This window comes from Aulonocara sp. 'chitande type north' Nkhata Bay, linkage group LG6, assembly GCF_057382095.1.
Source record: "Aulonocara sp. 'chitande type north' Nkhata Bay isolate Kocher_YH1m ecotype deep benthic linkage group LG6, A_spYH_male_GT1.1, whole genome shotgun sequence".
Lineage (NCBI taxonomy): Eukaryota > Metazoa > Chordata > Actinopteri > Cichliformes > Cichlidae > Aulonocara > Aulonocara sp. 'chitande type north' Nkhata Bay.
Window position 1 is genome coordinate 16,981,785 of NC_141349.1, and position 144,179 is coordinate 17,125,963.

Below are 144,179 nucleotides of genomic sequence, written 5' to 3' on the forward strand. Positions count from 1 at the left end.
TATTGATGCATTCGATCCGTCATGCATTACCATTCGGAAAGTGTCTGATTAACAATCATCATCTTGGCAGAGAATAAAGGAAAAGGCAGCCAACATCGAAAGAAGAGCTTTGAAAGTTCTTCCTGGAGAAAGCCTACTTAAGCCTACTTAAAGAAATGAGAAGAAAGCTTGACTAGGAGAGTTGAGGCTGTGTTGAAGAATAAGAGGTTTGTCATAGTTGTGCAAACTCTGTTTTTGCCTCATATACTGTATTTCCTGCATCTACTTCTTATTTTCCTGGCAAAAAACAGAAGTGAGTCAAGACTTGTTTACTTGTGAACTGGTTGTGATAAGACCGCCATATAACATGCTTCTAAAGCGTTTACATAGCTGAGTGGTAGTGGTATTTTCTCAGCACCATAACAAAGCTCTAAATCCAGTTTCCTGGTTGCTCTCCAGTGACTGCACAGTGGTTTTAACTGGATTTTTTAATTTTTTCACTAGAATGCATCTCACTCTCATATAGGGTGTCGTTTTTAGTACAGTGGGGTGGGGGATAAAACAGCAGTAATTCATACAAATCTTTTTAATGAAAGCAAAGCTGAGTGCACCTCCTAAACTAACAGCAAGGATTCGGGTCGTAGGAACACTGTCAGACACATTTACAGCTCATTCACGTTTCTGTCTAGCCGATGAATGGTTCAATAAGAAATATTGGCAATTAGAACCCAACAGTAGAATGATAGGGACTGAGTCTCTGAGTAGATCAGGCAATTTTGTGTCTGAGAAAAGGACACGGTCTCAGACTTTGATTTCATTTCTCACGAATGACTGGGCAGATTTTCAGGCCCACTTGGGGGCTGTTTTTCCCCCCAGAGTTTCAGGACTGTGCGACATGTTTACACACCACACGAGTAAATGTCAATCCCTTTCTTCCACAATCGCTTCCTGTGCAAAAACTGAACTGTAATTTGACTTGTGATTGATGGAAATCTGCTCTTGCTTTCATAAACTTTGATTACACGATTTTAAACTGTTTAATTCCCCCTACATTATGAATGTCATGACATATGGAACAGGATTATAATGATGTATAATCCTAAAAATGCCAGGTCCAGCTTATTACAAAGCTAATCAAGAACACAGCACAAGGTTAAATACTTCTGTGGACCGAGTGAAAATGGCACTGCTGTAAATGAACTGCTTTTGTCACTTTATTTATAATTATATGATGTTTTTTCTTCATTTTGGATAAAATCACAACTTAATGTAACTGTATTCCAACATCTTTATGTCTCAAGAGGCCTCGACTGAGGTTTGAAGAGCATTTTTAGTCTAATTCTGCACAATGAATACGTACAGTACTCTCATGCACAAGTGCGCTCATCAGACTTGTAAAAGTCTAAACATGTCCTTCAAGGATGGTGGAGAGTTATCAATGGCAAACTGAGCTGTGAAGGGGAAATCACGCAGGGTGAAAGTTTTCATACCAGCTGATGCCAGTTTGGCTGGTTTGTGTTCCTTCATCCAGCAAGAAGGAACCACTGAGCTCTGCCTGTGGACTGCTTCACTGCTTTTTGGCGTACAAACCATCTTCTTTGCTTCCTGTAGCTTTCATCAATTACCATATGCTGCCATCTTGTGGTTGTCAGCTGATACTACATGCTCAAAGTTGCGCACAAGTGGAAACCCACAAACATTTTCTTACGTCTTGTAAAGCCTTACAGCTGATAGAGGGTGCACTTTGATTAGTTTTGTTTTTAGACTGTATAATGAATCTCAGTATAAGTGTGGTGTTTGCTGTGGTCCTGAGAATAAAGCAAAAAGTGAAGTTTTTCTACAATCAGGCAGGGGCTGCGCAGTGTCACATTGCTCTCATACAAACAGTCTGATTCTGGTGGCACGATGTGATTCATAAAGCGATGGCAGAGAAGAGGATGTGTCTTGACAGGAGTCAGCCCATTACAGCCGATGTGGCGTCGCTCTGCTGTCCTCACCGAAGGTTAAAAGGTCATTCTTCCACCACAGGGCCCAGGAGGGAGCACAGTCAATCCTGTGTGAAGTTGTGACCAGGTCAGCACTTTGCAGAGAAAGCCAAACAGTGGGGAAAAAAGCCCTCACAAAGCACAGGCTGCCTGCAGTGACCGGCCAGCGCTGGAGGTATCAGGGTCATGTTATTTTATCAGCCTCATGCGAGGCAGCTGGGGTTTATTGATACAAACAGCTGCTGGGAGACAGGAGGAGGGAGGTGACGCAACGCAGACAAGAGTTTAAGGCCTAAAGCCAGCTTTTAAGTTTTAGTGTTGGACTGCCTGTATTATTAACCTTTATTTTACCAGGAAAAGTCCCATTGAGATTAAAAACCTCTTTTTCAAGGGAGTCCTGGCCAAGAGGCGACAACATGTTAAAATGACAAAGTTACATACATGTTATAAGTAACAATTACATTTTAAAAAACATTTTTCTCTGGCTCTCTCAATTTGGACTTAAAAGCATTTAATGAAATAAGATCTGCTATCTTCCAGTCTTTTTGCATCATGTTCCATGTAAAAGGGGCAGCATAAGTAAAAGCCTTCTTTCCCAGTTCAGTTCTGGGAAAGAGCTGAACTGCCTGTGATTATAAGATCAGTTTAATTCATCATTAGTCTGTGAAGAGTTTAACAAATACTCAAGGAGATATTTATTGGATGAAGGAGGAACAATCCATCCTAATATCTAAGGTTCATTCAGTTTGTACCATGTTCAGCCTATTTATATCTATCATTCAGGCCCATTTGTAGCTATAATTTGTATAGTTTCTTAAGACATCTGTAACTTGTATTTTTGTACTTCTTATCTCCTCCTTGTGTCTGTATATACACATATATATATCTATTTATATATTACCCATTTAAAATTTCACTAATCCAACCCAGCATCACCGGGGTAAACGCTCCGCTAGCTGTACTAGCTCTCACGAGACCAAGAAAATCATCAAGTGTGCACGGGCGGTTGCCACGGCACACAAATGTAATCATGTTTGCCAAAAAAAAGTTGCAAAAAAATTGATTTGAATGATTGAACTGTTTCAGATTAATTTTTCTGCTGAGTGATCGTTTAAGTTTTGTTTGAAATCATCCATCCAAACAACTAAGATATAAAGTGTAGAGCGGTTTGTAAGAGTTCCCCTTTCTAAATACATTTATATCCCCAGTACTGTAACAGAGTGATGCATCGTAGTTACCTTGTAAACACGCTGAGAAAATAAGGCAGACGCAGACATCAGAGTATTTTTTAGGAATAATTTATTGCCAGTAGGAAAGCGTGAGCTTGTGGCAGTATTCAATAAAAACCTTAACAAGACCATAGCATTGCTCAGACACACACAGACACCTGAAAAAGTCACGTGTCCATGGATAACTCTGCACTATAAATATATTGGGTCCCATTTTCTTGGTGGAAAAATAAAGAGGTTCCAAAGTCAAAATGTACAAACAAACAAATAAAAAATAAACAACACAAGAATATGCAGTCGTTCATTGAAGACCCTTTTTGAAATGAGCAAGAGACAACAAACTTTACGAGTACACTGTGTTCAGAAAAGTCACGCTCTTCTCTTTATCTCTCTTTTTAAACACTTCTTTTTTTTCTTAATGAATGTACGCACAGTAAGGCTGATAATGTCACACCATTTAACTTTTTTTGTTGAAAATAAAAGCATAGAATATCTACAAAACCTAGTAAACTTTGAAATCAAAACTGTACATTTAAATTTACACTGAAAATGAAGACTTGTATAAAAACATCTTGCTTGGTTTTGTTTATAGAAACAAAGACATTTACTTTTTTTTTTCTTGTCGTGATGTTTTTCCTGTTGCACGTTGAGATGTCGATCCTTAGCACAATCCACTTCCTGTGTATGATGGCAGCTACTTAAAGCGAGGGGGGGGGGGGGCTGGGCTGGGCTGAGCAGATGCAAAGCGGCTACAGAGAGTTTCCTATAACTTCTTCAGATCTTCTCAGCTGAACGGCCTTCTCAGCCGGTCTCAACAAACCCCTGTGTTTATGTGTCAGTGTGTGTCTGTGTGTGTGTGGGTCCAGATTCTGTGCGTGTTTAGTGTCTGTGGTGGTCAGGGGCGAACATAAGGTGTAGCTGTGGGTTTAGGCACTTTTGTTTGGATCCAGTGTCAGACTTCAGTGTGCTGCTGGGAGTCCAGCGCCGGGATGGACAGCCGCTCAAAGTGGCCCTCGTCACCGCTCTCGTAGTCGCTTATCATCACCTCGGACTCCTCGCAGCACGCCGACATGTCCGAGCAAGAGGCTGTGGACGTGTACAGAGACATGGACATGTTGTCCAGAGCAGAGGAGTCAAAGTCCCGACTGCAACCTAAAGGGTAGCCTCCTCTGTAACCGCTGTTACCCAAGGTGGAGGCTGGGGTGGCGGAGGCTGAAGTGGTGCCCAGGCCCTCGGTATCGCCGCCGTCACTTGGGAAGGAGTGCTGCGGCAGGTACTGGTTAAGGCTGTAAAGCTCGGGCAGGGCTGGGCGCTGGCGGATGGCGCCTGAGCTGCCCGGACCGGTCATAGGCGGGTCCAAGTCTCTGCCGAGGGGCCGCAGGGTGTCGCAGCGGTCGCTGTACTCTGGCAATGGTGGCGGCGGGAGGTCGTCGTTTACAGGGAAGTCCTCTGGCGGCGGAGGGAAATCGCTCTCAATGTCAAAGCCGCCGGGATAATAGTCGGTGTCGATGGCACTCGGGTCGCTGTACAGAGGGGCGGGTGACTCCACAACCTCATACTGTGGAAACTCCTGGATTCCAGGAAGTTGAACACTTGGCATCCAATCAGATGTGTCCCAGTGATATCCTGTTTGAGGAGGAGAGACCACAGCACACACATTATATCACTGCTCTCTCGCAAAAGCTGCACAGATGCTCTCAGGTTAATGTTAAAAACCCACACCATGCAGGAGGAACACAGGTCAAAGTCACGCACCACAATGAGCTTAAACAAACTGCACAACGCTCTGTGATCAGACACACTCAGCAGACATGATTCACAAGTTAACAGACACAATAAAATACACAACAAAAATAGTCTGTCTCCCTGTGTTTTTGTTTAGTTATCTTTTGTTATAAGATTATAATGTGATTTCTTTTTCTTCCTTTACAACTTTAAACTGTTGCTGGTGAGTCATCCTGATCTCAGGGATGCATGCATACATTTATCTAATCAAAGATCACTGAGGGCAATGAACTAACTCCAAGTGGCCAGGAGGGCATTATCACTGTGTCATGGGTGTATAGCTGAAAGCAGCAAAATACAGAGCTGAACATAAAAATGAAGCCAATGTGGAAGTGCCTAAAAACCTGCATCCCCTCTGAAGGCCGTCTGAAGTGTACGGGAGGATGGTGTTCTGACTCCATTATTTGTTTTCAGTTGAATCTGGATGACATCACCGAGGGTACAGCCATCTTTTCGCCTGTCTATGGGAGCGATTCCCAAAGAGTCAGCCCTGCTTCTGAGCGTTTCTATTAAATCTTGTAATTAAATTAAAAGATATGATTTAAATAATCCTAATTATTACGGCTCACCCACGTGTACATTACAGCCCCAAGTCTCAAGTCCGACTGTGTGATTTTCCTCTTATTTCAAAGCTAAAAAAAAACCTGTTTTAAAACAGATGCCATGGCTTTCAGAAAGCTCACACAACAGTAACACAGACAGACAAACATAAAAAACTGTGAATACTTCCAGTTAGTTACTGAGCAACACTTTTGATCATATAACATATACTCATGTATGTCATGCAAAGGATTTTTTCAGGGGGGTTGAAGGAGTAGAAACATATATATAACCTTACAATGCAAACAATAACACCTTATCAGGCCACAAAGCTCCAGAGCCACGTTAGAGAGGAGGTTAAACTCTCCTCATTAGGGTTCAGGGTTAGTGGTTAAACTGCAGAGGATGGGATCAGGGCAACACCAGGCAAGCAAAGAAGAAAAAAAACACAAGTCACCTCTTGGGTTCTTGAGATCATGAGCCAAAAAAGACTCTTTACATGAGGCGAGAAGGGGGAGAAAAAGAGAAAGAACAAGTCGCATTAAAATCTACGTGGAAAGAACATCGGCCTTGGAACATGAATGAAATGAGGACAGCGAACACTGAAGGGCAAATAATGACTGAGGCAGTGACAGTTCAGTGAGTGCACAACAGCTCTGCCATTTTCTTAGACCGACTTCTCGAGGTGCACAAGAGCTCAGCGCTGAATCGAGGACGCAACACTTGAGCTGCTTGTTTAATTTGATTTGTGCATATCTTTTTAATTAGCTTCTGAATCACAAAAAAAGGAGACGTTCTAGTCGGTGAGGTTTTGTCAGTGGAAGATAATGGCAGCTCTAACAGCCTACACTTCACATCCCAACACAGAGGACAAAAACCAGCGGCAGATGGAAGCTGGAAGAGTACCTTCTCCTTCCACCGTGTCAACAGCAGAGTTGACAAGGTGGATAACTGTCACAATGGAGGCTTGTGAGAGGCAGGGGACAGGGGGGAGAGTGGGTGGAAGAGATCTTAGCATTAGTACAAACGCTCTTTATCATTTATCAAAGACAAATAAAAACACATATGGAATGCACAGGGGTGGGAGAGAGGCCAACACAAGCAACATGTCCCACAAACGTCGTCCTCGTTTGCTTTTTTATGCATTGATGCTGAATGTTTGGGGGAATGAGGGCGGTGTTAATGGTTCGGCACAGCACAATGGTGGGAATAGAGCGATGGTAGCGGTGGTGTTTGTGTGTAGTGGGGGAGAGGATAGGAGGGTCTAGTTTTGTTTGTGCAGGATAACACACAACAACAACAACAAACTGAGATGCTACTGGGTGCCACTGACAGTACAGATGGAAGAATCAGTGAAATTCCCCAGAGATCGAAACCCATTTCCAGCTAAGAGAAAAGCTGAATGTGTGTGCGTGTGGAAAACACTCACACACATTCAGCAGGAAAGCAGAAATTACCTATTTTGCACACGCTCCGTTTCTAATTCAAATTTGGATTTGCTGTCACTTTCGAAGGCGCGGATGAAGGGTTTGATGACTTATGAGCAGCACAGTGCCCGGCGTGATATCTAAGCAATGATGAAAAGTAATTAAGTATGACATGGGAAAGAAATGGGAGAACATAAAATGTGCTTGTATACCCTTTTGATATGTTCCTTGATGTTTGCTTGAAACATCCGTTTGGAGCTATTTTTTGAAAATATGAGGAAACAAAAAAGGAGGGACAAAAGGAAGAAAAAGGCATGCTTGTAAATAAAAAATAAAATAAAACAAAGCGCAGATGTGTGAACAAACAGAATATAACTGCCGTTTAAGTAAGTCATCAAACTCCTTTTGAAGCTAAACACAGGTGAACTTGGGGCCAGAAGAACAGGAAACAAGGTCAAATTTGTATTTATTTTTGTGTGTGTGAATAATCCCCAGAGAATAGCACAACACGAGTTGCAGTGATTACTTCTGTCTGTACCGGTAGTGATCGAGGACTTACAGGCCGGAACCCCTATTTAAAACCTTGTTCTGGATCTGTGGACTGATTTGATCCATATGGGAGCTGAAGCCCCGCAGCAAAAAAGAAAGAGAAAAAACAAAAACAAAAGAAACAGGACAAATGACCCTTAGAGCCACTACTGGGTCATCCATTCTGTACATGCAGAGAGAAAAGTGTTAGCGCTCAAATCAACAAGACAAAGGCAAATGTTGCAAAATCCTGCAGGCCGATCAGAGAAAAGGAACAAAAAGCAACAAACAGAAAACCAAAATAATGCATCTCATAGATTCATGTGCCAGAAACGTTCAAACTGCGCTGTCTTGTTAGTTTTTCTTTTTTTTTCTAAATGCTACAGAGGAGCAAATTAAACATGGCAGCATACCGTTATCATCACAAGACTCAGACTGGAAGGAGCTGAGGGACTGGACCTCAGACATGCTGCCTCTGGTGTTGTAGGGGTGACAGGCACTGTCCTCCACAGGCTTCTTGGTCAGGCACGGATCCAAATCCACAACTTTAGCTGGAACAGAAGGCGAAGTATGATCTTAGTCACACATTTTAAATATAGAACATGCCCCTGGCAGATTTTTGTTGTCGTTTGTTGTTCTTGTTGTGTGTTTGAGTCTGGACCTGCTGGAGGTTTCTTACTGTGAAAAGAGAGTTTTTCCTTCTCGCTCAAGTTTTACACTGAATGTAGTAAGTGCAGTTTTAAAAGAATCAAACTAATGACTTTATAATATTTATACTTTATACTTTATAATAAGTAGTTTGGATTTCCAAAATAACTTTGTGCTCATATACGCTGGCCTTTATGCTTTTTGCCAGAAGGATTTTTATAGTTTTACAGATATTTGATAAAAATTGTTTACTTGGCAGTGCACCAGTGCTGAATGCTCTGCTAGTGTATTTAACACAAGCTGATGAATTCATGAGAATCCAGATATCGGGTTTTTTTCCACAGACGTCCAGTTTCACATGCATCTACAGACAGTCAGCGATGCATTCACAGGAGTGAAAATAGCCAGTGCTGACTGGAACATGTGCGGCAGCTTTATACAAAGTCAAATATCACCATTTAGACGTTAAGTGACCAAGTCTAGTTTACTTTTACTACTCAACAACTCTGGAGACTTAAGGAATCCGAAACTTGCTAAATAACCCATGTTTTAAGCATAATGAGACACTAATCATACTCATTTGAAGCTCAGTGCAACTCCTGGGAAAAAACAGCTGGAATCAAACTTACCATCGTAATCATAATCCCAGTTTGGCTTCTGGATGGAGTCGCTGTCTGAGACAGAGTTGGATGGAGGGGGAGGAGGGAGATTGGGCGCTACGCTGCACACGGCCACGGTTTTGCGGTGCCCGTGCACAGAATCTGGGTTGAAGGTGCTGAATTCGGGATGCTCTGGTATGGTGGAGCCCTCGAATGAATTCCTATCCAAGTTATTTCTTGAGTCGCTTGGAATACTGGGAGTGTAGGAGATAGGCCGCACGGGCACCTGAGGAGGGATGTCTGAGTAGATGTTTTTGTTGAATTTGGCATCAAAGTAAGGTCTCTGGAGGAAGGAGTGAGGCACGTTCGAACCTCCAGGATGTTTGTCGTCATCTTCGCTCTTTGACCTTCTGCGGCAGGCCTTCTTGCGGATGATAATAAAGAGGAGGACCAGTATGAAGATACTAGACACAAAGACAACAATGCCTATCACCTCCTCCAAACCGATGTTCCAGGAGTTGGAGACCAAATTATTGCTGTGAACGTCCTGGAGTTCACACACTGCTCCACTGAAACCCTGCGAGCAGTTGCACTTATATGAGCCGTACGTATTCTGGCACTGTCCTCCGTTGGCACACGGGTTCTTGATGCACTCATCAACATCACTCAGGCACCTGGACAACATGTATGAATTTCAACTGAGGTTTGTTTGTGGGCAAAAAAGACGCTTTTTCTAACAGTTGTTGCAAAACACAAGATCTACCTACTAGGAGAATTCAAATAACTGGTGTTACTGCTTATTTGAGCTCCACACTGACATACCTGTCTCCCTGGAAGCCTGCTTCACACTCACATACGGGACCGTCCAAGCTGTCGATACACTTTCCGCTGTTTTTACAAGGGTTGTCTCTGCAGTACGGCCCCAACTGGCACCTGCATTCACAACAAGATTACTCCAGCATGAAGCCTCAAATTCCAAAGTAGATGTGCACAAATCCTACAGTAACAACTAATATTAAAATTGCATTAGCTGATGTGAAGCAAGCCAGTAACATCATCCCGTATGTTGCGCACAATGTTCATATTATCAAGATTAAACATAAAACAGTGCAGTACCTCGGTCCTGAGTACTGCCCTCTGCACTGGCAGTAGAATTCACCTCCTCGGGTCACACAGGTGCCACCATACAGGCAGGGGTTGGAGGCACAAGGACTTATGGGGATCTCACAGTGTGTGCCCATGAACGAAGTGGGGCATTTGCAGAAGTAGCCTGAAGAGTTTAGAAAAACAGGTCAATGAGCAAAATAACAAACTGACGTTTTTTGTCATCATAAATCTATTTCTTTTTTCTAAAATAGGCTGGTGTGATTTTAAAACATCCTGCAGATGTTTTACCAAAAGCCTTCTAGTAATGGCAAGACTGTAATTATGCCCCTGAACCACTGGCAGGTTTTTATTGTGAAACAGATGCAGAAGTGTTGAATCCACATCAACAGGCGTACATCAGAATGAAGCGTTTACACTAAAACATGATTTTAGTATTTAGTAGATTTTTCCTTATTAAGCAGAGAACATCTGAATTAGGACAGGTAACAGACCTAACAGCTGCTCCAGATTAAAATCACGGTTCGCCTCTTAATTTGAAAATCTGTGCTATTCCTTGGATGCCGGTAAATGGAATTTAATATGTCTGAAAGGCAGCGATACATAATCAGATAAACTTCTCAATGAAAACCAGACTCAAGGAAATGCACAAGGACTGGAAAATAAGTGAGTGCAATGAGCCAAGCAGGACTCCACCTACCTCCATTAGGCAGCGAGGTGCAGCTCCCTCCATTAGTGCAGGGGTTGCTAGAACAGCTCTCGGCAGGTGTGAGCGCGCAGCCTGGAGCCACGTCCACGATGTCCTCCAGCACAGCGTGGGCCCAGCGAGCCCTTGTGTTCAGAGGCAGCTCCTGGCCATTCAGGGTGATGGCCTCCATGCAGCCACGCAGCCCGTTGGTGACAGGCAGGCTGCGTCCGTGGCGAGGGGAGGCGTGCTGGCGTACGTGACCCCCAAAGTAAATGCTGTTGTCAAGATTGAGGGTCCGCAGAGTGCCCGGGGCTGTGCCGGAGGCAGCGTGCACCCGGTCCAGCACGAGTTTAGCATAATTACCGTCCACCTCCAGGGAAACGGAGTGCCACTCGCCATCGCTAACCTGAGCGCTGTGGACCGACACCAGCCCGGGGCCGCTGCCACAGTCAAACTTGTATTGCAGACGGCCGTTCACGATCTGTTTCATGGACAGAAAATATAGCTTTAGAATATGCTACACATCCTGCACATATCACACCAGGTCATTCATCTCAACACTGAGACTCAAAAGCCACTGAGTCACTGTTTTAAATCAGTTTTTCACACAGGACACTTCCACTTTACTGGCTTTCGAAGAGCTTTACAGAAAAACAACAGCTTTATAAAACAATTAAACTTCTGCTCAAGCCTCTGAAAAAAAAACAAAAAAAACAGCTCGCAGCCTGTTAAACTAAATCTGTGTCTAAGCCAGCCCAGTTCTTCCTCTGAAGTCTGGCATGTTGACGGCTATACCAGACAGACTCGAAAAAGGAATGTGTGGAAAACTGCTTTCTGTTTCCCTCCCACTACTAAAATAGCTCTTGTGTGTGTGTTTTTCAACCCACCACCACATTCCCATAGTCCCTCATGTGAAAGAAGGTTTAAAATGGCTTTCTTGAACCCTTCAGCATACTTGGTTGGTACACATGGCTGGCTGGTCTCGAGAGAAGTCGGGTCAGTCATGGGTTTTTTAGACCCTTCTGATATGGAAATGCTGAGCAGTAATACAGAGATGGGCTAAGAAATGCAAAGGCTTATTCAAGATTAGCAAGGTTTTCCATTCAGTTTTAAAAATGACAGAAGGGGGAAAAACACCCATGAGTGAAATATGGGGCTGGAAAATAGGTTTGCACACACCTCAAGGATGCTGTAGTCTGTGCCTTTAGCATACATGACGGTAGCGTGGCTGGAGAAAGTTCGGAGTCGCAAGGATAGCTTCATCAGCTCCTTGTTCTCATTCTCCATCAGATGGTATTTCACATAACCATTTCCACTGAATGTGAGCGAGTGGCCATCTGGCACAGGATGAACAAATGTACAAGTAAGACATAACAGCAGTGTAAATGCAGAAAATGTTAGACAGAATATCCAAATCACAGATAGTCTTACCGGAGCATTTGCTTTTTTTGCCTTCAGGACACACACAACTGTACTCAGTGTCTCTGGGATCTGCCACACACTCCATACCCTCAGGACAGGGGTTGTTCTCACACAGGTTGTTCAACACGGGGCATCTGCCACCTAAATGCCAAAATAGCGCAGGTAAGATTAGGAAATCTACCAAACCATATATGAGCAAATACGTAGGTGCATGAGGTGTAATCAGGAACCTTCGCACTGGCAGGTCGCGGTTCTCTGGTATCGTGGGGTGACGAAGCTGAGGCGGGCCGTGCTGTAAGTGGACATGGCGTTTTTATCCAGGGAGATGACCTCATCACAGAAGTGTAATGGACAGTCCAGGCCCGCGCACAGCTTCTGCGCCACCCGCACGATGCGGATGCCCGTCATCTCCTCAATCACAGCCGCAGAGGAGTTCAGCTTCCGGAAGACAACCTGAGGAAAATTGGAAAAAACAAAACACTCGATAAACTGTTCAAATGAGTGCTCTAATTATTCACTAGTCAATGGAAAATTAATCAGTTCTGATATGTGATTAATAGCTGAAGTCATTTAACCCTTTAAGACCTACCATAGAACCAAGTCCACCAGAGCTTATATTATATTTTTACATGTTGTAGTGCCATTTTTGGGAGCATTTCAAGTTGATATACATCAATACAACCATTATAGCCCAAATTTTAATAATATGTATGCATTAAGTCCATAGTAATTACATAAATTGCAAAAAAGTGCAATAAACTACAAAAAAATTGAAAATGTTTTTGCTTTTTTAACATATATTTCTAGTTAGAGAAATTTAAGAGGCTTATCCCTCAAAACTGTAAATACAAAAAAGTTGCAAAAACTAGTTTCCCACCACAGGAAATTTATTTTCAGTGTCTTCATAGTTTTATTTTTTTAAATACACCAATTTTTATACACTGCAGGAAAAACGAAAATAAATCTTATAGTGCAAATTTCCAAAAAAAACAGCATATGCATCAAAATAAACTATTTCCAGCAGTGCAATATGAGTCCTAAGCATCTCAGAAACGACACATAAAGTCATAAAGTCAAACATAACCTTTAAAAACACCAGTATATGCTTGTATAGGCCCTGAAGGTAAAAAACTACATTTTCGCAAAAATGACGTCACTTCCGGTTTCGGGCAGGTCATGGCGGACATGTGATGGTTCGCGCTGACGTCTATTCCAACGTAGGAAGTGTTAAGATCAGCTGATCGGATCGGCAAAGCGTGTTTCTGGAATATTATGTTTTTGTTGCTGCAAGCGCTTTTTATGCAGTTTTTGCAAAGCTATATGTGGAAGGAAACCGTGACCGAGAACAAGCTGACGGTTTCATATGCAAAAAAAATGATTGCGCTAGCTTACGTGGTTGCAGAGCTACCGGGATTTAAACATAGTTACGCAAAACGGAGCTTGCCCGCTCTGACCGGTTTTAAAGGGTTAAAGGCCGGGGCTGAACTTGTGACTATCACCTGCCTAACTGGCAACATTAATTAGCAAAAAAATTGGATACATGTTAGTCATTTTTAAAACAAGTCACAGTTAGTTCAAACTTCTCAAGGAGCTGTTTGAAAGAAAGGCGTGTTTGATCATTAATTCTCACTGTAAAAGAAGAACCCAAAAGCTTCGAGTACAACGGACTTGACCTGACGAAATACTGAATTTCTGGATTCTTGAGTCAGTCTTTCAAAAGTAGCACAACATTCTTGAAAGCTCAATCAGCCCTTTTGATCCCAGTAACTTACACAGTGTTTAAACTTGAGCATATTGCATTCATCAAGATCTAATGTGTCGATCTAGAAGTCCCTTTTTTTAATATCATTTGGATTCGGTTTCAAGTAGTAGCGCCTTTTTAGAGTAACCATTTTGACACGAAACAGTATGTAAACACAGGTGTTACCTGTCACTTGTACCTCATTAATGGTATCACCTGTGTTTACCTCCCATTCTGTGTCAACATGGCCGCAATGGAAAAAAAATCTATCGAGCCGAGGGCATATATGACAGATTAACTGTTATCGGTGCAAATATGTTAGACTACTTCCTAGTCTTACCTCCTGAGATTGATAGGGACTGCCAGCTCTCTCTAGAGTCAACAGAACATCCAGATCTCCTTGCTCAGAAGGCTGCAGGCTGACTAACTGAACCTCGCTCCTCCTAACTCCGGCAATGTTTCTCAACGCTCGCTGGAAGTTGCGCCAGTAGTCCCCAATAAACTCCTCGGGCGCGATATTCGCAAAGCGCACATCGATGGAGTTATCCAAGGCCTGACGAGCTGCTTGTCTGACATGCACGGTGACGTCAGCCGGCGTGGTGAAGCGTCCGTCAGTCACCGTCACGTTAAGAGGGTAGTGCCCCACATCGAGAGGACCCAGGGCGATAATTTTGCCGTCAGAGGGCGACACAGAAAACAAGCCGCTGCTCTCATCCGAGGAGGATGAAGGAGCGAGGCTGTAGGTGAGAGTGTCGTAGATGTCTTGGTCGGTGGCGTGAATCTTGCCCAGGACTCCTCCGGGGTATTCATCGCCGGCGGTCGACACAAAAATGTCGAGAGGAAGAACGGCGGGAGGGTAGACGCTTTCTTCAATTATACGCACGCTGATGAAGGTGGTGGACAAGAGCTGTGGCTTGCCACTGTCTGACACCTGAGTATGAGAAAGAAAAAAACAGAGAGAGCATCCGAGTTTAATCTTTATTCCAACAGCAGAGGGCAATCAAGCTCTTGTGCTGCTCACATCCCTAATCTCACTGCATCTCCATACTGTAGGTGTAACCCATTTTAAAGCCATCAACATCATACATTTTAGCATTCACACTTTCACAGAGATGGTCATCAGCTCTGTGAGAGAAAAACAACGATGACTCACATCTGAGTGTGCATCTTGTGTGTAACAAGACATCACACATTTCATGTCCTTTCTGCCCACACATTTCTTCTCTGTTCCTTCCTCTGACGTGACACGTGATCGAGCTAAATCAAAAAAAATCTATTCTCCTGTGAGATGCACTCTGATGCTGCTGCCTTATGCACCTTACACCACCCTATAAAAGCTGAATTTAGAATACATTTAAAAGCTTTAAAGGAAGGAGATGCAGGGTGGAACACTGAGTAGTTGGCAAAATGTGGGAGCGTGACAGTAAAGGTACAGAGAGGAAAAAGAGAGAAGACAGATAGATCAGATTGTTGTGGCTCGATGGTTAAATCGATACAACCTCTCAACTCCGGTTTCTCCTTGGACTCCTCGACTCACCTGTGCTTGCAGTAGGTAGTTTTCTTTATGTTTTCTATTCAGCACCCCCATGGCCACTAGAGCTCCCTGCTGATTGATGTGGAAAACGTCGCCGTCGTTCCCAGCGACGATGGCAAACGTGAAAGGTGGCCCGTTGTGAGAAGCGTCCCGATCGGTTACAGTGAGCTGAAGAACACTCGTGCCTGTTGGACGGTTCTCCTGTGGGAAGCAGCAGAGGTGTGTTTAACACTGTGCTGAGAAGACGTGGTTATGGCGAAGCTGTGATGTTTAACTTCAAACGTGTTAGATATTTGCTCAGAAAACGCAACTGTGCTGCAACACTGAAGCTGACTCGGCGTCCATAAATCCTTCTGACCGCCTTCACAAAGTCAAAACTTGTATCTGAAAAATGCTTTTGGTTTACAGCCAAACAGTTCCCACCAACCTCAGCTCCAAAGCCACCAGCTAACTTTCGCAGCTGTGGCGATAAACATTTTAAACATTACACTATACATGCTAGCGTTTAGCTCCAAGTACTGCTGGGCTTAACTAAAGATTTGAGGCTGTAGACGCTTAGCTCTATTTTTATTTATCTGGCAATCGTCCCGGTCTAAGAGCCTGTCCACAAACTTGCGGGTAGGCTTCTCATGAGTAACAATAAAAAGGAAGATGACAGTTTTATAGGCAGAATTCTTGTTTTCTGTCCTTGAATGAGCTTCAAATCTGTCTTTCTGTTGACTCTTTCAAGCCCTGAGTGAAAACTAGACTTTTTCTTCTTGAGGGAAAAAAATGGGCAAAAAACTACGGATCTTTTTATTGTTCGTACAGTATCTGCACACTAGGTTTTTTTTTCTTGTTCTGTTTTTGTGGGATTTTGTACCATACTTTGATCAAGGCTCCGGTATAAGTAAAATAAAGATCCTATCCTGAAGTGCTTGATCTGTTTGGAATATATATTTTGCCTCTTCATGATATCTCCCAAATTTATCTTTTTTAGGCTTCTAAATAGAGAGAAAAACTAGAAATGAGTCTTCTTTTCCCCTGTCTTTTGAATCTTCTCCTTTTTAATCTCAAAAACTGAATTACAGGCACCTCCCTCAGTTCAGTCAGTCGTGCTTTATTAGCTTAGTATCTTCCATATTCCCACTGTCCATCACTCCTCCCTTTCTTCCATCCCCATCTGCCAGTTTATACTTAAAATGCAGCCTGTGTCTTTCAATTCCCTCACCCTCCTCTTTATCCCCCTCCTCACCTCTGTTCTTGCTCCATCCTCCAACTTGCTTCTTGACATTCTAGTCGTGCAGTCTTCTATTATTACTCCCTGTTAATCCCTCTCTCTGTGTCCACTGCACCCCTCTTCCCCTCCCACCACGCCTCCTCCTCTTTTTCTTCCTTTCCAACTCTAATCAGTTATCCGCATTGACCCCTTTCCCCCTCTCACCTGGATGATGAGGCTGTAGTTGGCCTGGGAGAAAAGGGGAGGGTTATCGTTGATGTCGGAGATGTCAATGTTGATCATGGCGCTGCTGGAAAGAGGGGGTGCCCCATTGTCTGAGGCTACCACTGTTAGAGTATACCCCGATGTCTGAGAGAAAGAAAGAGAGGGAGAATTACCATAGACAGACGAAGCTGCTTTTGCATGCAATAAAGCAGAAATCGGTAAACAAGCTTCCTTATTAGACCTGACGTGACTTTTGATTGGATTCTGCATAGACTGCAATTAGTTCCTAGGTGGATTAAACTGTGTATGAACAGTCAGCATTGTATCTGCGGTTTCTCTTACTCTCTCTCTGTCCAGCTGGCGAGCAACTTTAAGCTCCCCTCTGACCGGATCAATGGTGAATGGGCTGCCTTGGTTACCGGCCACAATGGAGTACCGCACGTGGTTGTATGAAGGTCCGTCAAAATCCTCAGCCATCACCTTTGAATCAATCAAACATGAACACCACAATCGATCAATCAACAGCCCTTGAAAAGAGGCTGCTTGTACATGTTATTCTAACATGACCTCTGAAAACCTTGTTTCTCAATCAGCTTTAAACAATTACCCGCTGCATTAAAAAAACATGATAATTATATTTGCATTTCTTTCTGTGCTCAAACACTACAGTGTCTTGAAGTGGTTGAAAGTGGCAGAAAGAGGTGAAATAAAACTCATTTTCAAAGAATGATCAGCAATAATCAGATGAGAATAATCAGATAAAACTCTAATGTATGTACTACAGGGTCAAATGTCAATCAGCGGTGTCCTCTGCACTCAATTGCAGTTGTTTCAATCGCTGGCCTGGGAGTTCAGAAAGGCCAAGTCTACATGTAGAAAAAAGGTGTCCAATGATCAGGTTTTATCAATATTTGAATAAAATCTAAAGATTAGATACTCCTAATGAACAATTAACCGGTGTGCTAACCTGTTTAGTAAACATTATATTAGTTTATTTATTGTTAAAGAGTTTACATTGTTTACATTTAAAATAAGGGGCTTTCAAGCAAATCACTGAAATGATTCGATTAGTTGCTGTGATTTTCATTCATGTTTTAGCATATTTAATGGGAGAGTGCTGTGTAATCTAAAAAACAGAAGCTAGCTGTAGTCTCCACTGATGTAACACTAGGGCATACAAACTTACATATCTTCCATTCACACCACTGCTACACTCGCACACACAAAAAGATCAACACATGCTTAAGTCTTAAAACCGACCAAGCGTCACATCTCCGGGGAAATCAGCAGACAGTAAAGATTTACAAGAATGAGACAATGGCAGGCATTAAAATTCTCTGATGGATAATTTATATTCAGGTACATTACACACAGATAAATGGCCACAAGCAGAGATCTTTTATGAGGGGAGAAAGAATGGGTGAGCAGCAGAGGTAGACAGAAATCGATGGGAGTGAGAATTTAACTTGCAAAAGGCAGCAAATGGCTTATCTAGGATAAGGGCTTAATGAGTCAAATGCTTTTAATTAAACTCGCCGAGCATGTGTGTCAGATAGTGCACGAGAACAGGGATGCAGTGAGCATGAAGAGCATTGGTCCTAATTTAGCCGTTCCACCAGATGGTGATTTGCCACAGGTGCAGATATATGATAGTATTCAGTGAGTAATGGGCAGAGAAGAGAAAGGCTGCGAGGGAGAAAATGAGCAACAGAGTGAGAAGGTGAACAAGATGACAGATTTTGCTGGAGGAAAGTCCAGAGCGAGAGATGAAAAATGTCTCTCACCCTGTGTGTACCTTTACAGTTGTTTCCCCACAACGAGCACCTGCTGTATACCAAAGACAGTGCGTGCGCTCTTACCGCCATCACAGTCTTTCCCAGCTCGGCGTCCTCGCTGATGACGGCCGTATAGACGTCCTGGCTAAAGACGGGTCTGTTGTCGTTGACATCTGTCAGGTTGATGTTCACAGTAGCCATGTCGCTGAGCGGTGGCGAACCGCCATCTGTAGCCTCTATTGTAATGTAGTATTCATGAGAGGCCTCATAGTCCAGCGGCTCAATCACGAAGACGTCACCTGAGGCACAAAACCAGAAATGTATCTAGCTGTTAAAAAGACTCCGAAATGTATTTTTGTTTATCATCTAAATATTACAAAACACATATTTGTCTCGCAGCAACCACAGTGTTTTAATGTTTAATATTGCACATGTAGAGAGGATCTAGCAGGTAAGTTCTTTTTTTTGTTGCATGTTGTCATTTTTTAAAGTGGGTTTATACTTTCACATGCAAACATTTTCAGCTTAAATACACCTTAAGTCAAAACATCATCCATCACTGGCACTGAGTTGGCATTCAAAAACTAAATCCTGTTCAGCTACACTGAGTTAAAACATAACCAGGGATTTTCTTACTTTGGTGTTTCACTGTAATCATGAAACTAGCCAATCACAGCCCATTTGGAAACAAACCAAGGGTTTTTTTGTATATTAAATCCACAGCAAAATTATTTACAAAGGTTAGGAAGAAAATGCAAAATCTATTTAACTCTTCTGTCCTATGGTCAAAATGACCCATTTGGCAAATGGGCCATTGCAATCCCAGGACAATTAAAGCAGCGGTCCCCAACCTTTTTTGCACCACAGACCGGTTTATGTCCAACAACATTTTCACGGACCGGTCTTTAAGGTGTCGTGGATAAATACAACAAAATAAAACCAGTAAACAGAAGATTTATTCACAACACACAGGAAAGACCCAGGAAAACCAAGTTAATGCTAAAAACAATAAAAACCCCAAAAACCATAAATTTCACAGCCGAGCCTCAACTCTGGCAGCCCGGTACCAAACGACTCATGGACCAGCCCAGGGGTTTGGGACTGAATTAAAGGGTTAAATGCAACAACATCTGTCACGTTGCAACAAAGATGATTTCATTTTCAAGCCTACAACGCCGGTGCAGGAATTCAAAAAACAAATATAAAAAAAAACTACCACATACCAGTCTTTGGGTCCACGCTGAACATGCCATGCTCGTTCCCGCTGATGATGCTGTAAGTGATCTCGCCGTTGGCGTCGGCGTCTCGGCTGGCTGCGTGCACTCTGAGCGCCTGAGTACCCACGGCCACATCCTCAGACATAGTGGCTGTGTATTCACGGTGCTCAAACACCGGCGGATTGTCGTTGATGTCCAGGACGGAGATCACCACCTGGCAGAGCGAGGACAGACGCGGCGAGCCCTGGTCACTGGCACGGGCCTTCAGCTCATATACTGACTGCACTTCGCGGTCCAAGGGACGCTCCAGGGTTATTACACCAGTGGACTCGTCAACTGAGAAAAATCCATCAGCGGACTCAACCAGTGAGTAGAGGATGTTGCTATTCAGGCCTGGGGTGACAAAAAAGATGATGCTTTTTTTAAAAATTGCATTACAATGGCAATCACTCCTATTAGTCATCATACAACACTTCTCAGTTACAACTCCTTTGAGCTCATGCTGCTTTCACTTCCACACATCTGAGCTACGCACCATAAAACTGATGGTCACATAAAGAGAAACACTCTTAAATGGAGGACATAAACAAGCATATTGATTTCTACATAGACGTATTGATTGTTGAATAGTTAAATGTCACGTTCTTATGCCCTTCTAAAACATCCATCTTTCACACAGCCTCTGATAAACAGGAGCTCTGAATCTCTAATCCATGCAGTAGTCATAACTCATGTCCTCCCACAAGCAAGACGGTCCCAGAAACAAGACAGAGACGGATCACAATAATAATCGTAATGCTTTACTGCAGGTGGCCCCCATTTTGAATATGCTATTATATTCCCATTTATCAGGTAAGTGCCCCCATCCTCTGTAGATCTCATTACCATGCTGGAGCGAGTGCCAAGGGGAACCCTGCTTATATAATTTCTCATCACCTTCATCTGCTCTGATCATCTTTAGGACAATTGCTTTACAGTGGTTAAGTGAACTGTGTTAAATTATTATTGGCTATCTTGTTGTATCCGCCGATGTTTATGATCGTGGGTTTATGTGGGTCACACAGCAGAAATGTTTCATATGAAACCAGAAGTGGAACTTATTAATTAGTGGCCTCGTGAACAAGTAGCAACAAGCAGGGTGAAAAGAGAGGCAACACTTCAATGGTAAAAACTGAAACGTTCCTTGAATGGTCTCATGAGTCTGGCTCCAAAAGTGAGCCAACAAACATGCTTATAGCCCAGAGCAAAAAGCTGGTGTGGTCACTAAGCCTTCATAATAACTGTACGGTTGGAGTTTGCTCTTTATACTGCTAACCTGTTTTCAAATGGTTAGCACATGCAGGTTCACAGGTGTGCTAACAGGCAGCTGTGGCTGACTGCTGTGCAACAGGCCTCATTGTTGCTAACTCGAGTCAGAAAGCTGGAGCTCGCGATTGGGGTTTGAGCTGTTGGTGCTATTTCAAGCATTTGAAAGTAAATATCTATGTCAGGGTTCCTGGGTCGGTGACCCAGTATTTTCAGTTCACGTTCACTGTTTATCTTCTGCCTGTTCCACTTCCTGTTTTATTGTGTTAGCCTTGGTCCATGCGCATTATGTTCCGTCCTCTTCCCGTTTATCATTAGTTCATTATGTTCAGCTGTGTACTCACCAGGTTCTAATCTCTCATCACTCAGCCTGTGTATTTATGTCCCTCAGTTCAACCAGTCCAATGTCGTGTCATTGATGTTATTGTGATGTTGTCTCTCCGTCTGTATGTTCAGTTAGTCAGTCAGTGCTTCAGTCAGTCGTCCAGCCAGCCATTTTCTCCCTTTGTTCTGTTAATCCACTCCTTATAATAAATCGTCACCTACCTGCGAGTCCTGCGTTTGGGTTCCTTCTTCCTCGCCTCCACCCAACCGCTGACAATCTAACAAGTATTATGACCGCTCTGTTTTACAGAGAGACCAAGAAGTTTGTGCTTTCTGTGTTTTGTTTACTGAGGCCAGTTAAACAGATGTGCATGTTTATGTGTTGCACAGCAGCTTGGATATAGCTCACTGACCAAAGCCAAACCAAACCAAATATATAATTTGTATATTAAATCACAGGTGAACTTTCTTACATTACATGCACTACCTTTCTATTTTTAGACTTTATTTTGCTTCTTGTGTTATCATTAATGCTGACTTTTACCCACATAAATCTGTTTTACGGCTCAGTCGTGGCAGAGCAAAATAGACTTCTGTGCAACTCGGAAAGAAATCCGTGTTTGCCTGGTGATTACACTGATTTTTTTCATGTTCAGCAACCAGTTGGAAGGAGGTCAGCTCCAGGTGACCACATTTGATCTTACAGGTAAGCAACCTGTCTCCAAACAAATGCAGTCACTCTCAGATAAGCTAGTGAAGGCTTGCAAATAATTTGTATCTAATTTAGAAACGCAAACATGTGCCAACATGTTACAATCAGTCTGAGTGACTCTGTGCTGATGACCACGACTTATTTTCTTTTACAACAAGGATTTCAGTTCTGTTTGTCATCTAGCTGTGTTCTGGCTATATTCCTATATAAAATCAAGGTTGCTGAGCAATCCTGCCATTTTGCAGCATCACAGCTGTCACATGCTGAACAGGTCCAGACATTCAGAACTAATATAGTCAGAAAGACAACCATTTAGTGTGATTTGCACTTAATTTTGTCTATTTGCTTCATTTTAATGTGCTTTTATTCATTTATGTGCCATGTTTTATTTATCTTTTTTAAAATCTTGTATTCATCTATTTGTATTCACATACAACGGGACTGTTAAATTCATCTGTCTTGACTAGAAAGCACTTTGGGTCAACTCTTGTTTTTAAATGTGCTTAATAAATACAAATCATCTGACTCAACTTGAGCTGTTTTGTGTGTGTTTGTGTGTTTCCTTAGCTTTGCCCTGGAATTTTCTTATTTTTCTAAATGATTTTAGTAACAAACTTGAAGAGCGTGTCTGAATCTTACACAGCAACAAGGTGGGCAAAGCAGAATATAATTAAATGCCCCCACACTGAAACAACTGACGGGGCAATGCAGAGAGCAAAGAGAGAGACACACTCTGACCAAGGTAGAGTGATAAAAGGACAAAGCAAAATCAGAGAAGAAATTCCAAAGTTTATCACAGATCAAGGGCATCAGTCTGGGTCTTAATCTTTGTCTGCTTCATAATCATCCCACACTGATAAGTGCGGCCTCTCAGAGATTGTAACAGTGGGTCAAATAGTGGCTCGGCAATGTGGGTAAATATCAAACATCGCACAGCGATCACGAAGGCCATGGCACATAGCAGCAAATGCCAAGAATGAGTCCACTCAGTGAAAAATATAAAAAGATAAAGCAACTCTTTCCTCGTGGGAAGAGGGTTACATTAGGCTTTGCATTTTAAGCGTCGGCCACAAAGACAGTTGACTGAAGCTGGAGTGAATTGGGTCAGCTATGAAGCCTATTTTTTTTGTACACCCTGTGTGTCTGGTTGGGATTTGCCAGCTGTGCTTCAAGCTTGCAACTAAATCAAATATACTAGGCCGACACACAGAGAGGAAAGAAATGTGTGAAACACCCATATGCAGGAGAAATACTGATCAAATGCCTCTCTGTGCTCATGCAGTGTATGTCTAAATAATTATTGCTCCCGGCTAAACTGCAGGGAGCACTGTTCTTTCCTCCACCCTTCCTTCAAGTACCCTTAGCCCAGATGTACCAAATGCAAAGTTAATTTTTTGCCATCAAAGCCTCCAGGGAAAAATGTCTTAATGGCAGCTTTTTTCCCCTCTCTTTTCTTTCATTTAACATTTCTCCTTGAGGGAGTCAGTTTTAGCATCCTTTTCATTCTGTCAAGCTGTCACTCCGGCCCCCCACCAAAAAAAGGGGAGGGAAACAAAAAGAGACCGTGTCGATAGTCAGCTAACAGGCTGAAATGGTTTTTCAAGTTAGAGTGTTCTGCTTCATTAAACCCAAGGTGCAATCTGGAACGGAAGGTCCACTAGTTTCCTGAGAAAGAAAAAAAGACTTAAACTGCACGCTTCAAGCTCTCCGGCCTACCCGAGTGTGAGCCTCTTAGTGATTGGCAATGTTTGCTGAAAGGAGGAGACGCCTGAGATAAATATGTGGCCCCGTGGCTTTGCACCAGGCGAATGGAAAATTGCAATCATCTCTTTTGAGAATTCGACTTGAAGAGAGAAGAATTTCATTAGAGTGTAATAGAGCTTTTAATTTGAGGGGTTGATCATTCATGAAAATTCACATTTGTTATCCCTCCCTCTTGCCATTTAGTGCGATGCTGTTCCACAATGGTGAGATAATAACCTGTTCATAGCAAGTCAGCACTGCTTATTCCAACCCATTAAAGGGTATTTCAGAAGCACAGTCCCGTATCACATGTGCATATGCTTTTTTATTGTGATCGTGAGCAATGCAATATGTTGCCATTAATTGCATTTTAAGCACATTTTACCAGCTTCCTGAGATTATTGCATTTTTGGAAGCTTAAATGTTTGCCTAAAACACATTTTATTACTGAGTTCTGGTCCAATAGGCTGGTTTAATCAGAGAGATTTGTTATGAAGGTTTTTTTTAAAGCATTCTCAATATAATGTATTCTTCCCTTAATTCTGTATGAGAAAGAATAGAAGGATCTGAAGTCTTGCATGAACGTGTGTGAGGCAAGGAGTGTGAAAAGACTGATACTCAGCAACTCGGAGTTTAAAGGCTGCTTCTCTTTTCTTTTCTTTTTTTTTCAATTATTTTTTTAAATCTCTCCAAGTGTGAAGCGACAGGAAGTGATGACCCGCGTCTTCTTCATAGATCAGTAGAAATGAAAATGGTGAATTTTTTTGGCTTGGGACTTTTTTCATATCAAACAGCCTTTTCAGGGGTTTTAGTTTTAAAATATCAACCAATACAGGATGCTAAAATTAGCTTCATGAGTTGCTGGGTTTTTATACGTCATCCTTTGGTCCAGCAAAGTGGTGTAATGACAAACTAATCACGGTCTAAACTTAAGGACCTGCTGTTTCAGTGTTAAATCTGTCAAATTATGGCTTTCATATGTGCAATAAAGTTCGGCACTTACAGCAGCAGTGTCTGATAGTTGCTGTGTTCAAATGAAATTTGTCTATGGGTAATTATCGCTTTATTGCTGCACATCTCTATCAATAAAGACTTGCATCAATTTTACAGTTGCGCAAGATCGTTCTTATGATTTTCCACCTCACTGTAAATAACAGCTGCCCTCTACCTAGAATGTGCCAGAGAATAAAACTCACCAGTATCCAAATCGTTCGCTGACAGCTTTGCCACAAAAGTGCCCGTCTCTGTGTTTTCAAAGACGGTGATGCTGTAGGGGTCAGTTGAGAACTGCGGTGGGTTGTCATTGACGTCTTCCACAATAATATGAATGTCAGATTCACAGTATCGCCCTCCTCCGTCCACCACACGCACTTTAAACCTGTACTCGTCTTTCTCTTCTCGGTCCAGGGGCTGCGAGGTCTTCAGCTCCCCTGAAGGTAAGACAGGAAGGTTTTGAGAAGAAATGCAAAAGTGCAGACACGGGCTCTTGGGGAAGAGTCGGTGTCAGAACAACATAAAAGTCAAATGTGTACAAGAAAAAAAGAGAAAAAAATCAATCAAAATGCTAAGTTTATGTATGAGTGGACAAACCTGAGGCATTTTAAAGAAATGTAACCCTCTTGTCTACTGTTTACTAACCAAGTGAAAACCATCCGAACAACTGAAGGCTTTCAAGCGCGTAGAGAGGAGAATAAATAAGTAATTGAAGCAAGAGAGGACGAAGAGGATAGCGAAGGGAGCGGGATGATGAAGGAAAACATCAAAGTTGGCAGCTAAAAGCAGCCTGGAAGTGTCTTGGGATACCAAGCAGCCAACATTACCACAACTGCTCTGGAAAACTCCAGAGCCTCTTGGCGGGTCTCATCAGCAATAATCCTACTTGTCTGCACTGAAAAAAAAAAAAAAAATCACACTCCCGCTGCATAACAGTAGCCCTGCTGCTGGAAAACTCGAAATTGAGGGCTGCCAAAAGACAGCGGGATGACATTGTTGCCTTATTGTCTGCTCTGGTGTCAGCCTCCGCATATTAAGGCAGAATACTCAAGGATTCTGTGAAACAGCAGATGTGCTGTATAGCTGTTCAAACCAAGTGGTTTTGTTTGCATACTTCTTTGGTTAACCTGCACTGTGGTTTTTCTTTTTTCCTCTTTTGTGGTTTCTTTTTTCAACACAGCAGTCAGAGTGAATCTCTGATTTAGAGGGTCTCCCAGAAGAAATTATTTGCAGGAAAGAAGTATAGTGGCCATAAATTCAATCTTAAGTATTGCAACTGTGTGCTTTAGTGCCACTGTGGGTCTATCAGTTGCCCTGCAGGGAAATGTTCTTGGCTCTTGAATAAGTAAATAACAACAGGGCACAAGAAAACCATCTTGCTTCTTCCAATGCTGACAATACAGTAATTTGCATCCACTGAAACTCGCACACGCAGACACACAAACAATAACTTTTTTCCCCGACAACTCTCATGTAAAACATAAAACTGCTGTCACGCTGAGCTGTCTTTCAGATCGTGTTGTTCCAAGCAGAGGGCTAAGCGTGTTTCATGAGTGGCTTTAGCATGAGTGTCCTGCATACTGTTCCCATAATAATCATAAATGCATTCAACACAGCTGGAAAGCAATCTAACTCAATGACTGCGGACACAGATGGACTCATAAAGAAAGAAGAGACAAATTACTCACATAAAATATAAACAGAGCACATGCTTTTCCACAGAGTTTAGAACACCGCACGATCAACGCTCTCTTTTTTTCCACAGAGCAGTAGTTAAACAAATGTCTTTTACCCCACAGATACACACCTGTGACAAAGTCAATGATGAACAATTCCGATCCAACTCCCTGGAGCTCATAAGAGATTTGGGCGTTTGAGCGGATGTCAGCGTCTGTGGCAGAAACCTGCAAAATAAGCCTGCCTGCAGGGGAGTCCTCTGGGACGCTTTCACTGTACACAGACTGGAAGGCAGGTACAGGAGGAGGAAAACGGAAGAGGGGAAGAAATCAAAGTGAAAACCAAGAAAACTCACAAGACAGCAAACTGAAATTAAGAGCAGAACCAGAGCAAAGAGGACTTTACCTTTTCGCATACTGGGCTGTTGTCATTGGCATCCAGCACCTTGACCTCTACAACAGCTTTGGCAGTGAAGATGCCATCACTGGCAGTAATGTTAAGGAGGTAATTGTCCTTTTCTTCACGGTCCAGGGGCTTCCTGACAGAGACCTTCCATTCATTCTGAATATGTTCAATGGCAAATTGGCCTAGTGGGTCTCCTCCTATTTGGGGTTAAAGACAAATATTCCACTTTAGCATGAACAGCAACCAAGAAGCAGAAAGCAACCTAACTTGTTAAAAAGAAACATGGCTACGTGATTTATCCTCAGTTAATTATTCCTGCAATCATAATCGGAATATTCTCTGCTCTTTCACAGAATAATTTCCAATTTTTACACCAAATATTATTATTGGTAGGCAAGCAATCTGCAAACTAAGGAGAGGAAAATATACATTGGCTAATTATCATGCTGGTTTCTGATTCCTCTTGACTTCACATACATATTCACAGTTTCTAATTAGCACCACAGGAAGTACTTTTGCCCAGTCTATTTCAAAGCACTATTCAGATAATTATACATTTCTGTAGTATAATGACCTAAATATTTGTTTAGAGCTTGAGCAGATTAGCAATAACTCCTAACAGATAACGGGACTGTGTAATGTCTCAAAGATGAGATATTATCATGATATTAAGTGGCGTGAATCCATAATCCCCCCCTAAGCTCTGTTTATGAAAAACTGCTACACAAAAGAGTAGAGAGTAAACTCCTGGCTTACTAATTATCAGTTTCACAAAATAATAAATGCCCACCTGTGATGAAGAAGTCGACTTGTTTATTAATGTCTTCAGAATCATCATCTGTGGTGCTGAGGATAGCGATCACTCCACTCGGAGGAGGGTCGTCTTCGCTGACTGTGCCTTTGTAGATCTCCGCAGTGAAGCGGGGTGGGTTGTCATTAACATCACCAACTGTTACCTCCACTGTGGTTCCAGTAATTAGTTGGACTTTCTCCCCTTGGTCCGTTGCTAAGATGGAAATTTTGTATTTGTCAGTCTTTTCACGGTCAAGCTCTTTTAAGGTGGTCACCCATCCAGTCTCACTATTGACTGCAAACAGCTCAGGGATCTCGGGCGAGTTCTGTTTGGGGTCAAGGCTGTAAATGATCCGGCCGTTGGTTCCAGAGTCTTGGTCGATGGCTTTGACCTGGATAACCTGGGTCCCACTTGGAAGGTTTTCCACAACGACAGCCTCATAAGGGTTTGCCTCAAAGACTGGTGTGTTATCATTCACATCCTTCACCTGGATGTTTACATTTACAGATGTAACTATCTCATAATTTTCATAGTTGGTTTGGGCAACCAGAGTGAGCTGGTACCATTTGGTTGTCTCATGATCGAGGTTCTTCTGAAGCTTCAGCGCTCCACTATCTCGATCTACAACAAACATTTCACCTTCATTGCTCTCAGGATTGTTGCCCTTTACTAGGCTGTAAAGAACTGGTTGCTCACTCACAGCCTGAATCACATCTATCTCTGTGCCAATAGGAAGGTCTTCAGATATTGTGTAACGATAATGTGGTTCGGCAAATTTGGGAATTGGCGTCTCTGGTGCAACAATCTTGATGTAAACCTGTACAACAGAATATTTGGGTGGGTTTCCGGTATCCTTTGCCCTCACAAAAAACGCATACATATCATTTTCAAGGCCAATGAGGCTTTCTTTGGTTACAATGATCCCAGAGGTTGGGTGGATTTCAAAGTTTTCCTCAACATTTTCAGCATCTGCCTCAATTGAATATTCGATGTCAGCATTGCTTCCTTCATCCGTGTCTGAAGCAGCAACTTTAACCACAGAGGTTCCTCTTGGGACGTCTGATGCAATGGTGGCTTTGTACTCAGCTGCCCTGAATTGTGGGGCATTATCATTGGCATCAGTAAGAATTACATTGACAACACTGAAGCCTACTTTTGCACCACCATCTCTAGCCATGAGAGAAATAGGAATAACCTTCTCTTCTGTATTTTCACGATCGAGGCTCTCCAAAGTGAAAATCTCTCCATTTTCATTAATAGAAAACTTGTCCTTTGCAAAGTCATTGATAATCTGATATGTTATTTGCCCATAAATGCCTTCATCGTCATCGGTTGCCTTTGCCTCTGCTACCAAGGTACCAACAGGGGAATTCTCAACAAGCTCTGCCAAATAGTCCACCTGAGAAAAGGTGGGGCTGTGGAAGTTGGCACCAATAACTTTTACGGTGACTAGGGCTGAGCTTCTGAATACACCATCCGACACCGATACATTAAGATTGTAAAGAGGTTGCATATGTGGCCTGCGGTGGTTGGAAATGGTGATGTCACCGGTGTGTTTGTTAATGGCAAAGTTCTGATCTTCATTTCCAGATATTATCGAAAACTCCAACTTATTTGTGTCTGAGCTGTCAGGATCAGATGCTTGGACTTGACTGACAAAGTGCCCACGTGGCGCCAGTTCGCTGATGGTAGTTCTGTAAGTATGCTCGGTAAAAACTGGAGCGTTGTCGTTCAGATCAGTAACATCTATTGTCACGATGATGTCACTAGAAAGTGCTGGAACTCCTCCATCAACCACACGCACTCTCAGCTTGTGTTGCTGGATCTCTTCATGATCGAGAACTTGAGCTGTAGAAATGATTCCTGTGTTGCGGTCAATGGTAAAATAATCAGAACTCTTCCCCCGTTCCTCAACCAACTGAAAAAATACTTCTTGGTTATTACCAGTATCGGAATCTTTGGCATCAACTTGCAAAACAGATGTGCCGATAACAGAGGCTTCCGAAATATTGGCATAGTAGGTCTTTGACAGGAACACAGGAGCGTTGTCATTGACATCTTCCAGAATGATATCAACAAAGACCTCGGAGTGTGCTCCAGTTAGAGAGTCTGTGGCTCTTACATTTAATTTATAGGCAGGATGCATCTCAAAGTCCAAAGGCTGAATCACATGAATGACGCCTGTGTTGAAATCAATTGAGAACTGTTTGAAAGGATCTCCCTCAGAGATGGTGTACACAATACGAGGGCCTTCAGAATCGTTGGCCTGTACGTGAAGCACAGGGGAGCGCAACTGAATGTTCTCAGGGACTTCAATGCTGTAAAACGGTTTCTCAAACACAGGCATTGCTTTGTTCACAACTCTTACTGGCACTTCTATTTCTGCTGACAGAGCTGGTTGTCCACTGTCCTTTGCCATAACAACAATAACAAAGTTTGTGTTAAGGGCTTCTTTCTCAAATTTCTTTTTAAGTGAGATTTCACCAGATGGGCTAATTTGAAAGTGATCATGCTGCTCCTTCAGCTGATACTGGATGTTTGCATTCGGGCCGAAGTCTTTATCCACTGCCGTCACCTGCCGAATGACCTGGCCTTCCTCTGCATCCATCTGAACCAGGGCGTGATAGGGAAGGTTCATGAACATAGGTGTGTTGTCATTTTCGTCCTCCACAGTCACAGTTACTAAAACATGAGCCTTATCTTCAGATTTGTCTTCTCTTGTGACCTCAACAACTACATCAAATGTGTCCTGTACTTCACGATCAAATGGGATTCCGGTGGTTGAAACGACTCCAGATGTGCGGCTGATTTCAAATCTGCTGTCAGGGTTTAATATTTTATAGAACAAAGGCTCATTCACCTGATTCCCAACAGCAGCAATGACCGCTAGAGTGTTCTTCTCAGAGGAATTTTCTCGGATGTAGGCTTTGTAAGATTCCCGGGTGAACTTCAGCTTGCTCTCCTTGTTTTCCTGTACACTGATCTTCACTACAGCAACACTGGCAAATCTACCATCAGAAACCCTGACCTTTAACTCATATCTGCTCCGAAGCTGTGTGACATTCTGAATGGAGATTATTCCAGTGATGGGATCCATTTTAAATTTATCACCAATATTTCCCTCAGAGATGGAGAAGAGAAGTTTGGAGTTAGGCCCAGAGTCTGCATCTGTAGCACTGACTTGAATGACTTCTACCCCTTTGTATGTTGGCACTACAACAGTTGCCTCATACTGCTCTTGGCTTAAAACTGGTGCGCAATCATTAACATCAATTACTTCAATGGTCACATTGGCTGTGGTCTCTGCAAACAGCCGTGGCATTCCTAGATCATGGACCTGGACTGTGAAGCGGAAAACACTCCTCTGTTCGTAATCCAAAGGTGATGTAATTCGGATGGCTCCAGTGCTCGAGTCAATGGCGAAATAGTTATGTGCAAATGGTTCAACAATTTGATAGATGAGCATAGCATTCTGGTCAGAATCGGCATCAGTGGCGTGAATGACAAAAGGTGTGTTTTCACGGGTCAGTACAACACTATTGATGAGGGCCGACTCGCTGATTACACCCTGAAATTCCCTCTGGTCAAAGACTGGAGCGTTGTCGTTTTCATCCTTTAGATGAATCGTAAGTGTTGTGTTGCTGGCAAGTCCAGCCATGTTGGTGCCCTGTATGATAAGCTTGTATTCAGCGATGGTTTCATAATCTAAAGATTTTTGTGTTACAACCACTCCCGAGTTTGGATTTATATCAAACGCATTGTTGATGTTGCCCCCTTTTATTTGATAGAAAACAGACGACTGGCTGACGGCTGTGACCGAGGTCACGAAACTTCCAGGAAGGGCTGATTCGCTCACTTCTGCAGAAAACGCCTCTCCGGTAAATCTGGGGACTGCATTGTCAGAAACCGTTACCAGAACGTGTACGGTGGTTGTATTTGACAGCGGAGGTACTCCGTTATCTGATGCCTTAACAGTGAGTTCAAATGTTGTCTTGCTGTTGCGATCAAGCTCTTTGGCTACTGTAATTGTCCCGAGGACAGGGTCAATAGCAAATGAGTTGGCAACATTTCCTGTGAGAGAAAAGACAAAAGAAGAATAGATTTTTCTGTATGTTGTACTGGAAAGATGTGTTTAATGAGCACTGGATTGTACTAGCAGTTTATCAATCTAAGTCATAAAACTGGCTGAAAACAGAAGGAGCAACAATGCATCATATTCCCATCTCAGCTACTTCAAATATGCACATATACAAACGCAAAGTCTAACTGAAGCATGTCTCTTGTTTTCACATAACAGATTATTGTAGGAGAGATTATCAGTGGGATGTGCCCATCTCCCACATATTTGAAGATCCCCTAAACAAAATATTCAATATTCTCAGAGTATTTCATTCATATCCAGAGGGCAGCTGTACTGATGACTCATACATTTTTATGAGATGATTTCATTTGCAATGTTTTGCAATGAAAGATTTTTGCTATGAGGGGAAAAAAATGGGGGTTAAAAAGAGTAGCATTGTAACGTAGCGTGCATTCACCTGATTCAATGTGGTAGACAACCTCTGCATTAGAGCCCTTGTCTTTGTCAAGAGCTGTAACCTGGAGCACCGCCGTGCCTACGGCAGCAGATTCAAACACTCGACCGGAGTATGGTGTGCCTATGAACCAGGGTGCATTGTCATTGGTGTCGTCCACATTGACAATAACGCGCACAAGGTTCCTCTTAACAGGAATGTCCTGATCTCGAACCTATAAAGGTCATTTTTTTATGAAAGAGGACACACAGGGGGAGGAGAAAGAGCAGCGATTAGTGTTCAACCTTACACTAATTTCTTGAATGTTTAACTTTAAAACAGTGAAATCAATTTGAACATGAACTCTGTTAAACAATATGCTAGAACTTCTCGGAATTCAACAAAGTTCAGTCTGTTTCTACCAATTCATACCATGACAGTCAGGATGTGACGATGCATGGTCTCATGATCCAGTCGCTCAGTGGTATACAGGGTGCCGGTTCCTGGGTCTAGTCGGAACTTCCTCAGGCTGAACGGATCAGTGCTGCTCAGGAGAGTAAAGGTCAGTTTGTTCTTCTCGTCCCTGTCCACAGCACTGATCTGCAGGACCTCACTCCCCGCTGGTTTGTCTTCAGGGACATTCACGACATAAACATTCTCAGAAAACTCCGGCCGGTGGTTGTTGGTGTCAATGACACGGATAAGCACCTACAGGAGAAAAATAAATTGCATGCAAAGTTACATTTATACACTTGACTTAATTCATATCACAAAGGATACATGCAAAAATATTTTAGTGGCTGTTATGTAAGGCTTTTTAGGTTTTGTCAAAAAGTGCTGTGAGCCATTACTCAATAAAAAGCACCAAGAGGATATTTCTAAAGCAACCAAATGACAAGGGTCAGGGATAAGTTTACATATTCAAAATTATATTTCAATAACCAACTGATCAGTGGTGAAACGATTGTGTGCTTGTAAATGTATTTGATTGTCTAGAACCAAATAATGATTTCCAAACAATAAAGCTTCTGGTAAATGATTAGATATCACAGCTCTGGTGCATGCTTCAACACTGCTCAGTACTATGGTCCAAAGATATGCAAGTAACACTTTTATCTTTATTTTAACCATTTCTCTCACTTTGGTCTGCACACATTCACACATATACACTATATTATTTTCAAATCACTTTCCTGATCTCGGCAAAAATAAGCAGTAGTGTGTTGACACAGACTCGATCGATCCATGCAATGGCAAAAGCAATAATTTATCTGAATGGCCACCTGATACTGCTAACAGTCAATCAATGCTGAATAACCGCAATGAATCTAAATTAATTCTGAGCTACACACATGAGCAGTTCATGAAAGAGAGAGTGCATGTGTGAGAAATCAAATGATCGGGGAGTGCTGAAGTAAGTCCAGTGATCCCACTATGCTTCCGTATTAGAAAGTCTGAAACAAATATAACTTTGAGGATATGCTGAGTGTTACTTTTGTGCTAATATTGCTACCCCTCCTAATATTTTCAAAGGCAAACTAATTTTTGCACATGCACGCTTCTTTCTTTGGATAATGTGCAAAGTGTAGTTTACTGTGCTTTTCCCCCAACACACGCACAAACAACAAAGAATCTAACATCCCAAACTGTAAAATTCCACTGGGAGCGTGTTTTATCAACACCAGCCACTCGTCTACTGGACTTCCGACAGAGGATTATGGAGAGCTGCTGGAATGCGATCTCTGTTTCCCAGACCAGCGAGGGACTTCTACCGTTGCCAAACATGGTGAACAAAGGGATCAGCCCAGATTAGACACCTGCATACCAGACACCAGGGGGTGATGTCCCGTAAGGAAAGCAGTCGATGCTGACCTGTTTGGTGCAGGAAGACTGAAGGGGGCTTAAATCACAAAAGCTCTGACCAGGTAACGGCTCACAACTGACTGGGGTTTGTCAGATCTCTGGTCAAAACAACTGCCCGCTGTTGTCTGTTGTCATAATACTGTTTGCTAAGCACTGTGAGCCTATATCAGAGACAAATATAGACTCAACCTGACAGGACTGATAACATTTACAATCTGCTCTGTGCTGTGATGCTGGCAATGCTGCTGAGGCTCACAGATGTCATCTTGCAGGGGGAGCATTGGGCTGCTTGCTGTTTGTTAGTGCAGTAATCTTGCCACAAGTCATGTGTCATAGGCAATCCATATCACACTGTTAATAAAAACGAAGGTAAAAAATAAATAAAAATCATTTTTAATGCGACATCAAATCTAAAAAAAAAACGTATCAATCTAGGCCTGTGGTGCATGTTGCATGCTCAGCAACATGACAAACTATCTCACTGTAAACATGTGTTCTCATGTAAACACAGACATCATATAGAATAAGATTGCAGATGCCTTCTAATCCACCTTTTACATACTCTGACGCAAACGCTTGCACGTACTCACGCACACACACCAGGAGAGGCTCCTAAGTTGCACACTTCCACACGTACATGCACACAAAGAGGCTGCCCAATGTGTCTCAATCTGGCCAGCGTCAGATAACACGCCTTGTGAAGAGTGAGTAAGGTGGCGAGAACTGATAGCGCCGTCGAGAAGGAGAAAGGATGGAATCTGGTCAGTGGTATCTGCATCTATACACAGTGTACAAATCTATACCATTTAAAATGCCCACAAAAAGCTATTCACACCCACCTCACACCCCTATATGCGCACAAACTTCCCTCTCCTTCTCCCTTTGCAAGAAAGCGCCACAGCACTTCAAAGGGACTTTGCCCCCAAACATCACAAACGTAGCACGATACAGCCTGACCGCAGCAGAAACGCTGGTGTACAAGGGAACTCTGTAGTCTTTGTATATGGCTTCCCCTGGGAAAGCTGAGAAGGAACACGATTGGGACTGAGACACAGGCGTGATAGATGGAGATACTAAAGAGGAAAAAGTGCTGTGACAGTAAGATTAGGGCTGGGCCATATTATACCGTTCACGGTAATACCGGTATAATGTTAGGCAACGATAGGAAAATGAAATTTCGCGATAGAATGGGAGTAAAACGCGCATGCGCGGTGCCTTTGTTTTCATACGCACATGGCCGATTGTTGAGTGAAACAGATGAACCAGAATTGGTTTGTAAAAACGGTGCAACTTCCGTGATGTGGAACTGGTTTGGTGTTTGTCCGTCAGATACACAACAAAGCACATTTTTTGCAGAACATGCAAGCGGCCGTTGTTATTGTCATATTTGTCGGACTAAGATGCTCTTAAATCTGGGAGTAATCTGGGTCCTAAACTCCGTATGCTTCAGGTCAAACAACACTGCAGCATCACTTAGAGTTAAAAACTGTCTAAATTCTTTCATCTTTAATAAAACGATCAGCATTGCTGCTTTACCAGGTGTAACTATAAAGTTTAACTTCCAGGCATCCATGAAAACAAAAGTTATTACATTTAACGGAGTTAGAAGTTAGCAGGAAGCTAGCGGAAGTTAGCTCGCTAGTTTCGCTAGTTACCTAAGCATGATATTGCATGTTCTGACTGAGAGATTTCTGGAAAAAATCAAACGTACAGCTCTGCTATCACTTCCAACATAAATGAAGACAGGAAACTAAACAGCAGTGATGTTTGTAGGGTTACTGAAGTTGGGCTAGCTGGTATATAATGATGTGCTACGTGATCGCTAGCGACACAGCTATGTTAGCATAACATAAACAGTGAAGCTGGAGGACGAACGCTAACACTTTTCCACTTATAAAAGTTAACGTGAAGGTTCTTCATGGTTAGAGACAAATGCAATCGCATGGCAGGATGCTGTAAACGGACCAAACTTCAGTCAGGAGAACAACTGAGATAATCCATCCACAATGCGAGGTTAGTCATTAATATACTGCAACAACATGGGAATAGAGCAGCTGCCAGAGAATTCAACATTAATGAATCAATGGTACAGAAGTGGAGGAAGCAAGAAGAATGAGTTTAATAAAGTTTGATTTATCTGACTGCTTTGTTTCGCTTAATGTGCCTTATAATCCCGTGCACCTTATGGTCCGAAAAATGCGTACTGCACACTGCAGTTTAATGTTGCAAAGCACCTCTTTTTAACTTCAGTGGATATTATACATGGTTATGCTCAGGATATGTCAGCACATTTCTACTGGAAATGCCTTTTGGTTAAACTTTCAGCAAGGAATTTGCATTTGCACTGTTACATTTTTATAAAGCTTTTAATGTACATAAAAACCAGCTTCTTGTTTAAGTGAAAATAAATGGAAGGTTGTCTTTTTGCGCTAGTAATGTTGTGGAGTTGTATTTTGTCTCGCATCAATTATATCGTCGGTTATATCGTTATCGCAAATTTTCAAATATATATCGTGATAAATATTTTTGGCCATATCGCCCTGCTCTAAGTAAGATGATGGTAAAGAAGATAAGTGACAGTGAAAATCTAAAGGCGGCTAAGGGAAATGGTCAAATTTAGAAACCAGGTTGCGGAAGGGGGGAAAAATACAAATAAAAGATGTGACTGAAAAAAAATGAGTGAAAAAAGTGATACAATAATGAGCTTTGATACTTAATAAGGTAAAAAAAAATCTATGAGAAAAAAAAGCATGAGTAAATAAACTCAACAGTCGAGTGAGACATAAAGAGAGTCTTTGTAATGTGGACTGAGATAACAGAAGAAACAGGAGACCAGGAACAGATTGTGAGCAGAACAGCTTGAGGTACTTCTGCACGGCCAAAGGAGGATGCCATATAGCTGGAGACGGGGTGGGGGGACTGGGCTGCATGCCGAGGCTGCCTTGTTGGCGCAGCTCCTGGCTATGAGGTGCCCGAGCTGGAATGCGGCACCCCTCGTCTACATCAGCTGATACTTCAGCGACGCCTTCATAGATCTACAACGGTCATATGGAAAGAACGACAGACTGGCCCACTGTTTTCCAAAGACCTCCCACAAACCAGAGGCCCTCATACTGATATTACCACTGGAGTCCCCAGTGGGCTGGATTAAAAATCATTTTCAATTTTCATCATGTCATTTTAATTTGAAAAAAAAAGATGTACAAGAACAAAAGCGTATTTAAAACAGTGCCGCCTGAATTACAAAACACCTTTTTTGTGAGGTATTCAGAACAGGACACGGGGGGGCTTTTCATTGTGCTCATTGTCCTCCTGTGCCATGCGTAGGAGAGGAAGCCCCCCTGCCAGGTGGCAGGTTCTGGGCAAAGGGGGGCCGCTGGCACCGAGTACTCAAACATGTTCCCAAAACAGGATTAACAGAGGCCACTATCCACACAGGTCCAGCACTCCTGTTTGCACTTTATTCTACCCAAACAGAATTATCATCATCTCTGAAGGCATAGCCAAGAAAGATAAAGATTTCTGGAAAAAAAACCCTGAAAAAAACAGAAAGAAAGACAAAAGGGGGCTAGAAAAAGATGGAGAACAAAAAGAAAAGGAAAAAAACATTCCTAGGAGAAAGAAAATAGGCCAGCACGTCTGGCAGCACAGCTTCCACATGACTTTGATTTGAGGAATATATACCGGTAAGTCCGACTTTTGAGGTTTCATAAGGTGCTGTGTGTGTGTGTGTGTGTGTGTGTGTGTGTGTGTGTGTGTGTGTGTGTGAGCAGATCTAATTTGCAGTGAAATTCTGTGGGAGTTGTTTTGGAAATAAGCAACATATTATCCCCAAAGAAAACAAAGTCATACTCAACAATTAACAACTCATTTGCACGTTTTCCTGCTGAAATCCTGTCTTCTTGGACTGATTTTACTGTTGCGAGCACAGAGGTGAGCAAATTCATTACTGTTTAATCCCAACATTGTACAATCGGGATGATTAGCCGGGGGATTTACATTACTAGGCCATCAAAAGCAAGCAAACCTGCCTTCAGGCGTAAATTCATACATTTCACTGTAGCCTGACACATTATTTTAAAAATCGAACACGATTATATAAAACAGCTACAAAAACCATTCATTTCCCAGTAAGAGTAGAGCTGACAGTGAAAGAGAACTATCCCCTGACGCCAGAGCAAATGGCGTGAATGCCATGACAAAACAAGGTGGTAGCCAAAACACTCAGATCACACAGTGTTCCAAATCTTCAGGGCCTTTACAACATTCCCAATAATACGGGACAGTCAACCGGCATTCATTCATTAACTCATGTCAAAACTTGATCCTATCCCAAGGACCTGCGGTTCTTTTTAATAGCAATAATATAAAAAAAAAAACACGGAGGCAAACACAAGTCTTGTTTATAATGATTTGGGGGTTTTTTTGTTCTTCTTTTTGTGTGAGAAACATTCAGTAAAAATAATTGCTCGTTTTCACTGTGATCTATATTTTTGGACTGTTGGTTCAATTTTCGATATTTTCCCTGCTTTTTAAGATATCAAATGAATTGTTTGTTCTTTGCTATTCCTGCCTTTAGTTTAGTTTTCAGCAAGTAAATCTGGTTTGATGAGATTGAGATCAGGTTAAACCATTAAACCACTTTGCTGCATTTGAAAAAATAAATGAATGGGCAGAAAGTACAGCTGCTGCCTATTCTTAAGCTTACACTACCTCGTTATCGTGGACTCAAATAAAAACATAGCTACCATATGGAGTGTGTTCTGCTGTTGGTGGAAGTGTGAATGAATTTTTCTTTATCATGCAAAAGTATCCTACGATCATCCACCACTGTTGTCTTTATGAATGTCCAGGATCTTTTGATTTAGCCAACTCCACTCTACCACCGTATTCTGATGATTTAGCAATTTGTAATGTTTCTGCTCTCTCTAAGATAAATTTGCTTGGATTCTGCAGCTCAAGCAGTGCTCCTTTAACCACATGTTGATGTTTTACTGCAACAGCTTCCAAATTCATAGGGTCAAATTCTGACCCTACATAATCGAGTAGCCCACATCTTTGAAATTACATTTCTAAAAACACAAATCCCTGATAAACTGTGCAAAAAATGGCAGTTAATGCAGTACTTTTGTTCAATCTCTCAAATTAAAAAGAGAGTCTCCACTTTACTCTCATATTCATAATATCACTGTAACTTAATATGTCTCTATACACATTTTTAAAAAAAAGCATCAGTCTGGAAACATATATGGATCCAACTATTTTTAGTATACAGCCAAACTCTGGTAACAATATTCTTTACAGACAGTCTGTATACCTCTTTCAGTCACCGTTTGCCTGTCAGCATATCTAAAGCAGCTGACCCACCTACAAATGTGGTTTATGGAGCGCACACATTCTGTAAATCCTATCCCTCAACAGAAAACAGCTGACGTACAGTGGCCAGCTGGGTATACAATATCATACACAACACTCATATGCAAGACAGCAAATAAGTCACATAAATAAACACATTTAAAACCTGCAGCCAATGAGAAAATGTGTGTTCTGATATACAAGTGATGCTCCTTTAACCTGTTTCAAATAAAGAAACTCATGGCTAATATGGAATAAATCATACAGCTGAGCATCCTTCAAAGTCATCATCACTCAATATTCTGCGAGCTGCACATGAAATTTTTCAGATTTTGTGAAGGACGGCACATTAAAATGAGACTATATACTGGACTTCCATTCCAAGAGTTCAGTTTTTACTGCACGACTTAAAAACACTAAAAGCTGATGAATACAATATTTTTCTGATATACTTTTATGCAATATGCTTTTAAAAAATGTCATGGCATTAGCAAAAGTCTAGATGCTTGGAATTCGTACAATTATATACAAAAACTGAGATTTTGTGGGGTTTTCTATATAAAGCATAAATGAATCCATCCCCTACACTTGTAAAAGGGCTGCAAGTACAGAAGGTCCTGCTGAAAATCAGGCTACACTGAGAATTAGACCTTTTGAATAGGTTAACCTTTGAATGTGATTAATTGACTTAAAATGTCACTGCATACAATATCACTGAGAGGCTTTTAAATAAGTGTCTGTTGCCAGGGCTTTTAAGAAAGTGCTTTGCAGGCGGATGCAGAAAACAGCAACTTTGTGAGTGTTTTTTAAGGTTTTGCACTAAACTAAAGGACGTGCTGCTTCCGTGGATGAGCTGCAAAATGCCAGTGAAAGAAGCGCTTCATCCAAGGCTCAGTGGAGCACAGTAGCCAGATGATGAAAGGCTTTATTCATACAGAGTGACAACAAATAGATTCTTTTCCAGCTACAGTCCTCTGATGCTCCCCTTTGAGGACAAAGGACAAAACATCGTGAATGCTGCCATCACACATGACCCAAACTACCATGTAAAAATGTTCAAAATCTCATGGACAAGGCATGACCGTCTGCACAAAGACAACTTGCATGCTCAAAAGCTTTTATCATGGCAGCTCAGCTTTGGTATCAGCCAGGGAGCAGCATACTGTATCTGTTGCATATTTAGTTATTCATTCCATTCAGGAAAGGCCGAGGCAATTTGTTCCTCTCGGAAAAAAGAAAGAGAAGGTCCACAGGTTCAGGGAGAGACACAGCAGAGGGGAGGAGTTGAGCGGGCTCAAGAATGCACACTTGAAAAAAAATAAAGACAAAAAAAAAGACTTTGGCTAGACAGCACCATCATCACAGCAGCTCCGCATCAGGAATGAGACAATGGAAGATTCCTGGTGCTCAGTGCGCAACTGTGAAGGGGGAGAACAGAGGAAGAAGAGGAATGCCGCCTACCCCTATGACGACTTTAAAGTGGATTACAAAAACTTTCTTTCTCAAGTTTTTTTTTGTCTTTTTGGGATGTACATATATATATATAACCCAAAAAGATAACCCCCAGGAAATACAAATTTACAACCAGGATATGGTTAGCAGAAGCTTTTCAGCAGCAAAGAAGCAACAAAAACATCTGGCTGCTCGGGCAAAAGGTTAAAAGTTCACCTACACTCACCTCTGTATTAAAGGGAGTCACAGAGTTACTAGTTGCCAACAAAAGAAAATTAAAAATTCACTGAGCAAATATAATATTCCCACATAAGACCCTAAGTAAGCAGTTACCAGAAGGGTATCGATCCCCTTTATTCAACTCTTGCTAAGTGACTAAAGCCCACTTTACTAAAATGTTTGTTCTTGCTGTTGTTGAAACATCTGTCTTCATATCTGATAAACAAAAAAGTAAAAAATCCTCATGCATAAACACAGGCAGCGCCATATAACGGAAAAACCTCACAGCTTCGCCACAACACATCCCATATCGTCTCATTGGTTTTGTGTCTCAAGTCATTTAGGTATATAATGAGGTTCACACATACAAAACGCCATTTTTCCTGCTCAGCTGAATGCAATGAGAGGACATCAACATATCCCAACAAACAAGACAGTTTAGCGCCCGCTTCACTCATTACCCTCCTCTTTACTCGCGCAATTTCCCATGAGGAAAACAGAATCATGACAACTGCCTCATCAGCCTCCAACCGCTTCATTAGTGTTTCAATTACCTGGGTGCTGACAGTTCGTGTCCCATCCGTGGCTTCCACTGTCAGGTTGTAATTTGATTTCTGCTCTGCGTCCAGGGGCCGCGCTACAATCAAGGTTCCGCTGGCCTTGCCCACGTCAAAGCGGCTGTCATAATTACCACCTGTGGAAGAACATGTTTTTTGCACAAACATGGAAAGACTGAAGATTAGAGACATATCACTGCTTAGTTCTGTGCATGTAGCAAGGTTATATAAACACTAGATGGGGGCACAGAGATGGACACATAAACATCAATTTTCTGCTCTGCTGGAGTCGAAGATAATGAACAGATACGCTTACGCTGATGTCATTAGCTATCGATGCAGATTTCCTGTTCTAGCTAAACATTCCCCACATAATAGCCATTTCATGCAATTAACCAAAACGCTGAAAGTATGGGTACAAAAAGGCAAAGTGATGATTGGATAACAACACGACAGACATTTATAAAAAAGACTTCTGAACTGTAATGGTGAACCTTGCTACAAATTGAAGCTCTAATTCACACACAGAATGAGGAGGAGGGTTTCCTAACCCCTGTGAGACTTTTAATCAGGTCACAGGTTTTAGTGGAAAAATGTGGCACAACATCAATCCCATAACACAACACAAGTCAACCACAGCCAACGGGCAGCACCAACAGACAATGCAGGATGATCTCTTAATATAGCACAGCCTATTAGGAGATCTCAGCAGATACCTTCTGCTGTACAGTTGTGGTCACAAGCCATCTGAAGGATGTAAAACATCTCAGTATCCTCTATGCCGTCTTGCAAATATCCAACCAAACAGAACATTCCAGAGAAAAAAGGGAAAGCAGTGAAAGAGCACGGAGAAAGAAGAGAAGAAAAAGAGATGTGTCAGTCAGACATTGATTAGAGGAAAGACAGGCTGGGAGGAAGGGAGAAGAGGCAGGCATTTCCAAACACAGCCTTTTTAAATCTTCTCATGCACACAGTGCCTACAATACAAAAAACAAAAGCAAACAAAGATGAATCATGTTTTAACACTTCAAAACACAGCTGCTAATTAAAACTGTAAGGAAATATACTACATGTCAGCCGCCTCACACAAAAGAAGCTAGGAGGAGTATCAATATTTATCGATTATGGCCGACTGATTCATGATGCAATTCGGTTATTTCAACCAACAGCTTTACAAAAGACAGGGAGCTGTAACTGCACGAGCAATAAAACGGAGAAAAATGGCCTCAAGTTTTCACACTGGCGAGTAAACTGCTTTAAAGAAATACAGGCTCTAACACCTTTTAGGCATATTTAGGCTGATTAAGAAACCACAGCTGCCACGGAGCTTACATAAGATCTCTAATCTTCAGCTGAAACATTTGTATTCACCTTTCTTTTTGCTTGTTTGTTTGAGATTATTTACAGTCCAAATGGGGGGGTTTATGTGCTTGTTTTGCTCATTTCTGCATGCCTACTAACATCATTTTCCATATGTTAAAAAGTGGGCAGACAGAACTTGTGCTGAAAGCCAAAATGTCAGTCACTGCTACGTTGCTAAGACAAAGTAGCAATCAAAGAGGACATCGGGCATTATTCGCTATTATGACTGACCATTTACACCGGAATTCTCTGTCATAATGTACCTGATGTTTGCATCTTTATATGGTGTACATTTAATGGAAAAGTGTCTTTAATATGGAGAAAAATATAGAGAAAGATTTTTAAAAAGTTTATTTATTTGCATTTTGGGTGTGTAAGACAGCTAACATCGCTACGAAAGGATTAATGCCGGCTGCTCAAATGAGTTATCAAATGCAATCTTATATAAGAAACAACTTAAAGCCTTAATGCACTATAAAATATCTCTATTTAAAGTTACTGTTTCTAATCATCCGCTCAGCCACACTACACACATACACTGTGTTAGTACTAAAGTGTTTCTCTATCTATAAAGCAGTAATTGAGCATTTATACAGCATGCATGCACTCAACATGAAATATGAATGTAAAGGAGACCCTACCTGTGATTTCAAACCACACGGGAACATCGGAGGATTCAGTGGCCACGACGCCCACCATGTGTGCCACAGGATCGCTTTCCATGACAGAAAAGGTGAAGGGGGACTCCTCAAAAGCCAGGTAAGCTGCGTCGGCTGGCAGTTGTGGTTTGGGAATCCACTCAATGTGCAGACGACAAGTGGAGGATTTCTGAGGTCGTCCATTGTCGACAGCTTTAATCTAAGAGAGGCAGACAATCGAAGTCTGTGTTACAAACTGTTATGTGATGGTTTTCCTCCAAATTACTTTCTGTGTAGCTCCAGAGGAGTTCATCTCCCTGAAACCCTTCAAAGTTCACTGAGATGTCTGCATCAGGATAAGCAACGCCTTGTGTCTGGACTTCTTTGGTGATTCTGTGTTTTGTACTATAAAGCTACAGTGAGCAACTTTTGGAGACTTGAGTCTGCATATTAGAAAATTAGTATCACTACCAAATGAAATGTTTACAGCTAACAGTGTTCATGAAGATCCTGTTTTGGGTTTTTTTTGTTTACCTTGCAGGCGGAAGATTGACAGGCAGCGTTCATTTTCAAACACATAACACTTTTTTTCAACCAAATCTTAAGATACTCTTCAACAAAACAACTGTCATAATGCTCTGACACTGATAAAACTGTCAACAGCCAAAGTTCGATGTCACATCAGTGGCTGAAAAATTTGGATCTTTACAAACACAGCTGTTGAATCACAGCAAAAAAAAGAAAAGAAAACATAAATCCTAAGAATATCTTCTCACTGTTATTGCTAGTGTATGGAACAAGCTCCCAAAAATTGCATATATAAATTATTTTTTCTTTAAGAAGAGTTAAATCCAGCAGTGTGTGCACCAATTAGCATTCAGTGTCTCTTACAGATACTACACTGCAGCTTTAAACACAAAGACGCAAAACAACAACTAAAGAACCGTGGAGACAAATAAAACTTGAGGGGATGAGGAGAGCACAACAATAAAGCAACAAACAAGCATCTGTTGTAAAAGCGCAGTGCTCGCTGAGAGACTCTGAAGCTGAGGACGGAGAGGTAGCCTGCGATTATAGATACTCACTGTAAGTATGTCGTATTCTCCTGCAGAGGAGAACTTCTTGGACGACACCAGGCCCGTCTTGGGCTCGATGAAGAATTTTCCATGTTCATCTCCATCCTCGATGCTGTATGAGATCTCAGCATTAGGTCCGTCATCACGGTCTGACGCAATCACCCGATACACCGGGTACCTCTTCATGGCTCTCTCATTCTCAGGCCTCTCCCGCTCAGGGAGTTGGATCTTGTAGATTTTCTCCAGGAACAACGGCCTGTTGTCATTCTCGTCGAGGACCTGCACGATGATGCGAACAGTGGTGGATTTTGGAGGAACGCCGTGGTCGGTGATGGTTACCTGAAAGGAAAGAAAAAGTATAATTTGATGAGGTGAACTTTAAATCACCCTCAACAGAGCTTATCTCTTCAAGTCACAACAGCCCAAACTGAAGGCAGTGAATTATATCAGCATCAATAACAGAACAGTAAGTATCCTGGGAATTTGTAAAGATTAAGACACTCTGTTACAAAACAATCATACTGCAGCCCCAAATAATTAACAAAGAAAAAAGAAAGAGGCATGCTTTTTCACTTTATTATTCTTTTCTTCCACTTCCTTTTTAGTGAGTGAACTGGCAAGCAGAACTAAAGGGATACTTTGGTTTCTTTGAGGTGGACTTTTATGAGGTACTTATAGTCAGTGAATCGTCTAAAGTAGCCTGCAGTTTAGAGAAGCAAACAGCAGTGACCTAAAAAATAGTTTTCAAATTTTCACCACTAGAAAATAAATATTATTATGATCAAATACAATCAAAACAATCAGTTGCTGGTCTGCTCCTGTCTTGAGCCGTTATGTTTGAGTTTTTCTGTGATTTCGGTGCTTTAAAAGGTTATTTTAGACCCAAAGTGGCGTATTGAAATACCTCAGTCATACCACAGCGCATCACAAATACGCATGTTCTGCTGAGTCTGGTGGCTCTGATTACAGCCGCTTTAGTTTCCAGCTGGAAAGGACAGTTGACAGCAAAGTAGTAATGTGAAAAACAAGATAAATGCATACTGATTTGTGGCTAAGTGGCTAAAATATGTTTCTGCTAACCTCGCCTACAGCAGTACAGCCTGAGTGCATGGACTCCTGTCTGTTTCTCCAAACTAGGGTGGGTGTAGCGACAACCATCTGCTGACTACCAATACATACCCCCATACAACCACATTTCAAAGAAACCAAACTATTCTTTTAAAACCAATTCCCCCTGTGATTCGCTGTCAGAAAGTCTATTCTAAAAAGGAAACCAATTATCCAGCAGGAACAAGTTGTTTGGCATTCTTCTATTGCTGGAGATGGGTTAGTCCAACACTCCAGTCGTAAATTACTTCAGAGAAACATTTTTGAAATTATTGTGTGGAGTTACTAGGTTTAGATAAACATGATTTCTTAAAAAAAAAAAAAAAAAAAAATTCATATGTGTCCTTGTAATCATGGTAAGATTGGCTTGTGAGATAAAAATGATTTTTAATTAGCTGCACCTATTCAGTCTGGTAGCACCCGCCGCACCGACTCTGCTGCTGTGTGTCAAGTATGCACACAAAGATTCTGAACTGCTAATAAACATTAAGTCTAAATACTCTCAACTAAAGGCAGGAGGTTTTATTAAACCCCAGAAGCATTCAGTATAAAAGTCAGTGTTAAACAACTACATCATTAACATGGCTCTAATTTAAGTCCCTGCATCAAGTGTTACTGGTGGCACACTAAGGCTTTGTCACTTCTGCCGTGACTTAACACATCAGTATGACTTTGGACGTTAATGCGCACAGTCTGAGGAGCTTAATCGAAAACAAACAGCAACAGGCTGACCTAAACAAGCACAATTTTTAGAAAGTCCCAGAAAATGGGCTTGAGAGCTTTGCATCTGAGCACTGGAGGAGAAGTGACCATTTCTGTCTTCAAGCTGCAAAACGCTGTAGAAGGGCAGAACAAATGTCACAGTCATTTAAAACCATCTGCTAAGTACTTTACTAAGAGCAGTCAGGAGTCCAGGGTCAGAGACATACCATTTGGTACCATAGACTCAATTACTAAAGAAATGTGTTTTTGTTTTCCCCTCACTGTCTGCAGCTGTCCGTGCTACTGAAATGAGCAGAATTTATGAAAGTGGATGACAAGATACCAGAGCGTGAATACCAGAGTGTGATGGATAAACATAAACAAGGCGCTTTGTTTATGTTAAGTGCCATTTCAAATAGTCAAATGAAGTGCTACCCTATAGCTATAGCTACCCAGCTATCCATCACAATGTGCATCTCTTTGGGAAATTTACATGAAAAGCCTTTGTCTGATAATTAGGCGAGCAGACAAAAGACTGAGACGTTAGACCGGGGGCAGTCTGTTCACAGCACAAATCCAGCACTGCTGTGAAGCTGCAACTTGAAAAACTGAAGCATTCATAGAAGACAATGTACCGGTACACAATGAGTTAAAGTTCTCTCTTCTCTCTAAATCTCACTCTTTTACTGTGTCTTTTGTCCTGTCTTCCTCCCGTCACCCCCAACCGATCGCAGCAGATATCTGCCCTCCCTGAGACTGGTGCTACTGGAGCTTTCTTCCTGTTAAAAGCAAGTTCTTCCTCCCCACTGTTGCCAAATGCTCGCTCATAAAGGGTTGTTTGATTCTTGGGGTTCTTTATGTATTGTAGTAGGGTCACATCGTTTTGGCGCTACATAAATAAAAATAAAGTAAGTAGAAAACAAGATGTATATTGTCTTCATCTTAGAAGTATTTAAATAAATCCTTTAAATCGCAGAAAGATCAGCATTTCCTTAAATTCTCACTCCCGACCCCATTAACGCCTCTTCTGACAGTTTGTAACTTGGGTGATACAATCTTCTGAGAAAACCTAATTGCCAAAGACACTCAGAGCAGACTTCAGCAGATTACAGCTATAGGGGGCACAAGCTGCTGCAGCACGAATCTGGTGTAACAAGCTCCATCTTGCAGAAAGTCATGAGTAAGCACTGTGCAAGAAAGCACACGAGGGGCAAGCGAGCCGGGCTGCTAAGTTAAAGGTTATTACAACCGGGTCAGCTATTCCTTTTCCAAGTTGTGTTGGTGGATAGAAAAGAACTCTGCTCTAGCTTAGATGGAGCCAAAAAAGGAGAGGAGACATCTGACATTAAACAGTTTTTTACATATCTGCCTATTCTTCCCCCAAGGCTGTGTGTTCTCGGATTTTGTGTGATCTCTGATTTGAGAATAAAGCAGGTACCAGCTATCCACAGCTGGTGAGTGGCTGTCATCTGACCTCCTTTGTGCACTCTTTGCTCAGGCACCACCATCACCAAAACCAAATGGTTCCATTAGTGAGAATGGGAATGAACAAAACCATCTCCTGCTGTGTGCTACATCTGAGAAAACATAACTTAAGAAAATGTCTGGAGCTGATTCTCCCGACGGTTTCTGGAGCTCATATGTGAAAACAGCTTAGTGACTTTTATCATAGACCAAGGCAGTCCATTTTGACAGTTTGTGGCCTGGATTCAATTTCCTGAAGAGAGTAAACGGCAAAAAGTGAAGCGATCATATGTAAACGATTAAGGTTCTAATTGGCTGACCCACACGTACCACGATTAATGTTTTGTATGGAGATGAGCCACTGACGTGTCCTGTATTAGTAAGTTTGCCACCTTGAAGATGGAACCCCAGTGACTGCCACTGCTCAACTAATGTTACACATTGTTGCTTTAAGATGGATTTAAGCTTTAAATGACCTATTTTAACACCACAATAGCTGGTTATTTATAAATAATGTATTTTGAAAATATATGATGTGAATTTTGTTTTTGTTCTTTCATTGACATTTAATACATTTACAGATTAATCAGGACAAGTTTTTTTGCATCAGTTGTTTGTGGCATGTTTGACAACTTTGTTAAACATGCCACAAACAACTGATGCAAGCAGTCCATTCACCTCTGCTTTTACATTATAATGTGCTCTCTACAGTCCCAGGCCTAAATCCTCGGCATGTCCTGGCATGTCCCACTTTTGCTATTTACCCACCCCCTCCTTCCTAGGATGAAGGCCTGTGATCCTGCCGCTAGAGCCCACACTCAGATCTATCAAGAGCAGCTTTGCCTTTTCTCAAATTCCCCCACTGCCTTTCTGCTTTTAGTTCTCTCTCTCTCTCTGTCTCTCTTTCACACACAGGCACACGACAACAACCAACCCCCATCCATCTCATCATAAAAGCTGAAGGCCCCCTGTGCTCCCTCCAACTCTTCTTGGCATTTGGAGCAAACAATGCTGACACAGCCCCCACCCTAATTGCTCCACATGTTCCACATGGTCCCACATGTTTGGTTTCTTCTCCTACAACAGGCTAGCACAAAAAAACTTCACTAGTTAGGACTTCAATTTGATTTGCTCTGCTTGCGCCCGGATGCCAAATTGTAGGGTTTAAGGGTTTGTGCTGCTGCACCAATAAAGAGCTTCCTGCTGAATTCATAATAACCTGCAACCAACATGCACAAACTTCTTAAGTTGCTATAGTTACACGGCTCTGGGTTTGTTTGTTTTTTGCACCAGACAGGTTCTCGAACTTCCTAATTCCAAAACCCAAATGTTGGAAGCAGCAATTTAGCTTTTACCGGAAAACAATGGCTGCAGGAGTTGTGTGTTTTTGACCTTGATAACATATAGTCCACCCACATTCAACAAATATAGTGCAAAGCATTTTTTTTCTCTTACATTCAGTTCACTCGCCAGCTCCCTAAAGGAATACAGTCCTCCCTTATTCCCCCACTTTTATCCCTATCATTTACTCTCAGTCATGTAATGCAATTAGTGCAGTGTAGTGTACAATCGGAGTATGAAATACGACACTGCTTAGGCACCAGATACACCAGCACATTAAATGTCACCCAGAGCTCACTGAATTGTGTAACTTCTAACAATAATTAAAAGGCGTCAGATCTGCTCCCTGCCACCACCGGAAACACAATTAAAAGAGCTATTATCAGCCTCGGCTCTGTGGTGAGAGAGCGCGAGGGAGGGAGCGCGAGGGAGGGAGCGCATGGAGCCGCGCTCAATTAAAACCCGCAAGTTTAGACGTCGGCCTGTTGGTCTGACAGCAGCTTCCTGTTCCAGCTCGCTCCATCCACGAGATGGAACAGTGGGAAGGAACAAAGCAACAGTCACCAGGATCTCCCACACGCCTCCTACCTCTCCCTCCTACCCCGTCCGGAAATCACTACAAGGAGAAATTATTCTGAAAGAGCTCTCTTGCATATCCAAGAAGATCGTTTTTGTTGGCAACATGTGGCAGGCAGCCAAAGTTGACTGCAAATGCCAAACCACAGAGAAGGGAAAATGCCCAGCTCTCTAGTGTGATTTTTTTTTCTTTAAACTGGAGCACGTTGACCTTAAAGGTTTCTAATTATCATGCTGCTCATTCATTTTCACATGAATTAAAGACGGTTTCTTTAGAATTGAAAATGAGCTGAAATGCAGTGCTCACCTCGAGGATGTGCTCGTCCTGCTGCTCTCTGTCGAGTTTCCTGGAAGTTGTTGTAACCAAACCTGGAAAAGACAATCGGCAAAAACAGCATTAATTATACATAAAAATACATAAACGACATAACGATAAAATTAAGGGAAAACAAGCATTGCTCAGATTTTGCCACTTTTTTTTTTAAATACAAAATTAAAGATTATGCCATAGATAAGATAAGACCACAACTGTGACATTTAAAAAGCAGCATGGCAGTGTGCACACAAATAATCGAACACCTGCAATTATTTGGTTGGCGCTCAACACTGGAACTTAATGATGACAGCAGAAGTAAAGTAAGTAAAGTTAACCAGTTGATCTGGCGGACTTTTCATTGTGATCTGAGTGTAACTTCATATTGTTTGGAGTTATGATAACATATTGAGTTTAATTCATTTGTCAGAAAAAGACAAAAAAAAACCCTTCAAATTCTGTCAGGATAATATCATTATCACTACTGTTATTGCAAGTGTTTAGTTATATATATATATATATATATATATATATGTATATATATATATATATATACATATATATACATATATATATATATATATATATATATATATATATATATATGTATATGTATGTATATATATGTATATATATATATATATATATATATATATATATATATATATATATATATATATATATATATATTCTTAACCAATAACCATGAACAGAGCCGTGTCCAAAATGTGCCGCATGCTAATCAGCCAGATTGGTCTCAATGTCTGCTTTTTAAATTATAAACACGCCAAAGTTCTCAGCAAAGCAAACGTTTGACTGACCAAAGAAAAAAACAATCCTGCCACTCATTGTTGGGTGACATACTCTGAACCCTGGTGATATGTCATCAGTCACACGTGAGTAAAGACTGCGTCTGGATAAGTGCTTTCCCTGTGGTCTTCCTTGTTCCTGGCCTATCCTGTTGCCAGACAGCCCAGTATACTGTCTTGTGTATGGGAAATATCACATTGACCTGAAAATAGTACCCCAACAGCAGCACAGGCTTGACACCCTACTTTTAGTTTTTCCACAAGCTGAATAATAGACAGCCAGTAAGACATCACCCGCAGGTCTGAGCACTTTTATACAAGAGGCAAAAGTGAGATCCTACTGCTATTTAAAGCCTTTCAACAGTTTTGTCGAGCACTATCACTCAGTTTAAGTAGGACGATTGGTGATGTGTGACATCAATCACACGAGGGAAACCTTGTTACGCCGAGCTTTGACAAAAGTAAAAATAAAACAAGCTGGAATCTTGAGTTCCTGACGAATCCAATTTTCAATCAAGTTCACAAACAAGAGAAGTAAAGAGAAGAGGAAGAAGGGGGGAAGGGTATTGCTACATTATAGGCAGCATTCTGTTCTCACTCCCAATGTAATTGCAACTTTGTAAGGACACTGAGTATAGAGTAGACATGCCAACTTCGACCGCACCATAGCTGCCTGCTTGCCACACTGCGCCTGATTAGCATAAAGCAAAGGATTTCTGAAACCCAAACCCATCAATGGCACATATGCCTGCAGCAAGAATAGCAGGCCACAACTTACAGCTCCTGAAATAGCCCTCCCTAGCTCTGCGATTCGTGGATATAAGTGAGTGCTGCTCCTGCTCCCTCTTTTTATCCTCTTCTTCTTAGGCTTTATTTAATCTTCACAGTGAGCTGTAGAGATATACGTCTACTGATATCTGGTCAGGGAAAAAAGTAAGTGCAATAACACCTTTCCTCAAGCTGCAACCCATATTTTGCTCTGCTTACCTCACGTGGATACATATTAATGGGCAACCAATTTAGATTTTACTTTAAAGCAAAATCTTGAACATGCACATATGAATGAGGGCTCTAAATTAACACCTCTTTTAACCCCCCCCTCTGCTCACCAGTGTAAGATATGACATCACTAGCACTGACAAAACAAATTAAGTTTGGTAAATTTATATGAGCTGCTGGGATTACTCTTGCATGACTTCTGCAAAAGAGCACAGAATCAGCATGGGTTAGATGGGTTTGCATGCTGTAAGATTATTATCATCAAAGCAGGCCACGCTGACTAATTATTCATGTGCTTCGGCGAGGCCGGAGATGATGGATGGTAATGTTTTTAAGCTCCCCTGCGTGCTTGAGTTAGGTAACTACTCTCTCTAAGTATGTATTGTACCGCTGAATACAGATGGCATCATTAACCACATTACGTCTGGATGTGTAAGTTATAATTTCTCTGCAAATCAGCTGCCTGATCGAACCAGAGCAAGGTATCAAAAAAATCCAGCCTGTGATGTAAACGTATGTGTCGGTGCCGCAACAAACAAAGCAAAACCAAATACAATGAAAAGAACAAGGACCTGGCCTTCATCCCAATCCCGCTCCGAGTTTCAGTCCTGCTTTGTAGAGACCGTCCAGAGCTACCGTCTCACAAACATTGACTCAGCAGCAGCGGGCACACAAGATGATAACTTAATGACACAAATTTAGCACCGTTGCTGGTTTCCTTTTTTGTACGAGCGCATTTTCAAAAATGGTGCATATTTTTGTTCTATTATAATCCCTTCCTTTTTTTTCCGGCAGCACTGCCAAATCTGCTTTGAAAAAATAAGAGGGGATGGAAGTTTTGTTTAAAAAATGAGCTAAAATGGTTCACGTGGTAAAGACTCTGTCGACCTCAACATAAAACAAAGAACTTATATGATCTGTAATGTCAATCTTTTCTGAACTAAGCTGGAACTGCAGGGTGACACATTCAGTAGCAGGTTGCATTGAAAAAGCCTTTTCACACAGTAAACAAATCCCCTTAATCATTTAGTATGACCTCGTGCCCTTTTACAAAGATTTTCTGGTGCGTAGGATTTTACCTAATGATTATTTTTATTAACATTCAATCTTTTTTCAGTTAATTGATTAAATGCTCGTGTTTTTCAGACCTCAGTGTGAGCCACAAATTCAAAGTCATTCAATTTAGTGTCAACAAAAGGCAAATCAGAAAACTGTCACATTGAAAAGATGCTTTTACATTTTTTTTCTTCAGTAAAATGACTTTAAAGAAACTATTTGCTCTCAAAGCAGATGCTTTACTTTTAATGCTAATGGAGTAATCAGTGAATTCAGCTCTCCAATACAAAGGCGGTTTCAGGGCAATGCATCTTAATGAAAGTGTTTAAACTACAAGCTCATCTCGAGTTTCCTGAGCTGTCAATACTTGGTCTTAAATGTAACAGATTTCTGTGTGTGAGGGTGTTTGGTTTTCCTGATCGATCACAGTGGACTAGCTATATCTAACTTTAAGTCGATAATGTGTAGCCATGCAGAGGAGCTGGCGAAGCAGGGTTTAAGAGCAAAGCAAAGCACAAAAACCAAACTACAGTGCCGTTGGTGCATACAGTCAGCATTGTTTCTTTTACTTTGTCTTCTTCTATTGTATTACTCCTCCTTAGTTCTAGCACACAGCTTGAAAACAGCTCAACAACAATGCTAGCCCCGCCCGGGAAGCTAAATGGCTAATTGTTCATCCTTCCACGGTTCACTGGACCAGTTTAGAAACCACTTTCCCGTGTCACAATACCAGACAAATCTGGTAAATCAATGAAGTGGACAGACTTGAAGCTTTGGGTTAAGCCAAAAACTTCAGGTCTTTCTCAAATGTTTAAGGTCTAAGTATTTTAGAATTTTGATGGAGCGTGAAACCAGCGCTCTTTCTGAGGTCTGAGAGTGGAATCAAACATTAAATGTGAAAAATATGTAGCATCTGGTGCGGACGAGAAAAGCTGTTTGATGCAAGTTGTGTTGTGGTTTAAAAAGCTTTTGTTTGCTTCTGTTCCATTTATGTCTGACATGCTGCCAGCGTGCCGGCAGATCTCTGACCGAGGGACTTGCCGCCCACTCTAATACTCTGCTGCTGATATCACTTGCAGAAAATAATTCTTTGAATGTTCAGTAAATCTCAACCTGTTTGCCAGGAGTGGTCCCTGTATGCAGGCCTTACCTCCACAAACCTCCACTCTGTCACTACTTAAATGTTAAAGAACTGTAAAATGGTTAGTTAGTAAGCCAGAGCTGACCAACGACGTCTGCACGTTCAACCCGCAGCCTTTGTCACAACACACACACACTCTCATACACACTTACACACAGAAAAGCCATCCTCAGGCGTGGGCTGAGCTGGGCCGACAGTAATTATAGCCATGCTGTTTTGAGAGGGGTAGAAAAACAACAGAAAGGCAGCAGTGGCACTCTCAACCATGGCCTTGAGCTCTACAACCACTGCTCCAAAATGGTGGCCTGAAGGGAGTAAAGGAGTCCAGGGCATTGTTAGGGTGGTTAATTGCTGTTGAGATTAGCAGTCTTGAGAGTGACACACATATTTATGTGACATCCATTTAGCCGTGACTCCAGACAATCAGGAATGTGCTGGGTGTCTGCAGTGGCTGGAGACATTTAGTATCGCTGATGAACTGACGCTGAGCTCTGGCCGAAAGAGAAAAAAAAGAGCTAGCCAAGGATAAAAAAGGGTAAGAGCGTAATATGACACCGCCATGTCACAAATGCCTAGAAGTTCTATTAATAAACTTTTTGTTGTTATGATTTTGGTCTCCTTTTGTTTGTCGATGTCTGACTGACAGTGTGCCAATGAGGCATGCACGCCCCTGCTGCCATTACTAATTTCGTTTGTGCACATAAGGCATGTAGCACATTATTGTTTCCCTTACCATCACAGTGGCTGCCTCCCTAACGAGACCCTCATCTTTCCAACAAAGCAAAGGGGAAAAAACTAATTTTAAAAACAAAACATTGTGTGCTTTTTGCCTAATTTATGCTCACTTATTTCATTTTAGCTCACTGTTGGTGTGTGTACCGTGTTTTTCTTTCATTTAGGGTTGCACTAGTTTCTCTTGCGTGACAGAAATACACTCCAGAAGTTGTTGTTAAGAAGATTGATCTGGTACACTGATACTAAAAACCAAAACCAGACGGTGAGTTTATAAAGGAAGGTTACATCAAAACAGGAACTCCTTGTTCACTTTTAATAGAAAAGTCTGGAAAATGCTGCCGAATAAGATATCTTGAAAAGTCTCTTCTCGAGGCATGCTCCTTAAAAGCAGCTATAGTTCAACAAATCTCCTCACCAGATAGAATTTAACAAATACAACCAAGAGAAGCCACGTAAGCTAATGAAAGCACACTGACACAAACATAAGAGCTTTGTTTAATTTAGTCAAATTGATTAAGAGGGTGTGGATTGCGATTTCTCAGCACCTTTTAGCAGCAGGGCGTAGTTCTAATCTGAAAACATATTGTGTAAAATTTGGCGGTTAAGGTTTCCAAATTTTTGTCAAGGATGCAACAGAGAAACTAAGACAGGTCAATTGTGAAATGTATAGACATAATCAATGTTCAGGCTAATAAGAATTAGATCTGCAAGGCAGAACACATACAGGTAACCGCTCGGGCCGGTAGCCACCAATCACAATGACTTAACCTGTAAAGCAAACTGGCTGAGGTAAACCTCACCGGCAAATATTTTTTCCCTGCCTTTGGAGGAATGCTTTTAAGTAAAGGAAGCATCTGAGGTTGCTGTCATGAAAAGATTCTTAAGACTGTTTTCGGCATAGAAAACACAGGTCACAGGAGGAAAGAGGACGGCAGCAGGATAAAGGTGATGCTAGCAGTACAGGACTTAACAGCTCGACCATTTTATTCACATTTACGACCAAACAACAGACACACGCACACTGTGTTCAGCAGAACATGTTCGAATATAAAGTATAGCCAGATTCAGCCTGACCAGGTTCAGTTTTTCTGAACAAAAACACTGATAACACACCAACAGTGAAGATGATGCTGGTACAGTTTAACATCACAGCTGAGATAGTGAATGCATGTAGGGAGAAAGTAAAGCAGTCCTATATCACATCACCTTATGACAGGACAGGAGCTTCCCGAGGTAACACATGTCTAAGCTTTTTACAAGTTTACTTCCACATCTATACAGTTAACTTAAGAAATATGTGATATAAATGAAGCAAACTCAACAAACCAAAACAATGCACATTAAGCTGACTGTGCGACTGTAATGTCAGGAATAGCATTTTATCTACTCAGCTGCCTTCTGCAAACCCAAATCACTCAAAGATTAAATCAAAGATATCACCTGATCTGTGTTAATGACACGGGTGGTTGTCATAGTTAGTGTGCTTCATTTTACAGCGACATGTTTTTTTTCCCTTGCATTTAGGTCATGGGGTTGCTCATCTGGCATTCATTAGTTTGTTTATTCACTTTGCACCGAGTCAATCGCAGTTCTCTTCGGGTGTTTTCATCCATCCATTCCTGCTCTACTTTCACAAAAATTTCCATACAAAGTCAATTTTCTTCCAATTTCATTTTCAAATCTGTTTTCTCTGAAAATCCAAGGTTATGGCATTTGATACTATTTGCAAAAAAAAAAGACAATGACTTTCACAGTGAGAACAGAGATATACCACAAAGGTTCCAGATTGGATTTATTTTAAATATCTAAATCTTAGCTCACCAAAACACTTTAGGTGGAAAATCTCCTTTTTCACGATTTGTTTCTCATATTGTCCTTTGAAAGCAGTGACAATTGTTTGACCTCGAATCGCAGGAAATAATCAGGAAGTTGTTGGAAGTAACCACTTCCTATCTCACTTCCCCTGATAGTGGTTGGGCCTTTGGTAAACCACAGAATAGAATAGAATAGAAAAAAATGGAATAGAATAGAATAGAATAGAAAAGAATAGAATAGCCTTTATTATCATTGTACAGAGTACAACGAAATTGGAGTGCCACTCCCTTGGTGCAAGATAAATAATAAATATAAATGTAAAATATAAAAAGTACAATAGATAACATCATGTGTGTTTTCTCTTCTCATCCCAGGCGTTATTGAAAGTTGACATGAGTGGCACAAAAAGTGAGTGATACACAGCAGCAAATCTCAGCGACTGTTTCCCTGACCTTTAAGTTCATCCCCTGGGTCCATGGCATCCAAGCTTGCCAAAGCATCACCTATAGTATATCTTTCAGTTGTTAGCAATGAGCTTCTAGCTTCAGAAGAAGAAAAGGGCTGGAACTGTTCAATACAATTTCAATAATGAGAATTCACCTGGGCGTATCGCTCTTCATTGGGGTTTAACAACTGGGATGAAGGGTAAAAACAGTCATGCATAGGTAGCCATATTATATTAGCTGTCAGTCAGCTGTTGCTTCCACCGTCTGGTGGCAAATTTTGTTAAGCCTCAATTCTACTTTCTGCATCCACGAGTCCACTCAGGTCCAAGTGATGTGAATTTCATCATCAGACGGTGAGTGCAGGGGTTCATGTGTACATCCATGTGCCTGCCTGTTTTTTGTGACTGTGCAGACTTGTCCATGGAGAATTTACATAACAATGCACCAACTATGCATGTGCCCCAGGCAGCAGACTTCAAGCGGACTTCAAAGAATTACAACAGGAATCGCTATTTGGCCAGCGGGTCTCCAGCTGTCCGTGTCCGCAACGGAGTATAATCAAGGCATAAGATGCCATTATCATAGATTGAAGTTTAAGCGTGATGACCATAAATCTCATATATATTAATTTTTTGACTTCAAATGATTATGAAAACAAAATCATAAGGTTAAAACTTTTTCCCTTCATTTTCACTACAAAGCTCTCTGTTTTTCATGTGTCATAAATCTCGTTCATTTCTTTACACCAGTGTACTTTCTTTAAAGGTTTCAACTTGTTTAGTGCAGCTGATAACTCAAAGGCAGTCTTTGGTCAACAAGAGCAGTAAAACTCACAAAGCTTCTGTCGGTCACCCCGTGGAAGGATTTTTAAGGGCTGCCTGCAAGCTGCCTTTTTCTCCAGCGCGCTCTTTCATGCGGTCAGCTTTTTGCAGCGCGTGATCTCTGGCTGCTGGCTTCAGCTCTCTGTCACACTCCCTGTGCCTACCAAGCAGGCCTCCCAAAGGCATGTGAGAGTCCTGCTCCCCGGGACTCTCTTCTCACCCGTCTGCACTCACACACTTAGTTTGAGGCTAAAACTCCTATGTCCCACACACCCCTCACCTCTTAATCGCATTTATTTTTCGGCTCCCAGTCAGAAAATCTTTGTGTTAACTAATCGAAATTACAACATTAACCAGAAATATCAAGATAGCAGCCTTTCTATCTGTTAGCACACACCGATAATAATCTACTCTAAAATGTCGATGACAACACTAGGGCAATTAAGGACGTGTTAGAAAGTACCAAGGCTACACAAAGAAAGGCTGCATGGGTACAACAGGAAGTGGAGTAATGAGCATTCAGCAAGATAAGATGGCTATCATAGCAATCTTTACTCCGGCACTCTTTCCTCTGCTTAGACATGTAAATCTTCCTGTGTGTGTGTTTATGAGCATGCAGTGTGTGTTCTGACTACAAGTTCTGCTTGGCTGCCCTTTTCTAACAAATGCATGTTCTGGCATAAGACCCTCGTTCAAAGTCCACTAAGTCAGAGCACAGCAGCAGCATTTCAGAGAAGAGAGAGAGTGATTCACCAGGTAATGAACGCTGCTTACTCTCCCACAGAATAGGTGGGCAACTCGTGTCAACAACCTCTGATGAACTAGCTCACAGTACTGACAAATCCTTTGAGCAGAGAAAATAAAAGTAGACAGCAAGTGGGCTGGCTGTCTCAAGTGCAGTATACGTAGACAAACTATCACGATGCTAGATGTACAACCACGTAATAAACAGCTTGACTGTGTAATACAACCAAGTGGAATTCTACACAAACAACATGTGTGCGCACACGTATGTGTCTCACGTTCTGCTGTCATCTGCGCACTCCAAGCCCACAGTCTTCATCCTGGAAATTCAATTCTTCTTAGCTGCCAAATAAAGCCTGGAGAGCCTGGAACAACTGTGGTCATGTCCGTGGGAGGGATGAGATCTGTGCCACCACACAACTGAGCGCTGGTTCGTCTTTTCAATATTTTAGACCCGCACAGCATTATTTAAATTCACTGATCTCATACTGATTTAGACATAGACAGAAGACATAATTCACAACCAGTTGACTGACACAATTTTCTCCCCATGCAGATCTGCCTCGTTTCTGCTTTCTCTCTTTTTCAATCCTTTCAAAAGTGAGCCTGTGTCAGGCGGTTAAGTTCTTAGCTTTCAGATGTTGGGACTGCAATACTGTCTGCTATAGAGAAGAGCTGGCCTTGCACTTTAATGACAAACTAAAGTCAGGGATTGTCCAAAACAGCAGGACTTGTTTACTTGGCAGAAATAAAGTAGACCTAAGCCTTTCATCCTGAGCTTTGCTGAGCCAGTGTGGGTCTGTGTGAAAAAAGGACAACCAACGCCATACAAGGCGTCAAGTGAGGCCATCATATTTGCTTGAATCCGACAGGGCTGCTTGGAAGCAGCGTAAGGCCTAGCCCATGATAGAAGGCTAGATAGTTAGCTTGGAACACATGCCTATGAAGTTTGGAAACCCACACAAAAAACACAGGCCTTAACGTCTTTTCCTTTCTCCCTCCCCTTTGTAGAGCTTTGTAGATGTGCCAAGACAGGGCCTATGCTTCCAATGCAAGTTTAGAACATGTAATTACAGAGACGTGCATGCATAAATTTAAACATTTTCAAAAACCTGTAATATGCGGTTAGAATGTCATACTGAGTTGATAATATAGAGCGATATCAGGCTATTTTGGATCTTTGTTTAATACCACAGGCATAAATAAATAAAACAGCTCCAGGTTTTCTACAAAGAATGCCCGGTTATTCTAGTCTTTCACTTAAAATTGCACTCTATATGAGTCAAGTCATTTTCACACATGCACTACAGCTCTGAGCTTTTCTGACATTACTTGGAGCAGTTGCAAGTGAGAATGCAAATGTCCAAATCAGTTAAACCGGACAAAGAAAGGACCTCACATCACAAGCTCCCTAGTGCAATGTCTGGATAATGTATAAATGTATAAATAGTGCAGGTAATTCTCGGGAGAATTCATGGCAACTGAGTGTGCATCACGTGTCCTGCCTCTTGCAGACTCTGACCGGGTGCCACCTCAGCCTAAACCACGGAGGATTTCTAGTAGCAAGAGCACGCCTGATGCAGACAGCCTCCTGTTTCTACATGTGAGAACAAGCAACTCTGAACAATGTCACAAAAATCCGATTCATGTGGGAAAACGGCTTTCCTCTCTAGTACTCAGCTATACTGGGCTCCCTGTTTTCTCATGTTCTCACTGCCCACCTACCGCGCCACTTCCACTGAGTGCTGCCATCTTCAAATACAGAGAGGACGAAGTAAATCAGAGACACAGAGCAGTGATTCAAGGTTTTCCGTGTCCAAACCACTCTGTGTTGAACCTGACGCACAGAGCTCTGGTGTCCCACTGATAAAAGTTTTAACATGCTTTGATATGCATGAACGGGTCTCTTCCTTTTGCTTCAGTGTAACCATTTTTTTCTTCTTCAGGAGCTCTTTTGACAGTCACAAGAACGAACCACAAAATGATACTGCAAATTATACTGTAAAAAACGTTGTGTCCACAGTAGGGCTGCCACGATTTGTCGACTAGTCACGATTACGTCGACTATCAAAATCGTCGACGACTGATTTAATAGTCGACGCGTCGTTTGAAGCTTTGTAAGATCACAAAAGACGCAGGAATAAGTAGCAGGATTTAAGAGTGTAATAACGGACTGAAACAGAAGATGGCAGCATTGCATGTACAAGGATGTCAGCTACCGCTAAACCCCGAAGAAGAAGAAGAAGAAGAAGGAGCAGCTGTGTCCCAGAATTCATAGCGCGGCCCAGCGCAGTTTCCAACAATGGCGGCAGCTAGTTAGTTTTAATGTTACTCTTATTATTCTTTCTGGGTCACAAATTAAACGTTTAACATATTTTCAGGCGAGAATGTAGCTGTGTAAACCTCAAATATCTGCTCAGTTTATCAGGACACCACATATTTTCAAAAGCGCTCCGACGTTTTCGGAGACATCTGTTACCCACTAGCTCGTTAGCGAGCCGGGGGCTAGGCTCACTAGCGCCGTGAGAACACCGGACTCCCCGCAAATCGTTTTCAAACCCACCGCCGTCTTTCGCTACTCAGGTTAAATATATATGAGTCACTTAGATAACTTAAAATGTTATTGTTTGGCTTTTTTTTTTTGTATTTTATTTGTTCCTGAGTAAATCGGTTTGGCTGAGATTAAAGTTATAGTTTTTACACAGCTGAATAAACGTCAAGCAGACAGCTGATTATCAGAAGTGTGAGATGCTCCAGAATATACTCCAGTGTCCTGTTATATTTTAGATAGCAAGGAGTTTATTAAACTTCACCGAAACAATCTGCAAATTTCATTAAAATTGAATAAACTATCATCTTGTCTTTATTTTTAGTTAGCACCTTAAAAGCTTAAAGCTGTAAGCTAATGATAGTTATATAAGAGCAGATGCTGCTGGTGCAATAAGCTGTAGTTTTACGTCTAATGGATGATGATCTGATTAGTCGACTAATCGCAAAAATAATCGGTGACTAGTCGACTATCAAAATAATCGTTTGTGGCAGCCCTAGTCCACAGTGGATTTGGCCATAAGCTTCATAAACACGCTGTAATCCTCGGAGCAGGAAATATTTAGTTCAGATATGTGGGCTAAGAACACTTTTTTCAACTGCTAAATAAGTGATGCACTGCAAGTTTTACCATGAGCATTTATACAAATCCAGAAACCAAAATATATCGAAGCTTGAATCAAGAAAGGTCATCTTCAGTGAGGAAGAAATAAATAAATAAAACATGCTGCCTTGTTAAAATATATCAAAGGCATAACAGATTTTAAAAAAAAATTCTCTACTGTCTAAAATCTACTATAAAAACAGTGTTAGACTTTGTTGCAAGATAAATATTCAGCCTCCCAGCACTTCTATTTCACCGTCCCAGACTTTTTATCAGCGGGTGTAAGCTGATTTCTGTCATGCATGCAGACAAAACACTGACCATATGTTCGTAAGTTATCCTTTTGTTGCATCATTTATTTTTTCATTCTCTTCCTGTGCAGCGGGGAGTGCCCGGCATATTGCTGTGAGGCTTGTTTGGGAGGCACGCTACATGATGAATCCTTATTTGGTCAGAAAACTCACATTGCCACTTCCAACAAAAATACCTCCAGTTTGTTGATGTGGCTACCTTGGGAAACAAGACCACACACGTCAGTGAGGACAAACTGGAGCAACTGCTGCCCTATCCGTTCCTCTTTCAGTCTAATGATCATTAGCATGCAATGATCAATAGCACACTTGTGTGCAGACTAAGCAAGAAAGAAAAAGCATTTTCTCCAAGACATCCAGAAGTAACCATCCCATTACTAAAACTTTACACTGATGTCAGTTGATTAATTTGACATTTTTTAAAGGCAGCATCAACATATTAGCACAAACCTAGATCGCACTTTCTGAGTGTTTGAATTCAGAGTCTGATTAATATCAATAAAAATGCAGATTTAGAGAAGAGCCCTGTCTGTACATGAGCTTCACTTTGCACCTATTACAAGTATATTTTGTGCTATTCAACTAAACATAGCCTGCTCGGGCAACTTTAAAAGAGCCCAATGAAATATTAATCATCACACCATTTCCAGAGTGCCATATGAGTACACACTTTAGAGTGTTAGAGTGGAAAAACCCCAGTAGGCTCAACCCACTCCTGTTCTGGGTGAGTGTGTTCACACTGCTCTTCCTTTTCACAAGAAAGGAAACAGGACACCTCAAAGAAGCTCGCCACCTTGTCGGCAGTACACCACAGTATGTCTCAAAATCAAAGGATAAGTTAATACTTTGTGTTTGCTACATTTATAGTTGGCCTTTAAAGCAGACGTGTTTAGATGAGGAAAATGCACGTGGCGTTTTAGGCTATTTCCTGTTCATCACTTATCATTCAGGGTCTCCACCGTTTACAGGAAAATCATCTCACTGTAATCCAGGTAAGACAGTGCTGCTGTCTATATTTTTTACCCTATGAGCTGATGCGCTTGTAGTAGTCTGCTAGCAGCTGTAATTCAGGGTTATAATTTGTTCTGAAACACAATATAAGCTCATGACTCAACAGCAGGGATCTCCTGCTCTAATAATGCAATCTGTAGTGGCTCGAATTTCTATCCCAGCAAAAGCAATCTTACCTGTCTTGGTGTTAATAGCAAAGAAACCCTGGGGATTCCCGCTGGTGATCTTGTAGGTGAGTTTATCGCTGGCTTTGGCGTCCGGATCGACTGCATTGATCTGGATGATTGACACATCTTTAGCGGAGTTCTCCATAACAGAGGGGTAGTAGACAGGCTCAGAGGTTTGAGGTGCGTTGTCGTTGACATCCTGCACCTCAATGTAGATCTCCACAAAAGCAGAGAGGGGCACCACACCGCGATCCATCGCGTAGACTGTTAACCAGTAGTGCGATGTTGTCTCACGATCCAGCAGTTCCTGCGTTCGGATAATACCTGCAAAAATAAAAAGACGGAAACTGGTAAGTCTTCATTATGTTGCAGAACATTTTTATATGCAACACATGACCCTGAATCTCACATTGCTGTCGGCGCTATCAGTGATCTCTGAAAGCGATTTGGGGTGATGAACAGAACAGGAGCGTAAACACCAGCTGCCCCTGAACAGCCAAATGTAAGGGCTGATTGAAAGGACTCTGCCTGACACATGTCAGGATGGCATATTTACAACAGTCAGCGCTCTCCTGTTTACATTTCATTGCCATGTGGAGGCTGTAACCTTCAGCTGAGCAAACACAAAAGAGCTTTGAGACATGTATGAGTTATACATGTTTACAACTGTTAATTGAAGAATGGCAGATCGACAGATTCTGCACTGTGAAAACGCTAACAGTGTATATGCTATGTAGCTAGTTTCGTGACACTGGTTTCATAAACAGTGCATCTCTTATGTTTTGAACAATGAACTGCTTGACTCAATAAATCCTCATGTGTTTTAATATGTTAACATGCCTGAAACAGAGTGGCAGTGTGAAAGTTCTTGCTGAAAATGCTAGCAGCAACATTTAAATGAGTGAATATACTTCAGAGCTTTTCATCCCCATCTGACTTCACAAGTTCTCAGTATGTACCGTAACAAAGGATAAGTTATTGTGTGAGCCTTTCAGTATGGGCAGGTGTCTCAGTTTGGGGGAGAGGACATGTGCTTGTGACTAAGTGTTAGTTTACTGGTGAAAAGAAATACAGATTATGGACCCTGTTTCCACCTGGCATTAACATATGTCCTGGGTTATCTCAAGTAGTTAGCTGTAAATATGTCAACTCCTTGTGAGATCTGACTTCCTAGGATTATACGCAATTAAACACGTAGCCCACATTATTTCTGTTTGCCAGCCCCATATGCCAGAGGCCCACATAGCTGAGCAGGCTAACAGAACTGACCTGTTTTCCACAATAACCTCAAATTTAAATCTACACCGACTCATTCTGTTCATATAATTCTCACGAACTGAACAAAATAAAACACACAGGTAGTCTACAGTCATTTAAAAGTGCTTTAAAATGACTTGTGCAATTAATACAATGAATGGTATCCAACTTTTTTTTGCCAGCGGTGGGCACATCAGGGTAGCGAGGTGAGTAGGTGGTCCTAAGTGTGACCCAGGACACATAATGCCCCTGGAAGAATGCAGCCAAGCGTGGCCAATAGCACCTCCGAAAGTGGCCTCAGAGACTGGATCTAAATGCATCTTTGACAACACCTGCTTAATACACCAACATATGACCGGACTCTCGAGTGCAACATGACCGCATTTACAAATAACGATTGTGTAACTAATTTTTCCATTTTCTTACTGCTTTTGCTTTCAATTTATTTTCCATTAGTTTTCACCATTAGTTTTTTGTAATGCAGTTCTTTGTGAGCATAATGCATCTTTTTAGATTACTCGCTTATAATCAAACAAATCACTTTACTCCAAACATTGTGAATTCCATTTAATAGCAGACACTTTGGTTAGTCACACAATGTAAATGCATCCTGAGGCTACATTGTGATATTTTTTCACCTTTCTGTTCCTTCATCAACATCAAACATTCTTAAGAACCGTAAATCCAAAACAAAGAGCACAGGGAATGAATCACTGCCTGCCAATAATGTTGCAACAGTAAATTATCTGGATATCTTGCACATGTGAACTCCCATTATTATCAACAAGCACCATATTTGAAGGGCAAAAGAATACCAGAATGTTTTTCAAACAATGGAAACCTTTATACCAGCAGCTATTTAAGTCTCTGTATTATTTGCAATAACCTTGATAACGTCAATGAGGATTTATCGTTCTTCTCTGATTCAGTTATATGAAGCTAATAAAAGTGAATCATGGCTGTATCATTATCAGGTTGGTTACTCATTTTGGACTACACTTCCTGGTGGTCCCGATAAGAAGCCTCCATATAATCATAAATGCAAATTTCAAAGGTTCAAACGGTTTGGTCATTGCCGGATGCCCATCAAGATGTTGAGGCCAGAGCCTTGATCATTAATCCCCTCCCACATCTCACTAACACCACACTAATGTTGCTTTCTACTGAAAGCCTTCAATGTACACATTATAACTTAAAGTAAACATCACCCAGCGCTATGAAGTAGTTTAAATAGGCTCTCTCTGTGCTGCTGTTGCCTTTCTTCACACACAATGTGCTGGTGAAGTAAGTGTTACTGAGAGCAGACATATTTCTTACCTTGGGTAATATAAGATACCTCCAAATAGAGATAATACCCAAAATGACTTGTCACAAAAACTCTCAAATTTACCATGGGCGGGGAGTTTGGGGGTGTACAGCTAATTTATTCTCACGCCCCGCTTTACTTTAGCTTCCCTGCCTTTTCCTTCTGGGATCCTCTCTTGTCATTAGTCATCATTACAGCTCTCTCAGCTTAAGGCTTGTAATAAGAAGGGGTATTCAGGCAAGGGAAAATAGGTAGCTCCCAAAGCTGAGAATCCAGGCAAAGACAACTTTGGGCAGCAAATCTAGAATGCAAAGTAGATGAGCCCATTGTAGCATATATAATGACTTAAAGCTGACAACACAGAGGAGGGAAACTTTTTGAAAAATTAAACAATACCCTAAAAACAGATGTAAAATGATTATAATAAATTAGTACATAATTTATTAAAATACCATGAATGACTAATTTATAAGAGCACTAAAGCTCAGAAATGTCAATGCACCGCTACTTGAAGAAAACATGCAGGAAATTGCAAATGTTTGCCATAAATAAGAAATGCGAACACTTATGTGAGGCATCCTGAGCAGAAACGCCAAAGCATAGTGGGATGCATGCTTTAGACATCTGCTAAGGACAGTAATAGAAAGGAAAACATTACAAAGCAAATGTTAAAGAGTAAAATGAAAAAGAGGTTGGTGTGAGGAGAGGAGGTGTGGCAGAGGAAAGGTCATGTTTGCACATGCACATGAACATCAAAAGACAAAGCAGCAGAGAAAAGAACAGACAATTGGGAAAGTATGAGCCATCTTTTGTACTTGAGCCAAAGAGATGCCCATGGGTGATTGCCTATCTATACAAGTGGCAGACAAAAAAGTAACAGAGCAATTCCACTTTCACCCGGGTCATACATTTTGCTCCCAGATCTTCACCTTGTAGTTACCAACAAAAACACACTCTAACATCATATTTAAAAGATAAACAAACTTTAAAGAGGATCCTGCAAGGGTTAGAGGCCACACTTTTACAGTTACTGCAACAGTAAACAGTTTTTCTTCGTATTTATTTAAAAAGAAAACTGACTAGGCTTGACCTTTAATTTCTGAAACAGCAGATAAAGAAAGTTCTCTGCTATGGCCTTGGGTGAAAAGCTTCAAACAAAGCACATGAAAAATGAATCTGAAGAATTTAGTCGCCACACCCATTCCATATACCTGACATACCCAGTAAGGCAGAAGTAAAACCTGCCCTTGGGCCACAAGAAAGAAAACAGACTGTGCAACAGCCTCTGCCAGATTTGCTTTCCGCTTTTTTTCCCCTTGCTCTTTTCTCTTCCCTCTGGCTTTGTTCTTCAAAGCTATCTGAGCACAGTGGCAGTGTGGTCGAGTGTTGAGACAGCCAAAAGACTTTCAGCTATCGAGACCAGCGGGTATTTTGTGTATCGAAATCACTGCTAAATCAACATCCTGTGCAGATACCCGATGAATCTATTCAATAAGAATTCTCTGAAAAGACAGAGTTAGCCACTGAATGAAGAGGGGAGTAATCTGCTTTGGAAAAGCTGTTGGAAACTGCTGATTTCTTCGCACATGTTTGACCTGACTCTTGTAGTTTGCATTTGACCATCAACGACCTGAAATGTTTGTTGTGAACAGCAAACAGGAACCACTTCCTCGTTTATTCTGCAGCTGAAAAGTCGGGGTTTGCTTTGAACTAGATACATTAATTTGTCTCACCTCTACCCCACATTCCTCAGCCTTCTCAGGCCTTGAGCTCCCAAGCTTACATAAACTTTCACAGTGCCCCCTACCCCCACCATCCCTTCTCTTTCCACAGTCCTGGCAAAATGCTTCAAATTCCACTACCTCCTTGTTGGGTCTAGAGTAATAAAAGAGTCCCAAACTAAGCTTTCTCTTGATATCAGATCATCCCAAAGTTCCCAGACATCTGTAGTCAAGATCTGTTTTAAGGATGCTAAGCCTTAATGCTAAAAATGCCTGAAATATGAAAAACGTCAAAGTTCTGTAAGTCAGAGTTTAGTTTGACTTATAGTTCATAGTTGTGGTTTACTAAAATTACCTATTCTATTATTACTGCATAGTAAGATGTAACCTATTACCTACTAAACTATTTTATCACAATTTTATCATGTATACTATAATAATACTAACTTTTCTTGCAGTTCATAGTTAAATTCAATAAGAAATAAGCGACTGTGGTTAAAACTTTGACATGCTAATCTTTCCAATAATTGCACACATAAAATACATTTACATAACATTGTTATAAGCAGACATGACTCACAAAGATTCTCAGTCATCATAATTGCGAAAGGTCTCACAGCTTATCAGGGTGTCACATCATCACATAAATAATATATGCTTTTTATCTCATTCAACATACCAGACAAACTAATACAACCTATTGAGGAACCGATTCATTTTACTTCATGCATCACTGAAGGTGCAATTACTTGTAGAACTCGAAAAATTCCTGCCCACAGCTGGCTTAAGGAGAAGTTTGTTAGACGGATATGGTTTTATATAGGAGACGGTATGACTTCAGAACTTCTTTAGACGTAAAAATAGAAAAAAAGAAAACATTGTCTAAAGAAAAATCATCAAGAAAACATGAAAATCATTCAGTTGTATGTTTAAGATGGGGAAAATCTTTTGATACTTTTGTTATATATCTGCAATATGTACCTGAATTGATTTTTCTCTTCCCATTTAAAAAAAATGTCTATTAATTCCAGCTGAGATAGCTTTTGGGATGTAGCAGATGATATAAAGCTTTCATTGTTAGTGGGAACATTGTTATTTCAAAGGCCTTTCAAAAAGACCTCAGAGCAATATTCCTTGATTCAATATCACAGTATTGTTTAGGATCAGCTACTATACCTACTAGCTATCTGCCTGTTCCTCTGATAACAATGACACCATCTCCATTCATTTCTATACATCACGAGGCTCTACATCTACATCTGTGGAGGTGTATTTATCTATTTCTACCCAGATTATCATTGTATATGCTATCACAGCAACTAGTTTCCCATATTTTCATTTTACATAACCTAACCTAAAAAGAAAAATCAGTGCCTTCTTATGGTTTTAACAACAACAAAGTTATGCCACTGTCTCCTTGCATTTCCTTCTAAATGTCTGGATCTTTAGCTTGGAACAACTCTGCAGTGATAATGGGAAATCTGAGAGAGACAATGTACTAATACTGCATGAACCAAGCCTTTATTTCCTTTCCTACAAGGCTCCCTGCCCTATTTGGATAGCTGTTAGAGTGAAACATGAGCACATCCTCCTATCCATATACCTTTTAACAGCCGCCCTTCACAAGGCTGCATCTGTGTGTTGGTAACTACACCTCAAAGAATGACTGATGATTCACGCCTGCAGCTCCTACAGTTATATATTTCTTCTCATTTCTGTGCTGGCAATCAATACAAAAATGATAGTCAGCACTATAATTATATGTAATAGTCAAATAAATTGTCAGACCAAAAAATGACCTTACAAACTTTATTGAGAATGTTAAAGTCCTGTTGTAAGCCCCAATTCCCTAAACTCAAGTATATCAATGGTCGGTAGGGCTGCACGATTTTGCATAAAATGAGAATCACGATTTTCTTGCTTAGAATTGAGATCACGATTCTCTCACGATTTTCTTTTCCAGTATAAATATTTATTGCACTTATTAACTGCACATCAACTTCGTAAGAGTTGAGACTGAACATAAAAACAATAAATAAACATAAAAACAACAAATGTCTCACGTTTTGTTGTTGCCGCAAAATGTTGTACTGCTTGAAATTCTGTCTCCACCGTTGCTTGACACTGCGTGTATAGAGCAGGTAGTGCAACAATAGAAAAATAGTTGCGGGACGGCACTGTGTAGCGTTTATCTAGGTTGTTGATCATTTTCCTAAATCCCTCGTTTTGCTCAGTGTTGATGGGAGCCATATCTTTGGTCAGGTGATAAGTGATAGCCTCCGTAATTTCTTTGTGCCTGCGGGAGTTCGACGGGTCTAGGGAAGCGCTGTATAAGGTTCCCGTTATTGATGTTTGGGTGGAGACCGGGACGGATTTTCTCCTGTCACTTTCTCGTCATCCCTGACGTGCTCTCCGTTGTTTTTTCCCTGCTAATTTTAGCATCACACGGCACAGCTTCTGTATCACGTGGTATAAGGCTCCGCCCTTGTCATTTGTTGAGCAGGAAGAGTGAGAGCTTGTTTTCATGCAGATCACGTCCCGGATCAAAATGCGGTACAATCGTCATCTTTTTTTTCCTTTTTTTAAAAATCGTTGTCATTTGGAAATGAGATCGCACATAAGTATGAATCGAGATCGCAATTTTCTAACGATTAATCGTGCAGCCCTAATGGTCGGTCTTGTCAGGTAGAATCAAATTGGCTATAAAGGCCTAAAACAGATACTAAAACTTAAAAAAGTCTAAGAGCATTTGAATAATTTAGCACAGCAAGCCTGATGCTGAAAATGTTCACATGTGTCTGCAGGAAGGATGCAAACGGCTTCAAAATATCGCTCGTTTTCGTAGTCCTTTATGCTTTACACTGATCTTTGGAACAGTGGTTGTGTTCAGCATCTGTGACTTTAAAGTAGCTATACCCATACAAGGAAATCCATTACTTTTTATTAAATTGAACAAATGCAATACTGGTGTTGTGCTGGACTTCAAAGTATACCATGGGGGCCACTATTTAAAGACAAAGTGAAAAATGTGAAAACTAAAATACATCAAAAGGTCTAAAGTAAAGATCTAATTCACGAGTCTTAGCGTGACATGAATAAACACACAATGAAGCATGTCCTGTGCGCAAGGCAGCTCAAGGTTTCTTTAAAAAGATTTAATGGACTGAGAGAACAACATACTTTTAACGAGGGAAAGTGTGTTTTTAATTTAGTAACCTACAATCAACTTTGTCCCGCTGCACATTCTTGGTCCCATCTCCAGAGTAACAGCACTCAAGCAAAGACTATTTGGGATCATGTGCCACTTAGCAGTCTAACTTTTATCTCAAACATATAGGCTTTAAAAAGTTTTTTTTTTAAAGGTGTGAGAGGGTAACAGTTTGCACTTTTAAAACTAAACTAGAAGCCAAAATCCAGAGCATAAACACGTACAAGAGTAGATCTTTTTATTCTGGTTAAGGACCTGTTTATTTTATCATGATGGAAAAAGAAGTGAAGCGCTGGCAACTTTTTGTGCTAATGGAACAGGACTTTGTCATTATGCATCAAACTGTTTCATTTGCCTTCACAAAGAACCCTTTCACAGTACAGGCTGCAAACAGCTTCAAGTGAAAGGGCAATGCATATTTTATCCAACAAGAAAGGGCAATGCATACATTATACAATCAGCATCTGCGCCTCATGTAGACTCAACACACTGCTTCGGTTAACTTGTACATTGCACAATTTAACTTCAAGCAGAGACACATCTTCCTTGGAGTAGATTTTCAAGGTAAGGCCTGTCTAGAGCTTCATCAAAGCCACCAAAGACACACTCTTCAATCACAGTTCCTTTTGGGTTATGGTTTGGTTTACTAACACATTGACAATGCACAAAAAAAGGCGTTATGTTTAAAGAAAGTTTAACTCTTACATGCCTGCATACAGTGACAGAGTCCACTTTAAATGAAAGGAGTAAAATATTTAAATTTTTGTTATTATTAACTATATTACCCTATCAAAATGTTCACTTCCATCTTCCATCTATATTCCCAAAATACATGGCCCAAAATACATACTACCACTAAAGACACTGGCTATCTACAGGAGATAAATAGTGATTATTATATAGGGTTCTTAGTATAGCTTTAACTATAGCCGTCTTAGCCTGTTGCAAGCATGTTCCTTTTCAATTATTTAGACTTGACCTGGTACATAATCCCTCCCTGCTGCATAAGCTATTAAAAAACAGAAAACTTTGCTGAACTAAAGTCATTGCCTCCGTTTTAACAAAAAGCAGGCACAAGAACAACTTCTTCGGCATACTGTCAATCAGTCTGGAGCCGGCTCTGAGTAAGAGTTCAGTAAATGTAAACATTAATTAAGCTAGCAGTCATCATTAAGCCGGGCAATGCCAAAGTTATGAAAATGCAGGGGTGTTTTTAAAACCCCCTGTTTTCCACAGGTAGCCTGTCGCTCCCAATGCCAGAATCAGTAGATCTATTCTGAAAGGTTACAATTTTCTCCGTATTAGACTAACTCAATTCAATTGTCTCAGGCTACTTTATTCACCCTGTTTGGTAACCTTTACCCTCCAGGGCCTAAGTTATCAGAAGTCAAAACGCCTACCATAACCCTGAGTTTTCAAAATAGCACAAATGTCACAGATGTCAACTTAGCGCTCACAGAAGTGACTGCAGATTCCAAAGTTGTGCTAGTCACTTCTTCCAAACTCTTACATTCAAACCATCATAAAGACTTTCACCAATAAATACTGAATCCCACAGCATGAGACTCAGTTACACAGTGGTTCATTAAAGGTGCTGGAAAAGGACTCCTGTGAAGATTGCTCATTACTCATTTACCTCTGTCTTTTCTGAAACTGCCTTCTTCTTCGATTGTTGCAGACAGAGGAAAATTAAGACGATTACTCACTGGCAATAAAAAAAAACCCTTGCCTAGGTGTGTCAGGTTGAGTCAGGTGTGCTTGGAGGAGTGGAGACTTGCACAGGTTCATCAAGATAAGCATAGCTTTATTGCTAGTCTGTTTGAACTAGGACTGGAAGTTGACCTCATATGAATTTATATGTCTTTTCACCTCAACAGTATGTAACTGTTTCTACAGCTGCTTGTATGAAGATTATAATGATTGTTAGCCTTTCTTAAGGACAGAAGTGCCAGCTAGGTTTGCTCTATAAAAGGCACAGGCTTATTTGGAAACTCATCAATTTGTGATGAGTGTGAAATTTGAAGAGGTATAATCCTAACAAATTCCTATGACACACACGCACTTCCCCAGTGGATTTCTCCACAGCCATATTATCAGCTGAGGAATTAAAGCTCAGGAGTGGCAGCCTCTCTTCAAATTGCTTTCAGTCTTTTTAGAGTACTAACTGCAAAGCCTTTTTAAAGACAAACCTGTAAAATACATAAAAAACTAAGTCACTGCATGAGCCATTTGCCACAAAATTGTAATACCAGCTGGCCTCTGGAGCCACAACATGTAAAACAGTAGCTAGCCACCTTTTTCAAGAAAACTCCAACAGCTGAAAACACTTCACGCAAGTCAAGCTGCCCGAGATTCACAGAATTTACAGAAAATGTAAAATTTTTGTGATACCGTTGTCAGGACGATAAATGTCTATATGTATATGAGATTTTGGTCATATCCCACAGCCCTAAAGCTGAGTTATTTTGCTCTTAGTCCTTTCTAGTTAAAAATCACGTCACTATCAGCAAAGTTTCCAGTTAAACTGATGAGCAATGGATTTGTTGTGCAGAATGGGAAAAGACCCAGGAATGAGCCTTCATGAGGGTATGTTTAAATTAAGATGGCACTCATCCAGTGACCACAGAGCTTTTAATAACACAGAGAATGTCTGGACAAACAGTTGCCATGGACTCCCTCAGTCCAACAGAAAGCAACCATAATAGAAGAAGACGACGTGGCTTGCATGGGAGGTTTCCTCCTACTTTGAGTTGATGTAAATGAGGACAAGATGGTGTTCAATAAACAGCAACAATGGACAGCTTTTTTTTTTAACTTTATCTGTGCCTGAAACAAATAATTTGTTTGTTCCTTGGATGGTTTATGAATGTCACTCTCAAAGTCTCAATACATCCTTTGTTTGGATTTGTTAGATACTCCTACTCTTCAAGAGTCACTCACTGTCGACTAGCCCAACCACTACAGAGTGCTATGCTTTACACAGCAACACTATGTGACCCACATAACAGTCTTCCTGTGGATGTTACTATAAGAAAAAATCATTGGGTTTTACACATGTGGTGATGGAACGAGCAAAACAATGCAATGCAGATCAAGACTGTGATTGATGTACTCTTAACAAACACATGCCCAAGTTCAGCAACACAAGCATCAAGTAAAACGCAAAAACACTTCTGCCTTCACTACTTCCCACTGAGAAAAACAAATTTCAAAACTAGAGGTGTGCGGCTCCTGGCAGTTTTCCCCACACCACTTTTTCACTTGTTTTCTAATTTTAAACGATTTTAAAACAGCCTGGTTAAAATTCACAACATGCAGCTGCAGAAGAGTATATAGTGGGGACGCACCCGTGCTTATATTTTCCTTTTGGAGGCACAATATTTTAAACGCATATGGTAGCTTTAGCACACCACACCCTTCATCTAGTGAAATCATAGGAGCGGCATTACCACCTTGGCTCTATTTAGTTGTCTACTGACCTCAGATGTAATCCATAATAACAGGACCCAGCCCAGGACAATCCTATCATTGCACCTCCTGATAATCACTTAATATAGGCCTCAGGGATTAAGTAGAAGATCAAACCAGGCTCCCAGAATCTGTGCCCTACATGGGATTTTAAAGGCAGACGTAGACGCCAGTCACAGGTCTGCATGCGGCGCCATCAACAGTAATATTAGTAGTATCACAGTACTAAGGTGTAGGGCCTTTTCGGTGGGATGGATGGAGGGATTTCTTTCAGATTTGGCACAAAAACTGCCTTGGACTCAGCAATGAACAGATTAGATGCCAGCAGTTAAAGGTCAAGGTCACTGTGATCTCTGAAGTTTCAGAACATGACTCAACTCATGGACGCACAGTTTTAGATTTAAATTCAATGTACTGAAATGATTAAAAGCTGGTGGTTAAAAGTTGATGTTACCTTAACTTCACAAAAACTTTTTTTGCTATATTCAGAAAATTCATACAATAAATGTGATGAAATTCAATGCATATGTCGAACTGAATAATGATAAAGTGATGACATTTTACACCTAAAAAAAGTTCAAATCATATAAACGATCCTGCAAAATTCCCACAAAACTGCCTTTATATGACCATTATTACAATAGGAGAGGAGTAATTTGGATGTACTAATGACTGATGGCCTGATCATTGTGCAATGTTTTTTCTTACAGCATGAAATCACTAAACAAATGTCCAAGTAATTGGTATTAGAGAATGTATGCATGCTCATGAATGACTTTTCTTGCTATATTTGTTAAATATTCTCACAGACCGTACACTCTGGTGAAAAGCTGGTAAGGCATTAACCCATTTAAAATCCATGATATGCATCCAGATTCATTTAATATAGAAGTACCAAAACAGGAAGTAACTCAATGAAAACTCCTTCATGCATCCATGAAAGTGCACAGTCACTAGTTCAAGCTTTAAATATCCCAGCATCTGTCTTCATAAAGCAAAAATCTTATTAAAATGAGACATCCAACCACTACCTCAGAAACAATCGCAAACACAGCAACTGACAAACTGCCCTGAAGGTTGCATCCTTCATAACGGCTCATCTTCTCATGCTAAATTTACGAGGCAGACGAAGGTATTTCCCAACAGGTTCACTGTGGAGACTTCCTGTCAGCTCACTGAATACTTCACATATATCTAATTCTTTCTTACTAAACATTAACCTAAAGATATAAACCTCTTTCTCAACAGTAAAAGTCAGCAGCAGACTGATAGATCACGTTTCCAGCTTTCTTAAGAAACCTATAAACTTTTGAGGTTACATGTGCCAAGGAAAATCGCTGCATTATGCATTACGTTTCACTGCCTCATTTAGTCATTAAATATGTAAAGTGCAGAGAGAAATGTAATTTCAAATGGGGATTTAAGTCACATTAAGCAAGTCAAAAATGTTGTTACTAACTTTTAAAAGGAATGCAGAGAAGCCAGGCACAAACATCCAACCCAGGTGATTGCTGTGTTTGGTGTAGGAACTCCAAGAATCCCAGACTGCTTATTTTGTGCTAATTTGAGTCAGCTGTTGGACTCATTCTGGGCAGCTGAGAGTGTATTAACATATTTTCTGCAGCATGATAGGAAATCCACAAGCAAATCCGTGCCATTGGTACTATACTGAAAATATATATGCTTAACATTTTAGATTTGGGTCAAACAGATTTGACCGTTTTCCAAATGCAACCCATTTTATTATGAATCCATGTGTGTTCCTTGTACACCAGCACCTACTTCTGAATGTCCACACAGGTCTAAGAGAGAGCTAGTCCATCTGTTCCTGCCATAAAATCTCCAAAAGAAGAAAAATGACTGAAAAAGGGAACTTCACCCGTCTCTTAGAAGACTCCCTTAGTTCATTATTCCACACAGTGGAACATGACTGAATAAACTGTAGCTGCATAATACTTTCCTTATGCAGGTCTTTCAACACAAGCTTCACATAGATCTAGCGAATAAAGAGACTCACCAGTTTCCTCATCAATGGAGAATACCCCCAGGCCAGACCCATCTCGGATGGAGTATCGAATCTCTCCATCTCGGCCTCTGTCTTCATCTTCAGCTGTTACACTCATCACTGAAGTCCCAATGACCGCATCCTCTTTTATAAATCCCTTTTCCACAAACGATCGGAACATAGGCCTGTAAAGATTCTCATTCACGTCCACCACGTCCACCTCGATAAAGCAGGTTGATGACAAAGATATGGGCTTCCCTTTGTCTTTAGCTTTTGCAGTAAGATTATACACCTGTTTTGTCTCATAATCTAGATTCTGAACAATTCGCAGCGCACCGCTGAGTTTGTCTACTTCGAAATTCCCGTCTCCATTATCAATAAGGCTGTATCGTACCTGACTGGAAGGCCCAATATCGGGGTCATGAGCCTCCAGCCACATGATTACTGTACCGATTGGAAGGTCCTCCCTCACTTTTACACGGTAATTAGGAGGGAAGAATTTGGGTGGATTATCATTCACATCTTCCAAGGTGATTTTGAGGGGAACTGTGGACACCAGCTGAGGCTCATTTCCTGCCTGGTCACGTGCCGCAATCTTCAAGACATAAAATGGATGGAGCTCGCGATCCAGTGGCTTTGTCACTGTCACCACACCGGTATTTTCATTGATTGCAAAATGATCTGTGCCTCCCAAAATTGAGTACTTGACGATTCCATTGTCACCTCGATCCTTATCTGTTGAATCCACCTGGATGATTTCAGTCCCAACAGGTGTACTCTCAGTTATTTCAACAGAATAAGATTCTTGCAAAAACTGGGGGCTATTGTCATTGGTGTCTAAGATTTTAACATCCAAGAGACGCGATGAGGATTTCTGTGGTATCCCGAGATCATAAACTGTAATGTTGAGGGTGTAGTGATCTGCTGTTTCCCGGTCAAGAGGAGAGTAAACCAAAAGCCAACCAGTTTCCATATCTACTATGAAGTGGCTTTCTGCATCTCCTCCTGAAATAACATACACTAGCTTCCCATTAAAGCCACTATCTGAGTCTGTGGCATTTAAATGGACAATCCGGGCCCCGACAGGGAGATCTTCTTTGACTTCAATAACACTTGGAAAAGACTCTGAGAACTGAGGAGTGTACCGGTTGACTGAGTGAAAGTCCATGAAGTTGTCATCCGGCTCATTCTGCGTGTGGATTTTGCTGCCCTGAAGCAGCTTTTCAGCCAGCATAGTAGCGACTCCTGTTTCCACGCACTTTAACTGGACGGGCTTGCGCGCCGTGATGACAGTTATGTTCATAATCATTGGCTGAGTCTCATGTTCGCCATCAGATGCAACGATTTGTAAACTATGAAACGAGACCTTAGCTGCCTCTCCCTCGCTCAGTGAGTGCTTCAGTGAAAGCATGCCAGAGTTTGGGTTCAGCTCAAACAGGTCAAGATCATTCCCAGCTTTAATATTGTACCGTACTAGCTGCAGTTCATCAGCATCAATGGCAGATGCTGTTGTTATCTGCTCTCCCACGCCGTGATCTCTCGGCACAGTCACTTCACAGTCCACATTTTCAAACAAAGGCTTATTGTCATTCAGGTTGTTTAACGTTATAATGACTGATGCTTCCACCTCTCTCCGGAATGGGGATCCCCAGTCTGATGCTCTGACTTTAAGATTGTAAATCCTGGGCATGAGCTCATAATCTAGGACCTCCGAGGTACTGATGACACCAGAGAAGTAGTCAATGACAAACGGCTGAGGATTCACATTGGTAATGCTGTAGGTCACATAGCCATTCTCCCCTTTGTCTAGATCAGTGGCTTTAACAGTCACCACACTAGTCCCTATGGGTACATTCTCATCAACACTGGCTTTGTAAGATGTCTGCTGGAATTCAGGTGCATTGTTATTTACATCAATCACATCAACAATCACTTTGGTTGTTGCTTTTTTGTCACTTGTAATCACATCCAACTGAAATTGTGAGGAAATGTCAGCATTGATTGGCCCTGCGGTGCTGATTAAGCCAGTATCTGGATTGATGGTGAATCTGTTCTTGTCAGATTTGTGCCTAAAAGCATATTTTAGTTGTGGATACTTTGGCACAGCTGTTACCATAGTGACAGGTGTGTGAAGGGGGGCGAATTCACTCAGATTGACTCTGTAAATGGCCTTTTCAAATACAGCAGGGCCCACTTTGAACTGTGGAGAAGTGACATGTACCAATTTAGCTGATGAAAATTGAGGGGGGCTGCCTTTGTCCTTTGCCTGTAAAGTGAGGTTGTATCCAAAAGGTTGGCTATCCCAGTCGACATCTTTGACTGCTTTTATTTTATACTCCCTGCTCCCGGGGTTGGTTCTTACAGCCTTGAACTGTTGAAGAGGGTCACCAGCCACAATGCTCAGTGATGCTATTTCTCCATTTGGTCCTTGATCTTTGTCCTCCACTGTCACAATGGCATAAGTGGGGTCATGGTCTGCATCAGAGGGGGCCAAGGTTACTGCAGTAATTACAGGTGCGTGCTCATTGGCCTGCTCCACCCTGACTGTAAGTCTGGCCATGCTACTGAAACCACTGCTCCCGTACAGCTTCATCCCTCTGTCCACGGCAAGGATCTCCAACTCGTACAGCTTCGTCTCAGAGTAATCTAGTTTGCCCGTCAGTGTCACCACACCGCTGGTTGGATGTACTGCAAACATGTCTGTCCATTCCCGGAAACTATAGTAGTATTCTCCATTTGTACCGATGTCTGCATCAGTTGCCGTGACTTTGGCCACGCTTGTGCGGATTGCCGTGTTCTCTGGCAGAGCGATGCTATAGGACGTGGGTGAGAAGAGAGGCCTGAGGTCATTGGTGTCCAGTACCTGTACCTTCACTCGAGTGCGACACTCCAAATTGGTGTTTCTCTCAGAAGCTTTAATAGTCAGCACGTAGTGGTCTTTAACCTCCCGGTTCAGAATGGCAGTGCTGCCTCCTTTGGTCCTTATTCGCAAAAAACTGAAATCTCCCAGCAGATAGTCCTCTGCTTTGAATAGGTTCTCATTGTCTCCAGAGATGATTTTGTACCGTATGTCCCACTCTGGGTCTGTGATAAAGATTCCCATTTTGGTGTGACTTTCTAAGTAAGTCTTAGCAGCAGAGTTCTCATATATGGTGGCATTGTAAAGAGAATGTGTGAACTGCATGGAGGTGGCCCTCGCCATCCTTTGGTTCCCTGCACAGCCACAGAGGAGCTGCTGGAGCAGCACAAGCAGTGGAACCCAGTGCTTCCCCATTATCGTACCGTGATCTTCACCGAACCACCTGAGAGGGAGAGAAAAAAAGGATTTTAGACCGATAATCCTGCAGAAACATTTCATTGGGATCCTACAATAACATTTAAGGGGAAATTTTTATTTTCAACCATCAGTCTTCATCTAAGTAGGCTGGAAAACCGCTATAATGCTGAAAACAACATTATTTGTGGCACAATTTTTTTCCCAGACTCCTTTAAATATCATGACAAGTGATGATAAGTGTGACAAAGACTAAACAGGTTTCATGTGGAAATAAGATGAAGCAGATCAGTCAGTCAGGTGACAATGCCAGATGCCTTCCATGGGTGCCCTTCTGAACACGCAAATGTCACAAAACCTCCTCATAATGAGCTAAAGAAAAAAGAAAAAAGCTCGGGCTTCTTTGAAAACTGCAGTGCTATAATTTACATTTTTGGGTTGCACATTAGACATATAGAAATCTGATTATACTCATTAACATATTACTACACGAGCACTACGAACAATCTCGTAACTACAAAATGATGCTGGACTTTCACTCGTGCAGAAATGCAGCAAAAAAAGATGATGATGGCAAAGGTGTGTGGTAAATAAAATAATCTCTGTATAATCTCGTCGAAGTACAATCAGAATTAAACTCGAAGGCCAGATGACTGAGAAAGTGCTTTCAAATTGCGCATTCATTCGTTTACAACTGCTTTACAACGTCCCCGGCTCCGTGTGGGAGTCCACAAAGACAAATAAAAAGCAAGACGCTGCTATGTGTGCGCACGTTGTAAAAAAACAAATATATATATACCGGTATATATATTTACTTTTGGCGTGACAAAACAGCCCCACTAGTTTAATTATTAATGTTTTATGCGGGGTTAATAAATGACAGGGTTTGAGCCCCAATCACCTTTAATCTAAAACTATAACCCGCAGGTACAAAAGAACCATCTGCTTGCAGACAACTGCTGCAAAAAAAAAAGAAACTGTAACTAAAACTTAAAATTCTGGCTCTTTTTTCCCCTTTTTCTTTACGATACAGAAGAGTATCCATTTGTTTAAATTCCGTTTCTCTGAATGCTCTCGGCAGCGAGCCGTTTTTCATTTTGAAAAAAAAAAAAAGTTCAAATGTTTCAAAAAAAATGAGTTAGGTGCCTCGAGACTATTTCACGTCTAACCCCATCCCCCAACTACAGCCATTCACTTCGAAACGATGGCAGACGTGCACTTAGCAGAGATTTGCTGGGGGGTTAGTAGGAAAAAAGATACGTATTCCCAACACAAAACAGCACAAAGTGTGTGCGTACGTCATCAAAAACGACGTTCGACATTCACTTTGTATCGAAAAGTTCTCCAAAGAATCACCCAAAGTAGCCAGCGGTTGCTTTTCTTTCGCACCTCACAATAGCAGACCTAACTTTTTTTTTCCACGTTACAGAGATGCAGACGCTTAAACATCGCTGACCATCAAAAAAAGCCCACTGAGTAAAAACACAACAACTTACGTACCTCTTTTAATATTAAATTCGGAGATTTGGGGGTTTTGCATGTAGTTTATGTAGTCCAAATCTCGGCATGGTATTACGTGGACTTTTCTCCTCTCCGTTACCCCATCTGCCACCAGCAGGCAAGCTCACTCTTTTCCCTCACTGCTTTCCTTTCCTTTCTCTCCCACACTCCACTTGCCTGGTATCTCTCCGCGCTGCGCACGTCCGGATCTACTTACCGGGCTGGCAGCAGGATAGGACCTTTTCCGCTCTGAACCCGCGACCCTTTTGATTTGATTTGATTTAATGCGGTTCGCCTTGTATTCTCATATGAAATATTTCCAGAAAGGCTGAACCCTGGTCCTTTCCGCGGAATCGCTTTAATTTTCATTCAGCAGTTACCACTTCAGCCCCAAGGTAACCTGCCCCCCCTTTTTTGTAGTATTCTTATTCCTTTCAGCTAAAATTATTCAAAACTTTCCAACCCCCAAACGTTCACTTTCCACGGTGTTCTGATTGTGGCTACACGAGTAGAAAATCAAATCCCAGTATAATTATATAATTTATCCCAAATTGCTGTTTGGAAGCATTAAGGCTACTGGGCTCATGAGGTGTGAGTCCTAATGGATCCCACCCCCTCGTTTCTGTATTCTCCTTTTATTTACAGCAAGACAAATTAATGCCCCCCACCCCCTTTTTTTTCCTTTTTTTTTTTTTTTTTGAGGTGGGAGACATCCTTATAAAGGACCAAGCCTTATTAGGTTACAGGTTATTTTGTGCATGGCCTTCTGGCTAATGATTAACAAACAAATGTTTCATATTCACTTTCTGCTGTAGAATCTGACTTAGCCTTTATATCATAATCCAGCTGTCAGCGTAAGAATGTGGACAAACCTTATTTTGGTAATGAAATCTCAGTTCAGGTATTCCCAGATGATGACAAATGAGCTAATAAAACGTGCAAATGCAAAAAATATAAATAAATAAATAATAATAATAATCCTCGCGTGTGTTATTGCATTTTAAACATCAGTTCTTGAGATGATCTTCTCATTACTCTCACTAGTGTTATTGTTTTTTTTAATATCCCGGGTACGGCTGGAAATAAAGTGGCCAGCAGTGCGTCCCGGGGTCTGTGTTTGGGCATTAGAGCAGGGTGACTGATAGTGTTGGTACACTGGCTACGAAGGCGCTGATCCTATCACCCCCACCCCCGCCACCACCACCCCTCTCATCATCACACACGTTGCTCCTCTCAGACCAAAGCTGCACTTTACGCACAGAGGAGTGTGGCTGCCATGCGATTGATGGCGCTGTCTCACTGCTCTTGCCCGGACTGCAGAGCTCCAGCTGGTGCGCCTGCAGGAAAAAAAAGCCTGTGCTGCATGGAGCTTGACAACTTGTCAACATGCAACCTACTTACTACTACTACCCAATGCGCGCGATTGTGAGCGTGCGTAATTGCGCGTTTGGTTCTTTTTTTTGGCACAAGTCAGACAAAATACTCACTTTTTTAGCGCTTACTAAAAGAAAAGTGCTTTGAGTTCAGTCCAAAGTTTCAAGAGTCGCTTGAAAGAAAAAAAAAATCAAATCAAACCATGTGCCATGCTCTTGAAATACGATTCGAGACTACTCACCAGACCAGCTTAACCAGCGCTGGTTGTCGTTCCCAAACTTCCCTTCACATAAATCTGTTCGTTTTTTTCCCTTTTTTTCTTTCTAAATCTCTTTTGCGAGGATCTCTCAGATGAGGCGGGAGGGAGCTTCTGCTGATGGCAATCCGCTACTTTTCTCCTCTTCAGCTTATTCTCACAGTTTTATTGCCTTCAGCTCCGATATGCTCGGAGGCATCACACATGGTGGCTTATTGCAGGAGAAAAGAAAAGAAAAAAGCTATGGGCTATGGTTTGCCTCGCTGCTCCACTCCACAACGGTTCAGGTGCCGGCATGCTGCTGATGCCTTCAGGTGATATCGGGAAAAATCGCAATCTTATAGAAGAGCGCACGAGAAGAGAAATGACTGGCGATTTTCTTGCCTGCTGCTCTCCCCTTCGGAAAAGTAGCGGTACGAGCTAGACGAGAGTGGGGTGGGGGGATCACACACCAACAACAGCTGACGGTGAAAGTGATGTCTGTGTGATTCTCAGTTTGTTTGTTTTGGGCTCTGTGCTTATCTAGTTATTTGTTACGCACATAAATCCAACTTAGCGTAATGATTTAATTCAAATTGTCTGTTGCAGATTTCCTGATCGAGCACAGTTCCTTACAATAAAAAACAAACAAACATAGCATTTGAAGCATTTCCTCTGCGACAAATGCACTCTGAATTTGTTGGAGAGTTTTTCCAGTAAGGACATCAGCTCTCCGCGAGGGCACCCAGGACCTGACCTTGCCACCTTCAGCTCTGACGTCATGGACTCCTCTCCTATTCAGTGCATGCACAGCGGAGCGTTGCGGTGTTTATTCTGTCCACAGTGTGAGCGTCCACCTCCTCAGCTCGTCCTGTTTATTAATTGTGTTCTCGTGACCTTCGCGAACACGCGTTTAAAACGAGGCAAATGTCTCTGAACATGTGGTTAACAACTGAACTCGACACCATGCTGTGAAGTGGCTGCCAAAAAAAAAAAAAAGCCCGAGCAGAGAGCGGTCCAGCATGAGAATCTCTGCCTAATGTCCATTCAGCACCGGCTCATTAAAGTCGCATATGCCCACAGGCTGAGTAAACGAATGAGACCTATGGGCCTAGTGTGTGTCTGCCAGTGTACAGAGAGAAAGAGAGAGAATGGAGGGAAAAAGATTGAGATTTCTCCCCAAAGAGCAAGTGTCATCTGACTTCCTTCTGCTTGTCTTTCCTCTCTCTCTCCATCGGTTTTGTCTGAAACAATGTTGTGAAACAGCCCCATCTCGTTTAGCCTCCCCTCTCATCTGCCTGTAAAGCTTTAATTGAATTCAGGTCAGGTGATGTCCAGGCCTGGTTCCTCTGCTTTGATCTCACAAAACTGTTTGCAGTCCGGCTTGCTTGGGGGCAGGTATTCGTGCCTTATAGACCTTATAGATGCAGTGTTAGCACTGGTGGAGCTCTCTAACCCTTAACCCTAACAAAATAACAAACACATAGAGACTTTTAGATAAACTGGAAGTCAGTAGGCATGCAGGGAGGGGATTGTGCCTCTCCAGACACACAAACATCTTTGCAAACATAAGCAGAGTGAGGCGTTATGGGTAACTGGACGGTACAGATAGTATGCAGCAGAGGACACGCGCACCTGTGCTTCAAGGAAGTTGATCCGATTGTTCAGGTATTAGGAGCCTTGGGAAGTAAAAAATGAGACAAATGCAAATGTAAACATACGAATGTTTGAAAAAACAGCCACACAAAATTATGCGCAGCCCACACAAGTAAGCACATGAGTAGGCTAATGTAAGGGATTAACTTTTAAAACTGAGCAGATTATAGATTGAAGTTTTTTTTAAAGGGTTGTTATCTCTGTAGCTGAAAGCTCTGTACATCAGAGGTATGCTGTTTATTCTTAGCTAACTATATGTTTGACACATGCAGGAATGGGCTGCTGAAATCCCAAACTCCACACTTCCTCTCAAGACCACTTGAGGAACCAGTTTCAAAGAATCAATCTCCAACAATCTTCGTGATAAAATGCAGAAACAAACATGTTTACAGTGTGGTATATATAAAGGTTTTATCCTCTTTAGCTAATTTTCCTGTTCATGCAAACGATAGGACATTATTATGATTTATGACTAATTTATGTTGTATTAGATAGTATAGTATCCTAACCTGTGTCATAAATAGTGTGTCCTAGAATGTTTGCATCCATTCATCCATCTCGTTTTTATCCAATTTATGTTCCAATTCAGGCTTATAACAACTTTCAGAATTTTAACCTTCCTGCCTTCTTGGGACCTTTTTGTGCCACTGCTATGTGTTAAATGGCTGCCATTTCCACTGTGTTCAGTGGAATATAACCAAACTTGCCACAGGATAGTTTTTACCTGTCAATGTTAATATTCCAGTGTGAATTCCTTAAATCAGCCTAAAATGGCTGAGCAGCAGAAATCCCCACACCCATCACCCTGGGGACCATTTTCTGCCCATTGACTTCCATTATAAACGCTATTTTTCAACCCCAAATTATCATCATATGATTTTATTTTTTCTTCTTTTCTTGGATGTCAATGAAGACTCAGGGCCTTGAAGTTTTAATTTTTAAATTGCAAAAAAATGCAAAAAAAATAATGGCAGGTCAAAATGTATGTTGGTGCCAATCTTTGGTCCATCTAAAGGCCTACTTATAATGACAATCACATATTACTTCAACTGGTTTTTTGTGGAAATATTTAGTTTCGTTTTTTGGTTTTTGGGGCTTATAACACAGGGCGCTCATGTAATAACACTGGGATTTGAAGGGTTAAAACAACGAAAATATAATTAAAACTTTACATGAATATTTCAGGGAGAAGTAGTTTTACAAGGTTGGCTAATTTAAAGTGGAATAAAATATGGATATATGGTCTTTTTATGGCGTGGCTGAGAATGGTCCCTAGGGTGATGGGTGTGAGTTTTTTAAAGGATGGCAGGAGGGTTAATATGACACAAATATAAAAAGTGAACGTATCAAGTTTTAAGTACTTAAAAATGACACGGCCTAATAAAGCTAATCTGTTTAAATACACCAAAAACAGTACTAGCTTTAAAGTACACAAAGGAATGACGCTGCACTTTTGTTCTTTCTTTCTTTGCCACTCTGCATACAGTATGAAAGCTTGATGAGTGACTCGCGCCTCTGCATCCTGTGCCCTACCGGCATGAAAGACACAGTCTTCTGTCTCAATGCCTCACTATGACAGATTTCACCAAATTCCACATATTTTCTCCAGAGTAGCACACTGCAGGCTCCATTTCCTTTTAAAACCACACTAATCTGCCGCAGATTCTCCCCGTGTCTCAGAGAGGAGCTAGGAGCAGGCGCACTGTAGCTTGCTGAGCGAGTTACTTCTTCTTTTCCTGTGACTAATGTCCTAAGCTGTGGTTCCCTGCAACTTGAAACTGGATCGAGATCAGGAAGAGATACAGATGATTTGTAGTGCGCCTGCAGCAATAGAGCACCCAGGTATCTGTTTCTCTTGCCACCCAATCGGTGTAGAATCTGGATCCTGAGGCGCAGCTTAACTGTAAAACAGATTAGAATAATTCAATATCAATCCTGCCAGAGTGTTCTCCAGTAAAGGCATTGACCCTCCCACAGCTGGTGCCGGTGTACTTAAGATGACCCTCTGTGCAACAAGAGACTGCATTATTAATGCACAAAGAGCAGTAACTCCCCTATTAAGCTTTGCTGTGTTACATGGTGATGTAAGGAGTTTAAAAAGTACTACATGAGATATGAGGGGAAATAGTAATAATAAACAATTGACATTTCCCCTGAAGCGAGAGACAAACGGCTTTGGTCTGAAAATAAAGTCTTCTGCTGCCTCAAGCAAAGCAGGAGATTATCTCAGCAAAGCCCACTGGTTGTAGAAGCTTCCTTAATAACCTAAAATGACACAAGAATACACTGTGCTATTTCTGGGGCAACCTGTTTGGGGAGTTAACATTACTGCATTATTTATTGGCGTCGTTGCTTCAGGAGAACATGCAAGTGAAAAATAAAATGGAAAGTGTGAAATAGATTAGTGTGCCTCTTTCCTCATGCATGGCTACCAGGAAGAGCTGTACCGTGTCCTTGGGGAAATCAACAGGCTGGCTTTTCCTGCTTATAAACTTCAGACTGTGTTGCACTTTGCAGCTTTTTGTTATCCACTGGGTCATAATCCAAAGAAGATGGTCATTCCTTGAGTTGTCACCAGGTGGATCATATTCTAGGTGTATTGTAAACAGGCTATCTGCCACATCTGCACTGAGAACATAGCTGAAAGCCAGAGCGATGCTGATGGTTGGGTTGGGTTGGGATGGTCTTGCCTTCTGTCTGATGTGACTGATTTGCTATAAATCCTCACAGAACACAATGAACCACTCCTATGATTCAGACTGAGTTTTAAAATAACTGTATTTCATATCAAAACAATGTGTTATTTTAATGAAGAACAATTCTAAACATCTTAATAATGTTAGTTTGTTATAATATATCTTTGGTTGTAATTGAAGAAATGTACAGTGAAAATCTTCCATGAGCATCATGCGTAGCTTAGCATAAAGACCTGAGGAGTATACTATGAATGAAATTCAGCACAACTGGGCTTTCACTGCGTTAGCTGGCTTGAGAAAACTGTCTGAGGTAAGTCAGAGGTAACACTTTTCATGCTGGTAGTTATCAAATTTTTTCTGCTTTGCTGGGGTTTCTGTTTCAGCCTCTGTGCAGACTCACAAAAAGCATCACACAACTCTTTTTCCACACAAAATGATCCCTACGAGTGCCACCAACTCCAACTGGAGACAATTTGAGAAAAGGATAATAAAATGTTAAAAAATCCATAAACAACCAAAAACTTTTAGAGTAAAATGCAACACTTTTGCAAATAAAACAAGCGAACAATATTGCAGAAAACAATTAATTTTAGGATTTAGTGTACCATGCAGTAAAACAAGCATAATACGTGAAATTAGTGAAAATGTGGTGATTCCACCTTTAAACGGAAACTCTGAACATAACCTGCTCCCACCTAGGTTATAAATTCGGCATGAATCACTGTGATGATTTAGCCTGGATGAAAAGCTAATCCTAACTTTATACTCAAAAAAGCAAATCCATTAATCTGTTTGTATTATACCCCTCAGAAAGATGTTAACAGCTAGTCTGGCTTTCTGAAAACACATCAATTAGCTTGCAAGAATCTTTACATCTTTCTTAAGTAATAGGCTCTAGGTTTTTGTATAAAAAACAAAAATGCTGTTGTGGTTTTACAGGTGGTTAGGAGTCTTTACATGCTTAACCAACTCACCACAAGAGAATGAATAAAAGTGCTTTCAAAAATATTTTCTTACATTTTTGTCATACTATCAGTCTGCTTCCAAACTCCAGCTGTAAATATCAGTAACATCAGCTTGAAAACCACAGGAAAGTAGAAAAACCTAATTTTCACTAAAGGGGCTATTTGGATGCTGAGAGACAGTCATACCTTTATGCTAAGCTAAGATAAGCTAAGCTAATTGGCTGCAGTAACAGCAGATTTTAAAGAAAGCTATTCATAACAGAAAACTAAGAAAAAGTGCAAATGCCATATCAAATGGTCACTTTAAGTCTATCTGTTACGGCCCTAGCTGGGCCTCCTGATACTGCCCTTGTGTGGGCGTGGTGTTTTTCTCCGCCTCCTCCTCTTTTGCTCCACCCCCCCGTCTCTCTCTTGCTCTTCTCTCTCCCCAGGACACAGCTGCTGCTCATTGGACTCATTTACCACCTGGGCCCAGTCAGCAATCACCTCTCGGAGGTCATATAAGCTGGGGATGAGCTGTGAGCAGGGTGTGGGGTGTTCTCTGGTGTCTCTGCGTTGTGTGTGGTTAGCCTGCTCAAAGTGTGGAGTTGTGGAAACAGCATAGCTGCTTTGCGTGAGTAGTGTGGGCTTGTGGGCCTTGGCAGCAGTAAAGCCAGCTGCTGTTAGTGACAGGGTGAGCTTGTGGGCCCCTGGAAGTACCTCCTCGTGGTGTGGAGTTTTTGTTTGGTTATTGTGTTCTTTGTTGTTGCAACCCTTTTTTCTCTTTTTCCAAGTGTTATTGGTCAAACGGCGTTGCCGGCTCTTTATGTTAAGATGATCTATAATAAAGACTATTTTATTTACTGAAAACACTGGTCTGTTTTCCTTTCATTCTGTTCTGGACTCATTTGTTACTGGTCCCCTCACTCACATGCCTAGACCCTTTCGGGGGGAACGTAACAAAGTGGGGGCTCGTCCGGGATATGACTGGAAGGAACAGCAATTGAGTTTTAGTGAGTTGTTTGCCGGTGGCTTGTTTAGTTGTATTGTATCTGCTGCGCTCTCTCTCCAGTTAGCAAAGGGGAGTGTCTAGCTGAGCGTAAGCTCCTCCTTCGGGCACTCATTTTTTATTTTTCCCTTGTTATTTTCGGAGTAATCCCAGGTGGGGATTAGTTCCCTGTCGGGGGTAGGCTTGTCGGTGCTTTGTGCACTTGACGCTTAGCCTTTAAAGTTGCCTCGAGCCTGGTACACTCCAGAAGCTAACTAGGCTAAGATTTTAGTAGGCAGGTCTGGGGAGAGGGTTGGTGGTATTTTTATTTATTGGTTAACCTGTGGCCACACTTTTCCCGCCTGTTTTCTCATTTGTGTATTGGAGGTGGTGCTTCTTTGTTGTTATTGTTAGCCTCAGGTAGTTTTTGTTTTAGAGTCAATGGCTACCTTTGATATTGCAGTGTTTAAGGGTGAGCATGGTGCAGCGTCTCAGCCCGTTCTGCAGGCGCCAGCTCAAGCTGTAGGTCCATTGGTGTCGACACCTGTTGATCAGGGGCTGCCTGAGAACAAACCCATGACAGTGCCTCGCTTCGAACCCCTCTCCATTGAATCAAGTGAAGGCTCGAAGCTGGATGCTAAGCTCCGTGTCCGTCTGGCTCGTCTCCAGCTGGAGAAGGAGCAGCGTGAGAGAGAGTTCCAGCTGAAAAGGGAGCTAGAGCTTAGGCGTTTGGACGCGGAACTGGCTAGGGCTAGGGAGGTCGAATTGAGGAAGGTGGAGGTGGAGGCAGAGACAGCTGTGAGGTTGCGACAGCTGGAACTCCGGCAGGTTTCCCTTCCTCCGACCGCCTCCATTCGTCAGGCGGACACCCCGTTTGATGTAGGGAAAAACAGTCGTCTGGTTCCGATGTTCCGTGACACTGAGGTCGACAGCTACTTCGAGTCGTTTGAACGAATAGCCACGGCCTTGCACTGGCCACGGGGTTCATGGGCCATTTTGCTCCAATGTAAGCTGGCGGGTAAGGCTCAAGAAGTTTGTTCCTCGTTGTCAGCTGAGGACAGCTTGGACTATGACAAGCTGAAAAGGGCTATCCTGCTGGCCTATGAGCTGGTCCCAGAAGCCTATAGGCAGCGTTTCCGGGGGTTGAGAAGAGGTCAGGGTCAGTCCTATCTTGATTTCGCCAGGGAAAAAGGTGTTCTTTTCGATCGGTGGTGTGCGGCCTGCAAAGCCACTGACCTGGCTTCGATCCGGGAACTAATGCTCATAGAGGAATTTAAGAACTGCATTGCTGAGCGCATCGCGGTATATATTAATGAACAGAAGGTTTCCTCGCTACAGCAGGCTGCAACGCTGGCTGATGAGTTCGCGCTCGTCCATAAAACCAGTGTCAGTAGGTATGACCGGCGCGATGCCCCAGTGAAGGTTAGTGATGTGCCAGCTACACAGTACCGAAAGGGTGAGGTACTTGTGTCCCATTCCAGTGTGAAACGAAAGTGTTTTTTTTGTTTAAAGTCTGGCCATTTAATAGCAAATTGTGGAGCCTACAAACAGAAACAGTCAGTCTTGAGAGTTAGGAGTGTGCCAGCTAACAAAGTCAATACAGGCGTGGTTTCAAGAGCCAAAACAAAGCTCTGTTTCTTCTGCCACAAACCTGGCCACCTGATTGCTCACTGTTTGAAAGAAAACTCAAAGCAAAATCGATCTGCTTTCAAAAGAGTGAACTGTGGTTCACAAACCGACAAAGTTGCCAGTCCTAGGCAACAGTTGGAGCATAATTGCTCAGTGGTGTCATTTGGTCACTGTCAGAGATCAACTAATTGTAATCTGCCACCTGATGACGGTCTCTCGGGTCCAGATGACCTACAGTGTGATAGATTGTGTGTGACACAACCATTTCAACCTGCACCTCTGGCTAACCAGCATGCCTTTTGCCATGACCTAGCGAAGAAGCGTCAGAGAAGTGTTGCTGTAAGGCCTTTTAGCTGCCTGATGGGTTCTCCATATGTGATGGCTCAAAAAACATTTGGCTGTCATTTGGGACACTATGTTGAGGGACTTGAGCCAACCCCGTGCAGTGTTTTCAACCCATCAAAAAGGTCTTGGCAGATTCGGCAGGGTATGCCTAACCGTTATTATGGTGGATGGTAGGTGATATGTTTAAAAGCTGGGTAGGACGTTCTATGACAAACCACTGGTTTGTATTTATGGGAGGGGGTGTTACGGCCCTAGCTGGGCCTCCTGATACTGCCCTTGTGTGGGCGTGGTGTTTTTCTCCGCCTCCTCCTCTTTTGCTCCACCCCCCCCGTCTCTCTCTTGCTCTTCTCTCTCCCCAGGACACAGCTGCTGCTCATTGGACTCATTTACCACCTGGGCCCAGTCAGCAATCACCTCTCGGAGGTCATATAAGCTGGGGATGAGCTGTGAGCAGGGTGTGGGGTGTTCTCTGGTGTCTCTGCGTTGTGTGTGGTTAGCCTGCTCAAAGTGTGGAGTTGTGGAAACAGCATAGCTGCTTTGCGTGAGTAGTGTGGGCTTGTGGGCCTTGGCAGCAGTAAAGCCAGCTGCTGTTAGTGACAGGGTGAGCTTGTGGGCCCCTGGAAGTACCTCCTCGTGGTGTGGAGTTTTTGTTTGGTTATTGTGTTCTTTGTTGTTGCAACCCTTTTTTCTCTTTTTCCAAGTGTTATTGGTCAAACGGCGTTGCCGGCTCTTTATGTTAAGATGATCTATAATAAAGACTATTTTATTTACTGAAAACACTGGTCTGTTTTCCTTTCATTCTGTTCTGGACTCATTTGTTACTGGTCCCCTCACTCACATGCCTAGACCCTTTCGGGGGGAACGTAACACTATCACAAAAAACAATCAACTGTTTGGTGACGAATTGAAGACAAAGCTGCATTTAGATGCACAGAAACATCTTCTTTTTTTTTTTTTATTGAAAACCCCTCACCTCCTCTCCTCCAGAGAGGCCGAGTTTGGGTGTGCTTTTTGACCGACTATAGTACAGATGGCTTTGAAGATAAAATCTTTGAAGGGTACTAAAGAAGGCAGTGAATTGGCGGAGCGGGGGCTGAAGTAGGGTAAACTCTTGCGATACAGTCAGTAAAATAATCTGTAAACGCAGGACACCACTCGGGTTCTGCGGCGCACACGTTATTTATCACACAGACAAGCCGCACAGTAACAAACAGAAGTTGGTCGAAATACGTCTGAAGCAGATGTCCTCCTCCAAGGCGCCAGGTCTTTGATGTGGTGTAACATGTAAAAGCAGCGAGGGATAAACAAACTGAACACAACTCACTGATATTTTTGATGTACTGCATTCCACCAGTCAGTTTTTTTTGCCCCCCTTTCCTTGCTAAATCCTAATCCCACAGAAATTGTGTCGGGATTATACACAAAAGGCGCATTTTGGACATGGATTTGCATGGCTGGATTAGTAAGGCCTTGTAATGGAGGCTCGTGTTGGTAGAGAAACCTCCGTCTTCGTGTTGCTGTTGCACATTAAAACGATGCGGGGCTCCGCTTTATGTTAACACACATTACTCATCTCCTGCCCTGGGAGACCAGATAATTTCTCATTGCTGTAAAAGTTGGGAGTTTGTATGTATCAGCAAGAAGCAGATGCCCAAGTCAGAAATATTCGGCTTCACAAGGACAGTTTCACACGTCAACAAGCCACTCAAAACAACAGACACCAAATGTTATGTGTTCATTTGTAGCTAAGGGCTTTCAGACAGTGATACAGAGGATTGGGAGTGCTTTGAACCCCTGAGGATGATGCTGCCTTTTACTGTCACTCAGCCCCCATTTTCTCTTGAACAAGCTGGTGTTCATAAAACAGAAAATTGCAAATAAAACAAAACCATTAAGTGCTTACTGCTTACACTCATTCAGGCACCACAAGACACCGGCAGTCATGTATTATGTATTTACATACACATTTGCTTATCTAATAAGAGCCATATCGTGTCTCAGATTTATACAGCTTAGGAAATGCTCTAAGGTCCTCATGCTGCTTTATAATCCCACGTTTTGGGGGATGTCAAATCACTACCGGGAGCAAATAAAAGGACCATATTTAACAATATAACGACCAAAGTTTCTCCCGTTCTTGTTTCTCCCATCTTGTGTACCAAACAGAGAACATTTGTGTGACTAAGTGCTGGAATAATGTGTGTATGCCTTGGCACAGTCAGAGCCAAAAATCTGTGCCTGGTCTATGCCTGCAGACACTATTTTGAGTAATCACATCTGTGGCAAACAGGCAACCCACCATGTTCAGACCGTATCCTTTTTCGCAGCGGGTACAAATTAAACGTGTAATTACAGGTTTTGTTGCTAAAATCTGTGAATCACCAGTTCCTTGTTGCATATAACCCAAAACTGTGGGTCACTTTTACACTTTCAAACTATTCAGTTGGGAAAGACATTTTAGGAATGGTACATCCACCTAAAATATGCCCGGAATGTGGCATGCGGTTTGGAATGAAGCCTTTCGGGCTCCTGCTGGGATTTTGGAAGGTGATGTCGGCACCCAAGATCTATTGTTACCTTAGCAAGTGTTAGCATTTGTTAAACACAGCTACAATTGTAATGAAAAAAAAAGTAGACAGCTAGCTAGCAAACAATTATCACCTTCCTAGGGTACATTGGAGTAGCCTGTGTTTGTCCTATATATAATCTAATGCAATAGTATTTATCCACTTATCATTTATTTGTATTTTCCTTCCAAAGAGTCAGACTTTAGTGTAATTAAATTCAACCAGCCTTGAGCAACAGTTCTCCATGCTTTCTTTAAGAAACAAGACAATAATCCACAAAGACCAGACACAGGACCTGAGCGAGGCATCTAGCCCATCAGCTGAAGTCTCATCAGAAATGGGAGGGTGGAGTCGTAGAGCCAGAACATTGAGGAAATGGGACAGGCCTAAAAAACGATCTGTGGCAAACAGTATCTGAAAGTCATGTCGTTAAGAAATATGAAGACTCCTGTAGAGCACAGACTTGACACTGGACCTGATCAACTGGCAGTTCAAGCCTCATCAGAAATGGTCTCAGTGGAAGGTTGGCTGTCAAAAAACTATTCTTAAGCAAGGGAAACTGGGAAAAAGGCTGAGGTATGCATATTTACACAAGAACTGGATTGAAAATCAGCAGCAACAGGTCCGGTGGAGTGATGAATCCAAATTTGAAAGTTTTTGTTCCAAAGTGTCATTAGTAAGTCCGGATTAAATCAAGAGAGAGGTACAACAGTGAGTCTGTACAGCCATCTGTAAAACACTGTGGAGGGTCTGTCATGTGTGATGTTGGGGATCTTTTCAGAATTAATCAAATCATAAATATAGAGTACTGTCAGTACTGTCAGACTTTGATCCACTGTGTAAAACCATTTGGGAAGTATCTGTGTGGCAACAACTTCATTAATAATTCCAAACACACTGCCAATGGAGTAAAAGCATACTTGGATAGAAAAAACACACAATCAGTTGTGGATTGGCCTCCCCAGAGCTTGAACCTCAAGATTATTGAAGCAGTGTGGGATCATCTTTGACAGAGAACAGAACAAAAACGGCAGCCTGCATCCAAAGAAGAGCTTTGAATGTCTTTCAAGTCTCTTTGTCTCATCAGACTTTAAAAGCTGTTTTTCTCCCCAACGAAGGCCAGTGAGTCAGTGGCACATGTGGTGACGTGCTGTAAGTGGATTAGCTGGAAACTAATTGGGATTGAGCATATACGCCTGCTGAACAAGACTTTAATGAGACAGCAGCGCTGAAGGAGTCACCTGGTGAGTGACCAAGTACGGTTAGTGAGTTAAGGAGAGACTCAGAGAAGGGCCCTCCAGCTTAACACTGCTTATGCAGATAGGAAGTGAACGAGTTAGAGAGCAAATCATCATGAATCTGCCCGCCAAAAAGAATAATTCTCCCCGCTGCTGGCCTGAAATCAACCAGCCATTTTTGATAAATGTTTCATGGGCAAATCTGTTCCCGTTATCATTCTGCATGCGAGATCGGGGATTAGACAGGTGTGGCAGCAGTAGCTAAGTGGGGCAGGGTTAAGCGAACCATCACAGTTATTCAGTTATTTTTACATTAACTTGTGGTTGGTTTTTGATTTCCACAGAGGCAAAATGCTATTTCATGCTCGCTTCTCCTGCTCCTCAGAATTACAAACATTCAGGGGACATGAAAGATGTATGCTCACGGTGTATTATGTGCTTGAAACTGACAGTGTGAGATTGACATCAGTTCTGCCTGTCCTCACTGACTCACAGGAGGAAAATTGTAAAGTGCTTCTGTGGCAAATATTCTGCCCTTAGGATATGTACGGAGAGTTAGCCCTAGCTGTGCTGCTATTATAATAAGGCAATATGTTCCTCTGTGTGTCTGTGTGTGTGTGTGTGTGTGTGTGTGTGTGGGGGGGTTGCTTTAAAAGGATAACACTTTATATGAATCAGCTGCTCAGTTTGTTCTAAATGGGATACATTTCTGTGTTTAAGTCCCCTCTGCAAGGCCAAGAGATTACAATCAGTGCCAGACCAGAGATGCAAAGCTGTGGAGAACGAGGCAGAGAGTGGCATCCATCAATGTTTGATGGGCTTCTATCTGTCTTAGTGGCAGTTTGGTGATCTCACGCGGCACAGAGCAATCGAGAAGAGGCAAATGTGCACAGTCGAAGCCCAACACAGAGGCTCATTATCACATCCCGTTCCATCTAAATCAATATTCCATATGTAGTAAACATTTAAAAGAATAAAAAGACCTGCAAAGAATAAATCAATCCATTTTCATAAATGTCTTTGTCGCCGTGGAAGCAGCTGTCTGCTCCTCTGTGAGTGAAAGCCCTTTTTTTTTTTGCTGTCTGTCATTCAATTAAATATAATGGGGCAAAATGTGCCTGCTTGCAGTGCTCAGGGTTATTTTTGAGACATCAATTTCCACCCTCTGGTCCTTCGAAGAATGACTTCACATACAAGACTTGCTGATATTTTGACACCTGTTGCAGAAATGACTTGTCGCTTTTAAAGTCCAGTTTTAATCTGAAGCTCTTGATTTGTTGGTAAAACAAATAGAATTTTAAAGCCTGGAAAATAATGAAATTCGACCTCTTCAAATGCAGAAGTTCTTTGAGTCATAATATGATGATGAAAACCAATATCCTTAACATTGCTGAAATGCACAATCGTATATGAAGATATACGGTGGCCCTCCCACGGCTTGTATCAAGATTATGCTCAGATCCAGCTGATGGGGACAGCTGCTCACATGTGGTGTGACAATGTGTCTTATGTCAAACACATGATAAAACTCAGGATCTGTGATAGCTAATGCATCTTTGTGAACAGATGCTTCGCACTCAAGTTGATGCAGTTGCCATCATTTTGGCAGTGAAAGTCTGAAAATGAAAATTTAGTAATAAGGACAAGTACCAAACCGATGTGTGATAGAGAGAGAGATACTTGGAAATCATATTATCTTCTTTTTGGAGCAATAGTTGACATAATAAGCACGCCTAAAGTTAAAATAAGTAATAGAAGCCCAAGGTAATTGAATACGAGTTCTTGATGCTTTGTATACAAGGAGTTTGTACACACTGATTTCCCATTATAAGAACACTTAACCAGACTGGGAAGTGAGGCTTTCTTCTGCTGCATGCTAGGTTTTTTTTTTTATTAGATCTATTCAGGCAGTTGTGAACCATTCGCTTAGTCTGTTCAGAACTGCCAAGAAAGCATATAATTCTGGCGGGAATTTTGGAGTTTTTAATAAATAAAATTCTGTAGTGGGAGCTGTGTATTGAAAGTCCCCAAACTTGGAATTTTTTCACAAATCCCAACATGTGGAGTTCCCAGTGTTTGATATGTTTTAACTGTCTTTTTGCCGTCCCGGACACTGTGCAGGTCACATGACTGAAAAGTATGCATAGACGTATACACCTGAGACAGGATCACCAATTGCATTTTAGTACAAAGACCGAGCAAGACCTGAGGGCGTCTGCTGAATAGAAGATACAGCGTAACTCTGGGTACCTTAACATGTCTATTGAACAATTTCGCACTCATGAATTATTTATGGTTTTTGAGCTCCACTTCTGAAAAGAAAAGACAAGATGAAAGAGAGAAGCAGGCAGGGGGGTAGATAGATGCCATATAGATAGATGAAAGATGCTGACAGTTTTTTTTTTTTTTGAAAAGGAACTTTCAGACCCCCCTCAACTATTTATTTTATTTTATTTTATGAAACCCTGACCCGATCACCAAAGGGACTATAAAAAATGATAGACTTAAAAAAGGTTCTCATGGAGACTGCTGAAAGTACATCCAAGGCAAGCCTTCTGGCTGCCTTCCCTCTAACTGCAGTTATTAGCTATTTAACAGACATTAGACTGGCCCTCGTTAGCTAATGACCTGCCACACACAGCTCGGCTGCTGATTCAGCACAGATGTCCAACCAAAGCCAAGCTAAAGTGCTGCGCCACACATAACACAGCTCTGTGCATGAACAAACTTCCAGCGCTGAAATAATACCGAGCTAACAAAATTACATGGATTGTCTGTCTTTGTGCGTGCAAAACTGAAAAGTTCACAGTCTGTTTTTTGCTTATCTAATAACAATCACCTCTCATGTGCATGACCTTTTCTGAGAAGCGGGATCAATACGGCTTGCCATGATGCTGCAAGCAAACCACTGTTTACTTTACCTTAGCGTATCTTTCAGTCATTTAAAAAGGTCAACGGACTCTGTTATTCTGATGGGGCGAGAACCCTGCCCTTTCCTTTTTGGTTTGATCTGAAGGGTTCCCACAAAATGGACTATACTCGCTCCTGCTATCCATCTTCTCTCTGTCGTTCTGTATGTAAGGCCATGTAGCCGTGTGCGTGTTTCTGCGCATGGACAGGAGAGTTTGTACAAAGTCTGTGTGCGCAGGATTTTGGTACAGTTCATGTACTGAAACACTCTTCAAAGAGATAGGTCAAAACAGTGTTTTATCATCAAGCAGGTTTGACTCCCCTTTGAAGGTCTAACGAATTTTTCTTCCAGTCGGGGCCCTCTTTGAGTTTGTGTGCAAAACATTACAGAGGCAGTTGTTGTGGGGGAAGTGGCAACAGCGGCAGCTATTGAAGTTTGGGAAGAATGAAGGCTGAGGATTAGGGTGTTCAAACATTGCTGTCCTGTGTGAGCCTTGATATGAGTGCACCTGGGAACAGGCTGTTCTGTGCTGTTTCTCCTGAGTCCAGGAGCTGTAGCCTACTGTGAGTCCACAAAGTCTCATTAGAATAGGAGAAATGAAGCTAAACTGCAAAATGTACAAGAAACCGTTATTACAAAATAGTTTCATGAATTAATTAAAAAGAAAAAAAAATATCTGCAGCTTGAGAAACTTTGTAACTTCTGTTTTTCTGTACTGTTTAAATAATGTATGTGTGCCACAAAATGTGGTCTGAGCACTTTCACTTCAATGAACACGGTGAGTTATTACTGTCTGTGCAAACGAGACAAAGTAACTATCCTCTGAGGTAAAAACTTTTCCAAACTTAACTCGGAGTCAGGTGTGCCAATTAACCCTCTCAAGGCAGGCATTGCAGATTTGCAACAGTTAAAAGCTAACAACCTGATTACTCCACATGCATATTTTATGAGTTTTTTACTCAGAAGTACCACTGCAGGTATTCTTTTGTGCATTAGCAACATAAACCTAATTTGAGCCTGAGAGGGTTAAAGAGATGAATCTGTGAGGTGGGTGTAAACCATGCCTTGTTCACAGGACACTTCCACAGGTGTCATGCCTTCCTGTCTTTGTATATGCAGGGGTCTGAGCATTGCTAATTTTGTCCTCGGCGTGTATGTGGGGCTCTGTGCAAGTGCACCATGCTTGAAAATAGGAAACACAACTCTGTCTCAGATGTGAAGCATTATAGAGAAGCTGAAAGTTAGAAAAACTGAAAATCATTTCTAAAGGCCTGGGTTTTGTCCATAATATGGCAAATTGTTTACAAATGTAGTAAAATTAGGGGTATTGTTACTCTCTCTAGGAGCTGGCACCCTGCAGAGTTCACTCTAGGAGCACAACATCCAGTCTTTGAAGAGACAAACAGAAAAACCCAAATGCACAAAACCTGCAGAAATCTCTCTACTTAGCAAAACATTTGTGTTGTGTGCATGTGTTCACTGTGAGAATTGTCCTAAGAGAAGATACCATGATGGAAACCATTGGTCTCAGAACAACATACAAACAAACATTGGTCCATCGCATTTTTGAAACAATATTCTGTGAAAAAATGTTTGGAAGAGACTGTTTACATTACCTATACAATTAGTCTTGGTGACCCAAGTCACATTTTAATGTCCATTAACTCCACCAAGCATGTGTGAAATTGTCACTGCTCTTCTTACCAGCAAACGGGAAGAAGAGCTTTAAACCTTGACCTTAAATTGAGATTTAATGTCATGACCTAAAGAGCTGTTCAATCAAGACATCCCAGCAATATTGATGAGCTAATACAGTTTTGTAGGAAAAAACGGTCCACAATTTCTCCTAATCATCATTCAAGTCTCACAAAGAGCTACAGGAAACATCTGGAGGTTGTTGCGTATATAGATGGAAGTCAGACTGCATACTATGATTAATCGAGGCAGACGGGAAAATTCCTTAGGGTTTTCAAACTTTTTCTTTCAACTATATGTATAGAATGTATTACTGAAATCATCAGTTATCCTTACTTTGTACCACTCTGTTCCACTTTCAGATTTTTTGCAAAATGCAGCACTGTTGTGACATCATATTAGGATTGGAAAAAGTGATTCTTTTTTTTTAGGGGGAAAAAAATAACATTATAAGAAATTATGCTTATTTTGTGAAATTGCCAGAGTCCAGCCTGCTCTTTGTAATATCAAGAAGCTGAGAAGATATTATAAAAAATAAAGCTGTTAAATGTGCTTTTCACATCATTTCAGCATCTTAATATAGATGTCTAATAGAGCAAATTTTATGACTGATAATATAAGCATAAACGCCTGCTTCTATTCAGTCAATTACTCGTTCTCTATATATCATTGGACATTATCAGGTATTGCTTAGCAACCATTGTTCATCACACATCTGTAAAGGATACAAAATTTATGCAGAATCTTGGTTATGTTTCACTAAGAAACATTCAGTGATTCGATGTTTACACCTAACATTGTCTTAGCTGTGACTCCATGTAGCAATCCAGAGAAGTCCCTTTCTCAAACAAAGGCCAACTACTTAATTTAGCCAAAGCGAAGTCCATTCCTTGTACCGTAATGAATCATTCAAACATAAAAATGCTCCTAACTCAAGGGAAGAAGCAGTGTTGTGTCTACGCATAACAGACAAATTAGCAAAGAAACACATTTAAACGGTAACTTTGATCACTTTTTTGTACTAGCAGCTAATCACAAAAACTAATTTTCCCCATTTGTTTAGTTGAATCTTCAAAAACAAAAGGACAAAGATAGTTTGACAACAAAGAAATAGAATTTTTTTAGGACCAATAAGACGATTCACAAAGAGCTTGCCATCTTTTGGCATAGTATGGGGATGTGGGTGGGGTGTGTGAGGGGGACTGGACAAGTGGAGGAAAAAAGCAGAAGGTGTAAAAAAAACCAGATGAACAGAATCTAATATCCTTAAGAAATAGGAAAAGAAGTTCAAAGCAAAAACAAATACACTGGAGCTGCATCTGGCCCTTCAGTTGATCCATTAAGGAAGGGAAACTGGGAGAAGAGGCTGAGGAATGCTAGACTACATAGGAATTTGACTGAAAATCAGTTGCAACAGGTTCTATTGAGTGAGAATTGTTCCTGAAAACTACCACAAAAAATTCGAGGATAGCTTTCCTAAGAGAGTTCAGGCTGTGTTGAAGAATAATAGTGGTCATATCAAATATAGCGTTTAAAGCTCTTTAAAGTTGTACAGAGTCTGCTTTTGCCTGATATGCTGTATTTCCCAGTACGTTTGCACATTTCCCACTTAGCAAAATATAAAGAAATGAAGTGTGGCTCAAGACTTTTGCACAGTGCTGCAATGAAGTAAAAATACCATTCAATCACACATGAAGAACTTACTTTGTTGTTGGTGTGGTTGAAATATAAACAAAGTCACTTTTGTCCTCCATTGATAAGTTTCAGTGATGTTCCTTGGGAAATGAAAAAGCCATGTTCACTGTATTCTAAAATCGCCCACAAGAAGTGCACTCATAGCTACAGCAAAGAGATGTTGCCCTCTGAGATTGCAGAATTCAATATTTTCATTATTATTTTCATTAAACTTGCAGTACATTTCAGATGAACAAATTCAGGAAAGAGAAAAATACAACTTATTTACAGTACCATCTGCTTTGGAGACAAAAGATGATCTGGTAGTTTGTCCATTCTCCACCCCAAAGTGTTTCTCTATTGACATAGTTTGCCAAGTTTTCTATAACATATGTAATGATATAGTATATATAGTTAGATTATATATATATATATATATATATAGGCTAAGCGGAAGGAAGGGGGCCGGGGACTGGTGAGTGTCAGCACCACAGTCCAGGATGAGACAACGAACATCCAAGAATACATTGGGAAGATGGCCCCAACTGACCGAGTGCTCAGTGAATACCTCAGGCAGCAGAAACCCAAGAAAGAGGAGGGAGACGAGGAACCATCATGGAAGGACAGGCCCCTGCACGGTATGTACCACCGGCAGATAGAGGAGGTGGCTGATATCCAGAAATCCTACCAGTGGCTGGACAAAGCTGGACTGAAAGACACACCAGGCAAGACCCCAGGCGCAGGCTGTGTAAAGATGCCCCAGAGACAATCCAGCACATAACAGCAGGGTGCAAGATGCTAGCAGGCAGGGCATACATGGAACGCCATAACCAAGTGGCCGGCATAGTGTACAGGAACATCTGTGCCGAGTATAACCTGGAAGTCCCGAGGTCAAAATGGGAGATGCCCCCAAGGGTGGTGGAGAATGACCAAGCTAAGATCCTGTGGGACTTCCAGATACAGACGGACAAAATGGTGGTGGCTAACCAACCGGACATAGTGGTGGTAGACAAACAGAAGAAGACGGCCGTAGTGATCGATGTAGCGGTTCCGAATGACAGCAATATCAGGAAGAAGGAACACGAGAAGCTGGAGAAATACCAAGGGCTCAGAGAAGAGCTCGAGAGGATGTGGAGGGTGAAGGTAATGGTGGTCCCCGTGGTAATCGGAGCACTAGGTGCGGTGACTCCCAAGCTAGGTGAGTGGCTCCAGCAGATCCCGGGAATAACATCGGAGATCTCTGTCCAGAAGAGCGCAGTCCTGGGAACAGCTAAGATACTGCGCAGGACCCTCAAGCTCCCAGGCCTCTGGTAGAGGACCCGAGCATATATATATATATATATATATATATATATATATATATATATATATATATATATATATATATATATATATATATATTAACAAAGGCAGAAATATATACACGCATATGCTATGATCATTATGGAAAATTAAGGCTTGGTTTTACTAATTGGATGAAACCCATCTCTTGATTGTTAACTTTAAAAATGATATGCACCTCCTTGACTTAAATGTTATGAAGCAGTTTTTCTTAAACACAGAAATAATTCTGCGATCATCCACTTTAGTTTACTTTTGTGGTCTTTTTGGCCTTTTGGTGTTGCTGTGCTAAAAAATGTAATTTTTTTTTTTTATGTACTAGATTATTGTTTTGGTGTTTTGCTCTTAGAGATTTCTATCTCTTTCATAGGTTTGACTTTGGGCCTCATATTGAGAGGTCCATGAAATGCTGCCAATGCATGTCCAACACTTCAAACTGACTTAAGAGCTTTTATCTGCTTAATTTGTCGTGGAGCAATCCACCTGCCACGAAACTGCTTGTCAATCAATTGTCCAATTTGATCCACTGATAACAGGGACTATGTAGCAATATGACTATAATTCCTAAACAGCTCATGCAGTTGTTTGTTAAACCCCTTGAATTACAGTTACAAGTTAAAATCCACAGACATACAAAAGTAAGATTACAGCCATTACACCACTGTCCAAATACTCATGAACCTGCAGTCAACTGTATAATATTCTACTTTAAGCACAAATACACAAACTAACCGAACAGGCAGTTCTCCCATGAGTCAGTGAGTCTACATGCTTAGCCTCTGAGGATAACTGATGAAGAGCTGTTGTATTTGTGGATTTAACTGTTTTATATGGCTCTCAGTAATGTTCCCTGTATCAAAATGCCGTTACAGTCGGTTCCCTGCAGAGAAAGGCCACTTTGTATTTCTGTCAAGGTTAAAAAACACTTTTCTTTTCCTCCTTCTTCTCCTTCCTTTCTTACCAGCTGGAAATAACAAGGAGAATATTCCATCACTTGTCTCATTTTCTTGGTATGCTCCGCAATCTTCACAGACAGGAAAATGCCAATAGGAGAATATTGAACCAGATAACGCACTATGACAGTGTTGCTTTAGTGAGGTGTCAGTGACATTACATAGGATTGCTCCTGAAAGTGGAAAATCCAATCAGGCTGTGACTCTCCATGGAGCTAAAGGCCCACAGACTACAGAATGATTCTTTCAAATTCTTTGATCAGTCCGAGTTATCTCCCAACTCCTCTGAGACTGAAGACAAACTGAGGAGATCCGAACCAAAAAGAGGGAGACAAGAAGTCATCTTTATACTCGGATAATGGGGTGCACACATAATGTAGTGCGGTCCAGAATCATTGCAGTTATATATGTTGTATTAAACTGTCAGAATTAATGAATGGATTTTATTTCACCCACACGGTCATTAGTACACAATGCAATAACGTCTATGTGCTCAGCCTAAAGGAATAATAATCTTAAAATAATGTGTGCAGCATGTGAATCTTAATCTCTTTGCAAAAAGCATGGAAAATCATCAGAAGGAAGTAAAATATTGATAAAGAATAATATGACTATTTTATCATAAGCAGTAAAGAAATCATGAAAATTGCTCCATCTTTTCAAAGTCAGTGAAATTAAAGTGAATATTCCCTTCTTTCATTTCATCACATTTCATCACAGCCTGACAATATAAAGTAAACCGGGCACCAGTGACTAACGAGCCCGTGGACATGGCTGATACCGGAGAATCAAAAATGCATTAGATAGGACAGAAATATTTTACGCAACTCCGGGGATGACCTGGAACAATATTATCATCATCATTTTGTTCCAGCCTGAAAACTGCCCCTGGCTAGAGAGACATACAGTCCAGCCTTCAACCTCTTAACATCCCTGGCATATTAATGTCTTCAGTTTTTTCTAAAGACTACAGACATAGCTGGGTCTCATTCACCAAGCCATGTCACATGATGCGCACTTTTGCGCATAAAGCATATTTATACATTTATTCATTTCGCAGATGCTGATGTTGTGACCCATAAGTCAAATGGAGGGGAACGCTTCTGTGATGACATCAGGGCACGATGTTTGGCCATATGGTATTATGTTTCTTTGGGTTCCTTATACAAAAACAGCACATTTAAATGCTACACGTCTCTGGGACTATTTAATAAAATGCATTAATAAAGGACTGGTAATCTCACTCATTCCCAACTGCACACACCCAGATGTTTTTCATTGCTAAACGGACTCAAATGACATCGCTTAAATCATTCTCAGATTTTGCCTGGTGGTTCCCTCCGGAGCCACAATAAATTTGATATGTTTATTTATTTATTTTCACGTTTGCACTGTGAAGCGCAAACTCAGCAGATTACTTATGGTGGGAGGGTAATTAATTTTTATTTGATAGGAGCAGACGCAGTATGAATTGATAACTGCACATCAAATGCAGTTCTGAAGAAGATAAATGACGTAGCATTAATTCAAATTCTTTGTGTTTTTCCACCTTAAAGGGCCTTTAAGATAAAACAGTTCAGGTTCACATTTCTCAGCCATGACAGTTGGACAACCTGCATAAACTTTAGTTCGATTACATACTTTTATAACCTTTCTAACTGATGGTCATCCATTTTTGCAAAGCAGATATGTCATTAGCTGAAATTATGACACATCTTATATATATATATATATATATATATATATATATATATATATATATATATATATATATATATATATATATATATATATATATAATGTCAGTTAAAATCCCCACTTTAGACCTAAATATTTGACCTCAGAAAGTTGATTAATTGGCTCACTGTTGATCAAATGATGTGGAACACATTTAGAAGGAAAATATAGATGCGTGTTTTTAACCAACAACCACTGTCATTGCTAATCAAAGTTGGTTTAACATCTGGTGAATACTGAATAATAAAAACTCCATTTGTTTCTTCAGAAATATTTTAATGTAAAGTTAAACTGTCAAGAGCAACATACAGTATGGAAAAGAAGAATATTATAGCGTTAACTTAAACCGTAATAACGACTTGTGCTGGATATACCTCAACTCTAACTCTATGATAGCTGGGTAGGTTCCCCGTCCTTTTGCAACCCTGAATTAGATAAGCTTCCTTGGATAAGTTTTTACTTTCAATAAAACCTTCCAAATAGAACAAGGAATTACATTTTTTTTTTTGTAAATCAAGACCATCAATGCAACCTGGGGTTTGATTTAACAGGTTTTTAAAGGACTGTAACCATATACCACTAAAACTCTCAGTAGGTTAGTATTTATGCACAATAAAAGTTAAAATGTCCAGAAACCATTAATAGGTTTGGCTTCTAGCCACATATTTGTCTACTAGCCCCCATTGTGGGAAATAATAGCACCCTAAAAGGTGAGGTCATCAGCTGTTCTATCAGCAATAAACCGTAGTAGCCCACTCACCCTAAATAAGTAGCACTAAATCTTGCTGTACTCCACACCAGTAATGTGCCTTTTACGTAAACTGCTGTGGATGCTGAGAACTGATTTTTTTCTTATCAGTGTTTATTAAGATTACATCAGCTAAAGTATATATATATATATATATATATATATATATATATATATATATATATATATATATAAATATATATATATATATAAAAGTCATATAATTAGAAACACCACTTCAGCCATCTCAGTGGTAAGAATCTGAAATTACAACTTAGAGTTTCCACTGATATGAGAAAAATAAATTATTTGCTTGCCACAATATAATTATATTGTCACCAGAAGCTGATATATTTCCCATACACTGGTCACATCTGTGAACAAAAGGCACACGGTTCATTTTAATTTTTTTTCCTTCCTGTGGCTCATTTATTCTGAAAATGGTGCTTCCACCATAAATCCTTGTCAGGCTTTTATTTTCTATTGATCCCTTAAGTTGCTAAGTAGCATTTTGGTGCTGGGACCATTCTAAGAGTAGAATGAGACAAATGAACTACATTGATTTTCCGAATAACAGGTATTTATGAAGGGTATAGAGCAAAACCTGCAATATTGAATGTCTGCCTTGGTGGTCTCAAACTGACCGTCTTTCTTCACTTTGATAGAATGCAGATGTTCTAGATGTACACAGTGTGCTGTATGATTTGTATGACTGTACATATGATTAATGTCTCCTTCTGCACCAAGCTTCCAGCCTTACTTGTCCACCTTGTAGTTTGGCTTTATAGGAGCTTGTTTACTGAAAATAGCTGCCTGTTGCTGCTGAAAAATGGATTTGATGATAACATTGTGACCCAACCATGCACTAAAAGCAAAACAATGAGCTTGAAAAAGGCAAAACCTCCAAAACCTGCACAGCTGAGTGTTATTTGTTTTTCCACCACTAACCCCTAATAATGAAATCCAGAGTTGATATAAAATATATTGGTTCATTGAACTTCAGATAATGACAGAAAAAAATGAAATGAGAACGTATGCAGTTTGTTCAAGTGAGTTCCCTGGAGGCCACTGGACTTTAGTCTGCCAATCTATTTGCTATCGCAGCAGCTATGTTTAATGAACAAAAATGCTCTGTACTTTTCCTGTCATTGCTTTCAGTTCATTAAGCTTCTACTGCAAACAAATGTAAATGCTGTTTAGCTGAGCCTACAGACCACCCAATCTGGCCCCTGGTGGATTTATGACAACTTCATCCCCCCAAAACTTCTGAGCAGTTGTACCCTGAGGTGACAGGCCTCATGCCGCCACCCGCAGAATCAGCAACTGGCTCAAAGGTCAGCAGGCCGGGTCTGTCTGCGCTGCAGCCACCAGACACTCACTCTTTTCTCAGCCTGGCTGCACCACATGGACACTCTGGGGAAATCGGATACCCCCACAGCTGCAGCTACCAAATTCAACAAGTACATTCATGGCAATGACAAACAAACGTAATTAATTATCAATTCATTCTAATGTGTACTCGGTGCTCTGATCCCTTGATCAGCTCTTTAAAGCTATCCTATAAAGAATACAGCAGTATCAGCTCAGTGGGCTTGCTAGTTATCATTAATAGCAGAACCATTAGCAAGAATACTGAAGGAATAGGTGCAGATAAAAAGATGAATTAAAGAAAATCATACAGTTTCAGAATTCAAAACACCACATTTTTCCTGCTTGATCCCTAATGCTATTAGTAATATTATTATATCATGTTATATTGTGCATTGCAGCCCCGCATCTAATCACCATCTGTCTGTGCTCTGAAACAGGAGCTAAAACTGAGTATTTTAGCGCCATATGGGCCTGCCTGAGAAGTTATATCTATTATAATTGGTAAAAATGAAATGAAAAACTATAATATTCTTGTGAAAAGCTATTAAAAAATTAGAAAAACTATCAACAGTGCACTGGGTTTTGGCAATTCGGGACAGTGAGTGGAAAATTAGCTAAAAGGCTAAAGTATCTAGTTTACCATAGCCTTAGCCTGTTTGTGTCACTTTTCAAGATTGTTTTGATGTCTTACAAAAGTAACAAAAACTTAAATTAATAAGAACTCCTTTATTAGAAATTCAGCAGTATTAAAAAAAAATATATATATAATAGCCCAGAGAGTAGTCAAGAAGCAACATTAGTTAATGTTAGCTACATTAGCTGTGCGTAGTGCTAATACTTAACATAAAAAGATTTGTTGTTGTGGCCACATCTCAGTCGAGAAAATATCAACTTTTGACTTATTTTTATTTGTTGCTCTTCCAGTTAATAAGAGAACATTTCACATAGCTGAGACATTTTAGAGTCAATGCTAGTAAAAGAGGCTCTAGCAAGGAAAGTAAAAGCTGACTCTGAGGCAGCTGGCTGCATCTGGATTTAGTTGTGGCAGCTGCTCAGTCGTTCTTTGACGTGGGCATTATGCCAGTGTGTTACATAGTGACCTAGATATGAAACGGAAAGCAAAGCATGGGCTACAAACAAGGAGTTTTCACACAGTTCACCAGCAGTGACCTACCTTTGGTGTGGATGTTGGCCTTACAGACACAAAAAGACTATACAGTAGATGGAAGAAAAAGGTAAAAAAAAAAACCAAATGCATGATAGAAAAATTTTAATTAAAGGAGATTAATAAGGATCTATGGAAAAAAATCCATTCGGTGTGCTGTAAAGCTTGATTGAATTTGATTCCACACATCATGTGGTGATGTGGGATTTGATTTACTTTAGTTTGATTGACAGGTTTGAGTTTCTCTTCCAGCAAAATCAAGATGCTAAATTCTAATTTGTGTTCTTTTCTGTCAGAAATTTAACCCCCCCCCCCCCCCCCCCAAAAAAAAACCTTAACACTTCTTTTTTGCAAAGCATTTATGTAGCATAAGGTTTTAATTTTATCCTTCTTTGTCACCAAAATGTAAACTCACAGTGAAACCCGGTTTGTGAGATGAAAGGATAGAATTAGTTTTATCAACCCTAAAAACTAACCTAAACATACTCACAGTTTCTTACAAAATGTGTCAAGCCTCATATCCATTGTTTAGACAGTGTTAGTAATACATCTTGAAAGTGATGCTGACATCATGCTTAAAAGAAACATTAAAAGATTAAGGTTAAGAGTGTGAAAACGTCAGACTTTCCACATCTAGATAATGGTGTTTGCTTTCTGAGTAAGGCTACATTCTGCTTACATGTATCAGTCTACAAGCCTGGAGGGAGTGTGAAACCGTAAGACAGCTGTTCAGTGTATGTTCTGTATTTGTGCATGTGTTTGCATGTGAGCATGTGTGTGCATGCATGCATGCATGCTTAGTCAGACTGGTTGGGACTATGACACACACGTGCTGGTTATTATTAGAGAAAATTAAGCATTGGCCATTTGGTGCATCCTGCATCCTGTACACTATTACACTATGAGAAGCGCAGTGTTACACCCCACTGCACTTGATTGCTGCTGTAATTGTGCCGGTCATGGTTACCTACATGTGTATGCGTGTACTATAATCTTACATCCCACAGATATATCAGCTGGACATTCATATCTTTTACGGGAATGCACATCAGGACTTTCCTTTAGGCCATTATTTTACAACTTGACTTGATAGACCTGATCTTAAACCGCCATGCAGAGACATTAAATTAGCCTTGGTGGTTTATGACTTAAGGGACATAATATGTATTGAGTGCATGGGGTTGATGGTGGTGCCAGGGGATGATGGGAAAAATGAGAGGGGTGGGACAGTGATTCTAAATCTGAGCAGCAGTAATCATATTTGTTTGTCAAGTGCACCCCACAGCCAGAATATTGATAGCAACTTAATTCTTAATCTCCCCAAGGAGTTGCTCTCTGGCTAAAGGCCATTATGGGATTGTGCAGTAGTAGTTTGTCATTGTGTTTTTGTCAGAGATATACAGTTAACAAACAGTCAGGTGAATAAACAACAATGAGACACTTGTGTAGGTTAACGTGCTGCATGGGTGAAAAGCTCAGAGCAAATCACACCGAACTGCAGTATTCGTTTATTTTTATAGGTTACATCGTCAATATGCAAATATAATCACATTTCCTGTCACGCAGGTCCTGATGTCTGTCTGCATGCAAGCTGTGTGTGTGTGTGTGTCACAGAGTATGTGTGTTGCAGGTCAATTTCTAAGAATAATATAATGCAAGTCAACTTCTGCGGATATGTATTTCTGTGCTGGTCTCTTGTCAGTGTCACAGGGTCAGCTTCCTGTTTCTACAGAAAACTGTCTGGTGAAATATGTATAACATAACTTTTGAAGCATAAGCAAATAAAACAATAAAAACTCCCTAACAGTTTTCAAAGAAAAACTGTATTAATTTCGATCATAATTTTGCAAGTTTCAAATAATAAGGTCAGTATATGCAAGTTTAAAAAGGCTCCGAATGCCCTAAAATAAATAAATCAATGATCACAATATTAACTAGGTTAATGCTAAAATAAATATTCCATTGATAAGAAGAGCAATACTGAGGTGTTAAAAACGGCCAGTCAACTGTAGGTAACATATCTCTGAAATTTGTCTTGTATTAATGCATTTCATTAGCAACATTGTGTAAATGTATTTAAGTGTAACAAGCTAATGAGGCCATATTTGCTTAACTCACATTCAAGCACCCCAGTTTTGCCTATAGGATCCTTCATTCAGGTTGAAAATGTACTGGAGTTGCTGTGTTTTAGTGTTTTTAAATAGGTTTTCAATCTACTTTTAGAACATCATCAAGAACAAGCAGAGCAGCTAATGCCTACAACCACCAGATCCTGTTTACAGAAGCCAGATTAGAGACATTCAATCAGAATAAAAAGTGGACTTTTGATGGGCAGGGTGGATCTATGAGACCCCAGCAAAAAGAGCTTGCAAATGGAGATTGGAGTCAGTGGCTCCATAAGACCTGGATGGGATAAACAAAGGATTTTATGAACTGTGAATCATACACGGCTACTGTAGTAGTGTCCAAGAATGAGCATAATGGGTCCCCTTTAAGCCAATAAGACCATGAGCACAGAATGTGAAACACTGCATATCTCTGTCAAGGCTACACAATGTTCTGAATACATTACTGTGGTAAGACAGTCTTTTTAAATCCAAAAAAAGACTTGGATGTGCATTTGAAATTCAGATTTGCATACAAAATATTGTTTCATGAGACACCTGTGCAATGACCAAAACTGCCATTTAAACAGGACACTCTCTTTTTAACCCAACCAGGTCAGTCAGTTTGCTTTGTGGGCACAGATGTAAGAAGCGTATTCTTTTACTTAAAAGACAAAGTTTTAAAAACAGACCAAAAAGTGTACATGTAAGTAGTTTTTTAGCAAATCAGATGAAGCTTGTTGAAGACTATTTTCATTCATAGATGCTTACTTACCAGTCAGCACCAGTTCTTTATGGTGTTTGTAGGTTGTTTGTGGAAAACTGATCTTCAGCTTAATTTAGGAATATACCACCCAGTGAAACAGTGTGTGAGGACTCTGTTGCACAGGGGACTAAAACCTTCTGACTTAGTAAAATCAATTTATTTCTGGATTTTATTGGAATATGATCTTGCCATTAAATAGCCAGAGTTTGTTTACTAAAGTGTTTTTCTCTTTTAAATCAAAAGGACTATTTCATCTTGGCTTTTTAAACTCAAAAGGAGGCAAGGTGAAATTTATTTTCAGTGCTTTCAACTCACAAGTTATAAATATCATATGATCAAAAACATGTTCAACTTACAAAAAAAAATGTAATGAATTATGATTGTGGCTGAGCCGCGGGGACCACAGAATCACAGCTGAAGGGCACAACATCAAAGGACAGTCCTAATGCATGTTGACTTTGACAGTCTGTTTATATTATTCATCCGCAGAACTAGCCAGCTGCCTTGCAACATTTGGAATTATTAGCTGTTGTTATTAGTATAACAATATGTCACATATTTGTTGCTGCACATCTTGGAAACATTTAATTTATTAAAACGAAAAAAAAAAAACCCACAGTTATTCAGACGGACTTTTTTTTTTTCCACGAGTAGTAAATTTATTTCAACAACTACTTTTGCGAACAGTTTTCAAGACTATCCAATTTCCTTTTGTAAAAGAGCCAATTAGGATGAGAAGATTTATGTATTGTTGCTTTTCAGCAACACACACAGTAGACTCTTTATGCACATACACACTCATACACAGTTTTAAGGCTTTTGCTGTTAAAACCAATCCCATTCTGGAAAGATTCTGCATATTACAACATCAAGCTAAGATCAAATACAGTTGTTTACCTTGAATGTAGTAGTAAACTACACACATTGCCCACACACTTATAGATATACACACACGCACACACTCTCACACAAAAGAATCCCCGAGTAGTCCTGGCAGAGAGCAGCTGGCGTGGCTTGTTAGCATGTGTATGCTGCGAAGGAGGTTGAAAAACAATCAGAGGGCATTGCTGGTGACCTCTTTGAATCTCTACTTCCACTGAACCATTAAGCTCACTGCATCTATCTTGCACTAGTAAATGTGAAGAAATAGATAACAACACTGCGGTGTATAGTTATCGGTTGTTGTTTTTTTGTTTATTGCCATTGCAAAAATTGTTTAAAAAAATAAGAAAAAAAGCCCAGAAGATCCAAAATACTTCAGCGGGCAGTATTATACAAAAGTGCGCCAGCATATCTGTTAAAAATAATGTGATCAGAAAAATGTGCGTGGCCGTTTTCTCCGAGCTTTTATTACGCTGTTCTATTATAACAAAACCCTCTTCCATTTGTGTCGTTCGTGTTGAAACCGCAAAAGCTTTGCTCTGTGTGTTGAGACGCACATCCTCAGAGACTCTTCTTCTTCATCCTGCCTGTAAGCTTAGTTAGCTGCATAATCACTTGTTTGCCTCTGAAGGGAGGTTTGTTAAGATACAGTGGTTCTCGAGAGGGCTAAACACACCCAGTACACACACCCGTGGCACTGCATCCCTGCTGCAAAAAGCCACAGTGATATTTGAGATTGGATTACTGCATCAATTTATTCATTCACCTGTACAGGCACCTCTCACGAATCTGTCCATCATCTGTCTGCCAGTCCATTTATATTGGTCCATCCTTCCATTCACTAACTCATTCATCAGTTCACCTTCCATCCACCCATTCATCTATTTGTACAACTGTCCCTTCATTCCTCTGTCTATTCATCCATGCCTCCATTACTTGCCCATCAATCCGTCCTTCTATTCATCTGTCTATCCAGCCAGCCAGCCACTCATATATATCCACCTGTATCTATCCTTCTGTCTGTCAACTCCAACATAACTATTTCTGGTCTCCATCTGTTTAGCTGTGTGTTCTTTGTTTGTTCATCCATCCATCAATCCGCGTTCCCTCTTATACCTAGTTAGGGTTACTGAGGGTAGGGACCATTCCTTGTGTACTGGGTAAAAAGCAGCTTCATATTTTATCACTGGGCTAGAAAGGAGGATTATTTTTAGCGTAGCTTCCACACTCTGGCAATCTAATCTTAAAAAATATACCAAGGGTAAATGGATCAGACTTACCGTCAGCGCAAAAACCGCCTCACTTCAGACTTAAAGTGAGACTTTCAGGGGGAACATTTAGCTCTGAAGGTTTCCTGCTGTTTGGCTCTGATAGAAATATGTTGTGTGGAAGTTTCTACTGGCAGGTGTCTCTGGCCTTTATCACCACCACTATATTACTTACAGGAGCCAGAGTCATACAGCCGCTATGTGGAAATATCCCTTATGCATCTCAGTCAGTTTAACAGAGACATTGACATTCCCCTGTATGATTCACTTAAGGTGGATTTTGGTCAGTATGGTGTCATTGAGTGTAAAACCTGTGGGCTCCTCTCTGATGTATAACTACTGTCACATGCTTTTCAATGATACTTACTATACATACAGTATATTTATATTGCATTTGCAACTGCTCTACAGCAATGTCAACAACCCCATTGCCTTTTATCTCAAGTGAATTGAACAAATGAATATTCTTATATGCCTCCAGCGAAACGTCAAGCTGAAATAAGCATTTTTAGTACCAAAGGAGATGAAGAGGAGTTTTATTTACTACTCCAAGTTCATGGAAAAATAATGAAGATGCCTTCACGGAGCTTTGAATCTTAACTAAAAACAAAATCTATTTGTGCTCCTCGCTGTCTTCTTAACCCTTCGCTTTTGATAATTTGCTCCGTTTTTCTTTTTTGTTGCTCTATCCCTTTAACGCTTGGTTTCATGTTTAGTATTTTAATGCACTTTGGGTTTAAATTTGCCTGTAATTCATAAATATGCTTGTCTCTTCTTGCCATGCCACGACTGGCTGTATTTGAATGATTATGAATATGCTGAGAAAGGGATATTATTATGCATTATTCCCTCCACATTCATTCCTTTGTAGGCTCGTGGAGGCGGCTGGTGCAGATTCCGACATGCAGAGGGTGAGAACATGTAAACAATGCTGATGCGCGTGATGAATGCGAGGAGTTCTCTCCTTTTTGAGCTTAGATCTTTTTAGATCTCACCAAAGGTTTCCTTGTTCACGTCAAAGTAAATGAATGACAAACTACACTTTGAAGATTTTTTTCCCTTAATTTTGAGAATTACAGACAACACATTAATGCTTAATCACAGGTTTGATCGCACCCATGCTCATTACATTGCATGATAAAAGCTTATATTATATAGTAGTTAATTTATTCCTGACGTTGTGCTGAACTAACTGATAATTACACCTAATTTACACCTGCGCCACTGCATTTCTAAGCTGCTCCTGAATACTGAACGTCTGAATTCAGGTCTGGCTACACTGAGGCGCTGCAACAGAACCTGTATGGCTCTACTAAAATATGATCTATATGGTCACACACAGCCACCAGCGCTGTATATCCCGGTGTGCTGAACGAGGAGCAAATCTATTTCCTTGCTGTTTCTTGCTTGTAGGCACCGATTTCCAGTTAACAACATCTCAACAGAATCCCAGAGCTGCATGCTACTCCACCTGCCAAGGGACTGTCAGCTGTACGTGATAGTGTAGCTGTGGATAGGCTGGGAAATACACAAACACATGCTTTTCAAGCCGTTTTGTGATTTCTTTTTAGCAAACAATACCACTGCAAGCAGAGAAAGCTATGATATGTTTCTATCACATGCAAATGTTTCATTTTCTTCCAAAATGACAAAACAAACTAACAAAAAACCCCCGCTATAAAATAATAATTTTGCATTCTATTGATCACATCTATGTCACAAAAGGGAGCCTGCATGGCGTGTACTGACTTAATTTACTGTTGGAAATTGACTGCCAGCTCTACACTGTAACCTGAAATTGCTGTGCTTGTGCTCGAAACAAAGCCTTGCTTCTCCTCTAGAATAATGAAGTCTCCATCTGCTAAGGAGTGTGCGAGTGCTCGGGTGTGTGTTGCGTGGCCTGCCCAGTTGCTGACTTATGTACGGGGAGGTAGGGGAGGGGGAATTGGACGAGTGGGGGCTGGGGGGTAGTGTAAACACATCTCCATGGTCAGAAAGGTGTCAATCCTTCTCTTTTCTTACCTCACCTTCACAGTTCATTTAGTCTTCCACAGAAATCAAATAACAGTACAAGTCACCCGTAAGAAAGGCTTTAGAGTTTCTTCTCTTCTCTGATAAGAATCGGGCCTCACCTTTTGGGCAGGGACAATTTGAAGAGGTAAGGCTATTACTTACAGAGGCAATAGCCTTTAAAAAAAAAAATCAGGAGTACAATGGATTTTTTTTTGTGTAGATGTTTGATGTCTTACTCAAAGAGATTCCACACTTCCCAGTATCAGTAGCTTAATTAATGCTCTGACATCACAAGTATGGATTATTCTTTTGCATGTTAACTATGCATGACTATGGTGTTACCCAGTAACATAGTAGGAAGCGTATTTATGATCAGTGACATCACACTGCTACACTATGCTTCGCTTGATTAATGACTTTGGGTGTTTTGTTTGTACAGCAGTGACCACAGCTGCTTTCACACTACGGGAAGGGTTAAAGGTTTACTCAGCACCTAAAAAAGCAAGGAAAGGCCCATTTCCACTACTGTACCACAGTACAGCACTGATAGTATAGCAGGAGCAGCAGTAGTTGGTTTTATCAACATAAGGACATTGTCGGTCTCTTTATTTGTATTACCACCAGTGTTGGTGGACAGGAATATAAATTCTTATGGTAACAAGGCTTATTAAAATTAATATATATGCACGTTTTTAAACAAGTATTTTAATTATTTTAAGTTCTGGAGTAAAGTACTAACAATGCTGGATTAGTTTCCTGGAGCACAGTTGGCAAGCACATTGATTTATTTTTGTGGTTTGGAGTGATCTATAACCACCTTATAATCCCAGGTCATAAGGATTAATTGAAAGATTATATTGCAGACAAATATTTAGGATATTAAACAATAGCAATGTTTTTCTTGTTAATCCTTCTTTTGTTCTTACAGAGTTTTCACAATATGTTCAACATTAAAACTTTTGTAAGCCGTAGGTTGAAAAGCAAGACACACATTCATCATTCACAGGAGGTAGTTAATTAAAAATTACAAGTTAAAGGCTCTCTGTCCCATTTTCTTGTAAAGAAGTTATAGTTATTTTCAGTTTTATTCACTGTGTTAATCCTTGAGCTTAGCATTTTTTTTTATTTATGTCTATGTATGTATGTATGTATGTATGTATGTATCTATCTATCTATCTATCTATCTATCTATCTATCTATCTATCGTTTGTGTATAAAACCCCACTCATCCTGCGGACAGTTTATCCTTCAAGTTCTGGTCCTCTATCAGAGGCCTGGGAACTTGAGAGTTCTGCACAAAGTCTTTGCTGTTCCTAGGACTTCGCTCTTCTGGACAGACATCTCAGATTTCGTTCCTGGGATCTGCTGGGATCACAGCGACCCCTGTTCCCTTTACCTTCCACATCTTCTGTAGATCCTCTCTCAGCCTTTGGTATTTGTTAAGCTTCTTATGTTCCTTCTGTTGTTGCTATCACTTGGTATAGCTGCATGTAATACAATGGCCTTCTTCCTCTGCTTTTCCAACCACAGTTTTTCCGTATATATTTAGAAGTCCCAAAGAATCTTAGCTTGGTCATACTGCAATATTTAGCCCTGATGTTCCTGTTTACTATGCCAGCCACTTGACTATGGTGTTCCTTGTATGCCCTACTTGCTAGCATCATGCACTCTGCTGGATTGCCTCAGGGGCATCTTTGCACAGCCTCCACCTTGGGTCTTTCCTGGTGTGGTAGACCACAGTCTCTACTGATATTGTCTATTGATGTTCATGTGCTGCCATGATTAGTGCTGTTTTTCAGTCCAGCTTTGTCCAGCCATTGGTAGGATTTTTTTCTCCTTCCATCTGCCGGTGGTATGTGCCGTGCACAGTTCCTCTTTTTGCTCCTTGGTTTTTCTTGGATTTTTGCTGCCTGAGAGATTCAGTAAGCACACGATCAGTTGTGGCCATCTTCCTGATGTACTCACAGATCTTTGTTGTTTCTTCCTGGACAGTGGTTCTAACACTCACAAATCCTTGGCCTCCCTTCTTCTGTATAGCATAGTCTCAGGCTGCTGCTTTGGGGTGAAACCCATGATAAGCTTGTCCTGAAGTGCTTCTGCCTCAGTCAGTGGCTTCTATCTCCTCCTTTGGCAAGCTTATTATCCCAGCAGGGTATTTGATGACCGGCAGTGCTTGGGTGTTGATTGCCCAGATGTTGTTTTTCCCATTCCATAGACTCACAGAGCAACTAGTTGTTTGTTTGTTAGTCTAGATGTGACCACTTTCACTGGGGTTACATGTATAGTAGCCTTCCAACAGTTCCCTGTTCGCGTCTGGGCCACATAGGCCTTATCCTCATTCCACTATACTATCACACACATTTTCTGCTGGGCATTTCTCATGTCCAAGGACAATTATTGGCTTTATAACGCATGACTGGATGGTGATGCATTATAAGGCCAATAATTAGCACGCATATGTGAATTAGAGTGTTATCTGTAAAATCGGTCAAGCAAAAAACAAGTGTTGCAGGAGCTTTAGCCTCTTCAGACTTCATTTTCTTCTGAACCTCATATGAACCTGTGCTCTGTTTCTACATTCCTATGAACATCAAAGCTGTTTTTAAAGCGTTATTAGTATTTTAAAACCACTGAGTAGCAGTCTGCTTTGTCTTGGCTGTCTTTGTTGGTGCCTTACTGCATTTGTTAATGTGTTCGAGCATCTGTTGATCAATAGTGTGCCACTATTTGCAGACTATTGAAGCCAGGACCTACTCTTGGAAAAAACAGAGGTAAACGACAGGTACCTTTTAAGCACACTTTGTCATTGGACATGTAATCCATTTCATAAGGTCCGTATTAACAGCTCACAGAAACACACTGTTAAACATTTCCAACATGTGAAAAAAAAAATTCCAACCCCCATTAGAGAGACGAAACCAAAAAGCATAAATCATTTTAAATAGTGTTTAAATGAACCATAGAAATAAAATGACCACTGCCTCAGTTACAATTGATGATTACAATTATACTCATATCTAAACTGCTCTCTTGATCACAGCTGCGATCGCAGTGTAAATTCTGGCTGTGTAATGTTCATAGGCAACATTTCCTTTAAACAAAAAGCAGCTTCATATTTATGAGGTGAATTGGAGTTTTCAGGCAGTGATTGGAATGGATGGCACACAACTTTCACACCAGGTTAATGTTAGGGAAAGATTTGTGTTTTGATTAAATTTGAATAAGCATGCTGTGTGTGAGGACTTTTAAATCAGACCATGATCTCTGACAAACACTGTGAGCTTAAACCTAATGTTGAAATGGTAGCAATGCTGCAATAATAACTGTAGGGCAGAAAAAGATATTTTGTAAAATGTAATTAATGAATATATCACTGATGCATTCAGCATGTAATGCACTTCCAGCTTGCCAAATACATAAATTAAGAACATCAAAAAGCAACCCCAAAGTAATCAGGCATACTGACAAAGAAAGCATCCTTGGAACAATCACTAGTATACTACTGTCAATGAATGGATTGTTTATGTGTATGTACACTCACTGGAAACGCTATTAGGCACAACTTGCTAGTACTGGGTTAGACCTTTGAGTTTTCTGAAATACTCAGACCAGCCATTGTTATGCTAACAACCATGCCTTTCTTCTCCATTCTGATGCTCAGTTTGAACTTCAAGGGATCGTCTTGACCATGTCTATATGCCTAAATGAATTGGTTTGCTGCCATGTGATTGGCTGATTAGATATTTGTGTTAACAAGCAGCTGAACAGGCATACCTAATAAAGTGGTGAGTAAGTATATAGCTGACATTGCTGTAGCTTGTGATTAATTCCCCAGCATCCCACTGCAAATTGAATGTTTCTTTTTTTAATGTGCAAACCTTTAGTGAATGTATTCAAAATAAAAGCTTAAAACGCTGGGACGTGTGAATGGAGTGTGAAGTGCACACCTTGCATCTGTTGGCCCAGTTTAATATGAAAAACATTTAGAGTCACTGTGTTAATAAAGGCTTTATCGGGAACATCAGACCTGAAGTGCTTCCATTAATCCCTAGAAGTATGATATGTTTAGTTTTATTCAGCGGCTGTAATAACATTCACTTATTGTATTACATGACTTAAAAGGCACTTCATCTCTAAAACAGGTCTGTGTTTAGTACAAGTAATCTTTGTTTTAGCACTATTTGAAATGGCTGTATTATATGTGTCTTAAAGGCCCGCTTTACTGATAAAAGAGGCACAGGCCGCCAAGGAAAGTGTTTATCACTATAATTCCCACTTACACCTATGAATTAGACTCCTGTGTGGACATTTCCGAGTCAGTGCCCTCCATCTCTATCCACTCTGAGAGCTGCACACAGCCCACTCTGTCTGTCATACTGAGCACACAGATTTATCTCTGACAAATAAATCTGGAACCGTAATGATGGACTCTGACTTAGTCATGACTTGTAGCTTGCCTTCCCCACTCGTCCGCCACCAATTGGCCTATCTGTCAATCAATTGGCCCCATGATTTTCATGTGCCTCGGATTATGTATCGTTTATCATTTCAGCTCATCCAACCCCTGCAGCTGTCTATCATTTACCATAATCATCTCTCTCCCCCCTAGGAAGTTTCACTGCCTGCTTCTCCATTCCCACTCCCTCTTGGATCATTTTTTCCTGTCACAGGGAAACTATAAAGTCTGTCCCCCCTCCCTGCCCCCCCATTCCTCCTCCACTTTCTCCTGTTCTTTTCTTCTTTTTCTCTCCCTTGCTCCCTGCCCTGGGTTTAAACCTAATGAGTTCTTCACATTTCCTCTCTGCCTCCATAAACATTTAGGAATGTTTAAACTCCTCACTGGTGTATCAAATGGCCAAGTGGCTCGACAGGAAGCTGTCGAGTCCACTGTATAGCACCATGTCTGAGGACAAATTAGAACAGCAAAACATTTGTCAAAATGCCATTTTTCACTATGTGTTGTGTTCTCTATTTTTCTTTCTTTTTTTTGAAAATAAATATCAACTGAGAAGTTTTTGATGTTTCAAACTTACATAGCAAATTTTCTATTGTGGTCAAATCAAACTTCACAAATTCAAAGGTTGTTTATCCTAACCTCTATCTGTACTGCTTTATCATTCAAACATCTACTCCTATACCTTTGACTCTTTTCTAATTCAGCTATTCAGTGTAGATTTACAGTTCTTCTTGGGGTCATCGTCCCATTGCATGAGTCAATGTCATACAACAGACCAAACAAAACTTTGGGGAAAATAAACCTTGTCATTACACTGATTGAACTATAATCTCTGCTGCTGCGTATTTGTTCCAGACAACCTCTGACACTCTTGACATATCATTTGTGGTAATGGACACCAAATATATTGGAATTAAAAACAATGGTACTTCAACCAGTTTTTGGCTTGTATACCTGGTATACCCACAGCAAAATTCCTCTAATCACTACTATTCATGTTTATATTGTTGTAGTCCATGGATGTAATCTTCACAAGTAGATGTAATGTTTGGTTTGTGTGAGTGGACAGCTGGATGAACAAGTTAAAATGATACGTACATTGTACCACATTTTAATATTTTAAAAACATGAAACATGCAACATATAGAGCAAATTAGAATTTATATTAGTATAAGTACTCTTGGGGGATATCCTGGACTACACATTAAAAGTTAAGTTATAGGTGGCAAACCAAATTTACCCTGATAGCAGTCCACAGTAGTTTTCAGTCAGATTACTATGAACCATTATATCTTATAACAAAAGTTAAAGGCTGGGCCTATTACATCAAAACAGGCCACTGCTGTGATTATGAAACCATGGATGTCATATTATTGGCAGCACAAACAGTTGCTGACACGGGCATTGGCAAAGGTCAGCTCTAATGACCAAAAGAGGAAAGGCTAATTAAAAATAATGAGTTGTGTGGGTTGAAGCCATTGTAGCCTTGTAAACTACTGATAGCACGCAGCGGGCCCAAAGTTCAACATCATCTTAAAAGAAGCTCAAATGAATCCTTTTCTGTTAACAATGGGATAGTGTTACAACTGACGAAACCTCAAAAAATGATTACCACCTCCGAGGATCCTCTCAGCTTTAGGGAAGACTTCTTTTTGCATTTTTTAAAAAAAGCATTTCTCTTGATTTTTTAAGATCAAGAACTTTACTGTTTTTAATTCACACTCGCTGCCTGCATCATTGGTATTTTGAACAGCTGGAAGCGGTTTTCAGCAGATGGGCAGAGACGCGGCTCCCTGTAAAAGCTAATGTTGCTCTGCGTGTCGCAGGATGTATAAATAAGCGAGTGTCTGCGCGCAAAATGTGCAATGTGGAACATAAATGTCATTTGATGCAGAACTTTGCCGTGACCTGTACTGATCTTACTGGGTTTGATGTCGCTGAATCACACGCAGATCATCCTGGTAAGAAAGCAGAAATGTTTATCCGGGAAGAGATGCAGCACGCTTGAGGTTTTTTCCCTTTTTTACTGTGTTTGAACTTTTGAAATTTGAACTTTTAAGTATTTCATCTCTTTCTGTCTCTCTTCTCTTCATGGTCTGTCATAAGTAATAAATATGTGACCTAATGGGCTGCCTGGTATACCCACCACAAAGATTCTCTGGCACGAGCCCAGTCTGAGAGAAAATATCCTCGCTGCCAGCCACCGACTACTCGAATCAAGTGGAGACAGAGCAAGCTGTTATTAGGGATGAGGGGGTGCAGAGAGCCTCTTATATGTGATCTTGGTATCTCATAGCTGATGGAAAAAAAGTGAGTGTGTGGGTGTGAGGACATGCAAACGGTTTGGGTAGGGGCATACAGGCAGATGAACAGACAGATTCAACTGATTTGTGAAGCATTCCTGGGCACCAAAGCAAAGACCTAGTCAGGCATGAGGGCTATGGTAATATGGGAAATATTCACTTTAATGTATATAAAAAATAAAAATCTATTTTTAGAAGCTCTTCTGTGACATGCAGTTAAAATACTGTATAAAAATCCTACAGATCTTTTGAAAATTAATAATAGATAACACTCAGATTTCAGAACAAACCAGACTTTAATTAGGGAGTAAAATTTTGTTCTTTTTTTCATTCATTCCCCCCCCTCAGTTTTCCTCAATAATGTACAAGACTAGCTGGGCTGAATATTGGGCCGTAAATTCATTTAAATTCAAGGAGTACAGAAGTAGATAAAGAATGGCTCTTCAGTAAAGTGGGATCTTCATTACAGCTGATTCATTTAAGTCTCATTAAAGATGGATAGATGGTCTGTGAAGAGAACAATCAATTGTGATTCCTTCATTCATACATATGTCTCCTGGACTCACATTCATGTGAAAAAAGAGGGACTCTGTGCAGTCCTGTGAAAAGCTAAGTGCGTCCCATGATTCAGTGACTTGTAGAACCACCTTTAGGGGCAATAACTTGAAGTAATTGTTTTCTTTGTGACTTTTACAGTCTCTCACATTGTTGTGGAGGAATTTTGTTCCTTTCTTCTTTACAACATTGCTTCAGTTCATTGAGGTTTCTAGGCATTCATTTATGCACAGCTCTCTTAAAGTTCCTTCACATCATTTCAGTCAGTTAGGCTTGGACTTTGACTGGGCTGTTGCAGCACCTTGATTTTCTTCTTTTTCAATCATTCTGCTGCAGGTCTGCTGCTGTGCTTGGAGTCATTGTCCAGTTGCAAGGCCCTGTATCAGCTAAACTTTAGCTATTGGACAGATAAACTGACATTTGATTGTAAAATGCTTCTATATGCAGAAGATTTCCTATTTGACTTAATGACTACAAGGTAGCCAGGTCCTGTGGCTGTAAAACAAGCCCAAATCATCACTTCTCCACCACTGTGGTTAACAGTTGGTTTGAGGTGTTTGTGCTGATATGCTGTGTTTTGTTTTGACCGAATTTAGTGCAGTGCATTACGGCCAACATCTCCAGTTTGGTCTTGAATGTCTAAAAGAAGTCTTGTGGTTTACTTTTACGTTGCAACTTTGCAAATCTATGCTGTGTTGCTGCGTGTCTCCTGGCAACTTCTCCAAACCAGCCATACTCATTCAGCCTTTTTAAAACTATATCGCATACATGCTAGGCCTAGATTATACTCTATTGCAGACATAGACATAGACAGCTGGAGACCTGGCGGCTAAGTAGACATTCCTGTTAGACTAAGATAAATTCAAAATTTACATCACTCCCACCTGAGGATACCAGAATGGACTCTAGCGAACTCACGAACACGGAAAGTATTATCTGGACTGAACTGAGGCACTTAGAGTTTGTTCCTCTTGCAGTTTTATGCTTTCTTTTAGCTTTGCATGGCCTGACCTTGGGATGAATTTGCTGGGGCTTCCACTCTTGGGAAGATTGTAGAGTTGTGTTAACTAACACACACCTGAATGCTCCAGACCAGCAAACTGGGCAAACTTCTGTTTTTAGAAGAGGTGAAGGCTTTAAGAAAAGTAGAAGAGATGGTCAGTCTTGCTGATGATCAAATAGTGCGTTTTTTAATAGCGAGGAGAATGATGAACATGCTTCTCCTATGTAATAACACATATGGATACAAGCTGAAATGTCTTCAAAGTTTCTCTGTTAGACTAACGTTGCTGCACAAGCCACATCGCATTATAAGCATCGCCTTATAAAAAGGGGAACAAGATTTTTGTTGCACAGCATATTAAACCACTGAAAGGGTAATGTCTTCAATTACTGGGGCGATCGTGGCTCAAAAGTTGGGAGTTCGGCTTGTAATTGGAAGGTTGCTGGTTTGAGCCCCGGCTTGGACAGTCTCTGTCGTTGTGTCCTTGGGGACCACTGGTGGTGGTCAGAGGGCCCGGTGGAGCCAGTGTCCGGCAGCCTCGCCTCTGTCAGTGCGCCCCAGGGCTGCTGTGGCTACAATATAGCTTGCCATCACCAGTGTGTGAATGTGTGTGTGAATGTGTGTGTGAATGTGTGGATGACTGGTTGTGTAAAGCACTTTGGGGTCCTTAGGGACTAGTAAAGCGCTATACAAATACAGGCCATTTACTGTAAGCCCCATGCTCATCAGTAGATCTATATTATGATCATTACCTGCAAAATGCTCTGCAGTCTGAATCAGAAACTGCAACGCAGTCCATATTAACTCCAACAGAGTGAAACCAAGATGCATATGGACCGCAGATCGATAAAATCAATTCCAATTTCATCACAGAGCTCACAGCCAAAACTGCAAGGTCAGTTTCAAGAATGTCTATGTAAATAACATAGACTGTAAAATAAAGTTTCATGGATAAGAACTGAAACTTTAAAAGTCACCAGCTGGGATTATTTGCAGTGTATGTGTTTTCGTGGTCAAAGTACCCTTGACTGCAGTGAGATAAGGCATTATCGGGTTCTCTTCTTCGTGTGTACCTTCGTTCTTTGCTCTACTTTCTCATTTATTTCCTTCAGTCTGTCCAAGTGCTGGTGCTTTTTACCTCCCTCTTCCTACTCTATTTTTCACTCCAGCTCATAAAAAAAGCTGGCTACATAGTTAGAAACTCATTGCGCTGACTGCCTCACAGATAGCTGCTTGTTTCCTGCCTGCCTTTTTTCTTTGAAGTTTTAGTGTTGGTTAAATGTAACCTTCGCAGGCAATCACTTTTGTTGTCCACAGCTGGAACACATGTAGCAGCATCAGTATGGACTTTATTTGGGTGGAATAAAATATGTCCACATATAGGATTTAAAGCCCACACCTACACAGAAGCATACACATACACATTCTGAATTTTGGGGGCTGGTGTCAATAATGTAAGGCATCTTTAAAGGTTTAAGTCAATCATATGTTATGTTGGCACATCTTCTTGGTGAACAATGATCCCAAGCATACCACATTATCAGTCAAACATGGTGGAGGCAATGTTATAGCATGTATGACTATCAGAGGAATAAGGTCACCATAGTTTATTGATGATATGATGTCTGATAGAAGCAGCAGGATGAATTCTCCCTCCTCAAATTCAGTGCTGCATAACTGATCTGATGGTGCTTCACAGTACAAATGAATACTGACCCAAAGCATACTGCAAAAGCAACCCAAGAGTTTCTCAAGGAAAATAAATGGGATAATCTTCAATAACTAAACCAGTCACCTGATCTCAACTCAACACAGCATGATTTTTTGTTATTAAATTTAACACTGAATGCACAAAGACCGCAAACAAGCAGCAGCTAAAGGTGACTGGGTTTAATTCAACTAACTTAGCTGGCGACCACAGAAACATTTTACATAAGTGATGTGTCTTGTTATACTGTATCATAAGCAAACAAACAAGCCAACAAAAACAATACCTAAAAAACAACAATAAGAAAACAGAACCCAAAAAACTCCCCAAAAAATAGGAATTGTTCACCACACTCCCTCGTACCCACTCACAAATTTAGTATTGCGTTTAACATTGCTTGATATATTTGATCTTTATTAGATAGTTCATGCACGTAGACACCTAAAAAAATAGAAAGCGCTACTATATATACAAAATATACTCTTGGTAGTTTGGCTGATATTTTCTAATTCTCTTTGACTGAAGGCCAAAAGTTGTTAGAAGAGTTTTGGTGCAGAGATACAGTTATGTCCTTCTTTTTCTCTCGTCCACGTTCACTTTTTTGTAGACAGGCTTAGAACATTTACAGCAGAAAACAAATAAAAAACGAGTGAAGTTATGCATTTACTGAAGACTGTGTTAGATGCAGTCACATAAATGGTGCTAGGTGAAACAGTCCCAGATTTTTTCTTTTTTAAAGACAAGACTTCAGGTCTTGTTTTTTGCAATGCTACCTCAGTCTGAATGGTCAAGTCAATGTCACTCACGTGCCTTATCACAAGAATTGTGATGTTGGCAGCTGCGACTAAAAATAGCCCTTGACATCCTGAAATTTTGGATTCAATCTATGTCACAGCTCTTGTTCTGCATCCGTACACACGTCCATATGAAGCCGCCATTTCTTCCCAAAAGACCATAAATGAATAGGCTGGCTCTCTTACACCTTATCCTTATACTCATTATTATCTCTGCACATAACCAATGACTACCTGTTTGTTTACTTCTGTACACCATTTTGCATGTAACATTTCCCCTTTGTTCTCGTACTCATGCAGCTCAGTTCAGGACAGCAACCAGTCAACACTGATAATGGATGGATCTGAACGACAGAACTGGATTGAACTCGATTCTGAGTTGAGACCAGGAACTTCCAAGTACTGCAATGCAAACAGTTCAACAGAAAGTGCACTAAACCTTTCCTTTAAATATACAATGTATTTATTTTGTTGTCCTATAGATGCAATATCCCTCCATACACTTAACACTAAAGCTTGATTCTCTTAGAAAGTTGTTATTATGCTTTAAAAGTGACCCTAGAGCCCATCTTTTTACACTGAGTAGGCTTTGATGGGTAAGTTTAACGCTATGCAAGCTTAGCCTAGTGATCATCAGCTTTCGCAGCAGGCTATTCCTCCAATAAAAATAGTGCAAAACCTCAAAGACAACATTAAAAGCAGTATGATAACAAGAACTTAATTAAATTCATGTTGGCTTGTTTGGCTTGAAAGAATTTGAGGCACTGTAAAAGGAAAAAAAAGACATGACTGATAAAAAAAAATGTGTTATTGAAAATACAAAAAGTGAGTGACAGACGAATTGAAGCCAACCATTTAAAAAAGTTCAATCATTCACTGAAATACGTGCATAAATTAGATGAAGCTAACAAACACAAATCGGAATGTTTTGAAATGCACTTTATATCTTTTGGAAACAGGATTTCATACTTTCCATTGTGATTCAAATACATTTAAATTCAAATACAAAGGGGAGAGATAATATTATTCCACCAATATCTGTTATCACTGGAGAACAGCCCACATCTTTGAATATGGATACAATAACTAGAGAATAAGTGGCTTATTTTCTTTCAAACGACCCATTGGTTCCGGTGGATTTGTCATTATGTGTAGGCTGTACGTGTTTTAAAGAAGAGAGGAATTTAATTACTTATTCGACAATACACTGCACCTGTAACGGTATCGTCCATCCTAACTATTGACAGTGACAAAGGCGTAGGATGATACAAAAATGTTTTCTGTGGGTTTTAACAGAAAAAATCGATTCGTGACTAACTTAAAACTAAACCTAACAATAAACCTTTTTGGCGTTTTATCTCTGTGCAGCACCACAGTGGAGTAAATTAAGCAATCAAGAGGTGATTGAAGTGCAGACTTTTGGTTCTAAATCAAGGGCTTTAATAAATATATTGCATTACCTGTTTAGGAATTACGCATATTTTGAAATATATTCCCCCATTTTCAGAGGGCTAAAAGTAATTAGAAAAAGGGGCATAACTGGAAATGTAAGTTGAAACATGAGTTGCTTCTAACACTTGGATGAAAGTCCTGTGTATTCAATGGCTGTCCGAAGTCTAGAACTCATGGGATTCAGAATAAATTTCTTGAGATGCTCTGCTCGGTTTTTACTGCAGCCACTTTCAGTTTCTTCTTGTTTGTATGTCTTTGTACACTCAATGTTTTCTTCAGTAATTAAAAAGCTGCTCTATCGAGTTGAGGTCAGGCGATTGGCTTGGTTATTGAACAATATTACATTTCTTTTCCTTAAGAAACTCTTGGGCTGTTTTTGCAGTATATTGTGGAATTTTGGAATATTAGGAACTATGTTTTATCTTGTTTATTTTTACTGTAAAACACTTTGGTTTTAAATGTGCTGTATAAATAACATTTATATGCATACTTTTGTGTCATTATCCATTTGCACTGTCCAATCGTTATGCAGCATTTACCCAGTATACTTCAGAATTCTTCCTGCTACTTCTATCAGCAGACACATCATCAATAAGCACTAGTGACCTGGTTCCACTGGCAGCTGTACATGCCTGCATCATAACGTTGCCTCCACCATGTTTGAAATATAATGTGGTATGCTTTGGATCATGAGTTGTTTCTCTGCTTCTGCATGCTTTTCTCCTCTCATCGTTCTGGTACAAGTTAATACAAGTTAATCTTGGTTTCATCTGTTTCCAGAACTGCGCAGGCTGTTTCAGATATCTCCTGGCAAATTTTAATGTGGTCTTCTTGTTCTTGCTTGTAACCAGTGGTATGCACCTTGTTCTATTCATAAATATGCGTGTTAGTCATAGACTTTGACAGTAATATGGCTAGCTTATCAAAATTGTTGCCTTTTGGGATTTTTGGGGTTCCTGAGCTGCCAGTGCATGTACCAGATTGTTGATTCGGGCACTCCTAAAGTCTTTACTTTGGTTTTCCTTCACTTACATCAAGATCTCTTTGAACCTCATATTAAGAGTTTTAGTGAAAAGCTACCAAATGCAAGTTCAGCACTTGAAGTCTAAGGCTTTTATCAGTTTAATCTCTCATGAAATAATTAAGGAACACCTGGTTATGAAACTGCTTGTCAGTCAATTGTCCAATTACTTGTGAACCTCTGAAAATGGGGGAATATGTATAAAACAGTGGGGGTTGCTCCTCAAGTTTTCTCATATCCCTTGAATTAACTCCGAACGCCTGCATTTCAATCACATCTTGATAATTTGATTTAAAATCCACTGTGATGCTGTACAGAAGCAAAATGACAAAATCTGAATCACAGCAGCATGTGACATGAATGTGAGAGTTAACGTTTGGCTTTTTGGCAGCCCTGTGATGGACTGGAAACCCTTCCAAGCTGTATCTCACTTTTCATCCATCATCACCTTGAACAGGCACCATTCAGGTTTTAGGGGCTACTTGTGGGCTGAAATATACATTTGGAAGGAAGGAATGAAAAGCTATCAAAAGCAAATCTGTTTTATTTATATAGTTCCAAATCACAACAACAGTCACCTCAAAGTGCTTTTATTGTAAGGTAGACCCTTCAATAATACATACACAGAAAACCCAACAATTATATGACAAGCACTTTGGCGACAGTGGCAAGGAAAAACTTCCGTTTAACAGGAAGAAACCTCCAGCAGAACCAGGCTAAGGGAGGGGCGGCCATCTGTCACGATCAGTTGGGGTGAGGGGAGGAAGACAGGACAAAAGACATAATGTGGAAGAGAGCTAGAGATTAATAATAAGTAATAAAGAAGCTTGTTTTATTGCAAGAGACATAAGTAAAAACCTCTGCATGGATTGATTTGTCATTTGGCCAAATTTACCTTATAAAACAGAGAAACTAAGAGAGGTGGAAAAGTTGGACTGTTTGTAGACTGCTGGGCTATAACAAGCTGAGCTTGGTACTGTACCACGATAGATCATGTGCTGTGGAGGAATGTTGCAGGGTTGGAGGATTTTCAAGTATGATCACCTTTTTAAGGTAATGCCACAGCATCTCTATCAGATTCAGGTCAGGACTTTGACGAGGCCACTCTGACAAAATGTAAAGGTGGACTTGTTGGAGTGTTTTGGATCATTGACCTGCTGCAGAACCCAAGTGCGCTTCAGCCTGAGGTCACAAACAGATGGCTGGACATCCATCATATGCACTGTTGGTATGTTGTTCCTTGGTATGAAATGCTGTGTTACTTTTATGCGAGATGTGATGGGACACACACCTTGCAAAAAGTGCAAAAGTCTTGGGGATCATCAAGATATTTTCTGGTGAAATATGGTAGAGTCATGAACACTGACCCGCTCGATGTCTTATTAAGAAATATATCATAACATCAGGTTTCTTTAGTGGCGTTTTCAAAAAGCCGTTCTGTTTCTCTTTGAGTGACACGGGTAGACTATTGGTTTTCAGTCAGTACTGGAGGGTTCCTATTACCTCGTATACTCTCAGTCCTTATCAGGCTCCCGCTCTCTGCTGAAAGCTGACCTTCAGACATTATCTCCCCCCACTCTCCTCTCATCAAAGGGAGAAACGATAAGAGCTGACAGTGTAGTGATAGAAACCTTCCACGGTGAGTTCTTTTCATGCACGCCTCTCTTACTGCCCGCAGACCTGCCTGTTCTGGTATGGTGACCCCTCCCCCCCCAAGCACAAGATTTACAGCAGAGGTGCTCATGGGAGTGTGGGGGGCATCACATCAAAAATGAGACATGACCCGGAGGTCGAACACACAGGAGGCAGACAAGGTTCAGTAGATTTCCAGATAAAGAAAAAAAAGAACAAAACATTTCGCAGTACAACTTCACAAAACTTTTTTATAAAAGCATAATTAGCGAAAATCAAATTAGTGCAAATGCATGCCACAGAACCGAATAGGGCTGTAATTGCCTTTGTTTCTGCAGTAGCCACACCATAGCATAATCGCTTGGTGTCCGGCCAACCGAAAATTCATCATGATAAAAAGAGAGTGGCAAATGATTATGACTGAGGGCACTTTTGAATTTTAGTGTGAAGTCAGGGTTGTGAGACGGCATTCACAAATCCATCTGGTTGCAGCACCTGGTGTTTGTATGTTGTGTTCGAGTGGGATGCAATTAATGTAACCTACAAAGGCCGGATTTGTTTCTGTTCATTGGTTGGCCCACCTGCAGCTGCTTTTGGCAGGAGAATGTACAGAGAGTGGCAGTCAGGGGAGATGGCTTCTTCTCAATGTGTAATTAACCTGGAGGTGACTGCAAAAAGAATGCATTTTTGGCTGCGTTCTGCAGTGGAGGGGTTATCAAAATTCACCCAAGAATTCCCTATAAATAAAATCTAAATACATGAAAGGTATTATATTTGCAAGAAGGCTGTTTAATAGTAAGAAAACCTCCCACTATGAATAAGAGACATAATTAAATAAGCACCATTTTTATTGCCCGGGACACAAAAGTAGTGATTACTAACACCGATGATTCTCTTATGTATTTGAAAATACAGTCGCCAAAGGCTACTGAGATGTGTTTATTCATATTTTATTTCTCAGGAGCCAAAAATGTTGTCATTTCAGTGCTGTGTCTACACATAACAAACAACTTCAGAAAACCTATGCAACTTGGCAAATCAAATTTTAAACTGTATCTTTAGGCAATTTGTTACTAGCAGGCTGATGCAAAAGCATTTGTTCTAATTTCTTAAGATGAAATCATGAAAAATGCAGAAGTAATGAAAGCTTTAGAGTAGTGTCAGATCTGTGCATTTAAAGCTGTCCTTACTATCCATGTTCACAGAATGAGAATAATTTAAAACAAACTGGTGATTGCAAGCTGTACATCATCTCCGTGTAAGCACCATTGTGGTAGGTACCCTGACATGTAGTGCATCTGTTAATCTCACACCAAGACCTGTGTGTTATGACCCCCAAAGTGTAGTGCTGGTGAGTGGGAGCTCTGTAGGGGAGGTGAGAGTAGGCCAACATGGTGCAGCAGTCCCACTCTTTTATACCCATGTGGGTCATTTTCTGAGAAATTTGTATTGCACTTAACACAGATGACTCACATCAACTCCAGTTTGTTTTTATGCTTGATACCCAGAGAACCCTTCATGGAGAAATAGTACATCTCTGTAACAATACTGCAGAGGTGTCAGGTTTAATAAAATATCAACAAATCTAATGTTCCTTCTGGGGAGGAAATATTGCAGTTAAAGTGGGCCATCTTCTGAACTGTTAAAAATTTGTTCCATTTTCTGTGTCAGTTGCTTTCTGTTGTTGGCTTGTTTTATGTAAGTTTGTTGGACTCTCTTGGATCCACATTAACTGTCACTTCATAAAATCATGAACACCAGCCCTCGTTAGTTACATATTTTCATTTAAAGTAGTTACCCCGGCTCGTACGCTTCAACAGTTACTTAAAAAAAAGCAAAAAAAATTGTTTATTAATGCTTACTTATCAGCCGCAGCATACATGTCCCCAGCTTTACAGAGTAAAATTAATGTTTGCTTTGTTTAAGAGATAGTAAGTCAACATTGTTGCACAGCAAATTGAGACAGTAAGAACTCTGTGAAGTAAGATAATTATTAATACAATAGCAAAGGGCTTGTGCGTGCTCTGAATATCCTAAAAGACATTGGAAGCCTCAGATTTAAGCAGACATATTAGTTTTTCCTGGAACAATTAACTCCTAAAAGGCTTCTCCAAACAAGCCATGTAATATTCATCATGTTATCCTGGCTGGCAGACCTTTGGAGTGCTGTTTTTGTGTCCATGTACAAGGACAGGAGACATTATGAAACATAAGTAATGCACGTCATCACTGGAATATGCCCTGGGCATGTCCCGGCTTTTTTTTGGCCTAAAGCTAATTAGCTTACTTAGGATACACAGCAATACAAGGCCATAATTATAATATATAGCTTTTAAGTACATCTCAAAATCGCTGTACGTCAACAGACAGCCACACAGCAACATCCAGACCGGAATAACTATAATCACCATTATTACATGGATGGATAGATGACAGCGATTCATCAATCAGTGAAGAGTAGCAGTTATGTTTGCTTTTTGAGTAGCCTCAATCCCTGCACTTACGTCTAGGTATGGCCCCCCTCAGTATTGGCTCTGTTGCTCTGACCTTGCAAAAATAGCCAAAGTGACTTAGCTTGATGTCTCATTAGTTTTACCCTAGAGTTATGTAGTTACTCGGTGCATGAGATAAGCAGTTCTGCTCTGGGGAACAACACAGAACACAGATTTCACCCTTTGTGCCTGATTTTCATCTGCACCTTTTTCTGTTTGTATGCCATAAAACACCACCACTAACATTTCTTAAATTGAAAGCAAAGTGGGAGATACATGAGGAAAAAATGCACAAAATGACTTAAATGCAAATCAGTTAGACCAGTGTATGTTATTGTCAGGGGCCATTTTGACATGTTAAGGCCAGTTTCCATTACCAGTACCTGCTCGGATCGATTCACGAGGGTCCTACACTGTTTTCAGGGTTTTCCATTAGGTCATAGTACCTGGTACTGGGTGCTAAAATAGTACCTGCTCGGGCGTGGTTCCAAAGCGATCTGAGCGAGCACTAAAACTTGACGTTGCCAGACTGCATGCTGTCGATTGGCTGGGGCTGTCAGTTGTGTCACTCGCTGAGTCATGAGAGCGTCCGATTCATGGAAATCAAAATCGCTATGTTTGAAATGTGTTTTTGAAATTTTGTACAGTTTCTGAAATATCCCACTTGTTCTGTTGATAGCGTGACACTGACTTTGAATGGAGAGACAGTTGTCCCTCACCTCTGCTTCAGCGGTGTAGTTTAAAGTCTCTGCTCATTTCTTCCTGCATGGGATGCTTTTCACGATCAAGCAGCATAGAGCTGTATTCTGGAATGACTACAGTAATGTTACTGACATGTTCGTTCACTCTACAGTAACAAACTATTTCATGGTGCAGTGCTTCTCTCACAGACATGACAGAGGGCTGTTTTCTCACGTCACAACTCCCAACCACAGGCCAACTAATCCACAAATGATATTTAAATGAAACTATCATTTGTGGATTGGTTGGCCTGTGTCTCACTATCGTGTAGCTGCCGCCCTCTGTGGCACAGTGACCACTGGCTCATGTGGGACATGGAAGCTTGGGTTTTTAATATGTTGCTGTTTGGCTTTGGTTCATTCATGCTCCTTAAATCTTTCAGAAGCTGAAGGTTGTGAGTTCAACCACAGTCTCTGTTTCTTATCATCTAATCCAGCTTGGCACACTTTTTTCACCATGCTCTCTTTCTCTTTCTCATTATGAACTTACAGTCTGATTAACAGAAACACACATGTATTAGACAATGTCTGACGCTTTATTAGGCACACGTGTTTTCACTCTACACAAACGAGCAATTTATCTACAACTTGTTTCTCCCATCGACAGTGAGTAACTGCAAATCCGCACGTGGCAACAATCCCACTGTAATTTCTCCCAGAATTCCAAATTCTAATGTTTGCATTAGTGGAGGACGTATTAAAGTATTTTATGTATGTGCCACATTTCATCGTGATTTTTCAGGGTAGCGCTCTACAAACGTATCTTGCTGGATGAGGAGATAATAGCAATATTTTTCATTTTAGTCTTAATAGTTTGAGGAACCAGAACTGTTTAGTTCGATTTAGGAAAACATTATGGGATGCGTAAAATACATCATCTGCTTCAAGGCAAATATTGAATCAAAAAAGCTAAAGAAAGGTGTGTCTTTAATGGTTAATCAAAAATTTAAGCAAAACATCCTCAAAGACAGAGACTGTTGTTTGATGCGACATTGTGACATTTGATGATATTTTTGCTTCAGGTGTGCAAATTTTCAGGTTTAATCAGTTTTTCTTCTCTTGAGTTATTTACAACATAATATCTCCTAAGATTTTCTGCAAAGTAACTGCTCACGGTGGCTGTCTGGTATCAGAGGGACTTTCAGTTTAAAGTGCTTTTGGAAATACACCATCATAGTTTGGTGATCTTGTTATGTTTTATTATGTAATCACAAATTGTGTTTAAATGTCACACGAGTACATTTAGTTTGGTTGTTTTTCCTCTTCTTTCCTTCTGCTCATTACTTTCTGATCTTACTCGATCTCAACACATTTCCAAGTGTTATTGCTGGTTTTTATAAGAACACAGTATATGGCTACAAGCTTACTATATTTTCTGAAATGGCTCATTTATGATTGTTATTACAGCGAGTGAGATTGTAACACAATATCTGTGGAACAGACTAGTGTATGTTTTCATCCACAGAGAATAAATTCATGGGTGTCAAACAAATACATACTGCAAAACAGCTTGTTGGTGATGGATGATAATAGCGAGACCATCTCACCAGCATCCCTCACCTGTGTCGAATTTTTCAGCAGTGCCCCATGACGGTTTATCAGAAAGACGTGTTCAGGTCACAGAGCGCCCAGAAGGTCCCCCTTTCTCTCTCAACCTGCAAACCATTACATGCCTATCATGGATCACTGCTTAAAGAACTGTCACGGCCGGACCTGCCTCTCCAGTTTTGTGTGGGATGTGCAGGATGTGATTGTAACACCCTTTGATGTCTATATGGAACAACATATATGAATATATTTTACAGTTTTTGAATTAAAATAGTTTTAGTGAGCCTGATGATCAGTTTTATACAGACTCGTGATTCTTTAAGGATGGACATTTTATTATGATGATCTCCCAGTTTCTGGCAACACCAGCAGAGTGGGTTTTGTGGTTTGGGAGGAAATGTCTCAACTACTGGATGGATTACCAAAGAACTATAGTTAAATGTTCATGTCCCCAAAATTTTATTTCGCCTTGTGGTTTGTGATCAAATACCTGATAAGCTAATGTAATCTCATGTGCTCAGTAGCAAGTTTTAACACATTTATGGGGTGCAGGCACAAAAAGAGACTAGCAGTGATGTAAGGGGCAGTAATTTATTTTTATTCTTTCCCTTTTCCTCCCATCAGCCTGCTAAAATTTCTTTCTTTCTGATGTGGCTACAGTGGGGCAAAAAAAGTATTTAGTCAGCCACCGATTGTGCAAGTTCCCCCACCTAAAATGATGACAGAGGTCAGTAATTTGCACCAGAGGTACACTTCAACTGTTAGAGACAGAATGTGAAAAAAAAATCCATGAATCCACATGGTAGGATTTGTAAAGAATTTATTCGTAAATCAGGGTGGAAAATAAGTATTTGGTCACCTCAAACAAGGAAAATCTCTGGCTCTCACAGACCTGTAACGTCCTCTGTAAGAAGCTTTTCTGTCTCCCACTCGTTACCTGTATGAATGGCACCTGTTTGAACTCATCATCTGTATAAAAGACACCTGTCCACAGCCTCAAACAGTCAGACTCCAAACTCCGCCATGGCCAAGACCAAAGAGCTTTCGAAGGACACCAGGAAAAGTATTGTAGACCTGCACCAGACTGGGAAGAGTGAATCTACAATAGGCAAGCAGCTTGGTGTGAAAAAATCAACTGTGGGAGCAATCATCAGAAAATGGAAGACATACAAGACCACTGATAATCTCCCTCGATCTGGGGCTCCATGCAAGATCTCATCCCGTGGGGTCAAAATGATCATGAGAACGGTGAGCAAAGATCCCAGAACCACACGGGGGGACCTGGTGAATGACCTGCAGAGAGCTGGGACCAAAGTAACAAAGGTCACCATCAGTAACACACTACAACGGCAGGGAATCAAATCCCGCAGTGCCAGACGTGTTCCGCTGCTGAAGCCAGTGCATGTCCAGGCCCGTCTGAAGTTTGCCAGAGAGCACATGGATGATACAGCAGAGGATTGGGAGAATGTCATGTGGTCAGATGAAACCAAAGTAGAACTTTTTGGTATAAACTCAACTCGTCGTGTTTGGAGGAATACTGAGTTGCATCCCAAGAACACCATACCTACTGTGAAGCATGGGGGTGGAAACATCATGCTATGGGGCTGTTTTTCTGCCAAGGGGACAGGACGACTGATCCGTGTTAAGGACAGAATGAATGGGGCCATGTATCGTGAGATTTTGAGCCAAAACCTCCTTCCATCAGTGAGAACTTTGAAGATGAAACGAGGCTGGGTCTTCCAACATGACAATGATCCAAAACACACCGCCCGGGCAACAAAGGAGTGGCTCCGTAAGAAGCATTTGAAAGTCCTGGAGTGGCCTAGCCAGTCTCCAGACCTCAACCCCATAGAAAATCTGTGGCGGGAGTTGAAAGTCCGTGTTGCTCGGCGACAGCCCCAAAACATCACTGCTCTCGAGAAGATCTGCATGGAGGAATGGGCCAAAATACCAGCTACTGTGTGTGCAAACCTGGTAAAGACCTATAGTAAATGTTTGACCTCTGTTATTGCCAACAAAGGTTGTGTTACAAAGTATTGAGTTGTATTTTTGTTATTGACCAAATACTTATTTTCCACCCTGATTTACGAATAAATTCTTTACAAATCCTACCATGTGGATTCATGGATTTTTTTTCACATTCTGTCTCTCACAGTTGAAGTGTACCTCTGGTGCAAATTACTGACCTCTGTCATCATTTTAGGTGGGGGAACTTGCACAATCGGTGGCTGACTAAATACTTTTTTGCCCCACTGTACTTATTGTATCAATATAAATGACATTGACAATGTCATTTATATGACAATGAACGGATTTTTAATTTCTATCTCTGTTTGTAAAATATTGGCATGCTTGAGATGGGGCCCAGTTATGCAAGCCTAGAGACTGGTCAGCGATCCCCTGTTACCCACCAGTTACCAGGGAAAAATGTGTATTCCCACAGCATTTGATTAACTCGAATTGCAGAGTAGTTGCTAGCTGTTGCTAAGTGAAATTGGTGCCACGGGGACATGGAAGATGATAAGTTGTCTACAAAAGCTCAACAATTAATTGTTAAGCAGTAGTGAAACCATGAACTGTGTGACCAGAAATGGAGACTTTGCACTTTCAAAGTAAAAGTTGCACCTTTTGAAACATGCTGGTTTCAAAGGTAAGGCGAAGCTTTTATTTTGATGGTGTCATGCAAGGATGAGGACAGTGAAAACACATGGGTGAGAACAACAGTGGATGGTGGATAATAAACAATACAACACAACAGAGAGCTAAAAGAAGCTGAAGCTTTTAATACAGACGCACACCCTAACAGGCTAACAGGAAATTAGACACAGCTGGGGAACTAAACACACCTAAGCTAAATCAGAATAACAAGACAAGGGAAGTAAAATTAAACACAATGCATAGGCAACAAATGGTACCAAAATAAAACAGGAAGTGATGTGGAATAACCAACTGTGAAACACAGCTAAACTAAACATAGTAGAAATGAGAGAGAAGGAAAAAAAACTAGCAACCTGCCAGCAGCCACACTGTGTGACCGAGGATTTCCAACACCAACTAGGATGATGGTAAGACAAACATTATACTTGTTCAATATTAGGATGTTTTCTTTGTCATTGCAAACATGTAAGCTGACATTTTCAATTCAATTCAGTTTTGTTTATGTAGCACCAAATCACAACAGCAGTCACCTCAAGTTGCTTTATATCATAAGGCAGTGGTACCCAGCCTTTTTTGCGCCACGGACCTTTTTAATGTCAGACAATATTTTCACGGAACAGCCTTTAAGGTTTAAATATAACAAAAACAACATAAATACAACAAAATAAAATGATACGACCAAGACAAAAACTGTGGTATTTTGTAAATATAATAATGAACGTGAATTCACTGTGTAATTGTGTAACTTTATTAGCAGTGTCCTCCTGAAATGTGGCAACAACATTCTCCTCTCTGCCCCTTAATGCTCTTTGGTCGCTATAGTAACACGTAAATATTTCTTTCAAAATAAGACACACAACTACAACACGTGAATAGACCCAGGGAAACCGAGTTAACGATAAAATGCTTGAAAACCATAAATTTCACACCTGAGCCTCAACTCTTGCGGCCCGGTACCAAACGACTCACGGACCAGTACCGGCCCGTGGCCCGGGGGTTGGAAACCACTATCATAAGGTAAAGACTCTATAATAATTCCAGACCAGAAAGACCTCCAGATAAGGGGGCATCCAGTCTGAGCTATTTTAATTACAAGGAGGATTTAAGTGGTTAAGAAGCCTCAATATGGGCAAAGCAAAATAAACTGAACTGGAATTAAATTGCCTTGTGTTGCCAAATGTGCTGCAAAATCCAGCATAGCTCTACTGTGTGCCTACAATACCACAAAGTATCAAGTACTTGAGACAAAAAAGAAATCAAAGCAGAATATAAGAGAATTTCAAATACAGTTTAACATTAATATTAATGTAAGTGTTATTATAAGATGAACACAGCTCCTTCAAAAACGTGCGCTGGCAGAACAACAACAATTAAATCTTATTCATAGTTGGTAAAAATTCATGAACAGCTAAGTGGTTATAGAAATCCATTTAAAAGGTTTAGTTATGTGAATGCCCGTGGCTAAAGATGGAGAGAGGCCATGTTTTTCTTTCCTGCAAAACCTCCTGTTTGTATTTAAGCTCTCGACCATAGCCGGGTGTGAAGAGAAAAGCACAGCATCAAGCGCATCTACCAGGAACAAACCCAAAGCCTCCCTGCTGGGGGAGGCGAGAGTGAACAACAATACCACCTTTTTCTCTTTCCAGAGCACCACAGACAATTTGGCTCTATGTCCATTTGGCTTCTGCCCTGGCTATCCAACCATTGCGGAGTACAGAATCTCCTTTTAAGAAGTGTATTGTGGTTCACATAATGGTTCAAATACAGAGGCACTTGAGAATGAATTCAGCATTCGGGATATTTGTAGGGGGCTTTGGCCAACCAGGTGTGATGTAACCGGGAACTAAATAAATACGTTTGGTAGAATTCAATTTTCCGCTGAGAAAGGATCAGAAAAGATCAATATCCCTGTGAATATTTGCAAAGGTATGCACGAAAGTCCAAATGAAAAACCTTGATCGTGACAAATAGCAAACTATTTTAATCGCTTTTGAATGCAGTCGGCAGTTGTCCACCTATTGCTCCATAAGCACCCACACATATAAACAAATCCACCCAAGCACGAGTGTTCATACCAAAAACATCCAAGCCTTCTCAAAAGTGACGATAATAGGTTACAGGCAGAAGAAATGAACATTAAAAGGACGTTTACTGAAGAAGAATAAAGCACGACTACATCGCATGTTTTTCAAACAGGACATTCTGTTCCGAAAGGCTGAAGTTAAATGCAAAACATTTAACTACTTTTCCTTGTTAATAGTAAAAGCCTTGATTCAAGTTTTGCAAAGCTTTATTTGACACTTTAATGGAAACATCCAGGTTGGCTACTTCTCCCATCCCTTCAGCACTGGTGACTCTGGTCCTCCCGAGACGCTATTTCTGCTGAGAAATAAATAAATCGGATCATTAATGACTAACACTTTGTTTCACTTGGTGGATTTCATTATGCTAACTTATTTTTTCCTGTACCCATTTCAAACGATGGCTCCTTTTCCCCCCCATTTCCTGAACTGCGCTTTTAGGAGATGAGGACAGAGAAGCCTTCTGGAGGAGCTTCAAGGGATGAAACACAAGTGTACTCCACAGTGAAGTCTTTCATCAAGCAGTGTGATGTATAAATGCTAGATTTCTACACGTGGCACAGTTTGACATCACTTAAGACTGATGCTATGGAACCAAGGATTTCTCTTATGTCAGCTAGCCTCCTTCTCCTTGTGTTCTCACTTTATCTCCCACACACATTGAGGGATGATGTAATCAAAAGAGCAGTTTGCCTGCCAAATTGGTGAAATTAATTCATTAACTGAATTTGAAATGAAATGTTCGCAAGCTTACATACTACTGTAAGGTGAGGTACTGATTCGATCTGTGTGTTTAACTAATCGATACACAGTGTAAACATGGCTAGTGTTCTTGCTAGTGAACTAGCCTTAATATAAACAGAATACTAAGGCTCTGTCTCACAGAGCCATGTGAGTTTTTGCTCTTTTCCCTGTTTGAAAAGTGTAGTGGTTTACACGTTTGCCGATCAAGCGATAGATCCCACAGCTTCATCCCACAAAAGTTTAAACATGTGGAGCTACATGTTGTGGTGCCAGGAGCAGCCAGAAGTAGCTTTATGTGCGCTCTATATAACTTTTAGCAATTTAATGTGTGTGTGTGTGTGTGTGTGTGTGTGTGTGTGATCACAGCAGAAAGTGTGTGACACAATCTGTTTTCTCTTTGTTTCTCAAGGCTCAATCACTTAATGGCTGCTCACAGGAGCAAAACAGCTACTCATTCTATTCCCTTAAGAAAAGGCTAAAATAGGTATGGTGGTATTCCAAAGCTTGAGCTGAGCTAGATGTGAAACTTTAATGCATGCCATTCACTCTGGAAAGAACTGATTGCACCATTTCCAAGAAATGAATTTTTAATCATGATGAGACTTGGTCTAATTAGCATAGCTATAAAGACCATCATCATTAAATTAAACACATAATGAGACGTCTTAATAAATAGGTTGATCAGTTTTTAGCATAATGCAGAAATATACCCTTTGAATCAATCGCTGGATGTGCAGGCATGTTTTCAGTTGCTATGAAAATCTTTTAGCATGCTTTGGCTGCTCTCTGTGTCTCACCTGAATGTGACCACTTTTATTAAAGTCACTTAAATTAAGTTTTTGAGATCCTATTTGAGCTCTTTTATATTCTAATTTGGACCGTAGCATCCTCTGGGGAGACTTGTTATAAGTAGAAGTTGTTTATGGTGCAATAAAGCGTGTGAATGTCATCATCGCCTGTCCACACCAAGGTAAAACACCTTACATTACGGAGGCTGTAATGCCTAAAGTGATTCAACAAAAAGACTGCTCAGTGACGTCAAGGTCAGACGTGGCGTTCATACCGAAGGGCTGACCAGTAACACTGCAAATGGTGTCATTTCTGCAGGCTTAAAAACAAGCTGCTCCTTAGTTTTCAAGAGCAGACAAGTAATAATTTAATAAGAAATAACAAGGACTGTAGATAAACAGTTTCAGCATAGAATATAAATCACGAGTTACATAAAATGAAAACTGACAATTAAACAAAGATCGTCTCACCCGCGAGGTTGTAAACACATTCTTTAGTTAGATGGCCTTGCAGAATGCAACCATAATGGGAAAATATATATATTTAAGGTAACAGGAAGATGGCCCTCTGCAATAAAAACACTTCTAATCAGCAGTCAATCAAATGTCCTTAAAATCCTGACAACTGGGGCCCTCGCGGGTCGTAGTGAAAGGAAAATAAAAAGTCATCAAAGTTGCCCCAACACCTTTCGGTCCTGAGCAGTGATTCATTTTATCTGTCTCGTTATTTGACCTGGATTATGTTCTGACTGCAGGCACATATCCGAGCTCATCAGCACCCAGAGATCTGAAAAGGTACAAGGACTCAGGAACAAACAGCTCTGTGCATAATATATCTAAGGCAACTCTGGTTCTGTTTCCCAGGAGGGCACGAGACACATCTCACGGAGCATTTAGAGTAACTATTAACGAGTTCTGTTTTGCTCATTATTTCAGTTCACATTGAGCAGCTTTTGTGTTTCCCTGTTTGTTTCTGTATGTTTTCTATTAGATTATGGATCTAGAAGATGGAGACTGCTTATGCACGTCCTCTAATAGTTCCATATGCACACACTAAAAAGGTTTCTTTGCTGTTATATATCTGCATTGTTTTTATAGGTCATTTGTGAAAATGTCACCATTGTAAAGATGGAAATAATGTTGCATAATAATCTTTTTGTGTCATTGTGAAGTCATATAATGTTCCATTGAACAATAATGTTATATAGAGCTCAAACAAAGAAGGTACTTATGTCTCCTGATGACTAATCTATTCCTTTTAAAATTCGGACGTTTCGTCATAATTTTTGTGACCCTTTATCGTTAATCATTTAATTAGAGCAGATTTGGTTGAAGTCTTTGGATTCTTGAGATTTTAAGATATATCCATGCAGTGCGAGCTCTGGCATCATTGTCACATTGTTGTATTGAGAACATAAACGCTTTCATATGCCATTTTACTTAATGTATTACTCAATATGGGCGCTAACATTAAGGTAAAAGTCAAATGCTTCAAGTAATTTACATGGAAAATTACTTAAAGTCAACATGTTGGGCATTAATATAAATAAATATAATTTTTTTGAATGAAGCAGCATAAGGGTTAATACTGGAAGTCACATGGTTTCAGTTTGTTGAGCTAAGCTTGATCTAGAATCACCTGCAAAACTATCCCTGAAAGAAAGGACAGCCTCTCAAAGATGCTTGCTGAAAGTGTCCCTTTGAACGGCTGCCAGTCCAAGCAAATATTTTCAAAGTCAAACACATCTATAATGAATATGTCTCCTCAGAATGTACAGATTGGATTTTATGTTTAAATTACAAGTCTATTGAGCAAAGGGAAAAAGCTGGTGCTTTTCTCAAGAGAGCTGTAAACATCACTTCAGAAGGATGGCTCATAACTTCAGGGAATCCCTGTCCTTGAGTATGTTGACATCTGAAGGATTTATTCAGTGAATACGCGGCTCTAAACATCCATCTCTAAATGTGACACGCGGGTATAAAAATGTAAATATCCCTCTCCAGGGAGGTCTGTGCCACTGCAAACTGAGTGGTGTTATTAAAAGGTCAGCGTTTGGCTTCGGCAACAGAAAACGATAGTTTAGTATGGTCGCAGACATGCTCGAAGCGGTTGGCTTGTACTGTGCCGGAGCACGGTTTCCCCCCCCACCCCTCCCCCTTTCCTCCCTGGCGTGTGCACACATCGTGCTTAACATTCTGTGCTGCGAGAGCGCTTCGGCCTGCTCCTCACATTTTGTGCCACTGCTCTTTTTCTTTTTGCTCACAATCTGACTTTTCAGTGTTTCTATTGTATGATTCGGTTTGCCTTATTTGGCTTTTTTCACGATGCCTGTCTCGTGCCACAGTTTCGCCAGACTGTGATCAAGCCTGCCCGCTTGAAAAAGGAGGACATGTGCTCGAACACATCCTATAATAGCACAGTACAAGTCACCTAAAACACCCTGTCCAGAGAACATTCCAGTGCAGTGGACTGGAAAACACATTTCAAAAGGAGCAGATACTGAGGTTCAGTTTAAGGCACCCGTTCTCTTTATTTTCTTACTTCCATGTCCAGGCACGCTTCTCAGGCCAGTAGCTGAGTCGTGTTTACTACCTGCCATCGCGATCCATCCTGAACTTTATTAAAACGAGCCTGACATCAACTGTGTAGACTAAAAAACAAGTTTGCTAAACTCTGTCGGTTGGAACGGGACTCTGCAGACAAGCTAGTCGCCGTGTGAGGCTGTGCACAGATAAAAGTCTGCAAACATTTGCTCATTAAAACTAAAGACAATGTGCACACAGACACACACACACATACACACAAGTCAAACCTCAACAGAAAGGTAAAGGTAGCTTAGTAG

At 40.9% G+C, this 144,179-nt stretch overlaps 1 protein-coding gene across 10 annotated transcripts; it reads right to left on the reverse strand.

The window, feature by feature from the left end:
- Positions 1 to 3,246: 3,246 nt before the first annotated feature.
- On the reverse strand, positions 3,247 to 83,060 carry fat1a (FAT atypical cadherin 1a). 10 transcript variants are annotated; one of them, XR_015129861.1, is made up of 32 exons: positions 81,061 to 81,474; positions 76,299 to 79,588; positions 63,331 to 63,645; positions 50,110 to 50,171; positions 44,622 to 44,951; positions 43,540 to 43,756; positions 42,253 to 42,321; positions 41,534 to 41,673; positions 32,523 to 32,798; positions 32,115 to 32,325; positions 27,574 to 31,647; positions 26,784 to 26,980; positions 26,509 to 26,662; positions 24,905 to 25,138; positions 19,631 to 20,017; positions 18,492 to 18,706; positions 16,975 to 17,112; positions 16,633 to 16,776; positions 15,213 to 15,410; positions 14,016 to 14,606; positions 12,165 to 12,387; positions 11,944 to 12,075; positions 11,692 to 11,849; positions 10,525 to 10,993; positions 9,837 to 9,990; positions 9,543 to 9,653; positions 8,751 to 9,394; positions 7,887 to 8,024; positions 7,505 to 7,567; positions 6,425 to 6,484; positions 5,976 to 6,011; positions 4,796 to 4,819 (listed from the first exon to the last, which is right to left on the reverse strand). XR_015129861.1 is itself a non-coding variant. In XM_086295291.1 (30 exons), the coding sequence occupies exons 2-30, from the start codon at positions 79,558 to 79,560 to the stop codon at positions 4,146 to 4,148; spliced, it is 13,953 nt and encodes a 4,650-aa protein (XP_086151417.1). In that variant the 5' UTR covers positions 79,561 to 79,588; positions 82,676 to 83,060; the 3' UTR covers positions 3,247 to 4,145. The 10 variants fall into 10 exon arrangements, 5 of the variants coding, with proteins under 5 accessions (XP_086151417.1, XP_086151416.1, XP_086151419.1 ...); XR_015129860.1 differs by lacking the exon at positions 6,425 to 6,484 and having other exon boundaries at positions 4,716 to 4,819; XM_086295291.1 differs by lacking the exons at positions 6,425 to 6,484; positions 7,505 to 7,567; positions 81,061 to 81,474 and adding an exon at positions 82,676 to 83,060 and having other exon boundaries at positions 3,247 to 4,819.
- Between the last annotated feature and the right edge of the window lie 61,119 nt (positions 83,061 to 144,179).

What these genes read in the sequence shown, in the direction of transcription:
- fat1a (XM_086295291.1), bottom strand. Translation starts at nt 79,560, where the DNA reads ATGGGGAAGCACTGGGTTCCACTGCTTGTGCTGCTCCAGCAGCTCCTC. An exon ending in CGTGTGGTTTGAAATCACAG is followed by an intron (nt 42,322 to 43,539) that starts GTAGGGTCTCCT and finishes GATATTTGCAAG; the next exon opens with ACGGCATAGAGGATACTGAG. An exon ending in ACTACAGCCTCATCATCCAG is followed by an intron (nt 15,411 to 16,632) that starts GTGAGAGGGGGA and finishes TGCTTCCCACAG; the next exon opens with GAGAACCGTCCAACAGGCAC.